The sequence below is a fragment of the Salvia splendens genome, chromosome 11, assembly GCF_004379255.2.
Source record: "Salvia splendens isolate huo1 chromosome 11, SspV2, whole genome shotgun sequence".
NCBI lineage: Eukaryota > Viridiplantae > Streptophyta > Magnoliopsida > Lamiales > Lamiaceae > Salvia > Salvia splendens.
This window is the reverse complement of record NC_056042.1, coordinates 26,481,663-26,609,486: the sequence shown is the minus strand read 5'-3', so window position 1 is coordinate 26,609,486 and position 127,824 is coordinate 26,481,663. Positions and strand designations below refer to the sequence as shown.

The following is a 127,824-nucleotide window of genomic DNA, read 5'->3' as shown; positions in this document are numbered from 1 at the left end:
TAGTGACTGCTAAAGATTTCACCGAGCTTCGCCGTTCGAAGCTCGGCTCTGTTTTCGGTTAAATTTCCGTAGTTTATGCAATTTCTATTTTCCGTATTTGAGCTGCTGTTGAGTTTTGGTTATGAATGTTCATTATTTTGAGTTTGTTGTGATTACTGAGTTGGATGTTTGAGTTTCGTGTTGGTTGCTGAGTTAGGGTGGAATCGTTGGAATCTGGTGTTGATCGAAGTAGATCTGGGTGAATCGGGAACTATGGAGTTGATTTTGGTTGCTGTTGGGTTCGGTTTGCTTGGATCCGGAGTGGATTGAGTTTCTGACGTTGGATCTGAAGAGTGATTGAGATTTATGCCTAGCTTTCGTGTTTTCATTTCATTTTGCCTAGTAAACGTAGATCTGTTTTATTTCTGGTTGTTTGCAAGTTTTCGACGTCCGAATTTTTACATTTTGTTCGAATCCCGGTATGTGCTCTGTTTTCTTCATCTTCGTGTTTGATTCAGCTGAAGTTAAGCATGTCATTGTTAGTTATGTTCATAGTTTGTTAGTTGCAGCCTTTCTTCCGTACTTGATATTTCTGGAAGTTGGTCCCCACTTCTATTTGCGTTCTGTTTAGCTATAGTTGGCAATTGTTTGCTTTGTCTAGGAAGTAAGTTTAAAATTACGTAGATCTAAGGATGTTCGATGCCTGCATGTTGTTTACAGTTTACTAGGTCTAGTGTTTAATTTCGTGCTTAGGTCTAGAAATAGTTATATCTCAACCCAAGTTTGCGTTGCAGCAGCCGTTTTCTAACCAAAAATCTTTAGATGCTTTCTTACGTGTCCATTTTCGTGGGATCGACTCCTTGCTTCTCTATACTAGTCTATAGTATAACGGGTTGAGGGATCTTTGAACGCGAGAGTTTGTGTGTCCATCGACAGAGTCTTCCGCGTCGCCCTGAGTTCCTAGACCTAGTGTTTAGTGGATTCATTGGACTTGGCAGCTCGATCTAGAAGTTTATTATACACACACTCACACTAACGACTAGCGTGCTTCAGGGGGACGATCGTTTGCGGAGGTTTTCTCCGTCGAACAGCCGTAGTCCACAAGGGTTTTTCGTCGAAAAGTAGAAAACTTGCGATAAAAGTAAATAAGAGATAGAAATAGGGTAAGTACGGATTTATTGAATGAATAATTCAATGCATATAGTCCCTATCTATAATAACTACGAACCTTGATTTGGTTCGACTCGATCATTCTGGGAAAGAATCAACGAGAAAACCATGATGCTTGACAACAGTTTGAATGAACAGACGAGCAATCCTCAAGGCATCAAAACAGGTCGGTAAAGGAGCAAAGTGGCTATACTTCGATAGACTATACTTCGATAGACTATCCACAACCACCATTGCAGTAGTATAACCCTTTGACAACGGTAATCCCACTATGAAGTCCATTGAGACGTCTTCCCAAACCTGCATGGGAATAGGGTAAGGGTTGTAGTAACCCGACAGGCTTCTGCGTGGAGTACTTAGTCGTTTGACATTCAACACAAGACTCCACAAAGCTCTTCACATCCCGACGCATACCCGCCTCAAAAGACGTTCACAAAAATCGCCCTTTTGAAAAAAGTACTACAATTTCCACCCCACATTCTCTCAAAACAGGAGGATGAGGAGGATGAGGAGGATCTAGGATGACATCCATACAGCAACAACGAAATGATGGCGGTGTAAACGCCTGGATCACCGTCTCGTACGATCTCGTCGTCGGGAATCAACAACCCAACAAGTGCTTCTGGGAAAAGGTCACCGAGATCTACCACCAGATTATGCCGAAAGGGTCCCGGAAGCGCACATATAAGATGCTCCGCTCTCACTTTGGCCGAGTCGACAAACATGTCAAAAAATTTTGAGGCATCTACTCGACTGAAGCGGCGCACTACCAAAGCGGAACTTCGGGAGCCGACATTCTGAGGGCGGTTTTGCGGGTCTACAACCAGGACACCGGTAAACAATTCAAATATGTTGATATTTGGCAGGTCATCAAGGACCAGGAAATGTGGCCGGCGGTGTCCGCTCTAGCTCGAGCTCAACCTCAAAGCGCACGAAGCACACGACGAGTGGCCAATACTCGTCTGGTGACACCGGTGAGGGCAGCGGCGGACAAGATGGTGCACCGCAGGAGTTTACGGGCACGGCCTGCGATGCCGCGGTATCCAGCCGTCGGCCGCAAGGGACCAAGGCGGCGAAGGCAGCTAGAGCGAGGAAGGGCCGAGGCGAATCAAGCCAGGCGGGCTCGGGGGAGGCTCGAACACCCTTATGGCGGTGTACATGACCGCCACAATGGCGGATACTTCCCGCTTCTCGCCCTCCCAATACCAAGCCTGGTGGAACGGAATTGTGTATATGGCAGCACAACTTGGCCTTCCGCCTCTTATTGCACCTCCACCGCTTTCAGGGGATGATTCGCCGGCGGAGTAGTTTTTTTTATTTTCTTTAAATTTGTATTTTAAATTATGCAACGTTTAATTGTTTAGGATTTTAATTGTGTGTTTTTTATTTTTTAAAATTTAAGTTATAATTTTTTTAATATTGTGTGTTTGTTTTAATTGAATTGGGTTGGAAATAAAATAAAAAATGAAATTGAATGAATAGTAATTTAAGGAACGGTTAAGAAACGGATAAGGAACGGAGGGTTGCAGGTTCTGTTCCTTAGTTAAGGAATGGAGTAAAAAAGTACAGTGGAGTCCGCAAATAATAGTTTAAGGAACGGTTAAGGAACGGTATAGCAACATCGTTGTGGATGGCCTAATAAATATAGTACTGATGGAGCATATAGTACTACTTTTTCTCACTCTTATTTTACTCTCTCTCAAGTACTTTATTATCTATACTTTAAGTACTTTTTACTTTATTTTCTCTACATTTTTATCTTTCTATTTAACAAACCAAAGATCTCTTTCTTAAACTTCTTACCAGAACCAAAGATCTCCTCACATATGTACTGTAAATAGAAGTAGTGTTAAAAAATAATTAAATAACCAAGTATGGAAGTCATTTTTAGATACCAATTAGGTTATTTTTAGATTGATTTAATCATAACAAGGAGGTCATTTTGTAAATTGATCTAGTTTACACACATTCAAATCCCTTTTATGATAATAAAACAATACTAAAATGAATTTAGTGTTTTTAAAAACTAGCCTCCATTTTTTATCTAATTATTGAGATTTGATCTCTAATCATGCATTAGAATTTAATTATTTGTGTATCAATCCGATTTAAGTACTATCTTCAACCTTAAAAAAATTGTTTTTTAAAACGATACGAATTTTAATACACAACTAGTGTTAACACCCGTCCTATGCACGAGACATAAGAGTTTCAAAATATAAATACAAATTTTAACGAATATATAGAAAATCATATCTTAAAGCAACGTGAAGATTTACAAAATAAAAAATGTAGTAATATTGTCCCACTATACATAAAGAATTTACAACGGCCTATCAAATGAAAATTTTAAAAATATGCTGATAATTTATAGTACAATTTTAATTAATAATTTAAGTAGGGTACAAAATTATGCTGATAATTTATACTACAATTTTAATTAATTAATAACAAATGATCAAAAAATAAAAATTAATTAGAATAATATATACAAATAAAAAAGTAAATTTGAGCAAAAATCAATAAGAAAATATCAGATAACGAAAAAAAACAACAAATGTGATCAAGAAAAACATAAATATTCAAATAATCCTCCGAAACTTAGAAATACAACAACAATTAAACAATGTTAATAAGTTTTGAAATACCTCTTTGTAAACAACATTAACAATGGAATCACCATTATAGTAGAATAAATCTAAGTCAACTCAATTTTAACTACGTATACTACCATTAATAATTTAAATATAGATATATTTATAAATTATATAGCTTTAATATTAAATATAAATATAAAATATTATGTCAATATAAATTTTAAATAATTTTAATATACTAAAAAGTAATACTATAAAATATTCAAGAAATTTATATATTCCCTCCGTCCCATATAAATATGTCATATTTCCTTTTTCACCTGTCTTATATAAATAGTCCATATCCATTTATGACAACTTTTTTCTCATTCTCTTTCCCTTTATTATTTATGACCCCCACTATTAAATACAAATGACATATTTCTATGGAACGAAGGAGGAAGTATAAATTTAATTACTTAACTAAAAGTAAGTTAATTTCTAAGATAAATATTAAATAAAGTTCACTAAATTAAAAATCACATTATGACTTTTGCGCTTAAATCGTAGGAGTAATAATAGAGGCCAACACCAAAATAATACTCCTATAATTGTAAAAGTTTGTACTATTAATTAAAGCCTAAATCATAAAATCTAATGTTTAAGAAGAATACAATAATAAAAAAGTTAATAACAACAAAATAAAGAAATCAAAAGAGAATCCTAAATTATGTGGCCTACACTACACGTATATGGAATGCAAAACTATAGATGCTGCCAAATTATTGAATACCTATTATACATGTTTTGGACATATAAATAAACCTTATAAACCTAAATACTGTAAAAGCCCAAACAAAGGGAGAAATAATATTAATACTAACATTCATCCAAGCCCCTTGACCTAGCGGTAAAGGGTGCTGGATACCGCCTCCATCCTGGAGGTCTCGAGTTCGAACCCTGGTGGCGTAATTTGTCTTTCCTCCTTGTTATTGGAGTTGATTTGTAATTTCTTCCTTCATATATATGATATAAATATATGAAAAAAAAACATTTTATCAAACCCTACAAAAATTAGGTCCACTTCTCTCTCCAAATCGGGAGAATCTACTTCACCCGCCACGACCACCGCCCTGCCTCGCCACCCGCCCTGTTTGCCTCCTTTCTCGCCAGCGCTCGTTCCCGCCCAGAATCGCCCTCCCCAGCCCGCCTCCTAGCTCGGTCAGCCTAGGGCGCTTGTTCCGCCCTTCGTCGCTGGTGCTTGTTCCACCTGTCTCGCTGTCCAAGCCTCGGTCACTGTCTCTCCTTCCACCCGTCGCCGGAACGTATCTCCGTCCACCGCCCTACTTCGCCGCCCACCTGCTTCACCACAGCCGGCCCGACTGTTAATAGTGGAGTACAATTTTTTTCACCTCCCCAAGATTCAATTTTTTGTTGTAAATATGTTCCATTTGTAAATGGTATATTTATAAAGGTTAAACTTCTTTAGGAAGCTATTGTCTTTTTATTGGATTCGACAGCCATTGCCAAATAATAATGTTTTGAGTTGTAGCATAAGTTTTTGGGAAGATAAACAGAGAAAGGAAATAAAACTATTGTTGATGTGTGTCTGGAACGACTTTTGATTTATTCAAGGTAGTTGTCCTGAAAAGTGTCACCAAATATATTACTCCCTCCGTCCCGAGCTACTCGCTCATTTCCTTTTCGGCACGGAGATTAAGGAATGAGTGTATAGGAAAGTCAAAAATGACGGCTGTAGGTGAAAATTTTTACTAAAAATGGAAAGAGTGCAAGTAACTTGGGACGCCCAAAAAGGAAATACGTGCGAGTAGTGCGGGACGGAGGGAGTACTTAGTAATTTGCTTTTGAATTATAATTAAAAGATTTTAATTGTTACAAAACCTATCTTTTAATTGTTACAAAACCTATGCAAGCGTAAGACAAATAGGCTGCACCCTATAACACACCTTCTCAGTAATTATATAACAAAATATACTCAAGATGATTATTTACAACATTTTTAAAAAGAATAAAAAAATAATTACACAAGCAACTTTTTATTTTCCCTCAAAAAAAATATCAAAGTAATTTCACCAAACTAGCAATTTAGATTAGTATAGATTAGAGCAAGAGAAAGATAAAAAGAAAAAAGTGACTTAAGTATTATTAAATGAAAATGATACCCATCTCATCAGCTAATGAGAATTTATTTTTAAATAGAAAGTTTTTAAATTTTAAATGTTGGATTGAAATGGAAATAGTGACTTCTATTTTTAAAAGATGATGTATTAAAATGAGTTCTAACATAAAAAAAAAGTTGTGTGCAATAATTGAAAGAAAAAGAAAAAGAAAAGCATATTTAGAATGAATGGAAGAAGTTTATCCATTTCTTTACCTTAGCACTCTCTTTCTCACACTCCACCAATTATTCATTTCCATTACCTTACTCTGGCGGCAAGAATTGAAATATAAGAAAAAGGAAAAGGAAAAGGAAAAGGAAAAGGAAAAGGAAATCAGGAATCATTTCATTACCTTTGTCCCTTTTTCTCTCTCTGCATCAATTATTCATTTCCATTCCAAAACCATAACCCTTCGCTCTGAAACAGTGCTCAGCACAAAGAATGGAAGAAGCTGCCGCTGCCGCCTTGCTTCAAGTTCTATTTGAAACCCTCAAGAATGAGGTCTCACTTGTTCGAGGTTTCAGAAATGAAGCACAACAGTTAAGTCAGAATCTGGACATGATCCAGAAATTCTTGAGTGATGCAGAGATGGGCTCCATCCCCGGTGAGGCTGTCAGTGTCAAGAAGTGGCTCACGGATCTCGGAAACGTGGGGTTCGATGCTGACAACGTTTTGGATGAAATCAAATACCATCAACTCTCCAAACAAAGCAATGCTATGAAACAAAAGGTATTATCATACTTCTCATGCTGCCTTCATATTTCACGTGCTCCAAGTATGGCTCATAGAATCCAACAAATCAATGGGAATTTGGGGGTCATTAACCAAAGGGCTGCCGACCTTGGCCTCGTCGGGAGACTTGCTGCTGCTGTGCCCACTTTGCCTGACGTTGCTCGTGAAACTCACTCATTCTCTCTTGATCCAATTTTTATTGGAAGAGATGAGATGATGTCAGAAATAGTTGAACAGCTTTCCGCTTGTATCACAACTGATGTACGTATTTCCATCCTTGCCATTGTGGGAATGGGAGGATTGGGGAAGACAACTTTGACTAGGAAAGTCTTCCATCTTCTCAAAGAAAAAGGATCTGTTTGGATCACATATTTGGGTGCATGTTTCTCGAATTTTTGATCCACTCATTCTTTTCAACAAAATCCTCAAAGGATTAACTTCTCCTGATCAAGTCGAAATTGGGGATAAGGAAGGTGTTTTAAAAAAACTTGTCGATGCCTTAAAAAATAAATCGTATCTTCTTATTCTTGATGATATTTGGAATGAAAGTGTTCTCACATGGGAAGAATTTATTCATCCCTTGTTGCGCATTAGTTCTATGAAAGGTAATGCGATTGTTGTTACCACCAGAAGTATGGACGTCGCTTCAATTATGAATCCACTTCGTACACTTGAGCTGCAAATGTTATCAGATGAAGATTGTTGGTCAATTATCAAAGAAAAAACTTTTGGAAAAGAACTTGAGGCCTCTGGAACTAAGATTGCAGAAAAATGTAAAGGTTTGCCATTAGCTGCTAGCGTAGTAGGTGGAGTACTACTGTGTGATAAATCTGAAGTAAGATGGCATTCAATCAAAGAGAATTGGCTTTCACGCTATGAAGGAAATGATATCGAACGGATATTGAAGTTCAGTTTTGATAATTTGTCTCTACCGTCACTCAAAAAGTGTTTTGCATATTGTTCGATTTTTCCTAAAGGTTACAAATTTAAAACACAAACTCTGATTGAGTATTGGATGGGCGAAGGATTTCTTGAAGCTGATGAAAGCAGTGACATGGAATCTATGGGAGAAAAATTTATCCATGTTCTTCTACGCAGCTCTTTACTGCAAATTGCAGAAAGAGATGTTTATGGAAATGTGGAAAGTTGTGTGATGCATGATCTTCTGCATGAACTTGCAGCTTCTGTTTTAAGAGGTTCTTTTAAGAAAGATTAAATTACCCGAGTTCGATACATGTTTCTCGAAGAAGATTCAATTGCTGTTCTAAAAACAAATGAAAAATATTTGCGTACATTACTGTCCAGGTATCACATGAATGATTACATGTTCTCAAACTTTGAATCTCTTCATGTTTTAACTTCTGGAGGTTGGGATGCTGAAGAGTTGTCAAGTGAAATCAAGAAGTTAATACATTTGAGAGTTCTTGATATTGACGAATCATCTATTGAATATCTTCCTGATTGGATTGGTGAACTCTTGCACTTGCAGACACGGAGAGCTTGTAATAGTGAGTTAAAGAAACTTCCAAGTACTTTGAAGAAGTTGAGAAACTTAAGGCATCTTTATATTGAGAAAGATGTAGAGTTGTTTGCCGAGATTGGTCTGTTAACTTCCCTCAGGACCCTAAAGTTTTTTAGGGTGGGCGACAAGAATGGCTACAAAATTGAAGAGCTCGGAAGTTTGAATTGTCTCAAAGGAAAACTGCAAATTGATAACCTTGAAAGGGTTCATAACAAGGAAGAGGCTAAGAAAGCAAATCTATGTAACAAGCCAAAATTATTGAAGTTGTATTTGGGATGGGAGATTGGTAGAGAAAGTGACACTACAAATGATGAGAATATGTTGGAATGCCTCCAACCTCCCTCACGTCTGGAGAAGTTGGTGATTAAAGGATTTGGAGGCAAAAGACTTCCATCATGGACTCGAAATATGGAAGTTGATAATGGACGTCAAGGTTGTAGGCTACCACTTAACAAGTTGGTTAAGATAAGACTCTCCGACTGCTCAGAATGTGAAGAAATCCCAATGTTTGGGCAGTTGCCAAATCTCAAGTGTCTTGGGTTGTACAGATTGAGGAATGTGAAGTCCATAAATTCTTCATTCTATGTATCAGTGAATGATGATACACATACTGTTTTCCCAGCGCTAGAAGAGCTGGTGTTGGTTACCTTGCCTAAGCTCACAGTGTTGAAGGGAATAGAATCAGTGGATGCAAGTGCTGTCAGTGCATTTCCTCGCCTTCAACACTTGATGATCGAGGATTGCCGAGTTTTCCTTCCCATTTCTGGTCGTCCCTCAAATATTTGAATTTTCGTCGTATTGGCAGACATGTTTCAAACGGAATTAACGTTGCTAACGGAGCTTTGGATAGATGGAGTAGATGATGTAGAAAGTCTCCCAGATGGGCTATTCTATAGAAATCCAAATCTCTCAAAGTTGACTATAATTCAGTGTTCCAATTTGAGAGAAATACAAGACGGTGTAGGCACCCTCAGTTGTTTGAAAGTATGTCGCATAAGTGATTGCCCAAATCTGAAACGGATAGGAGATCAACCATCACAAGAAAGTCTCAGATCCCTTACAACTTTGTGGATAAGGAAGTGCGAGGCTTTGCTGTATTTTCCATGTGAAATGCTAGGTGTTGAAGGATTTAAGTAGCCTAGAGAATCTACCCGGCCGTCTCCTAAAATCCCCCCGTTTAACACATGTGACAATCTCAATTCATGACCACTTGTTTTGTTGAGAGTCCCCCTCCTTTTAGTAGGTTGGCATGGTTAAGCATAGATGCTAGTGTGGGGGGATTAATGGAGACTGTTAATGGCATATTGCAAGGATGCTGCAGCTCGCTTATTCGCTTACAATTGAAGGGGATGGAAAGTTGGGAAAAGCTGCCGGAATCGATTCAACACCTCACTAAGAGTTACCTGAATCTCTAAGGCAGTTGCGTATACAAGATTGTAAGAAGTTAAAGGCATCTACCCTCTATGGATGCAATGCGGCGCCTCACTGAATTAAACTCCTTATATATAGAGGGATGCCCAGAAATATGTGTTGAAGCTGATTCTCAATGCCCCAACATTTCCCATATCCGTTACATCTATATTGATGGACGCCGCATCCGTGAGTTTGAATACTCCCATCTTTTATTGCTTTGATTTCTAACAATGAATATTGGTCTCTAAAATCATGAAATTTAGCCGTATTTACAATTAAATTTAAAATTGGTGTTAAATATCACAAACTTAATATTTTGTTTGTTATTTCCCAATCCAACCCAAACAAGATATTTTCAGCGAAAAACTTAATTTACATGGGCAACCATGAATATTTTTAATATTATTTTATCACTTAAGTATGATAAAAAAAATGCACATAATGTAAAATTTATTATATTTAAGACCGGTTTTAGAGTGTATGGGAAATACCAAAATTTGGTCAACGTTTATGATTTTAAGAATCAATATCCCTTTTATTAACAGTTGCATGTCTATTTCCTCCTCACCACCAGATTACCTTCACTTTATTAATTTATAGGAACAATTACATATATAGTACTCTCTTCGTCCCAAGATATTTGATTGACTTCTTTTTTGCACTTGTTTTGAATAAATTGCAATAAATAGTTAAAGTAAATAAATAGTAGAGTAAAAGCAAGAATAATGTAGAGAAGTATCTTATCTACATTATTATCGCTTTTACGTTACTATTTATCCACCCTAACTATTTATTGCAATTTTTTTAAAATAAGTGCAAAAAAGAAGTCAATCAAATATCGTGGGATGGATGGAGTACATTTTTGTAAACGATCTACCCCCATAATCACGTCTGATGCCTCCAATCCCAATGCTGGTAACAATAATTACACCTTTGTCAAAGTTCTAATTTTCTGAAATTCTACCTACTAAATGTTTACTCGTTTACTGTCTCACATAAATTATTACATTGTGTTGTTTTGATATTGGCGCTACTAGGTTGGAGCCAGTCTTTTCAAAGTAGATATCCAATTTAATCTCATTATTTTAGGATGAAAAAAATACCATCGTTTTGGGTTTCAAATGTCTTGCGGTTGAATTTCTTTTGCAATTACCTTAGGGTGGACATTTTTCTTTAGAACTTTAAAATGATACGACAAAATTGAATATTTAGATAACGTACAAAATTTCTGGCTTTGTCTCTATGGTTTGTGGTAGATCATAGATGCTACTTTTGGATACTAATTTTGGATGTAAGTTCTTAGTTCAAATAGAGCTTAGGAGTTGGACTCATTTAGCTGGCAATGATCGTTAGGGTGATGATTAAGAAATAAATATGCAGATTTTTTGTTTTCTGATTGGAAAAATTCCAAAAAATGTTGTTTAAATAATCTTTTAAATAATTTATAACTAAAACGTTTCTAATTTTTAGGTGCCAAACTGTTTTCTTATAATACCATAACTTAATGATAAATTAATAAAGTATATAAATATTATTAATGAAAAATGAACTTGTCTGTAGTGAGCTAGTAAGGTTTTATAATAATAGTATAATTTAATGTGATTTGCTATTGTGTCATGGTCTTACTTACTTGTTCTTTAACTTCTATTATCTAAGGGATGATTCTAGTTTGGAGCTAGTATTAATTAGTAAGTCAACTTACAAAGTTAAGTTTTGACACACTTAATCCCAAAATGATTAATCTAACATTACTTTGTCTGTTTGTCACTATGTTTTTCGTGTCGTGCAGAAGATCAAAGCAGAAGGAAAGGTTCGTGTTTGAGTTTGAGTTGCTTCTAGAGAGTGAGGAGGTGAAGGAGTGTGTGCCCATTAATTTTCTTCAACTTGATGTCAACATTCTTCAAATTCAAATAGGTAAGATTCAGTTTCACCAACAATTCCCTATTCTTTGATTGTTTTTTATATGATTGTAGAGAGTGTGGATATATATAGATATATATAGTCTTGCGTTAGTACTAAGATTTTCGTTGGACTTCGTTTGGCTGTGTTCTTGTTGTTGTGGTGGTGTTGTACTCTTGCTCATCGTTCTTTTCTTGGAGCCTTTCATTTATCAAAACATATGTATATAAAATTTGTTTAAGACAACATCTCTAATTCTAGTCATGTTATTACGTATGTTTTCCTCTACCTCTTCACACTGTAAATTGCAAATTTAAATTTCCCAACAGGTTAGGCAATTGTCTGCGCTGTGTGTCTTTCTCATTCCGCAAAGTGGTGGCAGAAAAAGATGAAGCAAAGACTTGTGTTAGAGCAACGTCCAAATTTGCTTACCAACAAACTTTGACAGTTGTACTCATTTTATCCCCGTTTGGTGCATGAAATTTGTGAAATGTAAGGTATTTTAAGATGTTTGGATTGGTTTTGTTGTTGTAATTTATCAAACAAGATCCTATGTTTTGTAGTTATATCATGGTCTTTTATCTTACTACTAGATTATTGCCACTTATATTTAGTGATGGATTCATAATTTTGATTTAGGGTGTCTCGGACACTTGGTGTTATAGCAATTGATATTGCGTAGCTGTTGAGTCACCGCTGTCAAGCAAGCAACGACAACTCGACAGCTACGCAAGGCAATAGCTGAGTGTTGGCTCTTGTATTCTTTTTTCCTTCTTTTTTCGGTCTCTACCCCTACTTTTGAATAGGTCGTGGAAATATAGTTATATGGGTTATGGAGTATTGATGTTGGATTATGTTAGGAGTTTTGTGATGATAACAACGAGTGAGGGTGCATCGGAACCGAGCGTGGAGTGTGCGACACATGATCAAGAAGTTTGAGTTCAAAACTCTGTTATGCAACGGCTATTAAAGCTATTACACATTCATGGCAGTTTCAACTGCATGATACAATCCCTATAAATATTGCTGCAATCCAAGGAGTTCATTTGAGAAGAAACGAGAGAGAGAAATCAGCTGAGAGATCATAACAACAATCAATAGCTAGAGTGAGAGATACACACTATCTTTGTGAGGAATTAGCTTGTATAGTCTTCGGTGTGATGTGAGTTCATATGCGAAGAGAGAGTAGCTTGTTCTTGAGTGTGTGATCTTGTTGTATGATTGTAGTTCTTGATCGTGATTGAAGTAAATCGATCCGTGATTCTCCCGTGGACGTAGGCTTACGCCGAACCACGTATATCCTCGTGTTCTTGTTGTTCCATTTCGTTTTTGCTCCGGTCTAATTTCCAACAAGTGGCGCCGTCTGTGGGAAAGAGGAGAATCGTTGGAAAAAGTCGGAGCTCAGTTCGAGAAGGGATGCGCAGCGGTCTTGGAGAAGCCCAATCCCGAGAGCAAAGGGAAGGCACCTGTTCTGGATGAGAAGGCACATCGCGGTGGAGGTGGAGGCGGAGGTTTCCGTGGACCTCGCCGCGAAGCACCGATGGATGATGATGATGTGCCGGTTCCCAGTAAGGCAGCAGGCTCTCATCACCAAGTGGATTCAATGATGAAGAAGCTTGAAAAAGGGGATTGAAACTTGATCAAGCTTCGGAAGGAGAAGGACTTGTTGCTGGCTAAGGTTCGGAAACTGGAGGAAGAGGAAATCAGTTTCAGGGGTGAATCTGAGGTCAGAAAAGATGGTATTGCGGACTCTGAAACAAGAAGATAGAAGCAAATTGGCGGATAAAACTATCATTCTTGCTTCGACAGACTATCATTCTTGCTTCTACAAACTATCATTCTTGCTTCTACAAATTATCATTCTTGGTTCTACAAACTATCATTCTTGGAGGCTGAGAAGGAGCTTGCTTCGAGAATACTTGTATCGAGAAATCCGAGTGGTGATGATGCCGTTTTAGGCGATTCCCCCCTTTTTTATCTGCGTGAAAGCGCCGACAGATTGATATGGAAATGGAGTTTCCAGTCATGAAGAGTTTCTGACGGAGGAGCAGAGGAGATGCTGAAAATAGCATCGCAGAATACTAAGGAGGGGAGAGGGTTCATCAAGATTCGTAACAATTGTCGCTGCACTGCTGTCTGCAACTCAGGAGCTTCAGAAGTTGAAGCAAGAACTGTCAATGACGTCTGCTGCGAAGAACCAGGCACAGAGCCATGCTGACGATGCAACAAAAGTAGCTGAGATTCATGCGGAGAAGGTCGAGGTTTCGTGACGAAAACCGTAGGAAATTACACGACTGGTGGAAAAGCTCTGTGTAACCAGGAGATGTTTGAGGGATGCGAAGAAGCATGAGAGCAGTGTCGACGACGCGTGCTCGTTAGCGGTCCAGGCATCGATCCTAAGCGATGAAAGTGGTAATAATATTGACAGAAATTCGGTTATCACTTATGAGAGATGTGTGATATCTCTAGGGATCAGCAACTCCAATTCTGAACAGGGAAGATTCAGATTAGGTGGAGGTTTTATCGTCCGGTGGAGGCGATCGTCCGGTGGAGGCGTTGTGGCTGATCAAGGAAGTGATGGAGGAGGATCTGGGGATGATTCTAGGGGTCAGGATGCTGACAAGAATAGTCAAGATTGGCGCTACTCGGACATGAGATCGACAAAGTTCAAGATGATCGAAAGAAGTGTTGTATCATCTCAAAAGGTGGAGGATTGTTAGGAGTTTTGTGATGATAACAACGAGTGAGGGTGCATCGGAACCGAGCGTGGAGTGTGCGACACATGATCAAGAAGTTTGAGTTCAAAACTCTGTTATGCAACGGCTATTAAAGCTATTACACATTCATGGCAGTTTCAACTGCATGATACAATCCCTATAAATATTGCTGCAATCCAAGGAGTTCATTTGAGAAGAAACGAGAGAGAGAAATCAGCTGAGAGATCATAACAACAATCAATAGCTAGAGTGAGAGATACACACTATCTTTGTGAGGAATTAGCTTGTATAGTCTTCGGTGTGATGTGAGTTCATATGCGAAGAGAGAGTAGCTTGTTCTTGAGTGTGTGATCTTGTTGTATGATTGTAGTTCTTGATCGTGATTGAAGTAAATCGATCCGTGATTCTCCCGTGGACGTAGGCTTACGCCGAACCACGTATATCCTCGTGTTCTTGTTGTTCCATTTCGTTTTTGCTCCGGTCTAATTTCCAACAGATTATAGATGGTAGATTAAGCTTTTGAATTAAAATTAGGGGAGCACAATTTGACTTATAATAAATGCTTCATAATCATATCATCATATGATACTTTAAAAATACGATCACATCATAATCAAATAGTTATAATAGTATATGAAACTTCATTTAAAACCAGAAAATGATATCATGTGTTTCATATTTAATCTCAAATAGTTAAGTGCGATTAACGTGATATAGTTCTATATCTATACATATATAAAAGGAGAGTTTTGAGAAAAATTACAGGAATGCCATTGATAATATAAAAAGATTTTTCTAATATACTTACTATATTATTAAATTTAATTATCGAGTTATGTAACCTAAATGAAATTTTAATACTATCGAGTTATGTAACCTAAATGAAATATTAACTTTTCATGAAATTTTTCATGACATTCATTGCCACTTACCCACATACCTATTAACTTTGGGATTTATATAGTCATTAATGTTGGGTTACAGTGGAAGTAACGAGGTATTCTTTCAGACTTGAATATGAAGAGATTTTTCTTTTAATACTGCTACTCTTAATGGTTGATCATCAATCATGGTGTTTATGCTGTTCTCCTTGCAGGTCCTTATGGAGGAAGTTATGTATGTTTTGAAGTATCCAGCTTAATTATGTGATTTTTTTCCTTTTCTTCATGTACTATTGTGAAGTGTCGAATACATATTCGTCCTAAATCGAGATATTGAAAAGTTTTGGAAGAGTCACATACTTCGTTTTTTGGACTATAAATATATGACATTTGATAGCGCTTGTAATCCACACATTCCTATATATCCTTCTTCATTATATTATTTGCTTAACTTTATGCAATAATTTTACTCACTTTTAGATATTTTTCTGAATCAATATTGTTGTACCATGAAGTCAGTTTTTTATTTATGATTATTTTTCGTGTTTGTGATTATCAATTGCTTTTCTTCTTCCCCTTTAATATACCTAATATATTTTGCTGCCCCGCCCAATACCTAAATAACTCTCCACCACTATATGCATTCTTTATTTTTATTTTTTTATTATGTTATTGTATTTTTGTTGATGATTTTGATCGATTTGGGTATCTTCTAATATATATTTATACATTATTTTTATTGACATGTGTTTGTGATTGATCTTTTGTAGTATATATCAAAAAGTGATTATTAAATGATATGTGATTTGTGTGCAATTTTTAGCATATAAACTTATTTGATTACATGAGTTTTTATTGGTACAATAAATTAAATTGATGTTGTACAAATTTGTGATTTTAGAACTTGAAATAGTAATATTGTTTCTCATTCGGTATACGTGAATTTACAGTTTTGAATTAATGCAAATAGAAAATTCATTGGGACTTGCACGTGGTGGGATACTAGTTATAATAAAGCTTTTAACTTTAATTGTAATACTTGGATAAATAATACTCTCGTTCTTCTGCGATCAATAGTCTTTTCTTTATTTATTTTTTCATTTTAAGTCATCCCAAAAATTAGTCACTTCCTTTTTTAATAATTTTCTCTTTTTAATAAGGTGAGTCGTATTGTCCGCAAATAATATTCTAACTACTTATATTTTTTTCTCTCTCATACTTAACCATTATTTCATTAATGATATGCCGTGGTGGACGGAGCGAGTACAACTTTGATTGGATCGACAAACTAATGCATATTGAATTCATTAACATAATTTGACCCAATCACTGGAACAGGTCCATCAATTCTCAGGCCCATATTCGATGTCTAAATTAGGCCCAGTTATTTAATATGTCTAGCCTATATCCACGTGATAATCACACTCTTTCGTTTTTATCACAATTTTATTTTTTTACTATCTACAAAATATATCACTTTCCTTATTAAAATACTACATACATAGAATTCAGCTTTATATTTATATATTTTTGTTATTATTTCAACATGGTCCATATATTTGTATTAATATTTAATATCTGTTTATACATATATAAAAGGCGACTTTTGACCTTCTTTTGAAATATTTATATTTTTTGTCCTCATTCTTAAATATTTATAAATTATGGACCAATTTGAATATTATGAAATAAATTTGAATTTACAAGTAACTCTCGTGAATATTTATTTAGATATTTTAATGAGTATTTGACTAATTCTTAAGGCACTACAATGAGTAACGCTACAAATCTTTAAATAGGATAATGAGCATTTAACAAATTTTGTAACCTCTATTGTCTTAATTTTACAATTTATAATGTTTTAATTTCATGATCTCTCATGTCCTAATTTTGTGCCTATGAAAGGCATAGAGTTGTGGATGAATTACACACTAACAAAAGCATTTTTCATTCTCTCAAGCTCTCAACATTTTATTTCACATTTTAGGAACATTCTTTTGCTCGATTTTTGGAGCCCCATCAAGTCCATAGGTGACTAGCGGGTTTGAGATGTTAAATATGTTAGGAGGAAGTCGTTTCATCTTTGGGGATAATACGTCTGTCCGAGAGCACTAACCATATGTGATGTAATTTGTCTTGCGAAAATAGGGTTTTTCTTGACTAATTTTCATTGTAATTCCTATTTCATTTATTGTTGTTTTTTTTCTTTGATTACAATAGTTAGAGTACTGCATGTATATGGTTCGAGAATTTTATCCCAATATTTCTTACAATTCTTAGAAATAATAGCAATAAAAAATGCCAACAGACGACAAAATAATAGCAATAAAAAATGTCAAAACAGTGTCAATGGTAGATATTATATTGACATTATGTTGAAACTATATTGACATTTTTTGTTGCTATTATTTTGTAATCTATTGACATTTTCTAAAGGTCCAGATTATAGTTTGGAGTTTGTATAATATTTAGAGTTTGTATTGTATCTCTGACTTTATAGGAAACGCTGAAGTTGTATGGCTAAGCACTTATATGTTTCTTTATCCATCCTAAAAATCATTAGATAAAAAATGGTGGTGATCACTAAATGTGATAGAAGTATGCATTTTTATATGTTTTCATTTTCGTATGTCCCACTTAAGATGATATGTTTTCCTTTTTAATTTGTCCTAACTAAAATGACATATTTCCTTTTTTTGGAAAATTTTTCTCTCCAATTGGTACACCAACCACTTTTTCTCACTCCAATCAAAATATTCATCTCTCTATGTGAATTTAGGTACTAAACTTTGCTAGGGTTATAATTAGTAGCATAAGAGGCCACTAAATCATGTGATTGTGGTATACATTGTACGGAATGATAATTACTATTTCCTTCATTCTATAGTATAGAATGAAATAGAATCACTTCATTTCGATACAGAAATTAAGAAAGGAATATTAAATACATTAAGTGAAGAAATAATAAAGCAGAAAAAAATAGAGAGAATAAAATAAGCGAGGAAAAAAATGTTACTTTTTACTAAACAGGAAAATGACTTTCCTATAATGGATTATCCTGAAATAAAAAAAATATCTCCACTACTCTAAAGGGGGAGTACTATATATCTTAAACTTTAAAGGAGAAGTCCAAAGTGAAAATGTAAAAGTTATTTTGTGTGCATTGAAAATAGAAATTATGGATTTTGATTAGAGTGAACTGCACCTAGGCCCTAACTTTTCGCTGTGTAACAGCAGATGCCCCTAACTTTTAAAAATCCCACCAGAGTGATCTAACAAAATATGTATTCACAAATCGTGTTTTTCGGACCATAACACCCTCAGGGCTTGGAAGGGCAAAACCGCCCTTTTGTATGGCCGTCACTGTTGCATGCACTGTTGATGGGACCTGCGAAAGTAATTGATGTGACAGCAAAGCATGGTTCTTGTCCCCTATTCTTAGACGGAACCTTTTACTTGCTAATACTGAAAGATTGTTAGTTAATTTCTTTTTCTTATGTTATGTATAGACTAGCAAAATATTACTCCTATGTATCATTTAAATAGGTTAATTAGTTTGTATAAAGATTATTAGGAAATAAATTTTTTTACAATAAAGTTCCTAATAAGCTTATAGGAGTATTTATCTTGATTTTTCAAAATACTAAAAAGTTTTTTAAATTAGAAACTCACTTGCATTGTTTTTTGCAATGTAATCAAATAAACATGACAATGAAGGAGGGTGAGGCATGTATAAGGTCAAGTGGCATAATTGGAAGTGGAAAATGGGAGACATTCACATTCCACAATACAACTAATAAATATCTTTATCCACTCTATTTAAAACGGATAGGAACGCCACTCAATTTAAAGTTAATTTACTTTTCCTAATTCGTTTAAGGTTACATTTTCATTAAAATCTAATGTAACCATATATTCACAAATCACATTGTCACGCATTAATTTCAATAATGACGTAGAACTCCCCAAAATGAGTACTACTACTATTTATTTATATACGCGAACTTTACAATATTATATTATATATTTCTACTATATTTAACTTATTATCTTCAAAATTATCGTGAGAATGAAGAAGATCATACTTAATAGTACTAAATAAAATAGACATCCCCTGCACATGCAGACTATGTGCAAGCATAGGGAACATGTGTAGTACGTAAAAGGTCTAAACTGCCCTTCAGCCCATTTGGACATTTTCGTCTAAAAAATGGCAAAATATACACGTTTTGTGATTACATATTTTGTTAGATCTCTCTGGTGGGATTTTTAAAAGTTAGAGGCCTCTGCTGTTACACAGCGAAAAATTAGGGTCTTTTGGTGGAGTTCACTCTTTTTATTAATAAAGAAGAGAAACATGGGTCTGCGTTGACTTCATAGTCTGCTGGATTCTTAGGAATCCGACACTTGGAAGTCTGGAAAAAACTCATTTGAATTCATCTCTATTCGAAATGAAAATGAATTTGGAATGAGATGAAACTGAATTTTACAATGAAATGACAGTGAAATGTTGTACTAGTATTAGTAAAGTTTTAAATTTGGAATAAAAATTTGACACCCCATCCACCCTGGCAGCTAGGCACCGTGCCCGTAAAGGACGGCGAGCAATGCCAGTGACGCCCCATGGCCCCACCAGCCTAGTCGCTAGTTCCTCCGATGTCTGTTGTGGATGCTTTTAGTGAATCCACGAATCGAATCGTCTTAAATAATCATGCATGCTTGGTGGTTATATTAGTCAAAAACACTCAAAAATTAAATGCAAAAATACCTAAAATGATATATGACATAGTATAGTTGTATAGTGATCACAAATATTAATAATTTTGTACGGATATTGCAAAGATAAAACCCCCATTAAATGTGTACGTACTACTTAATTTTATTGTTTAATCCAATTTAGCACGACTCATGTTAAACCAACCAATGCGCGCTGGTTTCTACTTTCCCTGTTTGTGCATGCAAAAATTTTGTTAGATGAATCTATACTAATCTAAAATGCAAGTTTGATGAAAAGTCCTTAATACCCTTTTTGGAGGGAAAATAGAAAGATGAGGTGTCTTCTATTCAAAAATAAATTTTTAAGGCCAAAACAATTGGACAAATAATAGCCCAATAAAATGCTAACTTCTTGAAGAAGTGTTAAAACACATTTAAATAGTGCACTACCATTAAATTTTTTTATAATTAAGTTATTAAATTTATATATTAATTAGCCATATATTTGAGTTAAATTGGAATTGTGCTAGAGAGTTTAGTTTGCCTTCCATTTATTTAGGTTAAAATTGAGTTTTAATCATTTATTGCAATACTTTTTAATATAAATAGTAGTGTAAATTCTCACATTATTCAAAACAAACAAGATGCATAAAATATTATCGTTATTTTAAGTGATAGTAGTAATTTACTTTTTATACGTATATGTGACGGGAAGTAAGAAATTTATTCTTTCCAATATAAAAAATTTATTTAGTCGTTGGAAATGTATATCAAGTTATGCTATGGTCTGAAATTAAAAGAAAGAAATGAACAGTCAACTAAAATGTGATTATTGGATAATACAAATTTTCTAACTTGACTTCTCAAAGAAGTTTTAAATTTATATGATTTAAATTATTCATATATTTAATGTGGATATGTTTAATATTCCATATATTTTTTTCAAATTAATTTTTTATAAATTAAGCTATTAAATTTATATATTAATTTACCTTTTATTTAGATTAATGACTTGCATAACACTTTCAATAAACATCTTTACTCACACATATTTTCTTTATTTGTATATTTTATTCTAATTAATTCATACTCTTTGATCATTAGTCACATATCTTATTTTTGTCATTAATTTTATTGTTTTTACTTCACTTAGATTATAAATTAAAATTGCATAAATGTTTCATTCACTGGGGAATAATAAATTCTTCATTTTGAGTGAGACAAGATAAGTACATTTATGTTTTTTTAAATCTCCATATTTCTTTCAATTCTTATTTTCTATATATTTATTATATTTTATATTCATTATTTGAAACTCTTATGTCCCGTGCATAGCTCGGGTGTTAATACTAGTTAATTCTAAAGTGAAGTCATGTTGATTAATGATTGAATCATGGTTTCATGAATACAAGATTATTGGGCAAACTTGCTTTGAGGTCCTACAATATGGATGCAAATAGATAGACAAATGAACAGCTCATACAAAAGGAGGAGATGATTTTCCATTAAGCTAAGATATCTGTGATCAAGTATACTAGTTAAATTAGGAGATGAAAAGGACTAATATATATTCTAAAAATGTAGAATCTCAACCAGAGGTGTGCACCTGTCCCCCACTCCATAATTTGTTGCGTGATCATTGCCATCACAGCACAAAACCAATCTCAAACACTCTCAAATAAATTCATAAACCATATTGCTGGTTTGTTGCAATTATTAACCTTTTTTTTTCTATCCTTGCTTACACCACATAGCCTTTTCTCAGAGTGAAATGGAGAAACACAAGTCATTTTCATTATTTCTTTCTGGAAAATTAAATTGATGGAAGAAGAGTAGTTTTAACATATGATGCAAGTCACAATCTGGTCTATGTTCTGATAAGGACTAAGCAAAAGTAATTAATGCCTATTACAAGAAATGAAATGTAAGAGTTCTTAACGTTATCTTTTTATCCATATATTGTTGTAAGAACACAAGAGAGTTCAGACTTTTTCGTCAGTTGTAACTTGTAAAATCTATGTAAAGATGATAAACAAGTAGAAAAGGGGCACTAAGATAAAATAAAAATAATAATAATAATACTACTACAACATGTTGAAACCAGGTAAGTTCTACAATCTCAATAAGCAAACTTGAAACTCACAATTTTATTCAACATGAGCATCTCCAGTGGGCGGACATCCCACTAGGACATCCACTAGGACATCCCAAAAACACCTCCTGCCACGTCACTAGGACTTCCCATCCCACTGCCACGTCACTAGGACATCCCCTGCACAATCCGCCCTTCCCATCGCCCTTCCCACTAGGACATCCCGCAATTAAAAAAAATCATACATTTACAAATAAAACAATTAACATTTACGGAAATAAAATTGACGAGCCGTATATATAGAGTTTTAAAAAAAAAATTTAAAAACGGGACGTCCACCCGCCCGTCGCGCCGACGTCCGAGGACACCCGACGTCCTCACGGGACGTCCGTATCCGACCCTAAACGCCACAATGGCGGACGTCCCGGTCGCCCGTCGCGACGTCAGACCGGATGTCCGACCGGACGTCCGCCATTGGAGATGCTCTAAGGCTTCCCATGAGTAGATATTTCATACGTATTCTCTTCGTGCAGAAGGCAAACATTTTTTGCCACAATTCAGCTAGAAATAGTATCTATTCATTTAATTAAAATCAAAATTAAGTTCCGAAGGTAAAAACACAAAAAGATATACTCCCATCGTCCTATAAAAATAGAGTATATTTCCTTTTTTTCGTCCGTCCCATAGAAATAGTCTATATCTATTTATGATAACCTTTTTTCTTCTTTTCTTTTACTTTATCATTTATGATCCCACCACCCATTACACACTTTCAACTATTTTTTCTCTTTCTCTCTTACTTTACCAATTACACATAAAAATACGTGTCAATCCTAAAGGTTCTATTTCTATGGGACAGAGTGAGCATATGGCACTGTAGGAATTATTGCAACTCATTAATTTTAAGGATTTTCTTTTGTTTTGATGCATCTCGTTTAAGTAGAACTCTTATATAGTTATACTATAGTATACATTATAGTATATGTTGCTACTAGCAGGTTATTTACACTGAGAGATTGAAACAATTTACACAGCAAAAAAAGGATATAAGTATATAATGCAAGGGAGAGGCAAACACATTACTCCTATTTTGGAGGAAAAGAAGTCCCACATCGTAAAAAGACAAAAACAATGATGCAATAAATGTTATAAATAGGAAACTGCAAAGTGAACTGAAACATGCAGCTGTGCGTTGAACACATAGCGAACTATTCTTTCGCCTTTTACTAAAGAATACCGTGTGTTCATCGCAATTCAAGCAGTGTACACCATTTTTTGGAGGGTATTTTCTTTATTGAAAAATACCCCATAATGCAAGTTTAATGTTTCTACAATCTACCATTTTCAATGGTTGGTATCAAGAAAAATACCCCATAATGCAAGTTTAATGTTTCTACAATCTACCATTTTCAATGGTTGGATTATTGATATTTTGTGTCTAATTGGCAACTGTATTGGTTGGGTTATGAATTATTTTTTATTCATACTATAATTCAAGACAAACAATTCCATGATATCAAATTTTTAAAATTCTTTGATTATTACAGAAAAAGTTATTACTATGGCATGTAGTTATGGTGAGGGTGAAGATTCAATGTTGGGTAGTGGTAAGATAGAAGCCAGAAGGGAATGGTCTGAAACAAAACACAGGAAAGCAAAACAAGCCATTAAGAATGAAAATTAGACATCCCAGATCGACGAGAAAAAATTCCCTAGTCCATGTACACCACATGGCAATCTTATTTGGTATGCCTCACTAATAAAATCTTGCCAAATGGAAATGTGTAGTATACATGGCCAAGTGATTATAAGGCATAATATGATGTTTTAAGGAAACTTTTATAATTCCCATATTTAATATATACAACCATATGTACACACAATACGTTAAATTATTAATTAATTGTTCATTTCTATTAAAAAAGTCGTCTGCCATTCAAGTAAATATATTCTTCACTATATTTATAATTTATTGATTATATCTTTCTATATATATATATAATTTTTATCTTCATTATTTCATAATTATTTTTACCGTTAAGTAACTATAAATTAAAGACGACATATTTATTACTAGTAAAGTTTTATCTTCTTAGATTTATTATTTATAGTTGATGTTTATTTAAATTCATATTGAAATTTATTCATATATTGTCTATTGTATAAAATCCATCAGATCATTTATTATTAACTATCTTAATCAATATTTTAACTAAACATATAATCATTATATAGTTTATGTGTAATGGTAAAATTAAAAAAATAGAACTACGTTGTATAGTCATTCATAGAGTATTAAACTTATTGTGTGCGATGCTAATATACTACTATAATTTATGTATATATCGATAAAAAAAAAGATAAAAATACCCATCAAATAAATAAATATAATTTATATATGTCAATATAAAAGAATAATAGTCTCGATTAAAAAATTGGTGGTGCAATATGACAATCATTTTAGTACAATATGATAATCATTTTATATATGGGAATAATAAAACTTTTCTTAAAACATCATATTATGTCATTAAAATTATTTGGCCATGTATGCTACATATTTCCATTTGGCAAGATTTTATTAATTAGGCATACCAAATAAGATTGCCATGTGGTGTGCATGGACTAGGGAATTTTTTCATCGACATATTAGTAGGAGGGGTATGCGAATTGCACTTATATAAATAGAAGAAAGAAATAGAAGCTCCATACTTACCTGGACGGGGTCAATGGGCGATCCATGGCCTAGGTTGGCGACCTCCATTGCACTCATAATTTGTGTTAGAGGTGGCCTTATTGATTTAGCCCAAAGATGTTCTTATTGATGTCTCCTGCCTTAGTCAAGTTAAAATTTTTGCTTTTACTATTTTTTTTGGGGTGTCAGGTGCAGTTGATGCTGAATATAGTACCACTAAGACGATGGCGTCAGTATTTGATTAGAGGTGTTTAGGAAATTAGATTTCATCATGCCATACATCTATGAAACCCAATGTAGTATGCAACTGCAATGATCTAATGTGGCGGTAAGTATGGCGAGGGTGAAGATTCAATATTGGGTAGTGGCAAATGAAATAAGATGAGAAAAGGGAAACTAACTAAGCCTCTGATCTAGGTTAGGATCAATTTCTTGGGTTGAGTTTAATCCAAAAATTCTATAATTTCTTTTTCATTCCTTCACTTCATATCTCTTTCACTTTGTAAAGTTCAATGGATTTGGCACGAGATGGTGCAGACTGCAGAGTACTCATATATACTGTTTCCCCTCATCTGATGATGACGAGGTCGAATGATAGTGTCATTTCGAGCTGGAGGGAGTTGATAGATTTAACATGTTTTAGTCACTTTTGTAATATAATGGGGTTGAATTTGAATGTGCATATGCATGAATTGGTGGTGAATTCACGATGAGCACAAGAGGAAGCGGTTGGAGTAGAGAAGATTGACTGAAGGGTTTCGCAGGCTGATGAAAACAATCAATTGGTAACAGATGCCCATGCCACGAAGTTAGGACTTTTTGGAGAAGGCGCTTTTTACTCATGTGTGTGCGTCTATTTACTACTAATGGAAGTAGGAGTATTAATTAAGAGCAAAATGTGCCTGAAACAAGCAATCGACAATCTAGTTCTTATTCATAATTAAAAATATAGGGTTGAGGGTTCTCAATTTTTACATTTAGGAACATATGCAGAGCTAAGTATAAAAATGTTCAATAAATATTTGTGAAAAAATACATACTTTGAACTATTGTCATGCCATTATAGTAACACCATCAATTTTTTTCTCTTAAAAGGAATGAACCTACTATTTTATTTTAATTTTTACTATTTTAACACATCAATTTTTTCTATTAAAAGAATTGAGCTTACTATTTTATTTTTATTTTTACTGTTTTCTTGAACGGTTGTTTCGCTTCGTTGTTTAACCTTTTTGCTAGTTAGACTTTTCTGTTCTCATACTATTTGGTAGTGGTATATTTTATTACTAAATGAGCACAACAAATAAAATATAAGCAAGACCTCCATTATTTGATTTGTGGCTTCATTTGTTGTTATCACCAGCTTCTCGATATTGTTGTTGTTGTGTAAATTGTGACATTAAGGTTCGAGTTTCCTTTTTTTCTAAAATTTCTCTTTGTTTATTTCTATAAAGTAAAATTAAAATATAATTTCGCGTGTATTCAATGAAGTTTGGCACCAGAACTTTAAGTTCACCATAAGCTTAATTTGAATATAATTATGAGTAAGAAACAATTGACTTTTAGAGATGATATAATATAAATGATATGCTTGGAAGTTAGGTATTTTTGCAAGTTGAATTGACTTTGATGCTATTAAAACTTAATTCAAAACTCACTATTGTTGTTGTTAGAAAAACTGATACAACAAACTAGTAAAATGAACGAGGGAATAGTAAAATGGGAAATCAATAAACAAACTAACGGATAGTATGAGTAAGGAAAAAAAATCATGTTTCTACAAGTTAAATACCAAACTTTTGAATCTTTCACTATAAGTTGTTGAAGTCGTTGAAGTCTATCTAGCTCAAACTTATTTTTTCTACATACAGTAATTGAAAAGTCATTATTGATGTGGCTACCAGCATTCTTCTACAATGTAGAAGACACTTGTTTACTTAAATAACACTCCTTTCGTTACACAATAGAAGTCCTATTTGATTTTAGCACGGGTTTTAAAAAATAAAAAAGAAAAGTGGATTGAATAAGTTGGTGGAACATGGATCTCACTCATATATACTCTCTCCGTCCCTTAAATTCTATCATACTTTGATTGGGCGCAAGTTATAAGAAATATAATGAAAAGTGAGTTGAAAAAGTTAGTGGAGAGATCCAAGCCCCCTAGCTCAAGTGATTGAGAAGGGTGGCAAGGATATGGCACCATCCTGGAGGTCTTGAGTTCGACTTCTGGATGGCGTGACTTTGGGATTAATTTCCCTGTGGGCCCTGTTCAAGGTTGTTTCCTTGGGGCTTGGCAAGCTTTCGAGCCTGGACCCGTCTGAGGGTGGCGGGTAGGCATGCACAAACCGGCCTGGCCCGCCGGTTAACCGCCGGTTCGGGCCCGCCGGTTCATGAACCAGAACCGGGCCAGGAACCGGCGGTTTGAACCGGCAGGCGGGTTGAAGGGTCGGAAGGGTCGGTTCAGGTTCGGAAATATATTGAAACGTGAACCGGCGGTTCGAACCGCCGGTTCAAAGGGTCGAACAGTGTTTCGTAGGTTAGGGGTTCGTAGGGTTCGCGTAGGGGTTTAGGATAGCCGTTGGAACCGGCGGTTTGCGTGGTAAACCGCCGGGTTGAGGGGTAAACCGGTGGTTTGTCGGGGTAAACCGGCGGTTCGGGAGCCGGTTTCTGACGGTTCCGACAACTTTTCACAGGCTAGGTCGTAGGGTCAGTGTTTAGGCCTGCAAAACCGGTCATAAACCACCGGTTTTCGGTCAGAAACCGGCGGTTTTCTGACGCAAACCGTGGACGGCCCGCCGGTTTAGGGTTGAACCGCCGGTTTCGGCGGTAAACCGGCGGTTCACGGCAGATTTCAAAATTTCAAAATTTTTTTTTTTTCATCCAATTTTACTCCTATAAATACCCCACTTCTCCTTCATTATTCCTTGCCCCATTCCTTGAACTTTCGGAATTTCATTCTCAATCTCCATTTCTCTATTCTCTCCTCATTCTCTCTAATTGCGCAAGTTTAATTCTACACTTTCTACTCACTACTATATTTGTTGTGCTCATAATTTACCACTTCTTTTATACTTCATACATATTTCATTCCAAGTCCATATTACTTTTCATTTATCAATATATTCAATATGTCTTCTTCTCGTGGTGGATCGGGACGTAGTGATCGGGGCAAGGGAATAGCCCAAGATCAAAGCACTACGCGTCCCTCAAAATCTCGATGACCTAGTCGTCGAGATGTTATGGAAGAGGTTTCCCGATTGGCAGCCGAACGCATGCAAGTAAGTAATGAAAAATTTGTTTTCCAATTCACATGCACAAAATTTCATTAAATTTTTTTTGCGTTCATACTTTTAACTTCTACGTACATAATATTTGTAGATGGAAGAAGATCATAGGACCGCCATGCTACTTGCTGAAATGCAACAAGGTGGGGGTAGGGGAGGTCGTTCCCAACAAGATGAGGAGTTCGACGTTACTATATCGTCGGACTCGGACAACAACGAGGATAGATCGCATTCTCGTATTCCTTCTAGCACCGGCGGAAATGAGGAGATGCCTCCCCCTGCACCCACTAACACGGCAAAAGCTTTGAAATCGGACATTTTTATCAAACACTACAAGAAGGTCCCGGTGGTGATTCCAAGTCCTCACGATCCGAACTCTCAAGAAGAGACTTCGGACTTTCATGTTTACTGCAACTATTGCGATAAAGTGTACAAATGGTCCGCCGGTGGTGGATATGGCACCCTCCGTCGCCATTTAGTGGCAAAGCATCCGGTAGAATGCGGCACTGCCTCTACCCAAAGCCAACTAAACTTCCAACCCGCCGGCTCGGGTTCGTCAGGTGCGCCTCTATTTAAATATGATAAAAAGAATTTTGATGATACAATGACTAGATGGGCGGCTATGAAGCATATGCCCTTTAATGTTTTTGATGACAAAAGTTTTGAGGTTACTATGCAAAGTGGGTTGAATGTAGCAATCAAAAGAATAGGTAAAATGACCGTGCAACGATCTACCATTCGGCAGTGCTTGGAGAAAAAGGTAGAATTATCACGTTATTTAGTTAACATGGGCCATAGGGTGAACATTTGCTCAGATGTTTGGACGGATTGTTTTAACCGTCATTCATACATGGGTATTACGGTTCACTTTGTGGACAACAGTTGGACTTTGAACAAGCGTTTAATTGGTTTTAGAGAATTTGAAAGTCCACACACTGCACCCGAAATTGCTTCTTTGATTATACAAGTGTTGAATGAGTTTCAGTTATGCAACAAGATATTTTCTATTGGTTTTGATAATGCAACTGCCAACACCGCAAGTATTGCCGATTTGATTGCGGCTTGTACACCGGTAATTGGAGGTAAGTATTTTCATCAAAGTTGCATTTGCCATATTTTAAATTTATGTGTACATGATGCACTTGAATTATGGCAAAAGCATGTTTCTCCTATTAGAAATGCAGTTAGATTAATCCATCAAAAGTCACATATTGGCAAAGCATGGAAGAAATATTGCCATCAAAAGAATGTCAGGTACACGAATTTTACTATGGATGTGTCTCATAGATGGAATTCGACATATGATTGTCTGAATTCTACTTTGACACATAAAGATGCTTTATGTGATTTTTATAGAACTAACCCCTACCGTGATTTATATCTTTCGCATAGTTGTTGGGATAACAGTTTGGCTTTATTTAAATTGTTCAAATATTTCAAAAATGCTACTGTTGAATTGTCGGGTGTTTATTATTGCACTGATGTTCGTGTTTTGGAGCATTGCATGTACATATCCCTTGGTTTTAAAACTGCAATGAAAAAATGCTTCCTCTTCTCCCGAGTTAATGTGCGTTTTGTATTATATGATTGAAAAATGGCTCAAGTATTTCAGTGAGATTCCTAACGTGTTTTTGATTGCAAAGGTATTGGATCCAAAATGGAAATTAGCAGGTACCACTAGAATTTTAGATTTTTATTATAACAATTTGAGTTCAATTGATCTTGGTCCCCTTCAAGCAATCCAATCGGATACCAGCGACGAATTTGGAGTCGACCTCTCAGAAACCTTTCAAATAAACCTCCCGGACCGGTCAGTTGTGCAACAAAACCTCGAGTATAACTTGTGCTCTCTCTACACCGAATATGAAACCAAGTATAACACCACTCACCAAGTCAGAAGACCCCCTCCTCCACAACATAACTATGGCTTTGCATTTCAAGCCGATTATGATGACCCCGACGCGCAATCCCAACTAGCCGACCTATACAACTACAGCACCGGCGGAAGGTCCTCAGGTATGGTCAGTGAATTAGATTTATATTTTGAATCACTCTTTTCCTTTGGTGATGAAGGTCCTACTCCTCCCGCCCAAATCGACGTCCTCGATTAGTGGGGAACCCACGAGAAAGATTTTCTCATCCTTGCTTCAATGGCCAAGGAGATTTTTTCTGTTCCGGCTTCCACCGTCGCCGTCGAGTCCGCTTTTAGTGTTGGCTCGCACGTTTTGGATGAATCAAGAAGTAAGCTCTCGGCGAAAAATATGGAAGCCGTGATGTTACTTGATGATTGGGCCAAAGCTGACGTCCGAGAACAAGAAAATGATTGGAATGATCGTCAAGAGGGATCACAAGATGAATTCACCGGGGATGAAGATTAGGCCAACCGTCAACCGCCGCCGGCCAAGCCAAATTGGTTAGGTAAGGTAAGAGAACTACGTGGACTTTGATTCCCTAATGCAAATGAGCAATTGGGATACGTAGGCACCTCAACTTAAATTTTTAATTTAAGTTGAGCTCAAGTCCTTTTTCTTTTATTTCTTTTTTTTCCCATTAATTCCTACTTTAAAAATATGCAAATACAATTACATAATTGTATTTGTATATACTCTAGTCGATGAAGTATATTTCTCTATACGGCTAAATGAGGGAAACTTTTGACAATTCTACTATAATTGTTGATTGTTAGACAAAACTCAACATTTAAAGTTGAATTGCTAAAGGTGTCCTTAATTTAGTTATGTAGAAATATCTTCTTCGCCGGTTAAGAGTATATATATAATACACTTATACGTTTAAGAACTTCAACGTCGTTTCTTGTCATTTGTAATTAGTTCTTCACTAGTAGTCTCATTTGTATTTAAATTTTGTTTAAGACTTCAAGACCGCATTATGTTTTCAATTTGTAATTGTTGTAACTTGTAACGTGTAATTTGTAAACATGCTATTTCAATAAAATTGCAACTTTAGCCGTATTTTTTTCAATTTTATTTACTCACATTTCATACAAAAACAAACTTGAAAAGTGTAATGTAATTTGATTAAAATTGAAAAGTTGAAAAATGCAAAAAAAAATAATAATAAAAATCGTCGAACCGTCGAACCGGCGGTTCAAGCCGAAAACCGGCGGTTCAAGCCGAAAACCGGCGGTTTTGAACCGCCGCGTAAACCGCCGGTTTTTTGAACCGGAACCGGAACCGCCGGGAGCTAGGCGGGCCGGTTCAGGTTCATGGATATCTCGACCCTTGACCCGCCGGTTCGGGCCCGGAATCGGCGGTTTCCGACCCTTGTGCATGCCTAGTGGCGGGTAGTCTACCGGGGCTGAACTCGTCGGAGGGAGTGCAGTCCACGAGCCAACATTGGCTAGTTCACGCCCGAACCCGTCGGAGGGAAGCTAAAGTATTCGAGCCACGAGGGGCTGTGGCGGGCTAGTTCGCTTGCCGAATGTATCTCGAACTCCTATGTATGGAAAAAAAAGGTTAGTGGAGAGTGATCTTACTTTTATATATTAGTTTTATAATAAAATGTGAGTTGGAATGAGTTAGTGGGAATATGAGGTCCACTACAAAAAAAATGCTAAAAAGTGAAATGTGACAAATTTTGTGGTAATGACGGATCGGAAATGAAAAAATGTGACAATTTAAGGGACGGATAGAGTAATAGTTTTATAATAAAATGTGAGTGAATAAGTTGATGGAATGTGGGGTCTACTTACCATTTATGGTAAAAGTGATATGATTTTTATTGCGGAACAAACAGAAATGACAAAATATAACTCTTATGGGACGGCGGGAGTACTTAATTGTATATTTATGGCGTATATTTATGTTCATGGTATAATCGCCAGAATAAAAAAACATGCCATCAACAATAATATTTCATTATAATGTGTCGGAGAATAAAATTATTATAGCTATTGCCTATTGATACAGAAACAGCTCGTAAAGCGTGCTTTTTAGTATACCGTCCAACATATTTCACATAATTTATGTGGTTTATAGTCACTTCCTTTTGGTAAATTAAAATTTACTAATCTTTTACAACACTTAGATTTACAAGTCATAATATATAATGTTACAAATCGGAGCATTCAAGCAAATACAAAGAAGAAATATATTTTTCATTACTTATTTGCTTCGGTGTACAACACACAATCATTATGTTCAAGTCTTCCAAATCCTCTGGACTTCTGATGATACACCACAAGATAAATTACGTCATGTTGCTCAATTGGCTTTATATCACCATAAGTAAGCCAACTTCTTTTTAACGTGCAGAAACATTTCAAATTCACTAAGCAATGACAAATTTGAAAGAGTTTCAAAAATCGAGAAAACAATTCTACTTAATAAGTTAAGAGAGCTCGAACTCGGCACCTCATACAATAATTCAAATGTGTCTCTAACTCTCAAATCCCGCTTAAACAGGGAACATGGGAATGCTTAGTCATCAAAGCACTTCAATAGACGGTGATTGTTACGACAACCAAAAAATCAAAGGCCTCGGCCATTTGAAGACCAAACGTTGGCCTACGTTCCCAACATGTCCGACGATTGTTAAATTAAATTAAAACTCCCCTACCATTTTTTAGCAAATTTCAAAGAAAATGAAAGACTAGAGCCACTTAAGTCGAAATTTGTGATGATTATTGACCTTAATTCATATGAATAGATGACAAAAATGGTCAAAAACGGATCTAATAAAGGAAAAGGTGATCAAAATCTGGACGCGTAAAATGTCATTAATTCAAAGTATGCGAAAGTTCAAACTATTTATGAAGTTGAAAATAATGTAAAAAGAGCTTCTAATTTCAAAAACAGAGGCAAAAGTGATCATGATTTTCTTATCCAGCTGGAAGAAGCAAATCTCGAACCATCAACAATTCTCAACCTCTATATATACTTCAGATCACAAAAATCTCATCAATAATTTTAAACTCAGATATATTTAGTTTCTCAATATATTCGAGCATGAAGTTTCTCACCTTGTATTTTTCATTGCTTCTTCTCTTATGTGGCTTTGTAGCAGTTCATGGAAAAATCCAAAGACAGAAATTTGTGGTAATTTTATCTCTTTCACTTGCAATAGCTAGCTACCTATATCCATTTACCACTTGTTTACTCATTTATGTTTATTGCAAGAATTCGACAAGTAACTATAAAAATTGAAACATTTTAAATTTTTATATATTTTGATACAATTATATAGCAATATATAAGAAAATAATAAAATGTGAAATGATATTATTTGCAGTTACAAGATGTTCCATACACAAGATTGTGCAGCAGTAAGTCCATTTTGACTGTAAATGGAAAATTCCCCGGGCCCACATTGTATGGGAGGGTTGGAGACACACTAATTGTTGATGTTATCAATAGAGCTAGTGAGAATGTAACTATACACTGGTAATATTTAAATTATTCACCTACACATATACATTGACATATTTTATTATACTCATAAAAGATAAGTAACATACATTTATATACATTGACATTGGTCTTGCTAGGCATGGGGTAAAGCAGCCGAGAAATCCATGGACGGATGGACCCGTTTACATAACTCAGTGTCCGATTCGACCTGGGACTAATTTTAGCCAAAGGATCATCTTATCTGACGAGATTGGGACTTTATGGTGGCACGCCCACATCGAATGGTCTCGCGCCACTGTTTACGGTGCACTCATTGTGTTACCCAAAGAGGGAGATGCATATCCCTTCCCTAAGCCAAGTGCTGAAATTCCCATCATATTAGGTACATATAAATAGTGAATTAAATCATCATTTATGTATATATATCTCACCAAAATTACATTATTGCTATTATAAATATGAAAACATGAAAAATTGAATAATGTATAGGAGAATGGTGGAAGAGTGATATAAGACAAGTTCTAAGTGAGGCCCTTCAAACTGGATCAGACCCTAATGCTTCTGATGCTTTCCTTATTAATGGTCAACCTGGTGATCAATATCCTTGTTCCACATCAGGTAAACTTTTATAATTTATTAATGCATGTGTCTCATTATATTTTTTATATGGATATTATCATTAAAACTATAGTATAAAACTATATGACTCATGTTCATGTTGAATATATAGTGATTGTCCAAAAAAATCAAATTATAGGAGACAGTCCAAAAATATATATGGACCAAGTTAAGTTATATTAACATATACTTAACCCCTCCAATTTTATATGTAAACATTGGGTCATATGTCTTACCATTTTAAACATATAGTTGATCAGCTCTTGTATTTTTGTTAATCAACTTCTCTGATTTCGATAATGTTTTAAATACATCTTACATTATGTCCTAATTTCTCCAAGATTACTATTGTTTAAAGTAATTTAAAGTCTCAACTACCTCACCTCATAATAGAGTACTATTCCCTCCGTCACATAAGAATATGCACTCTTTCCATTTTAGTACGTCCCACAAAAATATGTATTTTCTAATTTTAAAAAAAATTTCTCTCTAATGAGGTGGGACCCATTTCCCATTAGTATTACTTTAATTACTTTTTATCTCTCCATCTCTCTTACTTTACCAATTTTACATTAAAATCCATGTCGAACCCAAAGTGCATATTCTTTAGGGACGGAGAGAGTATTATAGTAACATGTACAGGATATTTTACAATAATTAAAGTGCTTGATACTTTCTCCTGCCCTCTATGTCAAATTTCACTGCTGGCTTATGACTTATGAGTCCATCAAATTAATAGTACAAGTTACAGTCACACGAAATTACGATAAGTCAAAAATGTTTATCTTCTATTCTTCGTCAAATTTTATCGTTTCTAGTTCACATCATTTTATCAAAAAAATCATTCCAAAAAGATCTTAGTCAATTTCCACAAAACTAATCCATCAGACCCAATTACATGTATAACCTTTACCTGGATTGTTAAAATTGAACTTATTTGTGTATGAGTTTGGTTCCGTGGTAATATCTGAAGTTAAAGGTCTTGAATAATTTGATGCATCCTTTAAAGTTATATTCATGAATCATCTATAAAACAAATTTGAACTTATTTCTGTTGAAAAAATGAATTGCCAGATACATTCAAAGTGACAGTAGAATATGGCAAAACATACCTACTTCGAATGATCAACGATGTGATGAACAACATCATGTTCTTCAAAATCGCCAACCACAACCTCACCGTGGTCGGCTCAGACGCCGCCTACACGAAACCCTTCACAACCGACTACGTGGCAATATCTCCGGGCCAAACCATCGACATCTTGCTCGAAGCCAACCAACAACCTAGCCACTACTACATGGCCTCTAGGCCACACAACATCGCCGGAAACTTCGCCAACACCACCACAACCGCCATTCTCGCCTACACCGGAAACTACACCGCACCCTCCTCCCCTCCCCTCCCAACCCTCCCCAACATCGACGACGCCGTCTCCGCCAACACCTTCACAGCAAGCCTCCGGAGCTTAGCAACAACGGATCACCCCATCGACGTCCCTCAAAAGGCGGACACAGAGCTTCTGTTCACTCTCTCGGTGAACATATTCGAATGTGGCCTAAACGAGTCGTGCAACGGAGCGTTGCAAGGGCGGTTTAGAGCCAGCATCAACAACATAACGTTCGTGCAGCCAAAAATCGACATTCTTGAAGCCTACTACAAGAGGGTTACAGGAGTGTACGAGGAGGATTTCCCGGGAAATCCTCCTTTCCAGTTCAACTACACGATGGAGTTCGTGCCGCGGCTGCTGTGGGTCCCTCAGAATGGGACACGAGTGAGGGTGGTAGAGTATAATAGCTCGGTCGAGCTGGTTTTTCAAGGAACAAATATTCTTGGTGGGACATACCACCCAATGCACCTCCATGGATACAGCTTCTATGTGGTTGGAAGAGGTAACGGAAATTTTGATCGGGCGAGAGACCCTTCCGGGTATAATCTGGTCGACCCGCCTCTGCAGAACACTATTGCTATTCCTAGAAACGGGTGGACGGCCATCAGGTTCAAGGCAAACAATCCAGGTACAACTGGAACCAGTATATAAGTTGGAGTACTATGTACTTTTATTGTACGTGGTATCAGAGTGGGTCATCGACGGTATTCTGAAACATTGACTGTATGGGTTATATATTGGATTTGTTGCAGGAGTTTGGCTTCTGCATTGCCATTTGGACCGGCATGTGAGCTGGGGTATGGAGATGGCGTTCATCGTTAAGGAGGGGACAAGCCAAGACGCGAAGATGCTCCCTCCACCTGCAGATATGCCCAAATGCTAAAGATGAGGCATATCTAACAAAAAACACTGCAAGATGTTATGTTTCTTCATTTGTATGTAAAATGGCTTGTTATCAGTTAGGAAACTGAATAAATAAATACACTTCTTCAAGGTAGCAACTTCATAAATACCGTGAGGAATTTTGGATTTCCGAAAAAAGGTAGCAACTAGACGTAGATAAGAAGATATTTGGACTAAAACAATAACAAAAAATTAAAGTTGAATTGGGCAGGGGCCGCGCGAACACAGGCCCCCTCTAGCACAAATTATGACGCAGGCTCGACCACTTGGGCCGACCTTAGGCAGGCGCCCCTCCAAAGTGCAATGGAAGTCGCTAACCTAGGCCATGGGCCTTATGGATCGCCCATTGACCCCGTCCAGGTAAGTATGGAGCTCAAGTTTCTTTGATCAATTTATATATGTTCCATTCGCATACCCTTCTACTAATATGTCGATGTGGGATGTTTAATTTTCATTGTTAATGGCATGCTTTGTTTTCCTGAACATAAGTTTAAAAAATATTAATTCATAACCCAACCAATACAGTTATCAATTAGAAACAATATATCTACCACACGGCCATTAAATATGGTAGATTGTAGATACATTAAACTTGTAATACTATTATACAGCATAGGGTATTTTCAATAGAGAAAATAGCCATTAAAAAAAAGGTAGTATGCTGCTTATATTGCGATTATTACAAGGCATTCTCAAGTAAAAGGCGAAGGAATGGTTGGCTATGTGACGAGTGAGATACTATTATGTGGTTGTTTCTTCAATGGTTCACACTTGAAGGAGAGCCAAAGAGAGAGGGGTTAAGGCCCAATGCCATGCACATGGTCAGTCAAGTTATAGAATATAGAAGGGAAAAATGTATTTTTTTTAAATTATAAAGATGACTAAAATTGTAATTTCACAATATTAAACTTAGAAAGAAAATCTCAAAACGACGTCATTAGGCCTTTTCATCTTTTTGAAAACAATCGTGAATCAGAAGAGATCATAACAATCTGGTAGGTGATCAGCCCCTCCCTCGACGTGTCCTCCTAAATCTGTCACTTTTCACTTGTAAATTTACGTATTATTCCATCCATCATCAAGTGTGTGCAACGTTTGTCTTGAAAATAATTTTAATAAATATTAGTAAGTGGAAAAGTTCCAAAAAATTTGTGGACCTTAATTGTTGGATGTAACGGAACAAGTATAAATGGATTTTCCAATTTATTCTGTATGATTTTGTCGGACTTTAGGTCAATAATTAACATCCAAATATTTTATTGATGAATAAGATGTAGGCCAGTGTCGATTTTGACACAATGGAAACTAATCAAAATACATTACATACGGTATTCTTTTCCAATCGGATTCAAATTTTCATAAAATATAATATCGTGTATCCAACCTGTGAGATATAGTACTATTATATGGTTGTATAAATACCATATTTACGACAATGTGATTGTTTAATTAATATTAATAATCATAATAATATAATTAAGTGTTTTAAAAAATTAACATGTAAACTATCATAGTCCTATAATAACAAGAGTTGGTATTTTAGGCTAGGGGTGGGTAGGTACGGTATATCTTACCGAAACCACTATACCGTATACCTTATCGTAAATTCTGTTTACGAAAAAGTCATACGTTTACCTTACCAAAGTTTTAGGTATACTTTATTTTTGGTATGACGAATTTCCATAACGATACCGTACCTTATTTTCGGTATACCGTACTTTTGCGGTATACCTGACTTTCAACATCAATTAAAATAGAAAATTTCAGTTTTTAGAATATTATTTATTTTTTATTTTTAAAAATAGAGTGTTAAATATATTTTATTCATAATTATATTTATATTTCACAATAGATTTTATAATTTAAAAATATATAAAATATATTTTATGTATAATTATATTTATATTTATATTTCATGGTATATACCTTAATTTACTGTATATATTGAATTTCGATATGCAGCGGTATAACGTGGTATTTGAAAAATCATACTGTTACCTTACCGAAAATCTTTCGGTAAGGTATCACACCATACCGAAAACATCTAATTTATTTATCGAAGTTTTTTCATTTTTTTTCAAAGCAGTCGACTATATTCAGCATCAGAAACTTGAAAAAATAGAATTATGCTTTATTATTCATAAAATTGGAAAAAATAACAAAATTGATATCCGTGTCTACGCAATTTTAGTGATTATTTTCCACATAGGGCTAGACGGATAGGTTTTTAAATTTTAATCTTTCTTTTATTTTAATTTCCTAATTACATTCTTGGTTTTACCTTCTATTATATTTATTTCATTTTATTTATTTTCTTTATATTTAATTTCCTTCCCTAAATTATTAGTTTCCTTATATTTTGTCTAATTCCCTAAGTTATGGTTGTGGCATGGTATCGTGTGGTTGACTAGGTCATATGTCATGATTCATGAATAAATCTAATCCACATAGTCTTCTAAATATTTCCTTATATTTGAACGTGTTTTCTCTTTTAAAACACTACTGTTGACTCTATATATACATACATACAATCCATTCGAATATTCACACTACCAAATACATTCCATTAACTTACATTAGCATGAATTTCGAATATTCACACTACCAAATACATTCCATTAACTTACATTAGCATGAATGAATACGAGTAATTTGTCAAGGTGGACGTGGGAAGAGGACAAGCTATTCGAGGATTGCCTGGTGGATTTTGTCGGTCAATGGGAGAAAATCGTTGCGCGTCCCCAAATCTGCGGCTGAGGTCAAGCGCCACGCCCTACTGTTGGAGGACTTGGCAGCGATGGAAGGCAGGGAGATCGAGCCAGGGGCCTACCCGGTATGCTCCAAATCTGTCAAAGGAAAACGAGGAAAGCTAAACCTTGGACTGAAGACGAGCATAGGTGAATGGAATAACATCACATTTGTTAAATTCTCTAAAAATTCTGTCTCACATCGACTTGGTGAAGATCACATCTAATCTATATAAGTGTGGATAAACCTCCCCTTATAAGGCTTTTTAAGGGGTGAGTGGCTCATTTCTAATATGGTATCAGAGCGGGCCCAAGTCGATGATGGTTTTCTCTTTATCTCTTACCTACCTCACGAGTGGAAGACTGATGTCCTTTCCTGCCCACATCGATGATGGTTCTCTTATCTCTTGCATTGCCTACCCACGTGATGGAAGACTGATGTCCTTTCCAGCCCACACGTGAGGGAGCGTGTGAAATTCTCTAAAAATTCCATCCCACGTCGATTTGGTGAAGATCTCATCTAATCTATATAAGTGTGGATAACTCTCCCCCTTATAAGGCCTTTTAAGGGGTGAGTGGCCTATTTCTAATAACATTATTGTTTATTAGTACCTTTGTTGTTTTTTCTCATTTTGATAAATCCATCAAAATTAGTCTTTATCTATTTTTAGCAAGTTTTTCTCTCCAAAGAAGTCAATTTATGCCCTTTATTACCGAGATTATTTTTCATGAAAGGAGGTACTAGTATTATTGAATTATTATAGTTTTGTTGTTAGTTTTTTTTTCATTTTGATAATCCATCAAATTTAGTATTTATCTATTTTTTAGCAAGTTTTTCTCTCCAAAGAAGTCAATTTATGCCCTTTATTACCGAGATTATTTTTCATGAGGTTCAAGTTGCAAGTCATGCCCAAAAGTACTTCAAATGTCAAGATGAGAATGAAAGGAAGAAGAGGCGCAGCATTTTGGACTCCTCCAGTTAATTCTCAGACCAAGACCATGTTATAAGTTTTAGGACAACAATAGTAGCAGATACTACTATATAGTATCATCACTTCATTTTGTTCATAGATTAGCCTCTTGAAAGCCTCTATATAGAAATTGAAAGGCTTGTAGGACAAAAATGATTAAGATTTATGTATGCACGATAAATATAATGTTTTATCTTCAAATTAAGATATACGTATTGCTTAGAAGCTGCACAAAATGCAATTAAAGTACAATGTTGATGAATGAAGCTAGATTCAGATCAAGCTTAATTTCTACTTCCAACTCCACAACTGATACGAGCCTTCATCTAGTTAGATATATTAGGGATTTGAATATCTTTCCATATATTATTTTCTTATTTGGTAAGTTAGGTTTTTAGTAGTATAAATAGAGCCCTTATGTAATTGATCGATCATCTATGAAAATTATTAAACATTGGCTCAATTGCTTTGCAAACAAGAAACAACCCCTTCAGGCTGCCGACGAGAATCTTCTCGCGCTCAGCCGCCCTTCTGTCGTCTACGTTGCCGACCCAAGCGTTGGGCGCTCGACCTCGACGACAACCGTTTCTTGATTTGAAGTGTGGAATTCACATTGAGGATTCGGATCCTTAACAATTGGTGTCTTTCATTGTGAGCTCAACCATGGCGGATCAAGCACCGCCGACCGGCCTACTTACCGGAGGCAACGCCCAGGAGTTGGGAACCGGTCAGCCCCGACGCTTCACGAAGAGTGGCTGCATCGGTGACGGCTGGCAGCGGATACGGCGCGACGACCCGGAGTCAAGCAGCGCGCCGCGCCATGGAGTGGGGGCGTTCGAACCTACCGTGTCAGCGCTGGACAAAATTATGGCAAGATTTGATCAATTGGAATTTAAATTGGATGCGAGGGATAGAAGGGTTGATAGGTTGGAGGCCACACGCCTTCCCGTACCGGGTCAGCCCTATTTTTCGGACGACGGGGAAGTCGATGGGTATCGTTCCCACAGAGACGCCTGGCCGACCGACGAGGACGGTCCCCCGGCTTACCGTGGTGGGGATGTCCGCCGGCGTAGGGGCAAGGGTCGTGATTTAAACAGGCGAGAGGCAGGACTAGCACAGCCGGGCTCTGGCACGATTCCATATCGCGCGCACACCGCTTCGCAGCCTCGCACGAGCTGGGATAGACCAGCAGCTCGCGTCATAACGACGTTTGATAGGGGCTTTCGCGGGGACCGACAACCTACATCGTGGGACCCCCCTTCAACCGCCCCTCCTGTTGGGATCCTCCCGGTAACCGACTAATACCGAGCTTCCATCCCTACGACCCACCACGGTTATGGAAGCCCTCTTGTTGGGAACCACCGCCTCACCGTGCATCGCACGGATACTCGAATTATGTACCACAACGCTCGCCCTCAAATCACCTCAATCGGACTGTGAAGCAGCCCCTGCTGTCTTTCAAGAAAATCTACAACTCACTGCGAGATCTTTTTCCGATGGTTGATGGTCGAGCTCTTAGGGCTGTTGCCATCGATCATATCAACGATGTTGATGCGGCTGTTGAAGCAGTGCGTGGGGAGATAATTCCTTTCTTCACTGAAAGATCAGCACCAACTAGTCCTTTGACTTGGAGTGCTATTGCGGGTGAATCATCATACGGTAGCTCGTCGGTGAGAACAGAGTTCGCAGATCAAGCTGATGATGATCATAGTTTTTTTGTTAGTGGAAAGAAAGAATCTTCCGGTTGTGCTAATATTGGGCTAAGTGAATCTGTTGGTGAGGCAAGTGCAGGGCATCTTGATGTGGAAACTCATGATGACATTCATTCTCAGGCTGAATCACTGGTGGTGGTAGGCGAAACTAGAGAGGGAACTTGTTGTATTGAAGTTTTGGAAGACTCTCAAACAGAGAGCACAATTACAGCAGAAGATGAGACTTCAAGTAGTAGTAATACACAGCCGAAGATGGATTACATTCAGCAAAACAAAGATCGTTCTAATGGGATTGCATTAGAGGTGGAGGCGTCTAACATGGATGACGAGGATGGTATTCATGATTCAAGTAAAATTGCAACATTTGATTTCGATGGTTGTCTCGAAAAGACATCTGTGAAGGGAGTGAATGCAGATACAGGGTCCCTCGTGTTGCCTTTAATACCAGAGAAGCTCAATAATCGGTATACAAATGAGCTACAGGTTGCTCGCGAAGAAAGTAAGCCATTTCATGCTACGATCATGAGGGTGTTCGTTGAGGAGGTTTACATCGAATATGCAATAGTAGGTCATTGGAGTTTGAAACAATGTCCGTGCACATTTACATTTGATCCCGGGGGAGATAAATCGCCAAAGCTTCTTCTTTCAACTCTTCGTTGCTTCGTGGTTTCTACCTTGAGGACAAGGTGGATTTTAACCGTGGGGGAGTTGATACGAGCTTTCATCTAGTTAGATATATTAGGGATTTGAATATCTTTCCATATATTATTTTCTTATTTGGTAAGTTAGGTTTTTAGTAGTATAAATAGAGCCCTTATGTAATTGATCGATCATTTATGAAAATTATTAAACATTGGCTCAATTGCTTTGCAAACAAGAAACAACCCCTTCAGGCTGCCGACGAGAATCTTCTCGCGCTCAGCCGCCCTTCTGTCGTCTACGTTGCCGACCCAAGCGTTGGGCGCTCGACCTCGATGACAACCGTTTCTTGATTTGAAGTGTGGAATTCACGTTGAGGATTCGGATCCTTAACAACAACCCTCTTTAATACCACAGTTTAATCAAAATTTCAACTCCATCGTATTGCGTAATTTGGTTGATCAAAACTGAAAAAAATGTATATTTAGCTCATCTCTCCGTAATCGCAAGTCCTTGAATCTTAAAAGAAAATATATAATTAAATACTGTAAATAATTTTCGACAATTCTACTGTTTAAAAGTCTTTCTTTTTGCCTTAGCCCGCCATCTCTTAATATTTCGTTTTCCCCCATTTTCATAAACCAGCCTTTCACATTTGAATTACTCCCTCTGTCTACGAAAAATATGACATATTGTGAATGACATAGATTTTAATATGGAATTAGTAAAGTAAGCAAGAAGGGAAAAAAGTAAGAGAGAAGTAGTGTTAGTGGAATGTGAGGTCCATATTATTAGGAAGAGAGAAGAAAAAAGTAAGAGAGAAGTAGTTTTAGTGGATGTGGGGTCCATATTATCAGTAAGAGGGAAGGGAAAAAAAATAAGAGAGAAGTTGAAAACTTTCCTTTTATAAATGTGCTCTATTTTTCGTAGACAACTAAAAATGGCAAATATGCTCTATTTTTTGTGGACGGAGGGAGTATTTATTTATCATCAACAATATTGTCTTCTCCTGAGATGGAGATTCGTTCATATTGGCTGGCTATTTTTGGCTAAACCTTCAATTTCTCAAGTAACTATTTCCGGTGGCAATGGATTTCGGGAAAATGCGGTTGGTTACGTTGATTTTGGTAGAGTTGATGTGTCGTTGATAGGGACTCAACTTATATTGTTTCTTTATTTTTTTGTTTCCTTAATTTGTGGACAATTATTAGATTAGATTTGTGTCAATCTTCTCGGATTTTCTTCTTGATTCTTTTCCGAGTAACCATTGATCTAGTCATTGAGAATTATGAATAAAATTTCAGTTACTCATCTTTTGCAAAAACTCTAGAACTTCAACTAGGGCAAATTCACACAAGTTCGCCTATCTTAATTTTCTAAAGACTTCGCTTTTTTTGGCCAACACCAGAACGGTAAAATGCATATGCAAGTTCAAAGCCAAAAATTGAAATCCAATATTTGGTCTTTGATTTTGTATTCATTTGCTTAAAACTTGTTATATATTATACAGTAATTAAAAAAAAATTACCATACACAGCAAAAGGTAGCAACTAGGGCAGGTTATTCGGTCGGTTCGGTTCTAGGTTATTCGGTCGGTTCGGTTAGAACCGAACCGACAACACGGTTAACCGAGCATAAAAGTAACTGAGATTGAAGCACCAGAACCGAAACCGAATTGGCCTCGGTTCGGTTCCTACCCGAATAGGGTCGGTTCGGTTCCGGTTAACCGAACCGGAACCGAATTTAAAAAAAAAATATGCAGTTCATAGCCTATTTCTCACTGTGCCCCAACAGCACCGATTTCATCTCCGGCACGTACCCCTGCTCCATCATCTCCTCCGACAGTTTCACCACCAAAGCATGGACCAGCTCGATTTGAGGATTCACCTCGTCCACATACCTAATCGAGCACACCCTTTTCTTCGCTTCAATCCAGCAGCATCCATGTACCTTCTGCAGCCCCTTCGCTTCCAACACCTTCTTCACTCTCTTCACCTCTTCCCACATCTTCGCCTCCGCGTATATCTCAGCAAGAAGCACGTAGTTCCCTGCATTCATGGGCTCGAGCTCAAACAGCATCCTGCTCGCCCTCTCTGCAAGCTCCACGTTGCAATGAATCATGCACGATCCGAGGAGAGCACCCCACACCATCGCCCCTGGCTCATCTCGCATATCGGCTATGATCTGAGCCGCTTCCTTTAGTCTATTAGCTCTACCAAGAAGATCCACAATGCAAGCGTAATGCTCCACGCTAGGGCGAATCCCATGCTCTCTCCTCATCGAATCAAACAACGATTTTCCCTCATCAACGAGTCCAGAATGGCTGCAAGCTCCCAACACACTGATTAACGTTACTGGAGTAATTCGGTTTCAATCGGTTAGAACCGATTGGAACCGATGATAACCGAGTAGACGCCTTAATTTTATCAGTTATCGGTTAACCTAGATAACCGAGTAGACACCTTAATTTTGTCAATTATCGGTTAACCTAAAAGTGTGATATTCGGTTCGGTCATCGGTTAGTCGACTAACCGATGACCGAATTACCTACCCTAGTAGCAACCATACATTGATAAGAACATCTTTGGACTAAAACAAAAAATAAAAACAAAAATTAAACTTGAATTGGGCAGGGGCCGCGCGAACGTATGCTCCCTCTAACACAAATTATGACGCAGGCTCAACCATTTGGGCCGACCTTAGGCTGGCGCCCCTCCGAAGTGCAATGGAGGTCGCCAACCTAGGCCATGGGCCTTATGGATCGTCCATTGACCCCGTCCAGGTAAGTATGGAGCTCAAGTTTCTTTCACCACTTTATGTATGTGCAATTCGCATACACCGCCTACTAATATGTCGATGTGGGATGTTTAATTTTTATTTTTAATAAATGCTTTGTTTTCCTGTGTTTTGTCTCCTTTCACACTATAATATCTCGTTGTTGTGTGCACGAAAGAAGTTGCAGCATAAACATTGTTCCATCTAAAAGCTGCAGTAAGATATTTGAATCAGATAGATGGTGGGTTTGTTCGGTGAAACGTGTATTTCCAACAGTACTTCTACCACTGTAGACTACAGAATGAAAGTAGAAACATAATACTTGTACTATAGGGTATCTTCTATAGTGAAAATACCCTCCAAAAATGGTGTATACTGCTTGAATTGCGACGAACACACGGTATTCTTTAGTAAAAGGCGAAAGAATAACTCGCTTGTGTTCAACGCGCAGCTGCATGTTTTCGTTCGTTGTGTATTTCCATATTTATATTGTTTGTTGCTTCATAGTTTGAGTCTTTTTACGATGTGGGAATTATTTTTGTACAAAATAAAGTGTTTGCTGCTGATATGATGTATTGGACATTTGGACTGAATAAGTGGCCAGCCTTTCTTTGCTTTGTTATGACTGAATAAGTGGCCATGTTCTTGCAAAGCTTCCTCCAACATGTTCCGGTGCTCAATATATCAGCGTCACCGCGCCTGTCGCAAAATATCATATTCGTCCTCGGGTTTGAAAACACCATGCAAATACGTAGGTAGCTACACGATCGTCCCGACTTCTTTCAGCTGATAATGAGGGCAACCTACGGCGGCACGACGAGCTTCTGGTGGAGCTAGCGGCATACCCGAGCTGCATAAATTTGCGTGCAATAAAATAATTGAAGTTACAAGAAGCCATCGAGTTCAATAAACTCACATTGGAAGTTATTACAAAGAAATTTGAGGAACGATGGAAATACACATTATTTTGGATGAAAAGAAATCCAAAATCGCAATAAGACTAAACCAACAATGCAACAACCGTTATAAACATAGAAATTCCCAGATAATGAAAGCATGCATCTGCGCGTTGAACACACAGCAAACTATTTTTTTGCCGTTTACTAAAGAATACCTTGTGTTTGTTGCAATTCAAGTAGCATAATCCTTTTTTCAGGGTCTTTTCTTTACTGAAAAATACCCTATAATTCAATTTTAAAATTGCCATTATCTAACTATTAATTGTATGGATTATCCATCGTGATATATAATAATATAATTGTAGATATAATTACATAGAGTATTAAAATCATAAATGATTATAATAATAAATATTATTATTATTATTATTATTATATTTATGGATATTATAATTGAATTAATTTTATAATTTAAAATTTCATTACGACTGTATTGATTAATTATTAATTTATAAAATAATAATTATTTATTATATATGATTTATATTATACAACTAATATTTTAATTATTTAATAATTTATTAAGTATTATTATGATAATAAAAATTATATATAAATATTATAATAATATAGTTATAATTGTGATAAATTTAATTATAGTTGGTTATTATACTGAAATTAGGTAGTATGATTTATAATTTTAAATTATTTTTAAAACATTGTAATTAGTAATAAAAAACTATATTATATTTGTATTAAATATGTAAGAATCCTAAAATTGGGAAAAAGAATACCTAAGAAAATTTAGGATTCAGAATTTAGAAAGTTGTACTAACTTTCCTTGTTCTCAGGATTATGATTACTTTCTCCGTTTGATTAAAAACCGAAACAAACACATGAATTTAAAATTTCAGAAATCAGATTACTTTCTTAGACAGAATCCTGACAACCAAGCATGACCGAAGTCATGACCGAAGTCTTTAGTGTTTAAACGCTAAGTTTGTAAATCAAACCCAAGTTATCCTATTAAACTCTATTAAATAGGATATATTCCTCCTTTATATAATACCGCGTGTTTGGATGGTATTCAAGAATTTATTGAGTTTCCTAACTTATATCATTTATTCAGTAGTGTGAATCTTCGAAAGGATTTATAGAGTCAATAGTAATGCCACAACCGTACTAATAAATATTTGCAAGAAAATATCACCTAATAATTTAGGAAATGTGACGAAACATAAGGAAACTAATCCTAATTATAATTGAGGAAGGAAAATTAATATAAAGAAAATAAATAAAAGGAAATAAAGATAAAATAAGGTCAAAGCGTAAGAAAATTAAAATAAAAGAAAGATTGAATTTAAAAACCTATCCGGTTAGCCCCTATGGAAAATAATCACTAAAATTACTCAATTTAGATACCAATTTTGTGAATTTTTTTCAATTTTATGAATAATGAAGCATCGAGAAAAGCAGCTGTGTCTGTGTTAGTTAATGAATGTGCTTCACAACGCTGTGTGCGCCTCATTCCCACGTAAGCCATTTTCCATATTTTACAATCTTTTTTCACAACCAGGTCAGCACATATTTTTTTATTCTTTTTTCCTTTTTAAATTTTATTTTCGTCAACTCTATATATATTCTCTTTTATTCAATTCTCTATACCCTCTTTTTTACACGATTATATCATTTATCTGCATATTACTCTGTTGAAATTTTGCATTTCTAATGGCCAGGTAATATCTTTTATTCCTATTATCCCGTAATCTCATTGCCTTTTCTTTTAACCAATAGTCCTATTACCCTTTGTAATTTAAAATAATGAAGCTTATGTTTTCAATAATTTAAACAAATAGCGTGCTCCCTATATCTTGTTGAGAAATTTAGATGATAGATGTTGTGTTATTATTTATTTGAGTATTATTTTTTTTCTAATCACTGTAGTAAGTAGTAGAGGAATATTATAATTGCAAACGTTTTGGTTAGGTCATGGTCTTAATATTATTGGCTAATTATTTCTATCGTTTTATTTACACACATTATTTTCAGTTAGTTCAAGGTCTTATTTTACCTTCTATTATATGTCCTTTTCTTTAGTTTCATTATATTCAATTTTTAAATTAGTATTATGCTTTAGTGAAAAATCACAAAATTGGTATCCGAATCTACGCAATTTTAGTGATTATACGGATAGGTTTTTAAATTTTAATCTTTCTTTTATTTTAATTTTCTTACATTCTTGCCTTTTTTGCCTTCTATTATCTTTATTTCCTTTTATTTAGTTTCTTTATATTAATTTTCTATCCTAAATTAGGTTATACGAGTATTTGTGGTTGACAAGGTTTGATGTCATTAATACATCTAATCCATATTGACTCTTTATATACATAGAATCCTTTCGAAGATTCACATTAGTAAATATTGCATTACTTGGCATGAATACTAGTGATTTGTCAAGTTGGACGTGGGAAGAGAACAAGCTATTCGAGGACTGCATTCTGGATTCTGTTGGTCAATGGGAGGAAATCGCTGCTCGTTTGGGGACAAAATCCGCGATTGAGGTTGAACGCCACTACGCCCTGCTGTTGAAGGACTTGAAGGCGATGGAAGCAGGGGAGGAGATTGAGCTCCCGGCCTACCTGGAACGCTCCAAATTCGTGAAAAGGAAAATGAGTAAAGCAAAACCTTGGACTGAAGATGAGCATAGGTAAATGGAATAACATAACATTATTGTTTATTAGTAGTACCTTTGTTTAAAAAATAGTCTTTTTATCATTTTGATAAATCCTTCAAAATTAGTCTATATCATATTTTAGCATGTTTTTTTCCTCCAAAGAGGTCAATTTGTGCCCTTATTACTAAGATTATTTTTCGTGAAAGGAGGTAGTAGTATTATTGAATTATTATAGTTTGGTTGTTGTCGTTTTAAGTGTGTGTTTATTATGGAAAAAGGCTATTTCTGAAAGGATTGGACAAATATGGAAAAGGGGATTGGAAGAGCATATCTAGATTCGAGGTCCGTACAAGAAATCCAACGCAGGTTGCAAGTCATGCCCAAAAGCACTTCAAGCGCCAGAAGGAGAATCAAATGAAGAAGCGACGCAGCATTTTCGACTCTTCCAATTAATTCTTAGATCAAGACCATGTTATGAATTTTAGGACAATATTTATTGATATTGTTCATAGATTAGAAAGCCTCTATATATATTCAAGGCTTGTAAGGAATAAATGATTAAATAATTTAAAGGTCCCTATATGTATATGCACAATAAATATAATGTTTTATGTTCAAATTAAGATATATGTGTTGCTTGCAAGCTGCACAAATCATGCAATTAAAGCATAATGTTGAAGAATGAAGCGAGATTGAGATTGAGATTGAGATTGAGCTTAATTTCCTCTTATAACTCTCTTTAATATCACAGTTTAATCAAAATTTCAACTCCATTGTAATTGACAGTTATATAATTTGGGAGATCAAAACTGAATAAGATAATCCAAAAAAAAGCTAGCCAGTTTACTTATCAACCAAGGACTATTTGTATGGTGTGGCAGGCTATACCATTCAATTTTGCGCCAGATATAATTAGTGTTACATTCTTCATATATATCCAACTCTTGTGGCATTCGTATATTATGAGCAATGATTTAGACTGATATATCAGATAATAAATAGAGGCCAATAATCACCAACGCTTTCATCAAATTCATTTCAGTTTCAGAAATCAGAAATGCTGCTCGTCCCTCCTTCATTGCCGCCGTCGTTTCCACCTGCCTATTTCGCCTCCGCCCGCCATTCGCGCCTTTGTACGACGCTTCGGCGCCACCTGGTTGCCGCGACTAATGAAGTCGACGCCTTCACGCAATACTCCGGCTACCTCTTCCAGCTCAGCTCATCTGAAGCCGAATCACTCAATGAATACAAAATATCCAAAATCGCCGCCATATATCAGAAGAAGCCTCTGATTCTCCTCCGCCGCTTGCTGCAGACCGCTACCACTCTCTGCCGCTGGTTCGCCCTCCGCTATTATGACCGTATCACCGAGCGTGCGGACGTCATGTTCGAGGTTTCTGATTTTCTATTTGGACGGTGATTTTTGAATGCGTTAAACGTATAATTGAATTTATTTTCACTACTCGTCAATTGTTACTTTTTGTTGTTGCCTAGCATTCATGCTTTTGGTCTATTCACTTTCTATTGAAACACTAATTGAATCTGTTTTCGCAACATTGTGCAATTTGTCAGTAGATTATAATGTGAACATTCGTTTAAGTTTGCACTTATTCAGTGTCTCTTGGTTTTTCTGGATTGTAGGCCAGAGCTGCTGAATTGAGGAAGATATTAGTACAACTTGGCCCGGTATATGTTTCTGGGAATCCTATTGTTCTAAATTTTATACTAGCAAAATGCATGGAAGTCTGGTACTCACTAATGAACTTTTGGACTGCTATAAGATGAGGAACAGAGACATCCATATTAATTTCCACTTTTAGAAGTCCATTTACATTTCCTTTTTGATGATGCATTGGATTTATGTGGCTAGTTATCTAACATGCTACTTTGCCCTTTTGTGTAGGCTTATATTAAGATAGCTCAGGCCATTTCGTCTCGACCTGTAAGTTCTGTGTGCTTTAAATAGTTAACTTTGTTATCCTATATCAATTGTGACTCATGTATTTGTACTGGATCTTGTGTTTCTTAATAGATTTACTACAATTTTCCCATTATCTCTTGAATGTGAATATTTTCGAAGCTTAAAATTTCAAACATGATACCTAAACTTCTTTAGGTTTAAATAATAAGAAAAGCATAAATAAGTCAGTATTTAACCAATTTACATTCTACCATTCGTAAAGGCTCCTACCAATTTCTAAATTGAAGTTCTTGTGCTGTTAAATGGAACTCTACAAACTAGTAGATTGCTACTATCATTGTATTACTTGAAAGTGATTAATAGGCATCTACAAGACTGCAACTTCTTATGAATATGGCTTTCTTACAGGATTTGATACCGCCCACATATTTGGATGAACTTTCACTCTTACAAGATCGAATTACACCATTTTCAACAACAGTTGCATTTGATATAATAGAACAAGAACTTGGATTACCGATAGATGTACTATTTTCAGAAATCTCCCCTGAGCCAGTGGCAGCAGCATCACTTGGACAGGTCTTCAACTTATGATCAGAATAATTTATATTTCTTGACTTATGTAAAAAGTATCACAATATTAAGTTTGAGGTCAACTGATATTTTCCAAAAAATAATTTTGATACTTCGGAGAAGGTTTATCAAGCTAGGCTTCGATCAAGTGGGAAGGTTGTTGCCATAAAAGTGCAGAGGCCTGGAGTTAGAGCTGCAATCTCATTGGACATACTGATCTTGCGTTTCTTGGCAGGGGTTGTAAAGCGAGTAGGAAGATTTAACACAGACCTCCAGGTAATATGGAAATAAACTTCTGACACAATTTATGTCACTTAAACACGGGAAGTCCTTATCTTATCATTTTCTAGTTTTGCTTAAGACGCCAGCTTATTTAAAGCCTTCAAAAGGTTAAGTGACTGAAAAATTTGTATCTCTCTATCATATATCTCCTTATAAGTCATATACCTTTTCGTGGATTATATCTCACTAATACCTGTTAACCATATTGCAGTCAGTGGTTGACGAATGGGCCACAAGCCTTTTCCGGGTATTCTACTTTTTTCACCTTAACTGAATTTTGAGTCTCAGTATATGCTACAGTCCAGAAGGAACTTCCTTGGCTATTGCACATGTCGGCGTGATAAAACTTAATATTGCACAACCATAGAGAAAAAAAATCAACTTCATTGGCTGTTTGACTGTATTGGTTGCAATTATCTCTAGAAAACACAGTGATTATTGAGGTTTGATTTTATTGATTGTAGTTGATAACACCTTATTCTTAGTTGAGCATCTCTTGATGTTCTAGTCAACACTTCTTCTTAGTGCTTGATATTGAATACAGGTAATCCAATTGAATGCAGGAGATGGATTACATCCAAGAAGCAAAAAATGGAGTAAAGTTTAGGTAAGTCAATTTTTTTGTTGTTATACCAGCTCGTTTAGTTAGCTTCCAGTGGCACAGGTCTCTCTTATAGGTTGGACTGACAATGCTTGGTTCCTAAAATATAATCCTTTTGTTCAATGAGTAATGATCTGCTAATGTTGTGAGCAGTGAATCAAGAAGAATGTTTAATGATTGATGGATGCTACCAAAATTAGTACTCGGTTTCAATCCAAGTAGTCCTTGAACTTCTGTTAGTTCTAGTGGAAGCTAATGTTATGAGCAGTGAATCACAGAACATGATTATTTAGCTCATCTAGTAGACAAAGCTCTATATCTTAATGAATTTTCTGAGATCCAATTACTGCACATATCTATAGAAGATATATGATGATAATTTAGTTATGATCCATATTCTGTATGCGTGTTGATTCCATTTATTTGTTCAAACATCATTTTCATTTATTCTACTGTTCTATGAAATCAGAAGGCTCTTTCAAGAAGGATTTCTAATATTTGCTACTTGATCAGACAGTTATACGGCAGCATAAATGATGTTGTGGTTCCTGAAATGTATGTTGAGCAAACATCTGGCAGGGTTCTTACCATGGAATGGGTTGAGGTAATTTTTATCTTTTGTTTATGTGAATATGTATTTTACCTAGGGCGTTTAAAGGTAAAACAATCATATATCAAACTGAATGCTATTTAATCTGTTTAATGATCCAGTTATTGCATGCATTTCGACATCCGCAAAGGACTTTCTTCATCCTACTTAGTATCTCATCAGTTTATTAACATGGTATCAGGAACTTTGTCTACGAGTTTTCCTCAGTATATCATTTTTGTGGTATGCAGTATAAGAAAGTGTTCAATCAAATCGATGACGAGAGTGATATTTTATAATTCTAAATATTGTTCTTTTTTATGAGAAAACCATGTTTATGGATTATCTTGCATCATGCAGGGTCAAAAGCTAGCGGAAGTGAAGGATCTTTACATGATTCAGGTCGATTCTTGAAACTAGTTGCAGTATGCTCTGCTATTTATCTGAATAGACTTCAGTACAACTAGTTGCTTTATTGATGGCCAACAGGTGGGGGTCTATTGTTCATTCAATCAACTCCTAGAGTTTGGGTTTTATCACGCTGATCCGCATCCTGGGAACCTGCTTCGCACATACGATGGGAAACTAGCCTACCTAGGTACTTTTTCTGCACAGTTTTTGCATCTTATGCATATTAAGAAGATGAGGTGCAACTTAATATGAAACAATGGGTTGCAAACTTGCAACATTTAATGAAACTTAGATGTCATTATTTAGAAGTCATTAATGAAACTTAGATGTCATTATTTAGAAGTCATTCTTCTTTATGGTAGATATCTAGAATGCAGAAATATATCATTATATACTTAAACATATCCAGCTGATAAGTTGAATCCATTTCTTAGTTTACGTCTTTACCACTTGCACTTACCACATACATGCTCAGGCAAAATTCTCATGACCTTATGTTTTTTATATATGCACCAAACTCATTTTCCAGTTGGATAAGTGACTGTCTAGAGAGTCGAGGGGAGCTACCTTGCACATTTTTCAATTATACTTGGTGAAGCTCCTTGCACATTTTTCAATTAGGATGATAATGATGATATCAATAATAACTTCTTATGTTGGATCCTTGACTTCTTTAAAAATGATTGCATATAATTATCCATGACTACCTTGAAGTAGTTTAATATTCTCCTACATAATTTCCAAGCAAATTAATGTAGTACCTGGATGGACTCTGCTGAGGGTTTAATCAGAGTTTGGGAGTCCAAAAGATTCATCACTTAAAGAACACAAATTCAAGATATCTTATGTATCACTTAAATGATTTTTTACGAAATCAACTTCCCCTCAAAGATAAGAAGAAGAGACTACTGATATCAATCAATGCTAAGGCCTAGGACTGCTAAAATTCTATTTTTATGAGAATATAATTTCTGAAGCAATATTGTTCATTTAGACAAGGTGTTGAGGAGCTCACCAGAAAACAACCTTGTCTTGAATGTGGCAGCCTAATATTATGTCTTCTGATAGTCTCTGAGCCTACTATATTAGGGTATGTAGTTGCATTTCTATTCCATAGAATTCATTAGTTTCTGAAAGATATAACGTACTCCTCAGACTTTGGAATGATGGGTGAATTCAGAGAAGAACTTCGTGATGGCTTTATTGAAGCTTGTCTCCACCTTGTTAACCGTGATTACGATGCACTTGCAGTAGACTTTGTAACTCTTGGGTACTTTGACTATCCTGGATAAGTGACTGTCTAGAGAGTCGAGGGGAGCTACCTTGCACATTTTTCAATTATACTTGGTGAAGCTCCTTGCACATTTTTCAATTAGGATGATAATGATGATATCAATAATAACTTCTTATGTTGGATCCTTGACTTCTTAAAAAATGATTGCATATAATTATCCATGACTACCTTGAAGTAGTTTAATATTCTCCTACATAATTTCCAAGCAAATTAATGTAGTACCTGGATGGACTCTGCTGAGGGTTTAATCAGAGTTTGGGAGTCCAAAAGATTCATCACTTAAAGAACACAAATTCAAGATATCTTATGTATCACTTAAATGATTTTTTACGAAATCAACTTCCCCTCAAAGATAAGAAGAAGAGACTACTGATATCAATCAATGCTAAGGCCTAGGACTGCTAAAATTCTATTTTTATGAGAATATAATTTCTGAAGCAATATTGTTCATTTAGACAAGGTGTTGAGGAGCTCACCAGAAAACAACTTTGTCTTGAATGTGGCAGCCTAATATTATGTCTTCTGATAGTCTCTGAGCCTACTATATTAGGGTATGTAGTTGCATTTCTATTCCATAGAATTCATTAGTTTCTGAAAGATATAACGTACTCCTCAGACTTTGGAATGATGGGTGAATTCAGAGAAGAACTTCGTGATGGCTTTATTGAAGCTTGTCTCCACCTTGTTAACCGTGATTACGATGCACTTGCAGTAGACTTTGTAACTCTTGGGTACTTTGACTATCCTGGTCCGCATTAAGTTGTTACTATGCTTCTTATTGAGTATATATTGATGACCAAAACATAATTCAACAGGCTTCTTCCACCTACAGCTGACAAGGAAGAAGTTACAAAAGCATTAACAGGTCCTCTTTGACCCTAAGATGCAGTATACTTGCTACTGTAGTGCTTTGTTTTAAATTCATTGTCTTTCTTCTTGTTATTTCTCATTATCCATCTGCTAATTGTTTCAGTTCCTGTGATGTCAAATGATATGTAGGTGTCTTTCGAGGTGCTGTTGACAAAGGAGTTCGCAACATAAGCTTTGGGGATCTTCTTGGAGATTTGGGATTCACCATGTATTAATTTCTTCACCTTTTAGGCTTCAACTAAATATTTCCATTTTTTTTTGTTCCCAACTCCAGGAGAACTGATAATGCTTTCTGGCTAACTTCGTTAAATTGTGATTATAATTGGTGGTGATCAGAGACAAATGTACTTATGCACATCAGCATACTGAATAACCTTATACTGTCCTCTTATTTAAAGATTTGATTAGTCATTTTTCATGTTTTTGGAGTATATTCTATTTTTATCATACTGTGTTCTCTGTTATGGCTGCAGGTACAAATACAAGTTCAGGATTCCATCTTATTTCTCGCTTGTCATAAGAAGGTGGCTTTTTATATTTTCTCTGTTGTTATTTTGTGATTCTGAGAATATATAATACTGTTTCAAGATAACTATATTTCTTCTAGTCATGTGGATTCAACTTAATGCTTTCTGTTTCAACTTTTTGGGTGCTCCAGCCTGGCTGTTTTGGAAGGAATCGCCATTAGCTCTGATCCAAATTACAAAGTTCTGGGCAATACCTACCCTTGGATTGCCAGAAAAGTGCTTACTGGAAGCTCCGCGAAATTGAATTCTTCATTGCAAACTCTTCTTTACAAGGTATACCAACTGCCGGAATCTATCTTTCAGAGCTCTTAACTAACTACTTTGTGTGAGATGGAAGTCATTGTTGATCAAATCAAGATACTGACTTCAAGTTTCTCTAACTAGGATGGTGTATTCAGAATTGATCGACTGGAGTCTCTCTTATCAGAGGTGAGATAACATGTCTTTATTATTTTACTCGTCATATGTCTCCTCTCTTCACTATGTCCTTGGTTTAATAAGAAATTCGTGGGAAGTGAATTTTCCTTGCGCCCTCATGTCTCGTTTATGCATAAGATAAATCTGCTGTACCATTAGTTTGTTATTTATGATTTTGTGTTTGGATACTCTGCTATTACCCTAATTCAGTATTATTAGAACCACTCGACAAGTTATGGAGATCCATTTAAGATAATATTTGAGCAAAATTGCATTCGGCTTCATGGTCAATCAGTAATCATTATAAGCATGTACTACATCATTTGCTTTGGTTTCTTTCAGCTAGCTAATATTAAAGTGGTCATCAAGGCACCCATAGCTCTTCAGGGACCTATATCGTTTGGGGAGTGTATTTCAGTGACCTCAGTTATCATCCTCACATAAAAGGGTGCTCAAACTTAATTATTTCCAAATTAAAGAAAATAGGGCTGTCTGTATGCAAATTTGATAAAGCATAAATCTTGTATCGATCAAAATGTTTTAAGCTGTCTAGTTTCGAGTAGTCATAGTATTTGTGCATTTGAAACCCAATGCGATAAATTCCTTAGGAACTAGAAACTGTCTCTCAGCCAATCATTAAGTGAGTTTACTGGTAGACAGTTTTTGATCAAAGATTTCCTTTGAGACAGTCACTGCGTGCCAGGACAGAAAGAGCTTTGGTTGAAGAACAGGTAGAAGACAACTCTAAGAAGATGATCAAGCAAGTTCTTTCCTTTACTTTAGATGAAACGGTAATTTTATCTTTTATTTGTTGTTATTAGAGAAATGTAGAAAGTAGATTATTTATAAGAACTCTGAACTCCATACCATTTATGAGCAGGGAGCATTCGTGAGAGAAATACTTCTTGATGAACTTGCTAAGGTTAGATCTTAACACATCTTCCTTGCACTGGACTTCTTAGATGTATTTTCATGTCATGTTAGTTTTTGAATCAAAGAAATCAAAGTCCACAGAACGGGGAAGGTTTCTATTATTTGACCAACAACCCCTCTTACAAGGTTAAATTTGCATGTGCATACCGACTTTTTCGTTGTAACTCGTTTTGTCTGGGTGAGGCAAAATTAATCATTTTAGCAAACCAGAGTTTTTATGTTAAGAATATAATACTGCTTACCGTTTTTGCTCTCAGTTCTGTTGCTTTGCTTGTCCGAATTTTTTAGGCCTATCTTTTTTCTGCAACTTACTTGTTTATAACTGTGATCACACAGGGATTGGATGCACTTGGATTAGCGACCTTGGACTCACTTACAGCAAACCTACCCTTCAGGCCAAGTTCGACCTCCATGACTGATGAAGATATCAACAATCTGCAAACTCTGAGACGCCTTACGCTATTAATTTCAGAGCTTCAACGAACTGAAACTTCTGCAGCGGTTTGTTCCAAGACTTGTTTTGCTTCCCCAGCCCAAATGACACTAGTTGTGGCTTAACTATGATGATGAAAAATAAGTAACTGGCAATAAATAAACTTTATGAATTGCTGAATTCTCATGGCAGGGAGTCAACATCCAGAAACAACAGTCAGATGGAGCCGCACTGGTCCCTTATGGATCGAAATCTGCTCAGGAAATGCTGCCAGTTCTTTTCTCTGCAATTTCTGAGGTAGTAGTCTTGCATCAACTAGGTTTTAGGTAGGGGCCTATGGAAAGAAGCCCTCTCATATCTTTTTCACACACACATGATACTTTTTAACAGTCTTTTGCGTCAAGACTGGATGATTCTCCAATGTTTACTTTTTAATAGCATCCGAGTATTTTTCTTGCTAATTTCTCCCTCACTCTCTATAAACTCTTTCAGCTCCCACAAGATTCACAACAACAATTGCTAAGACTGCCAGCAGATCTGGCCGGAAAACTAGTCTCACGCATTGCTGCCAGGACGTTAAAACGGGCATTCCTATAAATTGATCAAAGTTGTGCTGGGTTTTTTGATCAGCTACTACCTGCCTTGTGATGAGATGGAGAGAAGCACACAACTCAACTGGAAACACATACAATAGCAATTGGTCTTGATTCCCTTGTGTGTATTTAATCGGCCACTTGTTATTCACTCAATTAATCTTTTTCTTTAATGGATTTATCCTGCTATTGTGTACGTGATATATTTGGTGGAAGCGTAGATATTCATATTTCAAACTAGTCTGAATATGTGTTAAGGTAGCATGCAATATTATTATGAACACAACCATCAAAACAAAGACTTACAAATAGAAATTTGTAGTGTTCCAATCATATTACTAAAATTGTACTAACAACCATATTACTAATTATTTTCGATTTCGAAGAATCCGGACAACGAATTACAGTTGTTACTCACGAAGAAAACAAAAGCGAAAAAGGACTTGAACATGTAAGGAAGTAAAGTCAAAATTATTGAAGACTGATTTTTAAATTGCCAAACAGCAAATTTTATTGAATCTTCATTGAGACGTGTAGTAAACAACTTCGACTCTTGTTGATGGGGTATATTAATAATTTTGTGGCCAACATATCTACCTGCAACCCAAGGAAAACAAACCATATATACATCAAATTTCATAGTAGTACTTAATTTGTGATCATAATTACTACTACGTCCCTATTAAGAAAACACATTTTTTAGGGAGTACGAGATTTTAGAAATTATGGGTTAATGTGTTTAATAAGAGAGAGAAAAGGTGGATGCAAATATTAAATGGAGATAAAAGATACTCCCTCCGTCCTAGTTTTAGAGTAAAATTTAGTTATGACACGGGTTTTAAGAAATTGGTGGAGTGCGTAACTAATGAAGTGAGGTAGTGGTTGTTGGAGCGTGTAATAATTGAAGCGGGGTAGTGAAAAGTGAGACTCTTTGACTTTTTGTATGTTTAGAATTTTGTTTTGTTTTATTTTTATGAAAGTAATGACATTTGAGTATAAATTTGATGAATAATGAGGTTAAATTTTATGTCCAAATATGGTAGATTCTAAATGTGACTCTTAAACTGGGACGGATTTAAATGACAAAATGTGACTCTTAAACTGGGACAGAGGGAGTAGATGAATATTTAATTGTGAAGGGAAAAAGTGGTTGAGTGTATTAATGAGAGAAAGATTATTTCTAAAAATAAAAATTTGTCTTCTTATTTGGGACAAACTAAAAGCGATTACACAATTATTATGATACCAGTTTGTCGTGAAAGAATAAAGCAATTATGTAATCGAGATAAACATAAACGTAAAGAGACGCAGATTTACGTGGTTCACCAACGTTGTGTTGGCTACATCCACGGACAAGAAACGGAGAACAGATTGTATTCAAATTGTGTTATCAGATTACAGAGTTATGTGCTCTACTTCTATAAAATAGACACAACGAGACCCCATTTGGCTAGTGGCAAACAATACAGATTCAAGGTATATTATCAGGGTATGTTCCAGTTTCGTCATATTACTACACAACTGTCAACACATGCCTAATGCGACACCAGATTCATAAAATGAAATCTGCCTCTTCCTATATAGGTTGATTTTAGTTACAGTAAATTCAAAGAAAGCTATTGCAACTCAAAACTGCCTTCATATTTCCAATGATGATCCGGCAAGGCACCGGACTAAAAACTCTCTACTAGTAACATATACACATAATAGTGTTATTCATCAATCAGTTAGGTTATAATCACCATCCATAGGATAGCACACATCAATCCTAGCAAAGACAAAAAAACAGGACCAGTTCTCGATTTGCCAGATTTTGCCATGGCATTACCTGCAGCTACATTTAAGTTCTTGCCATTCATTCTTACTTTACTGAAGCTAGACATTCGTTCGAACGCCTTATTTACCAAAGCACATTCAGAAGCTGAAGCAGGACTTGTTGGTATAGACTCCACAAAAGACCAGAGAGCAGAGGAGAACAATGAGTCTGTACCACCATCATCCTGTTTTCCTCTTCCACTTTGATTTGCTCCCGCAGAATGATTTACGGAACCATAATTTGGATTTTGATGTAAAACACCTAAACATTCCAAAATCCATTATTATTAGTATACAATCTAAATACAAAAAGAGCTCTTGAAGCTGGCTCAAACTCCCCCACTTTCCACTTGGGCATAATTTGGAGTTTTCACCATCTTGAAGATGACATGGTCTTCCCATACCATCCATCTGACCAAGAGCTCATTTTTAGATTAAGTAGAATAAAAGAGTGAACAATAGGAAAGTAGTGAATAAATACACAAAGTCATAGATGCTTTTCCAGCAGCTTAATGAACATGTATATATTCCTATGTAGCAGCACATAATAAATCGTAATAGATGCTTTTAGAGAAGATTAAAACATAGATGCAATTAGAGAAGATTAGTCATAGACACTTCTGTAGCAGATCAAAATGTATAAAGCTATTGATACTTCTGTAGCTGCTCAAATATTGCTTCAGTAGGGATTCTGCAAATATCAGTACCTGAAGTCGATGGAGGAGCGAATCCCAGATTTGTGTGTGCCTCGGTTACAACACTGCAACTTTGGTCATCAGCGCTCATCTGATAGCTGATTCCATCGTGATTGTTAAATTGTTGCTGCAGCATGTAACTTGTAGTGTTCTCGACGTTATTCATACAAGAGCTTGAGATTGGATCAATTTCTCCATTTCCAAAGTTATTATTCATGTCCGGTTGAGATGTCTGTCCCAACTCAACAGGCCCCTCATAACAAAGGAATAGGGGTACATCTTGCAACAGTTCGAGCTCGCGCAGACAGTCAAAATCATCAATTGAAAGATTATCCGAATCATTAACCAGTTCACTAGGGTTTTGTGAAGACGTATCTGGGCCCAAATCATTCAATTCAAGAAAATCTCCGAGGAAGGACTCATCAATGAATTCAGAATTTGGCACATTAGCAACTGGGGCAGAAGAGGCCTCCGGTGCATCGGTTGGCAGGAACTGAAATGCATCCGACTGTGCGAGGTCGAAACTATTATCTACAATAGGTTGCTGAACAAATGGTTGGGGAGCTTCATAAGAAATGTCCTCACTGGCAAACTGCTCCAGATTATACTGATGATCAATGACTGGTGGCTGAACAGGGAGGGGCTCATCTACAATTTGGTTCATGACTTCCTCGAGATAATCAAATGAGGATAGGCCTTGAAAATCAACTACTTTACTACTATTGATAGGTGCAATCTCATTCACTTGTTTTTGTAGAATATCCTTCTCAATTGCAGATGGTACTTGAACTTTGTCATTAGTCCAATCCTCCTCCCTACAATTTGGCTGAACAGGGAGGGGCTCGTCTACAATTTGGTTCATGACTTCCTCGAGATAATCAAATGAGGATAGGCCTTGAAATTCAACTCCTTTACTACTATTGATAGGTGTGATATCGTTCAATGGCTTTTGTAGAATTTCTTTCTCAATTGCAGATGGTACTTCAACTATGTCACCATTCCAATCCTCCTCCCTAAAAGGTGCGCCATATTGCTCGCCATTTTTGGGACCAGGCCCACTTTTTTTGTAGACCTTGTACAGCACATAGTATTCCATAGCAGCCTGGCATCTGTTCAGCTCTTCTTCATTCATGGTGTATTCATGCATCACCCAGTCGGTGCGCTCTCCTTTAGGCGCACGGCCTCTATAGAATACCAGAGTCTTCTTTAAACCAACAGCATGATCCCCACGTGAGATGACACGGACCTTCCCAGTTGCTTTCCAAAATCCATGCATTGTTGCCCTACTGGACCTTGCTCCATTTGGGTATTTCCTATCTCTTGGACTGAAGAAGAACCATTGCCTATCACCTGTTTTCAATTTTGAAAGCCCTGCATTTCAGACATGTCAGGAGTCCGTAAGAAGCACAAACAAATTTTGCAAAACGGAACTAAAAATCAGAAATCACAGAAATTTACTACTCCCTCCATCCACAAAAAATAGTCTCATGTTTTCATTTATTAGTAACATGCCAAAAATGGAAAGTTTGTCCCAATTTATTAACCTAATTTGCCCAATTTTTTTTATCTTTCTCTATTAATTTATCAATTTCACAATAAAACCCATGCCACACATGTATATAGATTCCAACTGACAACTTTTAGCAGTGATTACAACTTCCTATACATAATTGGCCTTCACAAAATGCAATACGAAAACAAACTAATCCACATAGAGCGTTGACTTGTATTCAACCCACAACAATCAAGAACATTCAAGAGCAATTGATAAAAATATCTGAGAAACACAGTCAAAAGAAACGATAAAAGAACGGTGAACGATGAAATCCATTGAACGATAAAACATACCAGGCAGCTCCTCGGGATCCCACTTGTAAACATCGGTCTCAGCGATGACGTCGAGGAGATGGCGCTGGCGGCAGACCTTCCGCTTGAGATAGTAAAGCACGAGCTCCTCATCAGTGGGGTGGAATCGGAATCCCGGTGGGAAAGCATTCCCGTCGACCGAATTATCCGGATTCACCATCATAATTCCACCGATTAATCCGGAATTTTCACTGTGTGTCGGAGATTGCGAAAGAGGAGTGGTGGAGAAGGAAACGAGTCAGTCAGAGATGGAGTATTTAATTAATGTAAAGATGAGACACAATTTTGTTTGAAACTTATGCTAACGAATTTTGATATGCTGCGACTGAAGTGCACTGTCACTTCTGTGGGGATTCACTTTATCATTTGTTGAATTTTTTTCATTCGTCAAATTGGACTGCAAATATTTCTACTTATTTTGTTGACATGTTTCAATTGGTTATATTCTTAATTGTATTACAGAAGTTTAAATTTTGACTTAAAAATAAGAAACTCACTTCGTTATTTATTTTCTTGAATATTTCAATTTATAGTACTAGTAAATGGTCAGTGATGCAAAAATGAAATTTAATTGGTAATCCATTTGCTTCTAAAAATAGAATTTCTTTGTTTGTATATTCTTCCTTTAAAAATAGAAACTTTTAACTTAAAGAAATTTCTCTTTCTCTAATGGGATAGACCTATTTACATTTTTGTGCGTCTCTTTTACTTTATCAATTTTATACTAAAACTCGGGTCATTTCAAAATTTTATATTTTTATAGGATAGATATAAAAAAAATTAAATTGATAAAAATGGTGCAACTTTTATTTATTTGATAATTTACGAAATTAGAGCGACCCAATTTCAAACATTTGGTGGGCAGCTCTCACGCCAACGCAAATGGAGGGAAATCCCAACAACATCGAACTCATCAATTCGCTTCAAGCTGAAGTGGAGTCTCTCCGAGAAAGGATTAATGTATTCAATCCAGTCGCAGCATTTATCTCTTATCCAATTCGTAGCCTACTGAATTTCAATGTTACAAACAAATCGTCGAACTTATATTTTTCTTTTGTTGATTTCTGGAATTACAGCAACTAGAGACCGAGAAGGCTAAGCTCTCTCAGAAGCTCTCGGGTTGCGTCTGCCAGAAGGTAACTTGTGTATGCTTACAGTCGTATATCATTATCAATTTATTATGCAATCGCGCATCATAGTGTAGAACGCAGTTTTTTGGAGTTATGTTTACTCTGTTTGCATTCGCAATTATCACTCAAATGAAACTGTGAGATTTAAAGCAGCATTCAATAAATAAGTGTTGAAAATTATACACTTCTTATTCACATGAATCTGGATTATTGAAGAATGGCTCAGGACATTGAGGTCCCAAGTCTGGAAGACTTTTTTAGGACCAATAGCTAGAATGTGCCTCAACATGTAGTTTCCGGTTGCAGAATGCAGGGAGTGATAGATCTCTATCTGTGGACTGCACTAGCTCGATTGGGGAAATGGAGATGCTGAAATTGAATAAAATCGGTACACTAAACAGATCAAAATATAAAGAATCAGGTCATACTCTGATGTCTGGAGATAGGAACCCGTATGCAACTTTGTTTTAGTGTAGTCAAGTTGATTTGATTTTTTTATTCTATTGTGTCAACTACAGGTGACCATACAATGGCCTTGCATCATTTACCGAAACGACATGTTGCTTTAAAGGTTATGTATTTTGGCCAAAGGTACACATTCAGAAATGCTTCGTGATTCATTTATTTAGTTGTCTTTGATATTCATTATGAGGTTCTTCTTCCAGTCTGGTGACCAATAGCAAATCTTTTGTCAGAAAGGTTAATCAATTCATAAGTGTTACCTGAGTGACTAATCGCTTTTGTATGGTGATAAACTGTTGCATTATGTGTTACAGATTTTACGGTTTTGCTTCAGAGGCACAGATGGATCCAACGGTAGAAGTGAGCTTTGCCCCTTCTTTCTCTTTTTTTCTTTCTGTTTGAAATATATTCAGTTGCTAAAGTTTTCTTCCTTTTATCTACGATCTATAATTGGCAATTGCAAGCTGAGATTGACTAATTTATCTAGGATTATCATTGGTACTTGGTAGCATTTTATACCTTAGCTTGCTGCTTTACTGTTCAGTTAACTACTTTTCCAGTTAGTTACTTGATCACGTGTGCTTACTTAATAACCCGGACTATATTGTTATCATGTGTGACACCTGGCAGTCAGTTCCAGATTTAGATTTCAAGGTACATTACCCTGAGTTCAACTTTTGTGTTGTTTGCTAATGTAGGTATTCTTGATGATGCAACATCGTTGTAGTGCATTAACGATCTCGAATGTCATTTTTCATATCAAGTATCCATTACTGAATGCCTGCTTGAAATAAGCATGTTATCTGTGTGTTGTATTAATCATGCTAGCAGAAGTGCAGAACAACACATATTTTGGCTGTTTTCTCTGATTAAGATCTTTTCTGTGAACCTATATCTAACTGTTATGGTGGAGAAGATATGAAATCTGCTTTCTTATAATAATGCAGTCGGAAATTTTTAAGGCCCTTTACAAGACAAGGTTAGTATCTGGTGATAAGAAGGAATTGCAATACTCAAGATGTGGCAGAACAGACAAGGGAGTCTCGTCTGTTGGCCAAGTAAGTCCATACATCTGACATTAAAGAAGAGGTTCTTAACATTCAATTTTAACTATTTTATCTGCTCGCAATTTCTACTTGGAGTATCTCGGTTCCACAAGCAAGACTTGAGATAGAACACTACCTGATATTTTTCATTCTTACCAAGAGGAAAGCAGGTTATAAATGGATACTAAAACCAGTTCTGTCAATAGTTTCATAATTAGCATTTGTTAATCCATTTTTTGCTATTCATTTACAGATATGGAGACCTATACTGACCAGTACAACCTCATGATGCTTTAACACCCCCCCCCCTCTCTCTCTCACACACACACACACACACTTATGTTACTTCCTTCCTTCCTCTTGCATGTGTGTATGCTAAAATTACGTTGTGTGTTATAATTTGGTGCAAACCTTAATTGGTTCATGCAGGTAATATCTCTATCTCTACGATCAAATCTTAAAGAAACATCAACCAGCAACGGATATTCTGCGGAAATCTCTGCTGAGGAATCATGTGGTATGCCTAACAGTTTTTATATCATAGTGAAGCACTTAGTATTTCATGAACATCTTCAGGTGTAATAAGAACAAAAAAAACTTTTTTTTAAAACCAAAGGTTACCTGGGATCACAATGATGGATTAATTTTGATATTCATTTGTCGCATATGACATACCTTACTTAGGCTACTGAGTTCATCTCATGCATTAGCAAACTTGTATTGTGTATGTTTTCAAATTGTTGACTTGTCAGATAGCATCTTTTTGCTAGTAAACTCGATGATATATATTCTTTCTTCTGGACAGATGGTGAACTAGATTATGTAAAGATACTAAATAGAGCTCTTCCTAATGATATTAGAATTATTGGATGGTCACCTGCTCCAACTGATTTCAATGCAAGGTATTTGATTTCTGGCATAAACACTTTGCTGATGGGATCCTTATAGCTTTTCTTGATTAAGAGGAAAATAAGTTCCAGTTGGGATAATAATATGCTGTAAATGCAGGTTCAATTGTTTGAGCAGGGAATACAAGTACTTCTTTTGGAGAGAAAATTTAAATATCATGGTATATGCATCTACTTGTATATGATTTAGCTCAGTTGTGCTTTTATACCTGTTTCTGAGTCTGGAGATATTTCTTAAATGTGTCTATCAGGCAATGGAAAGTGCAGGAAAGAGATTCATTGGGGAACATGATTTCAGAAATTTTTGTAAGATGGATGCAGCTAATGTCCACAACTATAGGCGGTACATCACATCATTTGAGATTTTCTCATGCAATGAAAGGTTTAAAAGTAATCCTGAACCTTCTAGTAAGTTCCATTCCAGTTTTGCTTGTTACAGATTACAGAATATATCAGGCACCAATTTAGATTCTCTGTCCACAACCCAGAAGAAAATATTAACAGCTTCAAAATGATAAAGTAGGAGTAATATATGTTTGGTTGTTGGTGTATTCTTTAAGATTCTGGTCTGGGGAGGATTCATCATGGTCATATCTATGTTTGTCAGCTTAGGTTCTACATTTTTTCTCAAAGATGATGTTATAGTTTCTGAAGAATGATCAGGCCAGCTGGATATTTTAATGAAGGCAATAAAATTAGAATTTTCATGAATGGTTCCAAGATCTACTGGTACATTATATCTAGATTGGTGAACTCATCAATGTGATGCAACCGGTTATGTAGAACCCCAAAAGGTGGTTTGTTGTTCAAATAACATACTTTGGCATTATATTAAGAAAAGATTCTTAAGTTGACTTGACATGACATGGCCATACTTGTACTTATTTAAAATCTAAACGTATGAAAGGACTCCATCTGATCCTTTGGAATTTCCTAACAAGAGTTTACTGGGCAACAGGCAAGGTAACACAAGGATCAAGGAAAAGTCTTTTATAGCTCTTAATCTGTTGTTTAGTTGGGATGGTTAATTCTTTACTGTGCGGACAAAGTTACAACTACTGATTGGTCCTGCAGATATTATTTATCATTAGGAGAGAAGATAAATATATTAATGCTATCATTTTCAGTGCACGCGTTCATGGTTCTAAATGGGACCTTGTCATTACTTTCCTGCTTTTGTTGGAAAATAAACATATGCGATGACATTAATCCTTGCTGCTATTGGGGTTAACATTATCCTCTAGTTCTAATTATATCAATATCAGGCCATAGAATTGATAAGATTATATTTTTTTTGTTTATTTCAGTTTCTCTCTCATCTTTTTCAGGTATGGAGATGATGAGCTCTGGGCAATGAAAATCAAAGGTAGTGCTTTCCTGTGGCACCAGATCCGATGCATGGTTGCTGTGTTGTTTATGATTGGCCAAGGTCTTGAATCTTCTAATGTGCGTCGCCCTTTCAAGTCCTACTCATTTGGCTTAGCTACTTAAATATTTTGCAGTCCATTCTATGATAAGTTACATTATCGGGTTTCCTATTTAAATACATGAAATTCTAGGTTGTAATGTGAGAGAGTGACACTATGCTACCAAAATAATTTTTGAATCATGCATGCGGGTTGTCAGTGATGGAGACAAAAAAAAAATTGATGTCCAAGATCCATTAGTTGAGCTTTTGGCAGTTGGAAGTTTGGGCAATTTGGGTTCCAGTTTGTTGTCCTTTCTCTCAGAAGTTGTGCTCTAGGGTATTAAAGGAGCTGGGTCAGTTTAGGGTTTGGCACATTTGGAAACTTCATTAGGAAAAGGGCTCAAGTTTTATTCAGGATTCCTCATTCCCTGGGCAATGGCATTATCTATATCCCCCCCCCCCCCAAGAAAAAATAGAGTTGTAACTTTTCCAAACTGGGTAATTATTTATAGGTCATAGAGGCAGGATAGTTTTCGAGCATTTGATTAGAGGATAAGTTAAGTGACCTGCTGAACAAAACCTCAGCAGCTAATGAAGTACACTTCATGTTTGCTTGGTTGTGTTGTGTGAACAATGACATTTTTCCATTAATATTGATATTGTGCAGTATGCATGCCAGCTTTCTTAGCTATTTTCAATGGTGTGTGATTAAGATTTGTGGGAAGTTTCTCTTGTTTTAAGAGGTTATTGTTTTCAAAAATTTAGGTGATAGACAAGTTACTGGATATTGAAAGAACAGCAAGGAAACCTCAATACAAAATGGCTCCAGAGATTCCCCTCGTTCTTCAGTCTTGTGAATTTGATGATCTCAAATTTAAGTGTTCATCAGGTACGTTACTACTTACCAAGACATCAGCTTCACTTGATGCATAAGTTTTTTATGTGGCCACTTAAATCTATCAGAAGAAAATTGTCTTCTCATCTTTCAGTACAAGATCAACCATGATGCCTTCCATTCTCATTCCATGATCTTGGCGTCTCCTTAGTGCAAACACCATAAAAATGTTTATATATCATGCTCGTGAAACTTATACTTGAGTGTTGATGTGAGTCTGCTGCTTTTTGGAGCATTATAAGATGATATGAAATTTGATGGAGTTAAGGAAACTGAAACAAAATGGATACAGACTTCAGTTGTTTCCTTTTGAACTTCACATGAAGTTGTTGCCTGACGTCTCATGGGCTTGGCGGGTTACAGATGCTAAGCAAGCTCTACGTGCTCACTTGGAGAAGGAATGTCGAAGTTACAAACTTGAAGCAGCAATCTTTCACGAGGCCTTGCTCAGCTGTTCAAGCACCTTCTCGGGTATGAAAGCCACTTCTTACATATTGCCTGAAATTCTCTTACAAAACTTGTTGGTTGCAGATTCCAGTCAGCTAAACAGTAGAACAAAGAAGAAGGGACCGACTCACATTCCACTGATGTCGCGACCAACTGAGCGTAAGTTCCTCCTATAATTTAATTTAGCTTTTACACTTCCATTTTTAAAGTTACTCTTATGAATCTTTCAGCCTCGTATGAAGAACGACGCGCTAAACTGGCTGCTAGTCGATCAAACAAGTAGAACTTCGTGTCATTGACGCAACACTATAGCCACAAGAAACGTTTCAAGTTACATGTACTTTTAAGTTATTATACCTTGATTGTTTGTTTTGCGTGTTGTATACTCCCACCGTCCCATGACAATTGAGTCGTATTTCTTTTTAGGCGTCCCAGGTTAGTCTAGTCGTTTCACTCTTTTGGCAAAAACTTTATTCTATCTCTTATTTATTTTTTCTTTCTATGACCTACTTTATTATGTTCAGTCAACCTCTAAACACTCATTTTTTAATCTTTGTGCGCAAAAAAATACTTCAACTAAGGTGGGATTAAGGGAGTATTTTTTATTCATATTATGCGATATTTGAATAATTGTGCTCACAGAAGTAAGATTTATAATACTAATAGCTGAATTGTATTTCCACCACCCAAAAAAAAAGCTCTAATTTTATTTCTTAGAGGTGGCATGTATAATGAGTTTGATGTTTTAACTTCTTTAGAGTGTCCACTATGGGCTGGACGCGGCGATAGCCGCGTGTTGGGGCGGTGGGCGGGCGGGTTATAGTGAGAAAGTTGTCCGCCCCCGGGGTGGACGCGGATTGGGGGGCGAGGGACGGCGGACGACGGATAGGCGGGCTTGGGGCGAGGACGCGGCGGGGAGGAATTAGCCGCGCCTATAGGCGCGGCGACCATAGTGGTGGACATCCGCCGCGGCGCTGCTGATTTTCGATTTTTTTTCCCTCTATAAAATACCACTCCCCACCACCTATTTTTCACCATTTTCACGTCTACAAGAGGCTCATCACTCGGATTGAGAGTCGACTGTGGTTGGTTGATAATGCTCCTGGGGAAACCGCGGCCGACAGCAGCGAGAGAGGAGGAGGAGGAGGAGGAGAAGAAGAAGAAGAAGAAGAAGAAGAAGAAGAAGAAGAAGAAGAAGAAGAAGAAGAAGAAGAAGAAGAAGAAGAAGACGAGGAAGTCGACTCCGACGCCGAGTAGACGGTGGCGGAGTTTTTAGTTGTATTTTATTTTAGTTATTCGTTGTATAATTTTACCCGTTTGCAATACAACGAATATTCGGCCCTAATTACCTCGTTTTCTATTTATTTATACTGCGATTATTTTAATTATACCTGATTGAAACTAAAAATATTTTAAAATGAAAATTGATTATAAAATTTGGGGGCTATTGCAAGTGTCCACCATAGTGGCGGACAAAGAATTTTGGGGCTGTGGACAACAAAACTGGGGCTATGGACAAAAACTGGGGCGGGGCTATTGGGGGTGTCCGCCTTATTGTGGACACCCTTAAGAGTGTCCACAATGGTTAGGCGCGACTATAGCTATCTCGGGGCTATCCATAGTGGGAGAGTTGTCCGCCCCCGGGGCGGACGAGGAGATGGGGGCGGTAGGCGGCGGACGGGTGATCGCCGACTCCGGGGCGAGGACGCGGCGAGTCGGGGGCGGACGCGGCGGATAGCGCGGGCGCCTATAATGGATGGATGCCCGGCGCGGCTATAGGCGGCGTTTTTTTTTATTCAATTTAATTCACCTATAAATACACCTCATTCCATTCATTATTTTCACACCGTTCCAACTCTTCATCACAAAATTTTTTTAATTTTTAGGTGAGGTGGCAGCGCCGTGTGAATTTTTAGTTGTATTTTTTTTTAATTTTCGTTGTATAATTTTACCCTTTTGCAATACAACGAATATTCGTCCCCAATTACCTCGTTTTCTAATTATTTACATTGCGATAATTTTAATTATACCTCATTATAACTAAAAACATTTTAAAATGAAAAATTGATTATAAAATTTGGGGGCTATTGGAAGTGTCCACCATAGTGGACGGAAATAAAATTTTGAGGCTATGAACAAAAAAACTGGGGCTATGGACAAAAATTGGGGCGGGGCTATTGGGGTGTCCGCCTTATTGTGGACACCCAAGGTAAATGATTTGATTTCGTATAACTCATTTATTTTACCAATGGGTTGCAAATTGGCTTTCGATTGCGCTAATATGGTCAATTTATGATATAGTCATAATAATCACTGATAAACTCTCCTTAAAAAACACTGGTAATTTAATTCCACCAAAAAACATTGGTCTGCAAAAACATCCAATTTGAGTAACCGGTTTTCCCGGGCTTTTGCCATCGAAAACAACCCTATTCCAATGGAATCGCCTTCCATCTAACAACCTTTTCTCATCCATGATTAACTGAAATTCTTAAAAAAAATTAAAGTAATTAATCATTGATCATCAGAGCTTCCTGTCGTTTTCTGGCTTCAACTAATTTTCACTGCGCTGAATCTACAGGTCGCCCCTTGGATTTTGCGGCGAACTGGGATTTCTTGTTTTCGCTTTGTGTGGTGAGACTGAATGAATCACTATTCTTTCTTAAGTTTTATTAATTCTTAAATGTGCTTGACCATAGAGAGGCACTTTGTGTGTGTGTGTTTTACATGATTTTTCATCAGTGTATTTTAAGATGTCTGTTGCCACAAATGTGTTTGGTGAGCGTATGCAGTTTAATCGATGATGGTAAAATTCATGTAATTACCTTTCCATTCTCGAACGTTTATCCATCCTCTGCATTTTGTTCTACCACCATTTACTATTGATTTATGAAACCTAGTTTTTAACAAAGGGCGGAGAGAGTACTACTCGAGAAGATGAATTAGTTATTACTAAGCATGATATGATCTGTTGGAACTAGTTGAGTTTGAAATCCCATCAACAATGGACTACACAGATAAGTTTATGTCAAGCGAGCATCAGGAACAATTTCGATCAGCTTTAGTGCCTCCCCCTTGCTTATCTCAACATCACCTAAATCTCCACGATTCCCAAGATCTCCCCGATCGCCAAGACCTAGTAAGCACACTGGGAGCCCCATCAAGACTCAAAAGCCCCATTCTGGGAAAGTTGGTGATCCCAAAAAAGGTGAATCGTTTATCTGGAAAATGGAATGATTTAGATTCTTATGCAATGTTTAAGTTTCCTGGAATGATGTTAGTTTATATTTGGATTTGGAAGAGGATGAATTTGTAAAATGCATCCATTATGTGAGTTATGTGATGACATGTTATGCTCTTTCTCGTTAAAACTGCACAGGCGGTTCTGGTGGGAAAGGAACCTGGGGAGGACTGCTTGATATGGAAGGTGGCCACGTGGATGATCCAAACGATCCGAATTACATCAGTGATAAGGTGATCATCATCATTTGTAATTGTTTACACATGGGCTGCATTTTGTCTGACTAATGAAAGGACTGTGTTGCAATTTCAGGATGATGCGAAGCTCTCCACCAGAACGGATGAGCAGTTTGAGGAGTTCAGGAAGAAGGCCACAATCATGGTGGAGGAATATTTCGACAATGATGATGTTACCTCGACTGCTAATGAACTGAGAGAAATTGATATGCCAGGTTACTACTTCTATTTTGTGAAGAAGTTGGTCTCCATTGCCATGGACAGACGGGACAAAGAGAAGGAGATGGCTTCGATTCTGCTATCCTCTCTCTACGGTGATGTGATTGATCCCAAACAAGTCTACAAAGGCTTTCAGAAGCTGGTGCAGTCTGCAGACGACTTGGTGGTGGACATTCCTGACGCGGTTGATGTTCTTGCAATGTTCATTGCTAGAGCCATTGTTGATGACATACTCCCCCCCTCGTTCCTGACAAAGACAATGGCCTATCTGAGCAAGGACTCGAAGGCCGTGGGTGTGATCAAACGAGCTGAGAAAGGATATTTGTCAGCCCCTTTGCACGCAGAGATCATTGAGAGGTGTTGGGGAGGCAGCAAGAACAAGACAGTGGAGGATTTCAAGGCAAAAATAAATGACTTGTTGGTAGAGTATGTGGTGAGTGGGGATGTGAGGGAGGCACGCAGATGCATAAAGGATCTGCACGTCCCTCACTTCCATCACGAGATAGTGAAGAGGGCTATCTTGATGGCTATGGAGAAAAGGCAGGCAGAAGGGCGACTGCTCGAGTTGCTGAAGAGGACTTGTGAGGAAGGGTTGATCAATTCAAGCCAGATATCGAAAGGGTTCTCCAGAATCATCGACTCTGTAGACGATCTGTCTCTGGATATCCCAAATGCAAAGGTGCTACTGCAGTCATTGATCTCAAAAGCAGCATCAGAGGGGTGGTTGAGTGCTTCGTCTCTGAGGTCGTTGTCGCTCATTCCTGGGAGGCAGGTGGTCGAGGAAAGCATGCTCAAGGACTTCAAGAAGAAGGCCGAGTCGATAATCAGGGAGTATTTCCTAGCGGGTGACGTATCAGAGGTGATCTGCTGCTTGGAGTTTGAGAATGGTTCGGGCGTGGCTGAGCTCAATGCAGCGTTTGTGAAGAAACTGATCACTCTAGCCATGGAGAGAAAGAACAGAGAGAAGGAGATGGCTTCTGTGCTGCTATCTTCTCTGTGTTTTCCATCTGATGATGTGGTGAGTGGTTTCATCATGCTGATAGAGTCAGCAGACGACATGGCCCTCGACATCCCCATCGTGGTGGAGGATCTAGCCATGTTCCTGGCACGGGCAGAGGTGGACGAGGTGCTGACACCACACGAGATGGATGAGATAGGCAGACATTTCCCGGGACCAACCTCAGTAGGAAACAAGGTGACACAAATGGCAATGTCTCTATTAAAGGCCCGACTATCCGGGGAGCGGATCCTGAGGTGCTGGGGAGGTGGAGGAAGCTCCAACAACGGGTGGACGGTGGAGGACGTGAAGGACAAGGTGGGGAAGCTGCTGGAGGAGTATGCAGCGGGCGGGGACACGAGGGAGGCGTGCCGGTGCATAAAGGAGCTAGGGATGCCATTCTTCCACCATGAGGTGGTGAAGAGGTGCTTGGTGATATTGATGGAGATGAAGAATGAGAGGATGTGGAGTTTGCTAAGTCATTGCTTTGATATGCAACTAATCACCATGACTCAAATGAGTAAAGGGTTTGTGAGAGTGTCTGATAGCCTTGATGATCTGGCTTTGGATGTGCCTGATGCCAAGAAACAGTTTCACAATCTGCTGCACAAAGCAGCCAACAAAGGATGGCTAGACACTTCTTTGCTACCTATCAATGGCTTTACCTTTACTTGAATTTAATCATGTCTTTTCGATTCTACTTTTTTTTTATTGCAAACTTGTTCGATATACTCTTATATTTCTCCTTGTTTGCTTCCACAATTTGTTCTGTGTTTCTGTCTATTTCATCTTAGTTTGCCCCTTTGTTTTTCTTGTGTGAAGTACATGATGAAAACTAGATACAACATTTTTTCAAGCATGATAATAGTGAGAATGATAGTTTCAATATTTGGCCATTTTTAAATTTATGTGGTGACATTCGATAATCATTTATATTGATAATGCTTCATTTCAATGAAGTTAAATTTTCAGAGATGGATGATAACATTTTAAATTTAATCGAATTTATTTTGGTACACGTTAAATCAATTTAAAAAAATATCAAAGTTTTTATTGAATTCAGACCAAAACTTTTGACAGTATTTCATCACCTATTTATAGTAGATTTGTAGAGTCTGCAAATTGGAAACAAGGTACTCAATTACGACAATTTGGTATGGTATCTTTGTCGGGTTTGGCCGACCCGAGTATAGGGTCACCCGAATTCCACTTTTCTATGATTTTCTTTTAATTATAATGCACTAAACAGCAATGTCTAAAATTGCATTAATAAGATATATAGAAAGAAATATGTCACTTTTTGAGAAAGAAAGAAAACATAATTCTGTTGAAATTTTATATTTGTAACAAATAGATACATCCATATATGAGTGTTCAAAAGCACATATTTTGTGTCTAATAATGAGCATAATTTTCGAATATGAAATCTATATACATTTTTACATGCGTTTAAGAAATAAAAATTTATTGTAGATAAGATTATTTTCCAAATTTTGATAACATAAATTATTGATAAATGGAAATCTTAATGAAAAGTGACATTGTCATGTAAATCATATATAGCTGATATTATTTAGGATTACGTACTATTCAATCAATATACGCAAGATCAAATAACCATAAAAATTATTATTAAGTTTGAGTACACTAGTTATGAGTAGACGTTACCACGGTTCAGGAATCGGCGGTTCACGGTTCGGAACTGCCGGTTCCGGTTCAAGAAAAGCATGAACCGGCCCGTCCTAGGTTCGGCGGTTCCTGTTCCTGAACCGTGAACCGGCGGTTCACGTGAACCGGCAGAACCGCTGGCTCCTATCCGGTTCCGGGCCGGTTCGACGGTTCAAGGTATTTTTTTTACATTGTAAATTTGTAATTCAAGTAAAAAATGAAAATATACTTGCATAAATAAAATTAGAATAAAGCGATGTACAAATGTAATTTTATTGATACAAATTACAACTTCAAAATTACAAATTACAACTTTAAATTACAAATTACAAATTACAACTTAAAAATTATAAATTACAAAAGACTTAAAGTCTTGATTACAATTTACAAATTGCATATTCGAAACAAATGGGAGAAAAAAGAAATAAAGGAAAAAGACTTGAGCTCAACTTAAATTTTAAATTTAAGTTGAGATGCCTACATATCCTCAATGCTCAATTGCATTTTGGAATCAAAATCCACGTAGTTCTCTTACCTTGCTTACCTATTTGGCTTGATCGGAGGAATTGACGCCTACTCTTCTTCGTCGGGGAAGTAGTCTTGGTCGGGTTGTACTACTTGATTGTCCCAATCCAGTTCTTGGTCTCTAATTTCGGCGGAGCACCAATCATCAAGTAACATGGTGGCTTCCATGTTTTGCCCGGTGAGTCTACTTCTTCTGTCGTCCAAGACGTTGCCTCCAACATTAAAGGCGGACTCGACGGCGACAGTGGAAGCCGGAACCGAAAAGATCTCCTTGGACATTGATGCAAGGATGAGAAAATCTTTCTCGTGTGATCCCCACCAATCTAGAACGTTGATTTGTTGGGGAACGGGACCTCCTTCTTCCTCATTGAATGAAAAGTGTGAGTCAAAATATAAATCTAACTCACTTGCTGAATTTGTCGTCCTTCCTCAGCTGGTGAAGCCGTATAGGTCCGCCAATTGGGATTGGGCGTCGGGGTCATCAACTTGGAAGAAGCCAAAGTTATGTGTTTGACGGGGGTGTCTAGGTCTCACTTGGTGGGTACTGTTGTACTTGGCTTCGTAATCGTGAAAGAGAGCCCGCAAGTCGAACTCAAAACTTCTTTGGAGGGTTGGGAGGTGTGGGAGGTTTATTTGGAATGTTTGGGCTAGGTTTATGTAGTTGTCGTCGTCCTCGTCATTTTGCAAAGCTCGGAGTGGTTCAAGATCAATAGAAGCCAAATTGTTGTAATAAAATTCTAAAATTTTTAAAGTACCAACTAGTTTCCACTTTGGATCCAAAACTTTGGCAAGCAAAAAAAACCGTTGGGATCTCATTGAAATACTTGAGCCATTTTTCAACCATGTAATATAAAACACACATTAACTCAAGATTGTTTGTGGAATTTTTCATTGCAGTTTTAAAACCAAGTGATATGTACATGCAATGTTCTAAAACATGAACGGATGTGCAATAATACACACCCGAAAACTCAACGGTGGCATTTCGAAAACCTTTGAATAATTTAAATAAGCTCATGCTTTGATCCCAACAAGAAGAGGTTAGATATAAATCATCAACAGGGAAAGTTTTATAAAAATCAACCAAATATTCTATATGCTCTAATGTAGAATGCAACATATCATATGTAGAGTTTCATCTAGTAGACACGTCTAAAGTAAAATTTGTGTACCTTATTTTCTTCGAGTGGCGATACTTCTTCCACGCCTTGCCAATTTGAGGCTTCCAGTGGATCAAGGATACAACTGTTGTAATAGGTTGAATATGTCTTTGCCATAAAGACAAAGCATCTTGTACACATAAATTTAATAAATGACAAATACATCGTTGGTGAAAATACTTACCACTTATCACCGGGGAGCAAGCCGCAATTAAATCGGGTATACTTGCGGTGTTAGCGGTTGCGTTATCAAAACCAACCGAAAATATCTTGTTGCATAACTCATAATCATTCAAAACTTGAATAATTAAAGATGCAATTGCTTGTGCGGTGTGTGGTGAAGGATATTGTCTAAAAACAATTAAACGTTTATTTAAAGACCAACTATTGTCTATAAAATGACATGAAATTCCCATGTAAGAATTTCGTTGGAAAGAATCGTCCATACATCGGAGCAAATATTAACTTTGTGCCCCAAGTTGGATAGAAATTTTTCAACGTCTCTTTTTTTTTTATCAAAAAACTGACGATTGTTAGATCTTTGATAGAAATTTTTTTGTCATTAAAAAAATTAAATGGAAAATGTTTCATTGCCGCCCATCTTACCATAGCATCGGTAACATTTTTGGGATCATATTTAAACAGAGGCGTACCTGTTTGAGACGATGAGCCGGCGGGGAAGTTTATTTGGCTTTGGGACTTAGTATGCCCATATTCCACGGGTGTTTTGCCTTCAAATGCGATGGAGAGTACCATATCCCCCATCTGTTCCAAATGGATAGATTTTATCGCAATAGTTGCAATATGCTTTGAACTCACTTGTCTCCACGGTAGTGGTCGGATCATTAGGATTTGAAATTACCACGGGACCTTCATGTAATGTTTGGTGAAAATATCAGATTTCAACTTGGGAGGTATTTTTTTCTTTTGTCGTCCTGCGGAAGGAGGAACATCGGCCTCCTCATCATTTTCGCCAACTTGGCCGGTGCTAGAAGGGGGAATTGATGCGATCCATCATCGCCTTCGTCCGACGATAGATTCACATCGTACTCGAAATGCGAAGCCGAATGTGAATGCCCCCTTTGTTGGTCGTCGTCGGCGAGGGCAAGTAACAAGGCCGCATTTCGATCTTCTTCCTCCTACGAAAATTATACAACTAAGTAAAAATACTAACACAAAAATAAAACACATAGACACATAGATGTTGAAAAATGAAATTATGAATTTAATAAAAATGAATTAACAAAAAACTAAAACATATTAGAACTTACTTGAGCTCGAAGAGCGGCTCGCCTTCCCACCTCATCCGCAATTTGTGCTCTAGTAGGGGCACGTCGACGACAAGTATCACTTTGATCTTGGGCAATTCCCTTGCCCTGATCACCATCAAGACGAGATGAAGACATGATATTTATGGAAATTGAAAGTGGAGAATAGAAAGTAGTGTGATTGTGTGAAGATGATAACGTGAGTAAATTATGAGCGCAAATAACGTAAACAACTTGAGAGAATGAGGATGGAGAATAGAGAAATTGAGACTGAGAAGAGAAATTCTTATTAACACAAGAATGAGGTGAGTAGAAATGAAGAAGATGGGGGTATTTATAGGGGAAAATTGTGATTAAATTAAAAAAAAATTTCAAATTTCAAAATCCGGCGGAACCGCCGATTTTAGGCGGAAAATTCGTCAACGGTTTCTGACGAAAACCGGCGGCGTGGCATAGGAGTAGGCCTGAAAACTTGTCGGGAACCGCCGAACCGGCGGTTCCGGCCAAACCGGCGGTTCGGAACCGCCGGTTACGGTTTGTCAAGAATTGAAACCTGAACCGGCCCGGTGGAACCGCCGGTTCCGGTCACGGTTTGAACCGCTGCCGACGGTTCCGTTTCCGGTTCGGAACCGCCGGTGACGGTTCCGGTTCGGTTTAGAGACCTCTAGTTATGAGTTATGATCAATTTCACAACTTTCAAAATCGACAATTATATCTTAATTTCAATAATTTTCTTAATTATTCCATTGATTTAGATTTGAGATAAATTATGCATAATTTGGAAGCCAAAATAATTTAGCATAATCTTAAAGTCTATATTTTGAGTACAAAAATTAATGACTTTTGTAAATAGTAATAGTATATAAATTTGCCAAAAAATCTTGGATTTCGGCTTGCACGTCATACAAAATTTCCTCGATATACATATAAATGGATCAATTAAGAAAAATATTAAAATTAAGATACAATAATTGAATATTTTTTAAAGTGGTTAAATTAACCAAAATTTAACCAATTAATGATTTTTGTTGGCAATATACCCAATTAAAAATCATACTCTAGAGTTTATGATTACTTGCCCAATCTAAATTGGGCCATAATAAAACCCGACCCGATAATGAGTTCAATTTCACTGTATCTGAATCTGAACCCTAGTTTCCCTTCATTTCATTCGGTGCTGAAGCAATCAATTTCCTTAAGAAACCTCTCTCTCTCGGGAAAATCGGGTTTGTGGGGGAGTTTACACTAAATATTACGTAAATGTACCCATTTTGTTATCTATTCCACAAATGGGAAAAACGCCAACCACATTGGCGTTTTTATTAGTAAATACGCCAACGTCATTGGCGTGTTTTTAGGTAAATACGCCAACGATGATGGCGTTTTATACTTGTGCCGTATTTTGGGTGTATGCTCTCGGATTGTAATTACGATTAAACACGCCAACTTGGTTGGCGTGTATAAATAAAAAAACGCATTTGTAAATGGCGTGTTTTCTTTGTTGAAACGCCGAACATATTGACGTTTTGTAAAAGACGCCAACCGGAGTGGCGTATTTACTTAATCATGAAAAACGCCATTCTGAGTGGCGTGTTTAATCAGACTGATATACCAGGCGTTCCTCCCCCAAATCGCGAAAACCTCACAACACACAGCCTTCGCGATTTCTCCAGCTGCGCGCCTTCTCTCCGTGATTTCGGCCTACATTCATCAATCGGTGCTATTTTCCCCCAAATTCATCTATTTTATTCGGTTAGTATGCTTACCTTTTACATAATTATAGTAATTGGTGGATAGCTAGGGTTTGTAATGGGTTGTGAATTGAGTAGAAATATTATGCATTTTGGATTGGTTGAATGATATTATTGTTGATTATTATGTTGGATTGTGTTGGGTTTAAGTTAATTTGTGTATAAATTTGATTATAAGCCTAAACCCTAGGGTTTTTATAGCTAAAAAATTGGGCAAATTGTTTTGATTTATGTGGGTTTTGGTTGATTAGTTTAGATTGTTAAATTTGTTTAGGTTAGGCAAAATTGAAATTGGTAGGTTGGGCGAATTGTTAATTGAAATTGTTAATTTTGTGTAGGTGAATTGGTTTATGATTTTGAATGTGCAATGTTGTGTAACTTGCTTATTTGATGTTGGTGTTCAATTTTGTGATATTGGATTAAATTGTATCTAATTATTGAAATGGTTTATGGTTGGTTATTGTTGAATTTGGTTTATGAAATTGGATTAAATGTTATGGTTGGTTATTGTTGAATTTGAATTATGTAGGTAAATTATGGCATCATCTTCAACCTCTCGTCGTCGGCTTGCATGTGGTCCTGCGGATCCATCTGTATTATATTTTCAGAGACAACACGTCTCTAACAACATATGGGCAGGAGTTCCATCCGAAGATGTACGCTGCCGACGATTTGAAGGAAAAATTTGGGATGTTCCCATCCAGCAACATGTCTTGACAATAGTGGACCAGATGGGGTTTGGGGGTATGTTAAGGTGTGGTAAACCAAAAGAAATTGACCACCATCTTATCACAGCTCTGATTGAACGTTGGAGGCCAGAGACTCACACGTTTCACTTTCCAGTCGGTGAAGCGACTGTGACACTGGAAGACGTGGAGGTCTTATGGGGCCTGAAAGTTGATGGAGAGGCTCTGACAACTTACATCCCCCCGACGGACGCGGGATATTGGACGGACAGGTGTATGGATTTTCTAGGATTCATACCGGAAGCATCCGAGTTGAAGGAAATGGCTTTTAAGCAGACGAGCTTATCGCGCCAATTGAGGATTGAGCTGTCTAATGACCACGAACACTACATATATGCTCAGCGGGCTCGTATCTATTGTCTGCTATTACTTGGTGGTCTGATGATCCCCAACGCCACCGGAAATAAAATTCCGTTCTTCTACCTACACTTTTTCATGGATATAGAACGGTGTTCTACATATAGCTGGGGTGGGGCGACGCTTGCTTGCTTGTACCACAATTTGTGTGAAGCGGCCGTTGGTCAGAGGACGGATGTAGGGGGAGCCTTAACTCTATTACAACTTTGGGCTTGGGAGAGAATCCCAAATATTAGACCGAGGATGCTAGATCCCGTGCATACAGACTATCTACCATGTGCAAGCGCGTAAGTTGTTCATTAATTGCGTTTTTAAACTTAATGTTCATCAATTTTCGTGTTCTTCGCTCATAATTTAAATTTTTTAGATGGAATGGCCCGGCGTCATATGTAAAAGCACCCGGACATTGTGTTGAAAATTTCCGAGATCAGTTCTCCATGATGCATCCTAATCAGGTACTTCATATATTTATAAAATGTTTTTGGTTTTTTGTTTTTTGTTTTTATGGAAATTATTTTGAAAAATTTGTATCACATGTAGTTTATTTGGAGGCCTTATCTCCACCGGGAGTTGCCGGAAAGTTGTGATGCCGGTCGTCCTATATGGATGTCGATCACAACGCTTATTTGTTGGAATCTGGCTGAGCCACACCTGCCACACCGAGTGTTGCGCCAATTCGGGATTGTCCAACCGTATATCCCGGATCTCCCCCGGTTCCACGGTTCTGATTTTTTGAAACAGGATCGCCGTGGAAAAGCTGGTCGGAATTGGGTTCAATGGCACGCCAATTATATACAGGAGTGGGACAACAGACACTTTACGATATGGACTGATCTGGAGGACAGTACTGAGCCTGTTGCAACGGAAGAATATATGAATTGGTTTCGCCAGATCACTGTGGTGTATTTAACCAAACCCGGCGTGCATGCTGAAGAGGGATTCCAAGAAACCGCATCTTCTCATAACTTTACGGTACATTATTCATACTTAACTAAACCCTGATTACTTATTCAAATTCATATTATGATATGTACTTAACTTTGAAAAATTGTAGGTGGAGACGCTTCACAAAATACGTCACTATCTAAGTGGTCGAGCTGCGACAGGACATTTCTGTCCGGATATGGAAACCATTTCGAGGATGGTTGAAGAAGGACTGCAGATATCCGGGGAGCCTCAGCTGATGGACTACCCTCCTTCGCAGCGCTCTGCAATGGACGTGGACGTACCCATAAGGCAAAAGGCAAAACGACGAACCAAGCAGAAAACCGTCCGCGGAGAGTCGTCATCTCAGTTCGTACACGACTCCGATGACGATTTTGAGGACCCACCTCCACCGAGCTCTGCACTTCGAGGCCGTCATTCTATTAGCCATACCGGTGGTACCGGAGAAGATATTGGCCTCAGTGATGTCCCCGCTTCTCCACCGCGGTCGTCTGTGCAGGAGGATCTTGAGAACGCTGTTGTTCAAGATACTCCTCCCTCAAGGATCCCTAGATCTACATCTACTATTGGGAAGGGGATACGGCGTCTGTTTATGCGGAAACGTCGTGACGATTGAACTAATTTGAACTCTTGATATTACTGTAATTTGATATTGATGTTTTTTTCATTTGATTTGAACTCATTGATTTTAAGTCTTTATGATTAAGTATTTGGATGTCTGAATTATTATTTCCTAGTAGAAATGAAAATGAAAACAGGCAAATAAAGAGATATTGGCGTTTTTGTGAATGTAAGTCTTTGTGAAAAACGCCAATGCTATTGCCGTTTTTAAGTTAGTTTATATTTTTGCCCGTTTTGTCTACGACGAATGCGGACATTCTGAACAAACACGCCATTCCCGTTGGCGTTTTTAATAAGACGCCATTCTCGTTGGCGTGTTATTTAAAAACGCCATTCCCGCAGGCGGCCGAGGTGCCGAGCAGGCGGCTGAGGTGCCGAGCAGGCGGCTGAGGCGTTTTTAATAAGACGCCATTGCCGTTGGCGTGTTATTTAAAAACGCCAACGCCATTGGCGTTTTTAAGTTAGTTTTTTCGTTGCTCGTTTTTTCTACGCCGAAAGCGGACATTCTGAACAAACACGCCAGTCCCGTTGGCGTGTTTCAGTAATAACACGCCATTCACGTTGGCGTTTTAAAGTGAAAAGACGCCAATTAAGTAGGCGTCTCTTCAAACACGCCACTCACATCGGCGTGTCCTATAAAAAAACGCTCCCACAGCTAAGAGTTTTTAATCATTTCATCATTATTCAATATATAAGTACATACAAATATTACCCTATACATTAGTCCAAATCTTGCTAAATACAGAAATCCAATATTACACAATGCATACGTTCAATTGTCTCGTCTTTTCCGCGTAAAAAAGCTACGGATCCCCTTCCCGATTCTGGCGGTTGAGAGTCTAGACGGAGGAGTCTCTCGCACAACGACATTCTCTAAATCAACCCCAAAATATTCGTCTCGCACAGAAGACCGAGGTGGAGAATGTGGGACATCACTGAGACCGATGTGTTCGCCTGTACCACCAGTGTGGCTGACAGAGTGACGACCTCGAACTGCAGATCTTGGTGGAGGTGGAGGCATAAAATCGTGATCGACATCATCAGTGTGACTGACAGAATGACGACCTCGAACTGCATATCTTGGTGGAGGTGGAGGCAAAGAATCGTCAGCGGCATCATCTATCAACTGATTATCCATCCTTGGTGGAGGTGGATGCAAAAAATCGTCAGCGGCATCATCTACCAACTGAGTATCCATCCTTGAATGAGCATTCGGGCAGTTGCGCCTGTCGTGACCTGGTTGACGGCAATGTTTACATCGGCGTCGGGCTCGTGGCTGGTCAGCTTCACGGACATCCATCTGATTAGGAATCCTAGTAGTACGGTATCGACCGCGACTTTTAGGCATTAACTGAGCTCGTGAACATTGCAAAGTCCATTCAGGCACGGCCCAATAATCTTGGTGTCTTGGTGGATTGAACACCGTAGAATATTGGTGTACCCAAACACTTGTGCGGTATACGGGATCAACAAGCGACAGCATGTTGTCGTTTCTAAAACGCGCAACTGCCGCTGCATGTGAACATGGAAGTCTCCACATCTGCCACTTTTGACATTTGCAGTGCGAGTCCAAGTACTTTACCTTCCACTTATTAGCGCCCTTTCCACCAATTCGACGCTTTGTTCGAACCACATAATGCCCTGCAATTGTGTTGGGTGCTCTCACATTATGCAATTGACCTTTTGCATCATTTTTGCACACCTTTTCATGCGCCCACGGGGTAAGTGGTGTGGCACACTGTGTTGATGCAATTGACCGGTCATTGAACCATTCTATTGTCCTCCAGAATATCATATCAATGCAAGCTTTAATTGGGAGTTGTCTTGCGCCTCTCAACACATTGTTGTAAGATTCCACCATATTAGTGGAAACCTCACCCCATCTTTTGTGTTTGTCATACGCCAGATTCCATTTTTCTAACTCCACGGCATCAAGGTACTGCAAAGCCTCGTTGTTGACGTTTCGAAGTAAACGACGTCTGATCTTAAACTTGCGCTTCTTGGTAGCAATACCAATTTTCCAAACAAGTCTTTTGACCATGATACCTTTGTGATTCTGCAAAACATTCTTTCTAACATGTACCAAGCAAAATCTGTGATGACCCACATTGGGTTCTTCTTTCCATATGGGAGAATTCATTGCATCTATGATTCCCACATGCCTATCAGATATGACACATATTTCATGCTTTGCTACATGAAGTCTAATGCGTTCCATAAACCAATTCCAACTTTCTTTGGTTTCCTCATCAACAATGGCATATGCAACAGGCAAACATTTCTTATTAGCATCAAATCCAACGGCAATAAGAATTTTACCTCGACATCGTCCACGTAGATGAGTTCCATCAACCGTTAAAACTGGTTTGCATAGTTGAAAAGCCTCCACAGCTGGTCCAAAAGCCCAGAATACGTACTTGAATACCTTGTTCATACCATTGCTTAATATGTCATCGTGCATCCATTCCACAATTGTGCCAGGATTTTGTCTTTGCACTTCATTCAAATAAGCTGGTAAAACTTTGAACGACCACTCCCATCCACCGTATACAAGCTCAATCGCTGTCCTCCGAGCATACCATGCTTTCTTGTAACTAACTTTGACATGAAATCTATTTTCAATATCCGCCACAATTGCTTTTACCTTGTAGCAAGGATCGTTTTCTATCTGATGGCGAACACTCAACGCTATCATACCCGACGAAAGATTAGCGTGACCATTATAGTTACGATCCCCCATGCAAGTATGAGCAGTGCTGAACACTCTAATTTGCCAGTGTTCATCATGCTTCCTCAGTGTTGCTCGGCACTCCCACAAACATGGCGGTAAGGACTTATCTTTCGGATTTCCCTGTGGCCACTTACAAACTGCATGCCATCTCTTTCCTTTACTTTCAACAACTGTATATTGTCGGATTTTTTCCAAATGCCAATGAGTCACAGCTGCCTTCAATTCCAACTTCGTTCTAAATTTAGTATGCAAACCGACATTGGTAGGATCCTTTTCACTCCAATAATGCACACTGGGATCATCACGCTCAAAGTTTTTGGGATCAAAACTATCATATGGACCTGGTAAGGTGCGAAAGTAGTTGATTCCAGGCTGTGGGAACTGTGGAACTACTCTTCCTCCAACTGCCCTTCCACCAACTGATGTTTCTCCAACTGCTGTTTCTCCAAGTGGAATGGATGGTCTTGAAGCAACAAATTGCTCATCATCCGACGGATCACCATCTGAGTCTGTACTAACCGTGTCGGAATCTTCAGAATTATAAGGTGATTGTGGATCAAGAAAGTCGGCTTTATCAGGACCTATTATGTCCTCCACCACATCACAATTGTCACGATCCCCTAAATGCACGCCTCCAGCTTCAAAATCTTGTGTTGCAGCTAAATATGGTTCTTCGGCTCTCGTAGACGTACCAACATCAAAATCTTGTGTTGCAGCAAAATATGGTTCTTGGGCTCTCGTTGACGTACCAGCATCATAACTTATGACATGATGACTATGATGTTGAGTAATTGCCGAATACTCAACATATAATTCAATTACACCTCCAATAACCATACTCTCACTAAACATTAGTTGCATGCATACTTCTTCTAGTTGAACACCTATAAACGTGACTCCGGATCCAAAGCATATAGTACGTTTCCATATTATTTGAATATTGTTTTCATATATGCTTATCCCCATCCTTTCACAAATTTTTTCCACAAGGTCATCGTACGAAATTGTTTCATCCAACATAATGAATCCTTTAGCAAAAGGAGGATCATACGAAATAACTGCTCCGGGAATTATCTTTCCACCCCAATATAAATTGACACACCACGTCATACTATCTGCAATAATGTAAAACACAAATAAATATGTATTATTTTTACATTCATCATTATGTAGAGTCAGCCAAAAAATTGACAAAATAATTCTATTAAATACACTACAATATGTATTATCATAACAATCCATAAAATATACTATAACATATAATAGCATAACAATTGGTCAAAATATTTCCATTAAAATATATACTATCATAATAATCCATCAAAATATTAGTGTACCCATAATAATTGGTCAAACTATTATATTAATTACACTACAATATATATTATCACAACAATCAATCAAATATTGGAAGACTAATGTTTAGAAGAATGAGTCTAAAATTTGATATACTAACCGATTAGAAGGACTAATGGTTGAAAGAATTAGCCAAATTCAAAATATCCACGCTTAAATCCACCACCGGGTCGACCCGAGCGAAAGGTTTTTATGCGTTTGGGAAGGGTTTTCGCGTTTTGGGGAGGGAAAGTGTTTAGGGTCGCGATGTTGGGGGAGATCTGATAAGGATATGGTTCAACAGAAACACGCCGCTCAAATTGGCGTTTTTAAGCATAACACGCCAACCTCAGTGGCGTTTTTATTAATTAAACACGCCAACTACATTGGCGTTTTACCTGGTATACACGCCAACTTCATTGGCGTTTTTTCCCGTCGCTGTATTTGGCGAAAATACACCTCCAATACGACGCGAAGATAAACGCCAATGAGGTTGGCGTTTTTACTAATAGAAACGCCAATGTGGTTGGCGTTTTTCCCATTTTTGGAATAGATAACAAAATGGGTACATTTACGTAATCTTTAGTGTAAAGTGCCCCATAAACCCGATTTTCCCCTCTCTCTCCATCTCTTACTTATTCCCTCTCTCCCAATTACGGACATACATAGACATTCATCACTTTATCTCCGTCTCGCTCGTTAGCCTCGTGGGGCCGTGGTGAGTCTTCTTGAATTGGTTCCGCTTCTACGAATTAATCGATACGTGATTATTCCTGATTGTTTGTGAAGTGTGTTTATGTCTTAATTTTTCAATCTGCTTTTTTTTTGGATTCGGTTTCAAATGACGGCTGAATGTTGATGTTGAGAATAGCTTTTTGGTTAGGGGTTTCTATAAAGGAAAAATTCGTTGTTTTAAGCTCGCGCGTTTCAGTGAGGAGTGATCACTGATCCTCTCTGGATGGGCTTTCGCAGGGATTGTGTTGATTTGGGGCGGACTTGATTTGTCGAAACTACAATTGAAGTAATCTGATGGGGAGGAAGAAACCTACAGCTCGCGATGAGGAGAGCGCCCCTGCTGGGGCTGGTAAATCAAAGAAGAAGGGATTTGTGATTGCTGATGATGAGTACTTTATGGGAATTTAATCTGAGGAAACTGCTATTCCGGAAGAGAAGGTTGCTACCCCCAAAAAGAAGGGCAAGAAAGGGGGTCCGAAGAATGCGGCGTTGAATGATGATGATGAAGAAGAGGTGGATGCTGTCATTGGAGATGAGGAAGAGGATGATGCTACTGCAATCAAATTTGGTGGAAAAAAGAAGGCAAAGGCAACGAAGAGTGGAAATAGCAGCAGTTTTAGTGCTTTTGGGTTGCTAGGAGAAGATGACGATGTAAATGATTTTGAAAGTAAGGAAGAAGATAACGATGATGATGAAGTGCCTGAAATTTCTTTTTCTGGGAAGAAGAAAGCCTCCAAGAGTAAGAAGAGTGGTGACAATGTCTCTTCTGCCTTTGAATTGCTTGACGAAGAGGAGGAGGGCGGAGATAAAGATGAGAGTCCCAAAGAGGAAGACGGTGATGTTAGTATTGCTTTTACTGGTAAAAAGAAGAAGTCATCAAAGGGCTCAAAGAAGGCATCATTCAGTTCTGCTCTGCTTGGTGAAGATAATGATGATGGTGCATCTGTTTCGAAGGTCGATGATGATTTGCAAGAAGGTAGTGTTGATGATCAGGAGGAAGATATTTTTGCAGTTAAATTTTCAGGCAAAAAAAACCTTCGAAAAAGAAGAATATTAATGATAACACTGCAGCTGGAATTGGAATTGGTGATGCACCATCTGAAATTGTTGAGCCGAATCAACATGGTGGTGACTCTAAAGATAAAAACCCAAACGGTGAAGATGTAACTTCGAAAAACAAAAAAAAAGAAAAAGAAAGGTGGGAAAAATCTTCAAGATGAAGAAGAAGACATAGACAAGATCCTGGCTGAACTTGGTGCTGGACCTTCTGCTTCTAAACCTGTTCAAGATTCTGCTGCAGCTCCAGTTGCACCTCCTCCAGAGGAGAAGTTACAGAACCAACCTGCCGAACAAGAGGAGGCTGAAGAGGAGGGACCTGTGGAGACTGTAACGTCGAAGAAGAAGAAAAAGAAGGACAAAGAGAAAGAGAAGAAGGCATCTGCGCCTGCAGCAGAAGAAAAAGCAGAAGAAACCCAAAATGAGACAAATAGTAAAGTAACTAGTAAGAAAGTCCCAAAGCATGTCAGGGAGATGCAGGAGAGACTTGCCAAACTTAAGGAGGCCGAAGAGAGGAAAAAACACGAAGAAGAAGAAGAAGAAGAAGAAGAAGAAGAAGAAGAAGAAGAAGAAGAAGAAGAGTTGAGAAAAGAAGAAGAGGAAAGGCTTAAACAAGAAGAACTAGAAAGATTAGCTGAAGGGAAAAAGCGCTTAAAGAAGGCTTAAGAAAAAAGCGGAAGTAAAGCTTCTGACAGGGAAGCAAAAGGAAGAGGCTCGGAGGTTGGAGGCAATGAGGAAGCAAATACTAGCTAATGCAAAATTGGATATACCCACTGGGGAATCTTCCGGAGCACCTGCTAAGAGACCTCTGGACCAGAAGAAATAATCGAAGCCCCAAAACCAATCCAATGGAGCAGCCATTTCAGAAAATGGGGAGACCACAGATGCAAACGAGTTGGATTCTGTTGAGGCAGAGAATGTTGAGGAAGTTGAGTCCCCGAATGCACAGGATAAAGCTGAGGTAACTGATGTTGTTGAAGACAATGGAGTTGATGAAGAAGAAGAGGAAGATGATGATGAAGAGTGGGATGCTAAAAGTTGGGATGATGCTGACTTGAAATTGCCAGGAGATAAGTGTATTTGCAGACGAAGAAGTTGATTCAGAACCTGAACCCTTGCCCAAGAGGATATGAAGAACACACGGACTGTTCCTCAAGATGCTGAGCCGATTACAAGCAAGCCAGTAGTCTTGGCTGATAAACTGCCTTCAGTGACGCCACCGAAATCAGTGGATGTTCAGAAGAAGTCTGTGCCGGAGGGCAATGAAAATGACAACAAGAAGAATTCTGCTAATCCAGAAAAGAAGAGCAAGAAAGAAGTAACTGATGATCAGCCTGTTCAGAATGAACAAAACCTTCGGTCTCCTATATGTTGTATTATGGGTCACGTCGATACTGGAAAAACAAAGTTACTTGATTGTATTAGAGGTACAAACGTCCAAGAAGGCGAGGCAGGTGGGATTACACAGCAAATCGGAGCGACCTATTTCCCCGCTGAGAATATACGTGAGAGAACAAAGGAACTGAAAGCTGATGCAAAGCTTAATGTCCCTGGCTTGTTAGTGATTGATACCCCTGGACATGAATCGTTCACCAATTTGCGTTCTAGAGGATCAGGATTATGTGATCTTGCTATTTTGGTTGTTGATATAATGCATGGGTTGGAACCACAGACAATTGAATCACTCAATCTTTTGAAAATGAGAAATACAGACTTTCTTATTGCCTTGAACAAAGTGAGTCATCTTGTATCTTAGCATTGTTGTATTCTCCCTACCCATGCTGTTCCACTATTTTCATTTGGTATTTTCTGTTTGGCAATACAGGTAGAGAGACTTTATGGATGGAAGTCTTGCCGCAATGCACCAATAGGAAAGGCAATAAGGCAACAATCAAAAGATGTCATGATCGAATTCAACATGAGGCTAACTCAGGTCATATTTGTCTCTTACCCAATGTTATGGATGGCGTATGGCGGCTTACGGCGGTGAGCCCAAAAGCCGCCACAGGGGTATGGCGTATCAGTATGGCGGGATATGGCGGTCAATAAATAAATTAATAAAATATTAGTAATATATGTATATATAAATTCAAAAAATTAGAAAATAATAAAAATTGTAATATATCAAGTTATCAACTATTAAAACAATAAATAAAGCATAAAGGCATAAGCAATTATATAATATGCCTACCATAATAAATCTTAGTTCAACAATCAAAATATAAAGTCATCATCACAAATTCATAATACATATCAAATCTCAATTAAAACCATCCTCAATCATCACCATCCCCAACATAGTCATCCTCCACAAGATAGTTATCCTCATCCTCATCGATATCATCGTCCTCCAACGAAGTAGATCCTTCTTCTTCATCCCCAACTTCTTCATCTTCCAATTCTTCATCCACAAGCTCTCTTTCTTCAATCACTGTCGCCAATCTCCCTTTCCCTAATTTGCCTTTCCCTTTTCTAGATGTGGTTGTGGTTCTTGAGGCTTTCCTAGAACTTGATGATGTAGAAGCTTCTTTTCTTTTCTTAGACCTAGTATATGTGATATAGGCTCTCCAATCCCCGACCACTAGTAGACAGTATCCCAATCAAGTGAATCTCCATCAAAAACTCTTATCACTGCCTTCACCATCAGCACCATCCAACTCTCCAACCAACCACTCATTACAGTGATCAATGTAATCGAGTGAAATAGGATCAAGTGTATGTCTTTTGTCGTACCTCTCATTCAAATTTTGGTTTATATTTTACGTAAACCAAATCATGCATCTTTTGATGCTCGAGCCTATTTCTCTTTTTCGAATGAATCTGTCACATAAATATAATAATAGGTTTGTAATACTTCCACCCCGGATCAGTTCTAGTAGAAATACTAGAATCTGCACCACTAGCCGCTGTTTATGTGGCTTCTTCTCCGTTAGACATTGTTGCAAATGGCAATAACTGTATTTCAAAAGATAGAAGCATGCTTTTTAATTACTAAATCTACTGCAATTACTAAATTTATAAAAATAGAAGTATGATAAAAATCTGCACAGCTACACCTTAATTAAAAATGTGATCCTAATTAAAAATCTGCACAACTACACCTTAATTAAAAATGTGACCCTAATTATAAAAATCTGATTCTAATTAAAAATCTGACCCTAATTCCTAATTAAAATGGCATGCAAATTAGAAAATTTGGTACAATTTCGGTTAGCTTCAAAATCTGGGCAGTGGGCTGCTCTAGACGGACCGGCGGACCGGCGGGCGGCGGCGACGTGACTAGGGCAGTGGGACTGGGGGCGCAGTAGGTTGGGTTTGTTTGAGAGGGAAAGAGATACTATGAAAAAAACCCTAGATTTTGACTTGATTGGTGCGTAGCAAGCTCTAGATGGCCGCTTTTTAATAACATTGACCTAGGATAAGCTAAACACATCTCCAAAGCTCTACTCACTAACTTATCACCACTACTAAGTTGCGTAGCAAGCTTTAGATTAGTTTCTTCAATTGTCAAACACGATAATTAAATCATAAATTAACTTAATGCCCACACGGAAGCGCAGCAGACACCAAACGCCATTGCCACGAGCTGCCACAAAACTTTTTTATGGCGACCGCCATTTGCCGCCATGAGTAAGGCGCCATGGCGGTGCCATGGCAGTTATGGCGTCACTTTTGGTTGGGCTGCCCCAAACCTCAGCCCAATTACCAAATAACACGGTCCAAATGATTTTTAACCCCTAACCCGGCCCAAATAATGAAATAAAATGGCAATTAAGTCAAAATCTAGGATTCTTTTCATATATCTCTTTCCCTCTCAAACTAACCCAACCTGCTGCGCCTCCAGTCCCACTGCCCTAGTCGCCGCCGCCCGCCGGTCCATCTAGAGCAGCCCACTGCCCAGATTTTGAAGTAACCGAAATTGTACCAGATTTTCTAATTTGCATGCCCTTTTAATTATCAATTTTCTAATTTGCATGCCATTTTAATTAGGAATTAGGGTCAGATTTTCAATTAGGATCAGATTTTTATAATTAGGGTCAGATTTTTAATTAAGGTGTAGCTGTGCAGATTTTTAATTAAGATCACATTTTTAATTCAGGTGTAGCTGTGCAGATTTTTATCATACTTCTATTTTTATAAATTTAGTAATTGCAGTAGATTTAGTAATTAAAAAGCATGCTTCTATCTTTTGAAATACAGTTATTGCCATTTGCAACAATGTCTAACGGAGAAGATGCCACATCAACAGCGGCTAGTGGTACAGATTCTAGTATTTCTACTAGAACTGATCCGGGGTGGAAGTATTACAAACCTATTATTATATTTATGTGACAGATTCATTCGAAAAAGAGAAATAGGCCCGAGCATCAAAAGATGCATGATTTGGTTTACGTAAAAGATAACCAAAAATTGAATGAGAGGTACGACAAAAGACATACACTCGATCCTATTTCACTCGATTACATTGATCACTGTAATGAGTGGTTGGTTGGAGAGTTGGATGGTGAAGGCAGTGATAGAGTTTTTGATGGAGATTCACTTGATTGGGATACTGTCTACGTCGTCGGGGATTGGAGAGCCTATCACATATACTAGGTCAAAGAAAAGAAGCTTCTACATCATCAAGTTCTAGGAAAGCCTCAAGAACCACAACCACATCTAGAAAAGGGAAAGGCCAATTAGGGAAAGGCAGATTGGCGACGGTGGTTGAAGAAAGAGAGCTTGTGGATGAAGAATTGGAAGATGAAGAAGAAGGATCTACTTCGTTGGAGGACGATGATATCGATGAGGATGACTATGTTGGTGATGATTGAGGATGGTTTTAATTTAGATTTGATATGTATTATGAATTTGTGATGATGACTTTATATTTTGATTGTTGAACTAAGACTTATTATGGTAGGCATATTATATAATTGCTTATGGCTTTATGCTTTATTTATTGTTATAATAGTTGATAACTTGATATATTACAATTTTTATTATTTTCTAATTTTTTGAATTTATATATACATATATTACTAATATTTTATTTATCTCCCGCCATATCCCTGTGGCGGTTTTTGGGCTCACCGCCGTAAGCCGCCACACACCATCCATAACATTGTCCTAGGTATACAATTCCCTTGAAGTGTTCAACGGATAGGGAGCGTAAAACAAACTTAATCCTCTTAAGCATAGTCTTGATTGTAGTAATCCATCGAAGTATCCCAATTCATATGCCCGAGACATATAGGAGCAATGCTTTCTTCTTATCCTATTTTCTTAATTTTGTATTTTATTTATCTTTGTTTGTTTTATCATATCTTTATCAAATTTTATTTTTTTTCAACCTCAAATTAAAAAACCTACGCCTCTTTGTGGTTCGACACTCTTTTACTACAACTACATCTGTACTCTTGCAGAAAGGTTGTTATTTTAGAGCTAATTTATTAAGCTTGTGTGTTATTAGTTCATTAATATAAAAGCTCGAAAAATACACATCACTTTGTATCTGGTTACTACGCCTTAATTTCATTCTCACAAGGCTACAAATTTCTGCAATTTCTGACTTGTTGGTGACTGGCATACAGTGGTGAGGGAGTCCCAGATTTATTGTTACTGCTGGTCCAATGGGCTCAGAAGACAATGATAAAAAGGCTTACATACAGTGAGGAAGTGCAGGTTTGTTCCCTCACCTATTGCTGCTGGAGAATGAGAAAGATACTCCAATGGAAATTCTGATCATTTATCCTCAATTTTTTCCAGTGTACTGTATTGGAGGTTAAAGTGGATGAAGGACATGAGACAACAATCGACATTGTATTAGTGAATGGCGTGCTTCGTGAAGGAGATCAAATAGTTGTTGGTGGCATGCAGGTATGAATTGAATGTTTCATTTCTATTTTGGTTCCTTTTGGGAGAAGTTATTAACAAGATTTTGCTGGCTTTTTTGTGCAGGGACCTGTTGTTACCTCAATCAGAGCTTTGCTTACACCTCACCCCATGAGGGAGCTGAGAGTCAAGGTGAAACTTCTTACTCTATTAATCTACTATTACTTGAAAAATTGGCATTGGTATGATGGACAAAATTATTGTTTCTCTTGCTTGAGTAGTTGCTACTTTACCTACTGTGTATGGAGTATTCCTAGAGTTTGTATTGGTTTTCCTTGAAATAAATGTACTAAGCTATCAACTTGGTGTATTATTTTGCTTTGAAATAAATAGATATTATACTGTTATGGTGCTGTGATCAAAGCATACATGTGGAAGTGATAGTTTCATTAAATTACTTATGTATAACATTGGACCAGTTATTGAATTTGACAATTTGTTTATATCTTTCCAGGGAACATATTTGCATCACAAAGAAATCAAGGCTGCCCAGGGTATCAAGATTGCTGCGCAGGTAACTGTGTCTCATTCTCATAGCTCCCCTGAACTCAAAAAGTTGAAAATTGAAGACAATTAATTTAGAAAAGGATGCTATTAGTTACTCTTAGGAAGTATGAACACAGAGTGGCATTAACACACTTGCTTTCTTAATGAATTCCTGTAAACATAAATTTGCTAAGATATGGCAGTACAACATTGGTTTTCCATTTTAAAGTTCTCAATTGAACTGCAGTATAAACTGCTTACCATTATTGGGTTCTAACTTCTAAGTGTCACAACAATCCACTTTATGTGGTTATTCAACATACAAAGTTTCACCAACAGAACTTCACATTACCGCTCAATCTATGTAGTTCTGCTATCTATGCTAGCGTGTAGCTGAATATATGTTTGTTAATTGTTCAAATCAGTTTTATATTTGTTTCTCATCATTACACATTCCTTGGGCTGAGAGAATTTTTTACCTAGATGCTCCTCCCTCCTATTCTTGTATTTTGTTTTTCTTTAGGGTAAAGTAGTAAACTCAGGGAAATAGTATTGTTTATCATCAACTTGCTCCTACACGACACCACATGATTTGGGATTGGCAGATTAAACTCTATATGATACCCCTATCAGCCCAAACAAAAAGAATTGTAGCACATGAATGATGTTTTATTTTAGTTTATTTGGTGAACTCACAATTCTACATTCTTGTCCATCTCACAGATCGGAACACCTATATGTGTTCCCGGAAGAGAATTTGTCGAAATTGGTCGGATAGCTTCTATTGAAAATAATCACAGGCCTGTTGATTATGCCAAAAAAGGTCAAAAGATGGCCATTAAGGTATGAAATATTGACATTGGTAGCTTTTTGTCATCTTGTGAGAATTTTGAAATATTTGTCTGTATACTAGTAGATGTTTATTTGATTAGATGAGCACCTAAAGAGTTTTATCCAGAATTTCTAGTCTTTGTTATCAATCAATTTTTTCTTAGATATCCAATACACATCAAGAAATATAATAATCTCTGCCTTCATATTTCATCCCATTCTTAGCCTAGTGTGGCACAAAAGTTAGATAAATGTGTTCCAAGGGGTGATTGTTGAATCAGTAGGTTGATGTGATCAAGTCTTCGACCTCCATGAGTACTTCTACCTCGTGTTATGGCTCCTCTTGCAATATTAGATGCATTACTCCCAATGGTGTCTTTTTTCATATTTTTCCTGCTCTTGTAATATGTTAAGGTTTATTCTTTGCAGATAATTGGTAGCAATCCCGAGGAGCAACAGAAAATGGCTGGAAGACATTTTGAGGTGGAGGACGAGCTTGTAAGCAAGATCTCCAGAAAATCACTTGATGCACTCAAAGAAAACTACGCGGTTTGTACATTTGATATTACTCTACTACTTGCATTATACAAGTAATCCTCACTTCCTTTCCATTGATGTGCAGGACGATCTGTCAACTGAAGAAAAGAGATTGCTTTTCAAATTGAAGAAGCTGTTCAAGATACTGTGATTTGAATATACTGGAGTTCAGTACTGCTAGGGCTGTTGCAACCAGGTTGCTGGAATAAGAGTTTGCAACAAGACAAGACAGATTTAATTTGTGGAAGGCAGTAGTTGATCAGTAAGCTTTGGGTGTTGATAGCAAATACAGTGGTTAATCAGCCTTTCCCTTTGCTCTTTTGTAAACAATTGAAATGAGAAGTACTCGTGGAGAGTTTGTGTGTCCATTCTCCCAAAATTGAGGCTTTCTGTTGTATTCTGCGCATATTTTGGGGAAATATTAAAAAGAGTTTACATGATTTCCATCCAAAGTTTCTTATAAATGTGGGAAATATTATAGTGCCAGTAAAGTTTGTAGTTTTGGATTGTAATAATCACAATTCAGGCATAAATCAAAGTTTGAAAAGAGTTTTGAGTTGGAATTCCATTCTCAACGCATTTACATGAGTGGCAAATATGATAGTGTTTGTAGTTTAAAGTTTGAGCAGTCTTCTCAGTTTCAAATTGATAAAAGGAATCAAAATTGTTAATTTGTTGTCTTATTTCTTTTTCATTTCATCTTTACTTTTGGAAATGAGTAACATCTAATTCTTTGTTTTTTTTTTGTTTTTAGGGTTCATTTCATTTTTTTTCTAAGCACAATTTATAGATGGAGAGACACCTCCAAACAAAATGCAACTGAGTGTCACTCGAGTAGAAAGACTCATAAAAAAATAGAAAGACTCATGGTTCCAAATTGCTTGAAAAAATCTTGCTCAGTTATCATTATTACAAAATGTCTCAGGCAATATAAATCTGATTTCTCAATAAAATAAATAAATATTCCATTTATTCCTCCCTTATAATTGAGTCATTTTTACATTTCGGAAAGTTTCCTCATATTTGAGTCATTTTCACATATAGTAGTAACTTTTTTTTCTTTCTTACTTTAATCTCTTTTATTTTATTTTTCTACTTTATTCTCTCTATTTTTTTTACTTTTTTATCTATTTATTTAACACAATCAACATGTCTTAATTAAACTGTGTGTTGAAAAGTTTCACCTCAACCATGGGGGAACGGAGGGAGTAATAGTTTTACAAATACTTACTCGGATTGAGTTGCATAGAAAATAATAGTGGATGTCTAATTAGGCATGGAAGATTTTAAAAAGGATTTAAATAGGATTTGACCTGAATTTATTGGAGAAAATAAAGAATATACATCGACAAAAACAAAATACTTATAAACAAAAACCATAGTAACAAACTCATCATCAGAAGAGCAATGGTTGGGATCGCAGAAATCGAAGAAACAGAGGCGACGGCGCCGCTCCTGCAGAAGGCTGCGGAGCCGGAGCCAGTTCTGAAGAAGAACCGCTCCGTCACAACCAGTGTGCCGGAGGCGGAGGTTCACATCTACAATAGAGGGAAAGGTCCCATCGATATCATCAAAGTGAGTTTGGGCGGGTGGGACCAGGACCAGCTCGAGATCCGTGAAATTCTCGACAAGTACGGCTTCAAATCGGTCTATGCCTTCACGCCTGGATCGGGCCGGGGCGTTCCGATCCGGTTCAACCCCAGGAACGGCCGCTCGATGCTCACCTACAGAGATGGCGCTCGTGTTTACATCGACGGAGAGCCTAAGGTAACAATTCTGGACTTTTTATTTATGCCTGAATTTTGGTTATTTCTGTGGAGTTACAGTTGTGTTTGGAATTTTGATCGATGTGGAAATTTCAATTTGAATACGAAGATGTGCATATCCTAATTGATTGACTTGTGGAGTTACAGTTATGTTTTTAATTTCGATCGATGTGGAAATATCGATTTGAATACGAAGATATTCTTATCCTAATTTGATTGACCTTGATTTTGATTATATATGGCTTTTTAGGTATTGGAAGTAAGTTTTACGATGGATTAATGTGGTCATGTCTCAATGCAGCTGCAATTTCTATTCGTCTGGAATATGCTATCATGATAATGTTGGAATTGAATAAAGAATGTTGATATCATCATTTTATTAAATTCATTCGTTTGGAAAAAGGTTCGTGTTGTCTGTGAATTGTGATGCATACATTGTTTGGTTACTGCTGGTGATATTATGGTCTGCTTTTCCTGATCTATAAAATTATTATGGGTGGTGGGTGCCTGATTCGGCTATTTTGTTATTACCCTCTTTAGTGTTGTTTGCTACATTAGACCTACTGTACTTGTTAAGCTAAAATGAAGGGCTTTTCGTAAATTTTTTAGAGGGTTGGACTTATCAGTTATCACCATCACGTAAAGAGAGCAATAGTGAAACTTATTTCAAGCTCAACAAGTCTAGTTCGAGGCCGAGTTTGTTGCAATTTATTTGGCAAAATTTTCACCTGTCCTTGATTAAAAAACCACAACCCTTCCTAGTAGTCATCTTCCACTCTATAGGACTATAGCCAAAGCAAAGACAATGAGATTACCTGAGCACACTAAATGGACAAAAGTTTACCTTGTTGATCAAGTGGTGATATACTTTTTGGTGGAAAGCTCAAAGGACTGCTGGGGACCAGCAATTCAGAATCAAACGAGTACATTAAGTTTTTACGTGTCTGGTTTCCAGTTTTCCAAAAGTTCGAATCAGTTTGTGCCATGATTTAATATAAATACCGCCAGAAATGCCACTTGTTGCTGTCAGTTGGACTTTTCACCATTTTCATCGATATGCATGTGTTAGATTTCTGAGGTATAGCTATAGTTTTATGTGATCATATGCAATTCTTGTTTCATAAACTTGTTTGTTACTATTAAGTGTTACCTTTTAGGTACCTTTTGAATTGTTTAACTAGTGGAAATGAATTAGAATGGAAGTGGAAGGGAAGTAAGCATGGCTCATCTACATAAATATTTACAATTTCATCTGTGTCAAAAACTGGAAGGGGTGGGAGGTTAAGATTCTTTGGAAATTGGACCTTGAAGAACATGCTCTAGTCTTATTATGTCTTCTTAACATGCATCCTAGCTCATAATCAATAACTGAATTCTATTGAGAAATGTAGAACTCATTCTTAATCAACACCAATGACAAGGGAATAACACTCTGAGTTTTTCAAACTTAAAATCTTGAAGTGCTTTTGATGATTCAAACATGATTTTATAGTATTAACTAATGTTTTACACCCTTATCATCTGCAGCCTCAAATCTGTATAATTTATCCCAGTTGGGATATCACTGTACATTTACCGAATTACACATATCAGTACCTCATACATACTCCACTTTGACGTGTGTGAGAAACATCCCCTTACTGATGTGCACTATCCAAGAGCTTTTATGGTTCTTTACTTGTTGAAATTTTAAGTTCATTTCATGCCATATGTCAAATACTTGCAAATAGCTGAACATAAAAGACTTTTGCTTCGTCTCTGAGCTTTAGCCTGTTGTGATTTAACCATTTTGGCTCATTTTATGCTTGTGAATGCAGGACTCATTGCTCAAGCCCATCACCAGAATAATATTAAGTGTAGCAATGATTACCGTCATCATAGTCTTTGCTATGAAGGAGACTCCAGCATGGGCAAAGAATCTGCAGTCCTCAGTCGGTCCAATTCCACCGTGGGTTTTAGCTTGTGTAGTTATCGTCTTCACCAGGATGCAGAAGAGAACCAAGAATTTTTTTCAAAAATACCTCTAGTCAGGCCTTCGGGCTCATCACTCGTATTTGAAAGGGACAATCTTACTTCCTGTATTATTTTCACTTGCATATCTAATGTAAGAGTACACCATGGCTTTGCTCTCAGCTAGGTTTTAATAACTTTACGAGCTACATAAATTTTGTGATGTAGGTTATTTCCACCCAACTTATATGTTAAGCAACCACTATTTGATTATACTGTGCTTGTGTAGAAGCTGAAGCTGAGAAACATTGTATACCAAAAAACAATAATTACAGGTTTCATTGAACGAGGCATTTACATTTATTGAAATCAAATTGGCCCATTTACTGCTTCTCCGTAGATTTATTGATGTGCTTGATCTAAGGTATCCACTATAGGACAGCCCCTCCCACCGCCGCCCCCCTTCTCGCACAGCCGTTTTCATAGCCGCGCCGCCTGCGTCCACCCCGTTTCCACGCAATAGGGTGCCGCGGCCCTCGCCCCACCCCTTCTTCCTCAGCCGCGTCCTCGCCCCCTTCTCGCCGAACGCCCTTCCGCCCCCGATTTTTTGTCCACTTCGGGGCGGACGCCCAGTCCACTATAGACAAGCGCGGCTTAGCCGCTTCCGGGGCGGCCGGCACGCCGCCCCTAGAGTGGATACTCTCTGCCGACTGCTGTTGCTGCCATGACACTGATGATTGGATGAAGTGGTGAAGTGATGCCGGAGAGCTCATGATCCCCGGTGATTGGAGAATGGCTATCGAAAATTAGTCGGAAAAGAGCCAACTTAGAGAGCTAAAGGAACAAAGCTTGTTGGAAGAAGTGGAAGAAATCGCCCGGTTCGTAGCTTAGTAGAATAATTGGTTACTTACTTGGCAATAATTGATTAAGAGCTGGATAAACTCAAATCTCATTTCATTTCTAAATTAGTTACGAGCCCTACAAATGTGAGTAACCGAAAGTTATAATAATCTTTAAAAACATAAAATTAAATTAACTCAGAATGATGGTTTCTCCTTTTTAATAAATGTTTCATTGTCTAACCTTCACTTTGAGATAAGAATGCCTACTTTAACATGGAGTACTACTATTTTAACTCATTTTTTTCACCTTGTTTGAACACAATTTTTTTCGTTTTTGGTCTTGTTATCACAATTTACAACCCACACAAATCAAATCATAACTATGCATACTGAGAAATTGAATAATGTCGTACATATAAAATTTTACAATGTTGTTCATTTTATGGTAGAAACTTAATAGTGTAATACAACTAAAATTTTACAATGTTCATTTTTTGGTAGTATGGGGTTCCAAATTTAATTTAATTCTACAGAAAAAAGAATTACATTCTTTAGTCTCTGTGTAAAAATGAGCGACTACGGGTGTCGAAATAGATATCGAGTATCAGAGTATTATACGATCCGTCTCGAAAATAGTCTGATACTATCAGGTACCCGATAGCCAATATATCGTGTAACGGGATAGGGTAACGAAGTATCAGAATTATTGGGTGATGGGATAGGGTAAGGAAGTGTCATTAATTATGGGTTACTCGATCGGGTCCTTGAATACCTGATCAGGTAATCATAATTTTTTAAAAAGAGTTAATATTCATTTAAATCATGAAGTTTCATCAAATTCCGGTCTGTCCATGAACTTTGAAATTGAAGTATTAAATCATAAAGTTTCAATTTTTCTCAACTGTCTCATCCATACACAAAATGTCATCTCTTAACGATATTTAAAACGACGTGTTTAATTAAAATAAGCATTTTTTCCTATATATTTTTTTATTTCTCATTTCTCTTCTTATTTTATTGTATTATTATCGTTTTCAATACGACAAAAAAAGATATTGATTTGGGTACGAACCATTGAGCAATTGAGAAATTAACATGTTATTTGAAAGAAAAGAGAATACTGCTTAAATTCGCATTACCAATAAAAAAAAGTCAATTAGTGTGATTTAGATCGAAATTGGCACCCCTTTTTCCTGTCCATTTTCATCTCACGCAAAAAAAAATTTCTTTTTCCTCTAAAAATGATGAAAAGAGATCGTTGAAAAGGGGACTTTTTGTTGTTGTTGGATTTCAAATCAGTATCCAATGTCATTGCGTAGGCGAACATTACTCAAAGTGATCGTCCTTGGCGACAGCGGGTATTCTAATGCTCATATTATTTCTTTTTTCCTGTGTGATCTAATTTATTGTTTTCGAGTTTAGGGTTAGGTATTGGAATTGACGTGTGTGACGTTGTTGGTTTTTATTTTTATTTGTTTCAGGGTTGGTAAAACGTCGTTGATGAACCAGTATCCTTTAATCTTCTCTCTCATACATCTGGATTGTATTTTTACTTCTTTTTTTTTAGTTTAGTGAAGCTCGATGATTGTTGTATTTGATGTATTGCTCGATTACAATGTGTGAGGCTTCTTTAACTAGTGATACAGATATGTACATAAGAAATTTAGTCAGCAGTATAAAGCTACTATTGGGGCGGATTTCGTCACGAAGGAGCTTCAAATAGATGATCGTCTTGTCACTCTTCAAGTGTGTTTTTAGTTTGCTTTATGTAGTTTTGTTTCTCTTTTGATAAATTTAGGAAAGCACTACAAAGTGAATGAACTTGTATTTGCGTTTGGTAGATTTGGGACACTGCTGGCCAAGAGAGATTTCAAAGTCTTGGAATTGCATTCTATCGAGGGGCGGATTGCTGTGTTTTGGTCTATGATGTTAATGTAATGAGGTCTTTTGAAACCCTTGACAATTGGCATGAAGAGTTTCTCAAGCAGGTTAGTGTCTTCTGTTTATATAGTAGATTGTTTGTCTGCTCAAAAGTTTTTCCTGTTTTGTTGTCATGTTTTGTTGCTGTGAGGTTTCTTGTTTTTCATTTGTTGGCACTTTCTAAAGTTCATCCTGTAAAGCCAACTTGTATGATCAATGAATGTTGACATCTAATAAGGACTTAGACTAGTTAGCTTCAGAAAGGAAGGTTTAATTGTTGTGGTAGTTTCCGGAGAAAGGGAGAAAGTTAAATTTTTACATACGTGTTGAAATTAAATGCTATGCTTACATGATTCTTTCCCGTTTTAATGAGAACAGGTGATGCCATAATGGAATATGTTTTCCATATAAATAGGCTTATGATTGAGAATTTGATTGTTTGTGAGATTTTACTATGTATTCGAACTGAGTTGTGCTTCCAATATTTCTCCATCAACTGCTGAACCTTTTATACATATTCATTGTCATTTCAGGCTCATATTTTATTCGAAAATAAGATAATAAAGACCGAATTAAGGGCAAAGAATGTGAATCATTAGTCCAGAAGGAGAGACTTACACTGTTAGATTGATCAAAGTATACCAATATGTACTACATGTGTCCAAAACATATTTCTCGTGGGCTATGCTGATTTATTTCCACTTTCCGTTCACGTTCAGATAGTTCATTGCCATATAGCCGTATACTTCACCATTAAGTATTTAATAGTAACCACATGAAGATGATTCATGCATTGTAGATTGAAGAGCTTCACCTTTTATAAGGATTAGCATTAGCATCCATTTACAATCTAGAATTGATGGTAAATGTGTAGATAAGAAGGGTTGTTAATGTAGTAGTAGGAAGCTCATATAATGCAGAATTTGCAAACTGAATATGTTACATTGGTAATAATTCTGATGGTCACATATTTTATTCCTTGACTACTGAATGATAGCTTTAATACACAATAACTGGCAAATAAAGTTTAAGATGTATGTCATGCTTTGTGTTCAAAGCTAAGATATTGATGTGCTCATTATGGCCATTAACTAAAAAAATGATGGCCCTATGATTATATGATAGCAATGAGAAGCAATAAAACCCTGTACTTTTGGTGACTATGTGTAAAAATTAAGTTAATGAGTAATATTTTTACCTCTTATCTTCAGTAGATCCATGGTTCACCACTTATATTTTTGGAATGGGCTTCTTTGGCCAATTCATATTTTGATTACAATTCTCAGTAGATTTATTTTTATAGTTGGATATATAGAAAAAGATAGTACATGTTTGTTGTTATGTCAAAGAAGTAGTACGACTTTAGGTTCTTCATGTTAGTTAGATAGGACAATATGGTCATTTCCTCCGTACTTATGTTTTCCCATTAATAACTAGTTCAGTGTGTTAGACAGGTTTAACTTCAGTTTCCTGGACTAAATGAGGTTATGCAAATACTAGCAATAGCATTGTGCTTCTGTTACCGTTGAATAATTATCATTAGCTTAAAGCTCTTATACTAATTCAGTTGGCCATCTAGATATTTCTATTTTTTTTATTTCTTTTGATATCGTCAATATGCTCAGTTCTGGTGGCTATATGTGAAATTGATGGTATTGGGTATAATACAGGCAAATCCACCTGATCCAAAGTCATTCCCATTTATATTACTAGGAAACAAGATTGATATAGATGGTGGCAATAGCAGAGTGGTAAGTTGATTTGTCAAGCTGGTTATATCTTAGTTTCTTCATACTTTATTCTAATTGAAATGATACCAGGTTTCTAATAAAAAGGCAAAGGAATGGTGTGCATCAAAAGGGAACATCCCTTACTTTGAGACATCAGCCAAAGAAGATTACAATGTTGATCTAGCATTCTTTTGTATTGCGAAGGCTGCTTTAGCTAATGAGCATGACCAGGACATGTGAGTGGAATTTACATAGTTTAATTGACACATTTTACAAGTAGTGATCACCACTCTCCCGTCTTTCCAATTCCATTGTCAGGCATAAATAAGCACGAGCTACATATTCACCTTAACAAGAGCTCTGAATTTGGAGTGACTCACTTGTGTAATACTAGATTATGTCATTATGCCCACCAAAGAGAACCAATCAGGAATTTTTTAAATTATAAAATATATAACTTGTGAACTCATAGGGGCTAGGCAACACTACAATGTGTGAATTCACATAATACAGATGTTATTCGACGTAGGAATAGCGAATTCAAATTATATTTTCATTATTAGAAGGTTTAGTAGGTTCTTTTAAATGAAGGATTTTAGTGAAAGGCTTGGACTTATGATTCTTGGGAGTTAAAAACACCGTAGTTGCTGGGCTTTTTTGTTTGTCTCAGTGCCTTATCTTTGTTCTGTTCTTAAAAAGCAGTTATAAATCTAGATAACTAATTAATGTACAATGTACACGTCTCCCGAATACATGTAGTGAAAGTACCATTGGCACCTTTTTGAATAAAAAGACTAAAGATTCAACATAGCTTGCAACTCCTGATTTGCTTTGATTCTTTTCATGTATACAATTAACTGGTTGAGCTTCCCTTGTCTGAGATAGTAACTTGTAGCATCTCGTTTTCTCTAATTCGATTGGAATTTGTACCTCAGATACTTCCAGGGCATTGCAGAGACTCTTCCAGAAGCTGAACAACAAGGTGGCTGTGCTTGCTGATACCGAATTTTGAACCCGCTGTTAACTGGATGGGTTAACTTTGTTCCTAGTGATTCTTGTTTGAGAGTGTTGTTTGTAGGCGCACTTTTGCAAACACTGTATACTAGTATGTTTCTTAAGACTGAGTTTGGGATTGTCCCCCTTTCCATCTATTTATTCTGGATGTTGTAATCTTTAGGTTTTTGATCCTCCTTTGTGATCTTGAGAGGCTTGTGATTTGCTTATTCAATATTCGTTATGCTATAAAACATTATTTGTGCAAGTTTTTTTTACTGCGTTTTGTTATGAATTTTCATATTCAGTGATGTGCAATGTGAAATGTTAAGTCGTTAAGGTAAAGTTAGGGTGAAACGACACCTTAAATGCATAACTAAGACAAGATGTGGTCCACTAGATAAAAAATGGGTGATGTTGATTTTATTGATTGCGTGTACGAACATGGCATCACATAGAGTAAACTATCGAGTGACAACTGCATTATATATACATATACAATTTGAAAACATATTTACATGCATAATACAGTTTTCCAGCATTATATACATCGCGCTTGGATTATTATATCATTGGGGGATAGACTTCATTATATGCAAATTGTTGGAATATGAGTCTTTTTTGTCATTGTAAATTTGAAAATGCACTTACATATTGCTATCCTCATCCTACTACAGGTAATTGATACTCCGTCTACTATTAAATTTCTCATATATGATTGTCACATACTTTAATAAATTATTTAACTTTGTATAGGAAAGTGAGTACAAAAAGTAGTTAGTGTGAATCTACTTTTATATATTGATTTTATAATAAAATTTGAGTGAAATAAAATAATGAAATGTAGTAAACGTGAAATGAGATGTTTGATGGTGGACGGACGAAAAAAGGAATGGGACATCTTATGGCGGACGGAGAGAGTATTTTTTTTAGTTGTACAAGTGATTAATTTTCTTTTTAGAAAAAGCAACATCAATTATCTATACTACTTTATTATTTCTCCTATTTTATTCTCTCTTTACTTCTATATCTTGTTTTATTTTCTGTCATGTGCCGAACAAAAATTGACCACTTGAACCTGGAGCCTGGAGGGGGGAGGGAGTACATTATTTTACTACAATAGTACATTATTAGCTAAGTTACATTATTAGACTAATAATCTACATTATTAGTCTGAAACGTGTCATTAATCTGACCATTAGATCACAAGATTCAATGGACTACTAGTGTTTTGATTTTGAACACTATACATCCCTACTCTAGTTTAAAAAGATATGTAAGTGGAATTAGCTAGTGGAATGTGAGGCATCTTTACCATTTATAGTAATTATGAACTGAGACTCCTATTCGTGGACGGATTAAAATGAAAAAACGAGACTCCTATTCACGGAACAGAAGTAGTATTTTATATTCGTCCGTAGTAAGAGCATCCACAACCGTGCTCTTGCCAGCGGCACGGTTGTGGGCCCGGGCGGTACTATTCATGCCTGCTCTCTGGCAAGAGCACAACACCCACAACTGTGCTCTTCCGCAAGGACGAGCACAATTAATATAAAATTCAATTACACAAAAACATTTCCATAATATTAAAATTCATTTAAAACCCACAATAAATATTACAAATGACAAATAAAATTAAACATTGCATAATTAAAATCCTAAAAATTAAAAATTACATAATTAAAATCCTAAAAATTAAAAATTACATAATTAAAATCCTAAAAATTAAAAATGACACTACTCGTTGCCGAATTTCGCCCACATGTGGTTGATTAGGTCTTCTTGTAGTTGATTGTGGATTCGAGTATCGCGCATTGTGTGTCTTGTCTCGATCCTCTGGCCAACCGTCGTATGCTCGCCTCGGCGTAGGGGAGACCTCGCTGTTGAGCTTCCGGCTTCGTCCTCGTCGTAGAAGCTAGCCGCCCTCGGCCCTTCGTCGGCTATAATCATGTTGTGTAATATGAATGTGTGTATTTATAGATGATTTTGGGGGAAAAAAAATAAAAAAAAATCAAAAAAATTCAGAAAAAACGGGAAAAAAACGGCCATATTTTTGGGATTTGGAAAATATTTTTTTTTTTATTTTTTAGCATTATTTATAATTAAATACCGATTTTTAAAAAAAAAATAAAAAAAAGTTTAAACACAACGGCTATGCCGTTGACGAATGGGAGCGCGCCACGTGTGCGTCCGCTGGCACGGACGTGCTCGATACATCGAGCAGCGCCGTGCCAGCGGCGCGGCTGCAGCGGCGGCGGTCCTGCGCCTTGCCAACGGCGCGGACTGCGGTGGCGTCTTTCGCCACCGCTGCGGATGCCCTAACAATCTAGCTCAAACTCTACATACATTGAAATGAACAAAAAATGTCAATTAGAGTGTATGATTTTTGCTGTACTCTGAGCATGTATTTGTTGCTCAGTGTTGAATCTTTATTTGTATAACCAAGAGACCAGAGTAGAGTTCTCAATCTCGGGTCCAATTATTAAGAAAAGTACATATTAAACCAATTATAATTGTGATTGTCCTATTATTTTGATTTATTATATAAGATAATAGTGTGATATAATATTTGAAAAGTTAAAATAAGATTATCTAGGATTGAATTAGTTATAGTGATTAATAGTATGAAATAAATAATTATAAAATAGTAATATAATCTTAACACTGTAAAAACATTTGAACCTTTTAAGAAAAATTCAATCAAATTTAAAAGATAAGATTTGTGTCAAATAAACATAGTCAGGAGTCAGGACTAGGAATGAGTGAATATGAATATAATCGAAAGTGTATTTAAAAAATGAAATTGGGGTGTTATATAGAAAGCCCATAAAATTAGAGGCCCAGCTAAGGAAACGACGGCGTTTTCCGTTCTCATCACTGTCATTTCCGAGACATGCATATCTACCTAGGTCAGTTCCAATCAAAGCCTTCTCCAATTCCAAATCCCAAAATGGCTTTCGCCGCTCGATTCATCTCGAGATCCACACGCCAGGTATTTCCTCACTCGTATTTTTAACTCTGCATTTTGTTCTATTGACCGGATCTGTGTGCGGAATGCTAGGCTTATTTCAGTATGATCGCAGCTCAAATCGTTGATTATGTTGTGGTCTTATAATTTTCATGATTTGCCCTTCGATGAAATACGGATTATTGAATTGCGATGTCCTTTTTTTGTGATTTGCTGCAGTTGTATGCTGGGCAAAGTGTTCTTCGATCGGAGTATGCTATTCCTGCGCGCTCCTTTGCCAAAGGAGCTGGCGGCGCTCCCTCCTCCTTGAAGGGTGATGGTGAGTTCTTAATTGTGTTCTTCACTCTCTCGCACCATTGCTGGCTATTTTATTTTATCTTTTGGGGTCAGTTATTGGGTTGGATGCTGATGATGACGATAAAAGCCTCCTGGTATTTAGGGAGATAACCATGGGGTAGAGAAAGGTTTCACACCCTGAAATGATTCGTGAGAAAACACATTTCTACAAATTAGCGTTGTCAGGTGGTGTTTGAAATGGTGTACTTAACTATCCAGGGTTTTTTATTATGTTAAATTTGACGAATTCGTTTTTACCAAGGGGATTATGATTGTAAATGTGTGATTATGTGGCTCAGAAAGCCATCAAGTGACCTCATTAGAGTAAATTGGGGCAGATTGTTTGGAATAATATGAAATTACTGTCCTAACACACCAGTTGTATGAAAATTTTATTAGTACATCACTGATGTGGATGCTGGGTAGAGTAGAACTACTAATAATATTCCTATTGTGCATGTGTTGGGCTAATGGGCTTATCAATTGTTTCGTGAAACATCCAATTTGTTGCGTCTTGTGACACACGATTACAAGTTGTGAGCATGTAGCAAAATTATCTTCTTTTGGTTATCTTTATCAAACATTGCAACTTTGAAGTAGTCTTGTGACCTCAGATGTACTTACAGATTTTTACATCTGCATGTTTATATTCACATGTTACTACATCTGTTGTGTTAGGTACTTAGGGAAATTTTCAAAAGGTTTCCTATCGCATTGTGGATTCATCTGGCAGCATTCCCAGATTCAAATGATGACTCTATATAGTATACATTTGATTTATTGATTATATCGGGAATCAGCATTTACCAAACTTATTTCAAATGAATGTTATAGCAATATACTTTATAAATGAATCTCATGATATATGTTGCTAGCACAAAATGCTGGAATCATGATCTGTATCTTTAACATGTTTTTTTTGCTTTATTTGATGCTGTTTTCAAGGATTTCTTAGCTCTTGATTCAACATATTATCCTGAAATTTAAGAACCTTTTTCAAAATATTATCTTGTGGGCTTCCTCAACTTTTTAACAGCTCGATGCTGGCGGATTGCCTATTTATTGTGTTTCAGTCACTAGCTGTTGATAGGCAGTACCATATAATTCTCTATGCCTGCACTTTCAGGTGCATATGATATTTAGAGTTTTCGGGTTACTGAATGCTTGATGTCTCTTATATATCTGTGTTTCTGACTGTTGCATATTTGTATACGAAGAGATGTTGAAGGGTATATTTCTTGAGGTTAAGAAGAAATTTGAGACAGCCATGGGGATCTTAAGGAAAGAGAAGATCACCATTGCTCCTGAAGATCCTGCTGCTGTGGAGCAGTATGCCAAAGTCATGCAGACTGTAAGAGAAAAGTGAGATCTTCTTACAGTGACTCTTTGTTTACTTGGTCTGTATCAAATTACTTTAATGCCCTTACGTTTAATAGTATTTGTTTTCTCTGAAATAAGAGATAACTTAAATAATTAATTTTACCATGGAACACATGCGATTGTGATGGAGTCCCTGTGTTTGCTAGTATATTTTAGTATTTTATTTTTAGTTTTTAAGTTTTAAATTGGATTGGAGTCTCAACAAGTGTTTATCCCTCAAAGTTAGCACTTCCTTCTATGGAGTGTTTTATAATGTGAAGAACATATATTAGAACTTAGAAGTTCCACTAGCTAGCCAGTCATAATTTTTTTTATTTTGAATCGTATAGAAATATGAAAACTATTCACTTATTTTTTGTTTCACCATTTAATGGAAACACTATATCGCATCACAGACTACACATCTTCATATGTCCTCCCTTACTTTTGTTTATGTATTTCCTTTTTTCATTCAAGCTTCTGAAAATCATTTAGATATGTAAAACATCTTCTTTCCATGTCTATCTGTTCATAGGATATTGTTCTTTTATTTATTGCTGTGCATTCTACCTGCAGGGCTGATCTTTACTCTGAGTCACAGAGGATCAAGTACACAATTGATACACGAACCCAAGACATTCCTGATGTTCGTTCCTACTTGCTAGCTGTAAAGGAAATAAGGGTGAAGTATGTTTATGCATAAATTCCCTGTTTATATATCCTTTCAATTATGTATGCTTCCTTCTGAATTTCTGGATATTTTTTTCAACAATTATTTTTGTTTCATTTTTCCCAGCATTGTTATTCATGTGAAATTTAGGATACATATGATTTTTTACTTCTTTAATTTTTCAATCTCTACTTTTATGCACTCATTAACATGCTTGGTTGAGTCATGGAATTCTTTTATTTGGAATTTTATTTTCTGACAAGGCAATTTTGGTCAAGGAAAATGTCATGTGAATGTTGTTTTAGGCTTTTAGCATGCCAATCAACTGCTTCGGTTGCTCATTTTGTCAATTACTTTTGGCAGGAGAGGCCTTACTGATGAACTAGGCGCAGAGACTATGATGATAGATGCACTGAACAAAGTTGAGAAGGAATTGAATAAACCTCTCTTGAGAAACGATAAAAAGGGGATGGACCTGCTGAAGGCAGAGTTTGATAAGGTCAACCAAAAGTAAGCTCCACGAAGTAAAATTAGCATTCATAAAGAAGCAATATCTTCTATCTATTTGTCATTGGTAAAACCTTGTTATTTGAAACAAGTTTTTTATTTTTTATAAATTACAGCATTGCACTCTGATAAGCATATGATAAATGTTGCAAGTATCACAATACTAGGCTTTTCCTTGGTGTGTACTTATTATTAACTCATCATCATGTAGGCTCGGCATTCGTAGAGAAGATCTGCCGAAACTTGAGCAGCAGTTGGAACTCAAACTTGCAAAAGCCCAACTTGAAGAGCTGAAGAAAGATGCTCTTGAAGCCATGGAAACTCAGAAGAAACGGTATGCCTTTTAGCCGTCCTTGCAACCCCCCTCCCCCTTGTGCATTCTGTATGTGTTTAATTGAATGCATGCAACATGCCATTGATGTCGAGACAAGTAAAATTTGAGCAAAATCTCTCCCTTTCATCTTATTGCAGGGAAGAGTTTAAGGATGAAGAAATGCCTGATGTGAAGTCACTAGACATCCGAAACTTCCTTTAGACTGAAATTCACACCTATCTTGTGTAATTTTTTTTTTTGCATAATTCACTCTTGGGCAATTTCCTGTGTGGGAGATATTTTGCTGCTGACTGATTGAAGAGGAACACACACATAAGAGTCCTGCCTTTGTTTGATAATAATACTATGTCAGGAATTTTCTAAATGATGCATTGTCTTGAAACAAACAATAGTTGTGCTGCATCTTAGCACAATATTTCTTTGTACTCACTCACTATTTGCAATCTCCTTTCAGTACAGGGCTCAAAATCTGAGTGGTTTCTTCTCTCCTGTTTTGAGTGTTGATAGTATTGTCTAAGTAATCAACATATATTATTTAAAGTAATTAATTTAGATGTAATTCTCTCTAGAACATTGTCGTATATACCTGCACTATATTAACTTATTCTGTTGCATGGTGAATCATATTCCTTTTCTGGATATCTCATAAGTCTAATTATATGTGAATTATTTAAATTTTGTAGTAAAAAATGCAGTAGTGCTTTTACATTTTTTTATGCTCTCTTTATTTCTCTACTTTAATAGTATATCTTAGTATATTTTATTTTCTCTCCCTTTAATAATTAGAGGGAACATCGTTTTTAGTACATCAACTATTCAAAATGAGCAAATTTGGTCCGTAATATTTCATAATATCTTTTAAGGTCCATTAATTATAAGTTAATATCAATTCAACTACTTTTTTGCTATTTCCAATATTTTCGTAACCAAAGTACCTTTAAGACCAATTCAATCTATTTACCCTCTCATTTTCATTAAAGTATGTAATTTGGGATAGTTGATGTACCAAAAAAGATATTCCTTCTAATTTTAATTTCAAAATAAAATATCTTAATGATATTAATATTCTATTACTATTAGTTATTTACGTTTAGTTTTACTTATTTGTAATATTTTAAATCATTGTACTATATTTAATATTAATAGTGAAATAACTTAGATATAAATATATGTAAACATTATACTTATACAATATTTTTATATAAAAGTAGTTCAATTTATTAGAAGAAATATTAATTTTTCAATCTTAAAGCTATACATAGAATATATTATTTTTAAGTGCAATACAAAATTGATGATTAGAAATAAATTAAAATTTATTAACATACATAGAATCTTAAATAATTCAAACAGCTAAGTTTTATTTTATCTACTCTTATGTAGTAAGTGTAATCTAAAAAAATTAGTTGAAATTATCAATAATCAATTTAATAAAAAAGATAATGACATTTTTAGTTGAATATATGATTAATTTAAATCTATGATTTTTAATTAAATAAAAAATCAATAGTTGCTATCAATTGTTTAATATCACAATGTCGCGTCTTAATATTATCATTAGGCTATTTACAACATCATGAAAACTGTTCATAGTTCTCATATCTATTCCCTTGACTATTCGTGAATCATATTTTTTCTACTTATTAAATTTTTATTTCAATGTAGTATATATTATATATTATGATTAACTTAAATTTTCAGTTTAATAAAATTACGAGATTCATTAAAATAAAATATTTATCTTAGTACTATCTAAATAATTGAGAAGGTAACCATATAAAAGTATTAACTAGCACTATAAAGTAATATCATAATATTCAAATAAGGTATGATATATATTAATAATATTTGCATAAGATCTATTAAACTTAATCCTAAATAAATTAGAAGAAAGAAAAAAGTGGATGAATAAATAGATTGAATTGCCCTTGATGACATTAAGGATACTTTAGTCATGAAAATATTGAAAATAGCCAAAAGTAGTTGAATTGTTATTAACTTATAGTTAATAGACCTCAAAAGATATTATGAAATGTTATATACCAAATTTACTCATTTAGTATAGTTGATGTACTAAAAAAGAGGTTCTTTCTAATAACTAAATACGGAGTATCATTTTTCTTCAATCTTGTGTTCACAAGAATGTCTTATGAATTCTTTTTAGTTATGATAGGATGAAGAGAGTAATTAACATCCAGAAGAGAGAACCTGAAACTTCGATATAAAGTAACTAAAATTGAGAATATAAGGATAGAGCAAGATTAATTCTAATATTTAATTTTCGTGGAATTCGTAGATGTATAGATATTCGTGTGTATCGATACTGAATGTATCTTGGGATACAATAATAAATGCATCTATCATCGATAGATCTCTATAAATTCATCCAATGAATATTTATTTCAATTTCAAGTAAAAGCCACTTTGGTCTCCATGTTGTAGAACAGTACACCATCAATTGTACGACATCAAATTCATGATTTTGGTTATTTATTGGGTTAATTATAATAAGGTTGTATTTCTAATCAAAATAAAAGTGATTTTTGTACAGACCCTTAGAATCCCAATTTCATTTCCCTTGTTCATAGTACTCACTCAGCCACACAATAAGAGACTTATTTCATTTTGGCGCAAATTTTAAGAAAAGTGTGTTTAATAAGTTAGTGGAATATTGTATCACTATACTAATTACTCTTACTTTATTTATCATCTACTTTACTCTCTCTTTATTTCTCCTACTTTAGAGCATTTGCATCGGTGCTCTTAGCTAAGAGCAGGCGTCGTGCCGACGACGCGGCCAACACTCTGTTCGCCGATGTGCTCCTGCCGACGGCATGACCGACCGCGCTTGGGTCCCGGCCGGTGTCACCGTACGTTGGAGGGGAGAGAATCACGGCCTGGGCGTGCCCAAGTTCCGTCCTGGCCCAGCGTTAGACGTGCCCGGGCCGTGCCCCAGCGAGCCACAATTTATTTTATTTTATTTTTCAATTTTTTTGCCTATTTATACTCCTTTTCTTCAACATTCTTCCAACAATTTCTCCATTTCAATCATCTTATTTTTATGACTTGTATTTTTATTTTCTAGGACTTGTAATTTTTTTTCTAGGATTTGTAATTTTCTTTTTTCAACTAAACAATGAATTTTCCCGGTTTTAATTATTCAACGTATTCTATTTTACGAGTAAAATATATTGTAGTTGTGAATAGTGCAATTTAATAGTTGTGGCCTGGGATGGGGCCTGCAGAGTTAGAGTAGTTGTGGTCGAGACTTAAATTTAGGGGAATGATGACGTGGAGGGGACTTGAGGCCTGAATCCGGGCCAGTGTTGTGGATGCTCTTAGCATCGAGCACTGCCGTGTTGAAGAGCAGGGCGACGTGGCATTCACTGATTGACCAACAACATTTCCGTTGGAATTTCCAATTTTTTAAAAAAATTGAAAATAATCCCAAAAAAAATATTTCTGGATTCCAAAAAATATAGCCGTTTTATTACCTTTTTTTGATTTTTTTTTTTATTTTTTAAAAAATATTTAATCCAAAATCATCTATAAATACACACAGTCATCATCCATTTTTCACATCAAATTATCTGTCACTCATACTTCTCTCATATTTTTTCATACAATTCACCTACATCTTTCTCTCTCACTCAAACATTCTCTAAATTAAAAAATGGATATGAACGATATCACTGTGAAAACGGAGCGCGAAGAACAAGAATACTATCAACAATATCGTGCCGCCTATGATGCCTATGTCACCACCGCTGCCCCCGCCCCTCCTCCTCGACCAACGAGATCAAATCGCCGCTACATCCCTCGTGACCGGGGCTCACTGACAACTGTTTTTCCGACAAGCCGCGGTTTCAAGCAGATTACTTCCGGCGCCGTTTCCGCGTGTCAAAACGCTTGTTTATGCGTATTGCCAACACATTGTCCGCCCGTGTTGAATACTTTCAATCACGTACAGACGCAATCGGTCGGCAAAGTCTCTCGGCATTGCAGAAGTGTACTTTTGCCCTCCGACAATTTGCTACCTGACAAACGGTTGATATGTTCGACGAGTATTTGCATGTGGGTGAGTCAATTGGAATCCCATGCCTCAAAATTTTTTGTGTCGGCGTTCGTTCTGCTTTCGGTGAGAAATTCCTTCGGGCACCCACCACCGAAGATTGTCAACGGTTGCTTCATCTTTACGAAACAGTCCACGAATTTCCTGGTATGCTTGGCAGCATTGACTGCATGTATTGGAGATGGAAGAATTTCCCGAATGCTTGGAGGGGGCAACACTTAAGCGGCAACAAAGGCTGCGGCCCAACGCTTATCCTTGAAGCGGTTGCCGACTACCGCCTATGGATTTGACATGCATATTTCGGTGTGGCTGGATCCAACAACAACTTGAACGTGCTCTATTCTTCACCCCTCTATGATGTTTTGAATGGTGTAGCACCGGTGATCGACTTCACCGCCAACATGTCGCAAGACCCGAAACGAGTTCTTTATGTGTAGCATGAAGAGGCTGCCCGGAAAGACGTTGAAAGAGCTTTTGGGGTCCTTCAAGCCCGATTCAACATTGTGAAGACTTCGGCTCGATTGTGGTACATTAAGAATATTGCCGACATCATATATACGTATATTATCTTGCACAACATGATTATAGCTGACGAAGGAGCGAGGGCGGCTAACTTTTCTGACGAGGATGAAGCCAGAAGCTCAACCGCAAGGTCTCCCCCATGCCGAGGTGTGCATACGACGGTGCGCGAGAGGATCGAAAGAAGACACACAATTCACGATACCAAAACCCACATTGAGCTACAAGAAGACCTAATCCAACACATTTGGGCGAAATTCTGCCACGAGCAGTGATTTTTTTAATTTATGAGTTTAATTATATAGTAATTTTTAATTTTTAGGATTTTAATTATGTAATTTTTATTTTTTTAGTAATTTGTAATCGTATTTCAGATATTTTAAATGTATTTTAATATTGTGGAAATGTTTTTAGTAATTGAAGTATTTAAATTCAATAATAGAATGACTAGACCTTTGACCATGCTCTTGCGGATGAGCATGAATATAGGTGTTGTGCTCTTGCGGAAGAGTACGGCGTAAAAAATGAATAAAAATGGGTCTGGGGCGCTCACATCCATGCTACTCCCTCCGTCCCCAAAGAGTATAACTTTGGGTTCGACACGTGTTTTAATAAATAAAGAGAAAGTAAGAGAGAGAGAGAAAAAGGGTAGTGGAAATAATGTTAGTGGAGAGTGAGGTCCATAGTATTATAATGGTATAAGTGTTAATGATAATGATAAAAGTTGTAAATAAAATGATGTGTAGGGGTAGTATGTTGTTTGAATTTTTTTAAAATTAGAAAGTTCATACTCTTTAGGGACGGACGAAAAAGGAAATAGTTCATACTTTTTAGGGACAGACGAAAAAGTCGAACCCGGGTCTATTGCTTGGAAGGCAATAATCCTAGCCATTGGGCTACACACACCAGTTGAGATATCTTGAAAATTAAATTGTTTTATACATTTAGTAAGATGAAAATGTGATAAAAATTAATTTTTATAAAATGTATTAATTTTTATAACATGAATTTTTCTAATTTTAAATCCAATTACATTACTAATAATGTGACTCTACTCTTGACTAACTCATAAGCATATGAACATTAATTTTTATAAATGTATGAACATTAATTTTTATAAATAAAATGAAGTTTTTTCCCCAATTTTTATAGTTATTTAAATATTTAAATAAAAGAAAATGCATAGGGCGCGCTTTAGGGCGTCTCACTGTAGGTGGGGGTAGGAGGATGAAACTGATGACGTGCGCGCCATAGGGCGCGCCTTATGGCGCCCACTGGTAATGTTCTTACCATTTATAGTAAAAGTGAAATAGAATTACGAAGGAATAGTATAATACTCTAATTTTATGAAAAAAAGGGGAAATATAAAATAATACAATGAAAAATGAAATTCTGTATAACGAAAAATTATCGAACGCTTCAAACTTCAATCAATCAACGATCAAGAGAAAGCTGATCAGATCTACGCCCTTTGCTTTCTTTCCCTTTTACACGCATCTCTCTCTCTACATTATCACTCAGCTTCTGCGGATCTTCGCGCTCTTTGCTCTCTCCTAGCAGCCGAACTCAGAGAAATGTGGACACTTCTTTTTCCAGGTAACTGCATTTGCTCAGTTGCTCTAATTTATACTGTGTTTTCTTCTTCATTTTCCGTCTGTAATTTTTTAGCTGTTTTGCTTGCTAGGTTTTCGTGTTTTCTAATTCGTGTAATAATATGTAGTTTAAGATTATTTTGTGTGAGTGGCGCTGGGTGATTTGTCAAATTTCCTTGTTTAATTCTCCGCCTTATGATGTGATGTGGGTGAGAATTTTTTAGGGGTTGTTGAACATTTTTCATGCTGTTAGAGCACAGTAGCTGGTCAGCATTTCCCTGGAAAGGAGTAGGGTCAACTTTCTTGTTTGTTAGTAACAGGATTTTCTTTTTACTATCAGGTGAATTGGAATGTTATTATTTTGATCAAGAGCTGGCAATGAAGCAGCGTTAGGAATTTCATGTGTATTGGGAAAATTTTTGAGCTTAATGACTTCTGTGAAAAAAATTCTGTTCAGAATATATTACCTAATTGTGCTTTCTTCTTGTATGCTGTTACGGATTTTTCAGGTGCATGCGACTGGATAGGATTGAGAAGCAAATTGAGCTTCTTTTAATTGGTCCATGCTTGAAGGTTTAGTAAGCTCTTGTAATTTCATAGAATTTCCTAAGCCTGTCATAGAGCATTTGTCGCTGCTGGTTTGCGTGAATTATAGCCACTTCGACCCCAGTTAAACAGAGTGACAGACTTGTCACCGAGGAAAAGTGTACAAAGAGTTTAGTGTGGGGTCCTCCAGTGAATAGCTTGTTATGGCATCGGTGCAGAATCGGTTTCTGCAGCCACAGCAACCTCCAGCACCTCGGGTATGCTAATGATTAATACATGCATCATCATTTGCCATTTACTCATTTGCTTCTTGCGCCCATATATGCCATTTTAGGTGTAGGATTCGAGTGTTATTAGTGGAGGTAGATCTTCCATGTCACATAGACTTCATCTTTCTTGATGATGCTAGCAGCATCCTAGAACTTTATAATTTCAGAATACTGAAAAAACCTTTTGTTGTGATTCAAAGGTATAAATGGGACTCCATAGAGGCGCAGAAAGTAAGTTTAAAAGTGTCTTTGTTAGCTCAAATGCAGAATTTCAAAATCTATTCAGAAGCTTGGCGAGTTACAGCATATTTTTGCGATGTATGATTCAGAATATCATTTATCCTACAGTAAGATGATATATTCTGTAGTAGTTTACACTGTATGCAACCTTCCCTCTATGTTTTGGGGATATTTCCTTTGATGTGTCTTTCCCTGATATCCCACCCTTCCAAGGCAGGCTTTCTTTACTCTTTGGGAATTTAAGCTTAAACTTTGAAAGAAATAAATTAACGTGTTCATAACTATGGTTAGATTAATATTCCTTAAACTGATAGCTGACACGGAAGTCGGGGCAAAGAATCATCACGTGCACCATTTTCTATTTAGAGATATATCTCATAATAGCTTCTTTTTGCACCTGCTTATGTGCTAACTTGTCATTTCGATTAAGTGAAACAATAGTTCAGTAATACATTCAGGTAGTCTCAGCTATTCTTGAAGTCAAAGTACCCAACAGAACCTATTGTTGTAGCTTATTTCTCTTATTGTCTTCTTTATTTCAGTTGATTTATGTGAAAAAACATTTTTTTGAATGTACATGTGATGATACTGAGTTATTATATTGGCAGCGGAAAAGGTGGGCAGGTTGTTTGGGTGGACTGTCTTGTTTCCGGACACAAAAAGGTGGAAAGCGTATTGTTCCTGCATCACGCATCCCGGATGCCAATGCTATATCAAATCAGCCAATTTGGCCTCAAGGTGGTGGATTGCCTAATCAGGCTACTGGCGTTGCTTTGTCTCTTTTAGCTCCACCATCCTCACCTGCTTCATTCTCGAATTCTGGCCTCCCATCAACAGCTCAGTCCCCCAACTGCTTCTCGTCTGCCAATTCACCTGGAGGTCCATCATCTACTATGTTCGTCACTGGTCCATATGCTCACGAGACTCAGCTGGTCTCACCTCCTGTATTCTCGTCTTTCACAACTGAGCCATCTACAGCTCCTTTAACTCCTCCACCAGAGCTGGCACATTTGACAACTCCATCTTCACCAGATGTGCCTTATGCACATTTCCTTTCATCGTCGGCGAAATTCAAAACCACTGATAAGATCAGCTACCCTGATGCAAATGATCTTCAATCAACATATTTACTTTATCCGGGTAGTCCTGCAAGTATGCTTAGATCACCTGTTTCCAGGACGTCCGGTGATTGCTTATCGTCATCCTTCAATGGAAGGGAATTCCCTTCTCAGTGGGATCCCTCTATCCCTTCAGAAGGGTCTCCATATGCAAAGTCCGACTCAGGCATGTTTCCTAATGCCCAGGCAGTTGTAGCCTCCAAGTCACGTCAAGATTCCAATTTCTTCTGCCCAGAGACGTTTGCTCAATTCTACCTTGACCATTCATCCTTTTCTAATTCTGGTGGTAGGCTAAGTATTTCCAAGGAATCAGATGCTTATTCAAATGGTGGAAATGGATACCAGAACCGTCAGAACAAAACTTGCAAACCAGATGCTGAGGAACTCGAAGCTTACAGAGCATCTTTTGGTTTTAGTGCAGATGAAATCATCACCACAACTAATTATGTTGAGATCTCTGATGTGTTAGATGACTCCTTTAGCATAACACCTTTTGCTTCCAGTAAGCATACCGAGGAGGAACGTATTACAACTCCACCCAAGAAAGATGTAATTGAAACCGAGAAGAGGGAAGAACATTTTCCTTGCCCACAGCTCAGTAAAGTACGTCTGAATCGTTCAAGTAGCGTGCATATTGGAGGTTCATATGATCACATTGAAGGTGAATTATTAGTTTCTTGTTTACATAATCTTCTTACCTTGTGTTAAGCTTATTAGAAATTCTTTCACATATGTCTTCTCTGATCAAAGAGCGAGTGATCTTCATTTTTGTTTATCTGTCAATATTCATCGGTTGATGAGAAAATTGGTTTCTTATAGCTCAACTCTTTCCTACTCCATCCATTCCATAAAAATATGCACTCTTTCCTTTTTAGTCCGTCCCTCAAGAATATGCACTTTCTAATTTTGTAAACTCTTTTCTGTCTAATGAGTTGGGCCCCATTCTCCACTAACAATACTTTAATTACTTTTTTCTCTCTACATCTCTCTTACTGCATTAAAACCCGTGCCAAATCCAAAGTGCATTTTCTTTGGAGATGGAGGGAGTATCATATAAATTTAAGCTACTCGTATTAAAAATAAAAATATTGATCTTTTATGCAAAATGATTGAATCTACTCACATATTCTTGTCATCTGCGTCTTCCTTGTACCTCTTTTCTTGACAATAACAATGGTTTTACTCATGTCTTAGATCAAATTCCACAGAGGCGGTTAGGAGATACTGGACGAAGCCTCCACAGTAACCACACTTTGAGCGACTGTGGCAGCATATTCTCTAAGATGGGTGCTTCTGGGGTCGGGCGTAAGTATAAGTTTGGTGCATCAAATTCCGATGCAGAGATTGAATACACGAGAGTGTCAAGTTTGAGAGAAGGGCGCTACCGGAGAGTACACTAAGGTTAGGTTACTCCACCTTTCCCGGCACAGGAGCCATGGGGAACTTTTGTGGGGTGTTGGGTGTTCCTTAGCCGCATGATCTATCCAACACCTGCGTTGCGTCTGTCATATAATGTGCCTGCCAATGATGGTATATTTCTCATGAAAATGCTGGGAATGGATCACCTGGGGATGAGTTTGGAGCAAAGAGGGAGATGAGATTGTTTATGTATGTAAATGTTTAAGCATTTACATGGTCCTAAAATGACAGTAGTGGCTTTAAATATAATTGTGTAGTATGTAGTGCCCACTCAACATTTTGGGATCATGTCTGATTACCTTCTCTTTGTTGTACAAATGTTTATTCAGTATATACAGTTTACTACTCGAGATTTCTAGTGATTTCAATTTAGTATTCTTATACATTTCAATGCAGTAAATAACATCTTATACATGTATAAATATAACACATTGGATGTAATCAAATGCAAACTCTAAATATTGTACAAACTCCAAACTATGATTTGGACCATTAGAAAATGTCAATAGGTGATAAAATAATACCAACAAAAAATATAAACACGGTGTTAATGGTTGATGTTGTGTAGACATTGTATTGACATTGTGTTGATATTGTATTATACATCAAGATCTTGAAATTTTACACTGTGTTGACACTGTGTTGAAACTGTGTTGGAGTTTGTATAATATTTAGAGTTTGTATTTTTATCCTATAACACATTGTGAGGAAATATACAAAACTCTAACAATGATTTGCGCAAGTGGGGATCTATTCATATTTGGAGATAGAGTTGCTACAAATCCTACAAAGATAAGAGCATGCTTGATAGGTTTTTCCTTTATTAAACCCAGAGGGTTTATGAGATTAACAGATGAGAAACAATTTGAAAGAATTGAGCCAGACTACTAGAACTATCGGTCTTAAAATCAGAAATAAATGGTCTTGTTTTTTTTCACTTCAATCAGAATTCCAATCCGAACTCAAACATGGATTCCTTTTTTTCTTTTTGACAAATCTTAGAAATCATTCATTTTGACTATTACAGAAGTTCATCAAGAATTATGGGCTTATCTCTACTTTTTTAACAGATTTATTAAAATATGATGGGTTTAACCAAAATGATAAGAGAGTTATGACATGAATTTTAGGCATTCAATGCTTTTGCTTCTAGCTATGAAATTGATGCAGTTTTAATGCAATAAAACCACCCTATTGCCTTTATGATAAAAGTTACTCCCTCTTATCAGAAATAGTATAATTATGATTTATAAGCGGATTGTATATAATCACATGTCTTCTCATCATTTTTATTATGCATTCAATTAAAATTAATTTCTTAATTACAAAGTCACATGTATACGTTACACCCATATTAAAAAAACAATGTATTTATACCCAAATTTGAACAGAAATACTAGATAATAAATAATTTAGAAAAACATCCACCATTGAGGAAAATAAAATAATTCCAAAAATTTAAGAAAATTCTAGATAGTCCCAAAAGTTTGGAGAAAAAATTTGAAACTCTCAAAAGTTCCAAAGTATTTAATGCAGAGGGATGTGATCAAATCAATAAGTGAAATTCTATCAAAAATTAAAGTAAATCTCAGTCATTTGATCTTGTGATGTAACCGTTAGATTAATGTCACGTGTCATAATTAAAGTAAATCTCAGTCATTAGATCTTGTGATGTAACCGTTAGATTAATGCCCCGTATCATCTAATAATGTAGATTGTGTAGTCTAATAATGTAGCTCGACCAATAATGTAACACGTTTTGTCTAATAATGTAGATTGTGTAGTCTAATAATGTAGCTCGGCTGATAATGTAATGCTTTTAGTGTAATAATGTAGCTCAGATATTATTATCACAACCATCAAATCTAAGGATCTAATGGCTGAGAGTTGCATTAATTTTTTTTACAGAATTGTACTTATTGACCATAATGCTCCTCTGAATAGAAAATCACATAATTCACATTATTCTATTAAAAATTAAAACCACATATGTTCGAATATATTAATACTTCCTCCATTCCAACTAAGTTGATTTAAAACTTTTGAACATAGAAATTAATAAATAGCGTTAAATGGATTAAATAAAAGTAAAGTAAAATAACAAAGATGAAAAAAAGTAGGAAAGATAAGAGAGAGTGGGAGATGGAATACGGGTACCCAAGGGCACCCGATTCGAAAATCCGGGTACCAAAATCTCAAAAATCATGTAAAATACCTACATGATACCCGACCCGATATATTTTTGGGTACCCAAATTCCCACCCTGGATATCTAAACACGACGACTCGGATACCCACATACCAGACTCATTAACTATGTTAATAACTAAAAAAAATTCAAATAATACTATATTAATATAAATATAGAAAATATTTAAATAGACTAATATCTTTAATATTCCATATAATTTATTTAAAACTATACAAATGGGTCATGTTTATTTTAAAGTACACTATTGTCTTTGTCTTTATGGAAATTGGTTATGCAATATGTAAATGTTACTATTACACATCTAATCAAATATAGAAACAATCAATAATATAATTTAAAAATAAAAAATCGAGTATTAGAAAATAGTCTAAATAATGAATCAGGTATTTGTGTAATACTCAATACCCAAATTATTTAAATTTCATTACCTGATCTCATATCCAATCCCATAAAATATACCAAATACCCACCAAGTACTGGATCGAGACGTGCCATAAAGGAATACGACTCAACTTTATCGGGAGTAGGGAGTATTAAAATATGTTTACATATGATTATGAAGTTATTTTTAGTTTTCTTTTATCATTTGCTTCTACGTTTACCTATAATTATGAGGTTTTGTATCATCGTATAAACATAAAATTGAATCTCTCTCTCAATCTCTATGTTCTTTAATTAAATATTGAAAAAATGAATGATTGGATTGGGTTGGGTGCATGGTCTAATGTTTCTTCTCTCGTCACCTCTTCTTCTCATCCCTCGCTGGATAACCAAGGCATTAAGAGCAAGCTTCTTATAGGCCCTTTCAGTAACACTTTTTCTCAATTGTGATTTGTGCACTACATAATGTCAAATGATAAATAGTACTCCCTTTCTTTGTCCGTCATTAAATGTCTCATTTTTCCTTTTCCATCTGTCCGTCAATAAATATTTCATTTTACTTTTACTCCCTCCGTCCCATTGAAGATGACCCACTTTCCGTTTTGGATTATATGCCCTTTCAGTAACACTTTTTCTCAATTGTGATTTGTGCACTACATAATGTCAAATGATAAATAGTACTCCCTTTCTTTGTCCGTCATTAAATGTCTCATTTTTCCCTTTTCATCTGTCCGCCAATAAATATTTCATTTTACTTTTACTCCTTCCGTCCCATTGAAAATAACCCACTTTCCGTTTTGGGATTGACCCAACCAAGATGACCCATTACTAAAAATGGAAACACATTTCTCTCTACTTCATTCCCTATCTCTTACTTTACTCTCTTCTCTTCATACACAAAATAAAATTGCATAAATTCCCGTCCGTCCAAGGAAGGGGTCATCTTCCTTGGAACGCAGGGAGTACTATATTTGGTAAGTGGACCCTACATTCCACTAACTCATTACACTCACATTTTATTATAAAATCAATATATCAAAGCAAGTCCCACATTCCACTAACCTATTATACTAACATTTTAATATAAAACTAATATATAAAAGTAGATCATGCATTCCACTAACTTTTCTACGCACTATACATTATAAAGTTAAACAATTTTAACAAAACTTGTATCGGTCATTTATGAGACATTTAATAATGGACGGAGCATTAGACCTCCAGAGCACTTGATATAACTATAATATAAAGTAATGACAAGACAAACCTTACTGTATAATCGGAAAATTTGGACCTCCTTCTTATGACATATCCTATGAAGTCTATCATGGCTCCAACCTAGGAAAGTATCAAAACCCTAGAATCACACTCTAATTTTGGGAACAACTTATCAAGAAGAACCATCTTGCCTGCAACCACAACAGATAGAAAACTATAAATTAAACAAAGCTAAAATGAAGAATGGAGTACAAAATAAATCATCTGAAGTTTTTTTTTCATTATCTACCAACCAATAAGAACCCGTGATCGAAATCCAAATGCTTTTCTCTCAAGAACACACATACCAGCACACCATAGATTGTAAACGGCATGTAGCTGGTGGCTGCGACTGTTGTAAGAGCATCCACAATGGCGGCTAGCGGATTCCCGGCGCTGGCCGGTCCGCTCGCCGAACCATTGCTGGCGGCGAGCGGCAAATCGGTGAGAAAATCGGCGAGCGCACACCGATTTTCGGCCGTTGACCGATGCGCTCTCCGATCAGTTGGCCGCCATTGCAGGCGAGCGATCGGCCAGCTCAAATTTTTTTTAAAATTTTCGAAACACTATATATACGCGATCTGTATGTCTATATTTCGATCTCAACTTTGAACCAGAAATCAATCATAAGAAGAGGCTGAAGGCGAAGAGTCGCGTCTCTTCGTTTTCAAATTATTGCAAATTAGTCCTTCAACTTTCAGAAATTACGTTTCCGGATGAATTTTCTATACAACAACTTTAATGGAAATAAAAAATTTCCAAGCCAGCCAACGGCGTTGCCCCTTGGCCCCCGTCAGGGGCTGCCGCCCCTTGGACCCCGCTACTCGGGGGCGCTGCCCCCGAACCCCCGTCTAATCATAACGAATTCAAATAAGTATACACTCCGCACTTCCAACTTATTTGATGTCTCATTATGATCATATTGATCAATCAAGTTGATCCAATTACACTAAAAAATCCAACAATTTGCAAGTCATTTCATTCGCACCACTTGTTTTAACGTACGCATGTATTATCCTGCACAACATGATTGTCGAAGATTGAAGGTGTACAACTGACTAGTTGGCCCAATGACGATGCTAATGAAGCCGGCCCAAGCCAAGGCGTGGCCGCCCCCAACGTACGAAGGGGGTACCTCACGATGAAGTCGGCCGCCTCAAGGCACATGCCGACATGCGCCAAGTGGATGCTCATATTCGACTCCAAAAGGATTTAATTGAAGAGTTGTGGGCGCAGAGGACTGCACGTCGTTAGATTTTTTTTAATTAATGTACTTTTTTTTAATTAATGTACTTTTTAAAATTTAAATATTATTATTGAGTTTTCCCGTATTTGTGTCGTAAATTTAATTCCGTATTTTGTGTGATTGTTAATTATTTGTTTTTATAATTTTGTTTATTGTGGCTAGGTTATGGCTGACCTATTGCTTGTCCAGTTACTTGTCCTGATGATGTGGCAGGAGAAGTTTTTAGTGCTGCTAACGTGGCAGGAGGAGTTTGTGGCTAGGCTATGGCGGGGCTATTTCTATTGGAGATGCTCTAAGAGCATCCACAGTGGTCGGCGGACAAGCAATAGCCCAGCCATGCCACATCAGCAGCACTAAATTCCTCCAGCCACATCAGCTGGACAAGCAACTGGATAAGCAATAGCCCAGCCACAACCATGCCACATCATCAGCACTAAAAACAAATAATTAACAATCACACAAAATACGGAATTAAATTCACGCCACATATACGAGAAAATTCAACAATTTCATTTAAATTAAAAAAAGGTACATAATTTAACAAAATTACATAATAAAAAAAAATTACATAATTTAATAAAATTACATAATTAAAAAAACCTATCTTCGTGCAGTCCTCCGCGCCCACAACTCTTCAATTAAATCCTTTTGGAGTCGAATATGAGCATCCACTTGGCGCATGTCGGCATGTGCTTGGAGGCGGCCGGCTTCATCGTGAGGTACCCCGCTTCGTACGTTGGGGGCGGCTGCGCCGTGGCTTGGACCGGCTTCATTATCATCGTTGGCCCAACTAGTCAGTTGTACACCTTCATCTTCGACAATCATATTGTGCATAATAATACAGGCGTACATTATATCAGCAATGCAGTCGACATGCCACTGAAAGCGTAAAAAGTAACAGAGAGGCTCTTTCGTACGTATGCACAGAAATTGATCAATGCAAGCGCTCGGTCAAGACACCATGCTTCTTAAGTCCACTGGAGCACAGGGTCCAGGAACTCAAGAGAACATACAGTGCTTCAGTCGTTGGGCACTCTCAACTCCCCTTTCAAAAAATAATATAAATCCCTCAACCCGAATACTATGAATTAGTATAGGGAAGTGGGGTCGATCCCACAGAGATGGACTCGCAAAGTAGTGCTCAGAGGCTTTGGACAAACAAATGGCTGCTGCCACGCAAAAGGGTTGAGAATTTTAAACTAACTCTAGACCTAGGTAGGAAATGTAAATGCTAGACCTAGGACATATTAAACTTGTAAATTCAGACTTCAACAGCAAGAAACATAACCACTTCCTAGACAGTGTAAACAACTACCTAATCTAGCTAAACAGAAGATAACTGAAAGTGGGGACCATAATTCCAAAAGTGGCAAGTACGGAAAAAACTGCAGATAACAAACTCTGACGCTAGCTCGCAGCGAAATGTATCCTCTCAACCGAATTAAACTTGCAGATGAACAAAACAGAGCACAAAGCGAGATTCGAACAGAATATAGAAATTTGGTCGTCGGAAACTTGCCACAAAACGGAAACACATCAGATCTGCGTACACTAGACGAAATGAAAGAAAAAACTCGTAAACTAAGCATGAAA

General features: G+C 36.8%; 12 protein-coding genes, 5 non-coding genes and 1 pseudogene across 22 annotated transcripts; 14 read left to right on the top strand and 4 right to left on the bottom strand.

Moving 5' to 3' along the window:
- The first annotated feature begins 6,168 nt into the window (after nt 1–6,168).
- On the top strand, nt 6,169–12,057 carry LOC121755687 (putative disease resistance protein RGA3). Its single transcript, XM_042151037.1, has 3 exons — nt 6,169–9,758; nt 11,362–11,486; nt 11,801–12,057. The coding sequence occupies exon 1, from the start codon at nt 7,872–7,874 to the stop codon at nt 8,943–8,945; it is 1,074 nt and encodes a 357-aa protein (XP_042006971.1). The 5' UTR covers nt 6,169–7,871; the 3' UTR covers nt 8,946–9,758; nt 11,362–11,486; nt 11,801–12,057.
- Nucleotides 6,347–7,036, top strand: LOC121754699 (disease resistance protein RGA2-like). The gene has a single exon (XM_042150015.1). The coding sequence runs from the start codon at nt 6,347–6,349 to the stop codon at nt 7,034–7,036; it is 690 nt and encodes a 229-aa protein (XP_042005949.1).
- An 11,003-nt stretch (nt 12,058–23,060) lies between the features above and the next one.
- LOC121756614 lies at nt 23,061–23,180 on the top strand. Its single transcript, XR_006040996.1, has one exon. It is a non-coding gene; the product is annotated as a U5 spliceosomal RNA (small nuclear RNA).
- A 9,583-nt stretch (nt 23,181–32,763) lies between these two features.
- On the top strand, nt 32,764–36,228 carry LOC121755657 (laccase-14-like). Its single transcript, XM_042150988.1, has 6 exons — nt 32,764–32,913; nt 33,107–33,258; nt 33,363–33,607; nt 33,715–33,843; nt 34,918–35,859; nt 35,984–36,228. The coding sequence occupies exons 1-6, from the start codon at nt 32,824–32,826 to the stop codon at nt 36,112–36,114; spliced, it is 1,689 nt and encodes a 562-aa protein (XP_042006922.1). The 5' UTR covers nt 32,764–32,823; the 3' UTR covers nt 36,115–36,228.
- Nucleotides 36,229–36,341: 113 nt separating this feature from the next.
- On the bottom strand, nt 36,342–36,502 carry LOC121756677. The gene has a single exon (XR_006041054.1). It is a non-coding gene; the product is annotated as a U1 spliceosomal RNA (small nuclear RNA).
- Nucleotides 36,503–44,832: 8,330 nt separating this feature from the next.
- On the bottom strand, nt 44,833–44,993 carry LOC121756713. Its single transcript, XR_006041086.1, has one exon. It is a non-coding gene; the product is annotated as a U1 spliceosomal RNA (small nuclear RNA).
- A 321-nt stretch (nt 44,994–45,314) lies between these two features.
- Nucleotides 45,315–45,431, bottom strand: LOC121756615. Its single transcript, XR_006040997.1, has one exon. It is a non-coding gene; the product is annotated as a U5 spliceosomal RNA (small nuclear RNA).
- A 607-nt stretch (nt 45,432–46,038) lies between these two features.
- On the top strand, nt 46,039–46,156 carry LOC121756617. The gene has a single exon (XR_006041000.1). It is a non-coding gene; the product is annotated as a U5 spliceosomal RNA (small nuclear RNA).
- Nucleotides 46,157–48,312: 2,156 nt separating this feature from the next.
- LOC121754698 (transcription factor SRM1-like) lies at nt 48,313–49,004 on the top strand. Its single transcript, XM_042150014.1, has 2 exons — nt 48,313–48,584; nt 48,830–49,004. Exons 1-2 carry the CDS (start codon nt 48,313–48,315, stop codon nt 49,002–49,004), a joined length of 447 nt encoding a protein of 148 aa, XP_042005948.1.
- Nucleotides 49,005–49,503: 499 nt separating this feature from the next.
- LOC121755652 (uncharacterized aarF domain-containing protein kinase At1g71810, chloroplastic) lies at nt 49,504–58,200 on the top strand. The gene is made up of 21 exons (XM_042150982.1): nt 49,504–49,944; nt 50,193–50,237; nt 50,455–50,493; nt 50,881–51,051; nt 51,169–51,321; nt 51,539–51,574; nt 51,891–51,934; nt 52,442–52,532; nt 52,878–52,919; nt 53,007–53,115; nt 54,084–54,198; nt 55,038–55,087; nt 55,222–55,300; nt 55,566–55,616; nt 55,751–55,892; nt 56,004–56,048; nt 56,726–56,827; nt 56,917–56,958; nt 57,306–57,470; nt 57,595–57,699; nt 57,895–58,200. The coding sequence occupies exons 1-21, from the start codon at nt 49,609–49,611 to the stop codon at nt 57,997–57,999; spliced, it is 2,067 nt and encodes a 688-aa protein (XP_042006916.1). The 5' UTR covers nt 49,504–49,608; the 3' UTR covers nt 58,000–58,200.
- A 1,414-nt stretch (nt 58,201–59,614) lies between these two features.
- LOC121755656 (NAC domain-containing protein 17-like) lies at nt 59,615–62,699 on the bottom strand. Its single transcript, XM_042150986.1, has 3 exons — nt 62,354–62,699; nt 60,518–61,876; nt 59,615–60,072 (listed from the first exon to the last, which is right to left on the bottom strand). Exons 1-3 carry the CDS (start codon nt 62,532–62,534, stop codon nt 59,723–59,725), a joined length of 1,890 nt encoding a protein of 629 aa, XP_042006920.1. The 5' UTR covers nt 62,535–62,699; the 3' UTR covers nt 59,615–59,722.
- Nucleotides 62,700–63,196: 497 nt separating this feature from the next.
- LOC121755666 (tRNA pseudouridine(38/39) synthase-like) lies at nt 63,197–69,176 on the top strand. Of its 3 annotated transcripts, none has more exons than XM_042151004.1 (15): nt 63,217–63,331; nt 63,448–63,507; nt 63,808–63,922; nt 64,020–64,092; nt 64,278–64,323; nt 64,911–65,021; nt 65,439–65,526; nt 65,815–65,911; nt 66,018–66,078; nt 66,169–66,299; nt 67,246–67,363; nt 68,091–68,214; nt 68,584–68,691; nt 68,752–68,826; nt 68,898–69,176. In XM_042151004.1, exons 1-15 carry the CDS (start codon nt 63,254–63,256, stop codon nt 68,948–68,950), a joined length of 1,338 nt encoding a protein of 445 aa, XP_042006938.1. In that variant the 5' UTR covers nt 63,217–63,253; the 3' UTR covers nt 68,951–69,176. The 3 variants fall into 3 exon arrangements, with proteins under 3 accessions (XP_042006936.1, XP_042006938.1, XP_042006937.1); XM_042151003.1 differs by having other exon boundaries at nt 68,877–69,176; XM_042151002.1 differs by having other exon boundaries at nt 63,197–63,331; nt 68,584–68,826.
- Nucleotides 69,177–71,671: 2,495 nt separating this feature from the next.
- On the top strand, nt 71,672–74,055 carry LOC121754697 (MA3 DOMAIN-CONTAINING TRANSLATION REGULATORY FACTOR 2-like). Its single transcript, XM_042150013.1, has 4 exons — nt 71,672–71,731; nt 71,764–71,875; nt 72,047–72,141; nt 72,221–74,055. Exons 1-4 carry the CDS (start codon nt 71,672–71,674, stop codon nt 74,033–74,035), a joined length of 2,082 nt encoding a protein of 693 aa, XP_042005947.1. The 3' UTR covers nt 74,036–74,055.
- A 13,136-nt stretch (nt 74,056–87,191) lies between these two features.
- LOC121754696 lies at nt 87,192–96,446 on the top strand (annotated as a pseudogene).
- Nucleotides 96,447–97,335: 889 nt separating this feature from the next.
- LOC121755706 lies at nt 97,336–100,071 on the top strand. Its single transcript, XM_042151070.1, has 2 exons — nt 97,336–97,753; nt 99,570–100,071. The coding sequence occupies exons 1-2, from the start codon at nt 97,394–97,396 to the stop codon at nt 99,777–99,779; spliced, it is 570 nt and encodes a 189-aa protein (XP_042007004.1). The 5' UTR covers nt 97,336–97,393; the 3' UTR covers nt 99,780–100,071.
- Nucleotides 100,072–101,651: 1,580 nt separating this feature from the next.
- On the top strand, nt 101,652–105,455 carry LOC121755702 (ras-related protein Rab7-like). Its single transcript, XM_042151063.1, has 7 exons — nt 101,652–101,902; nt 102,026–102,052; nt 102,191–102,290; nt 102,386–102,532; nt 104,135–104,215; nt 104,285–104,430; nt 105,130–105,455. The coding sequence occupies exons 1-7, from the start codon at nt 101,850–101,852 to the stop codon at nt 105,191–105,193; spliced, it is 618 nt and encodes a 205-aa protein (XP_042006997.1). The 5' UTR covers nt 101,652–101,849; the 3' UTR covers nt 105,194–105,455.
- A 2,565-nt stretch (nt 105,456–108,020) lies between these two features.
- Nucleotides 108,021–111,850, top strand: LOC121755696 (probable ATP synthase 24 kDa subunit, mitochondrial). Its single transcript, XM_042151051.1, has 7 exons — nt 108,021–108,179; nt 108,375–108,474; nt 109,709–109,853; nt 110,427–110,537; nt 110,884–111,030; nt 111,239–111,361; nt 111,499–111,850. Exons 1-7 carry the CDS (start codon nt 108,081–108,083, stop codon nt 111,560–111,562), a joined length of 789 nt encoding a protein of 262 aa, XP_042006985.1. The 5' UTR covers nt 108,021–108,080; the 3' UTR covers nt 111,563–111,850.
- Nucleotides 111,851–117,362: 5,512 nt separating this feature from the next.
- On the top strand, nt 117,363–121,504 carry LOC121755665 (uncharacterized protein At1g76660-like). 4 transcript variants are annotated; one of them, XM_042150997.1, is made up of 4 exons: nt 117,363–117,548; nt 118,054–118,347; nt 119,208–120,378; nt 120,912–121,504. In XM_042150997.1, the coding sequence occupies exons 2-4, from the start codon at nt 118,294–118,296 to the stop codon at nt 121,115–121,117; spliced, it is 1,431 nt and encodes a 476-aa protein (XP_042006931.1). In that variant the 5' UTR covers nt 117,363–117,548; nt 118,054–118,293; the 3' UTR covers nt 121,118–121,504. The 4 variants fall into 4 exon arrangements, with proteins under 4 accessions (XP_042006931.1, XP_042006935.1, XP_042006934.1 ...); XM_042151001.1 differs by lacking the exon at nt 117,363–117,548 and adding an exon at nt 118,560–118,590 and having other exon boundaries at nt 118,195–118,347; XM_042151000.1 differs by lacking the exon at nt 117,363–117,548 and adding an exon at nt 118,560–118,677 and having other exon boundaries at nt 118,195–118,347.
- Nucleotides 121,505–127,824: the final 6,320 nt, after the last annotated feature.

Bases quoted from the DNA above. Each gene is read 5' to 3' on its own strand.
- LOC121755666 (XM_042151002.1), top strand. From the start codon at position 63,254: ATGGAGGGAAATCCCAACAACATCGAACTCATCAATTCGCTTCAAGCT. The intron at 64,093-64,277 runs GTACACATTCAG...TATGTGTTACAG, and splicing joins GTTATGTATTTTGGCCAAAG to ATTTTACGGTTTTGCTTCAG. The intron at 64,324-64,910 runs GTGAGCTTTGCC...ATAATAATGCAG, and splicing joins AGATGGATCCAACGGTAGAA to TCGGAAATTTTTAAGGCCCT.
- LOC121755665 (XM_042151000.1), top strand. From the start codon at position 118,621: ATGCAGAATTTCAAAATCTATTCAGAAGCTTGGCGAGTTACAGCATAT. The intron at 118,678-119,207 runs GTATGATTCAGA...TTATATTGGCAG, and splicing joins TTACAGCATATTTTTGCGAT to CGGAAAAGGTGGGCAGGTTG. The intron at 120,379-120,911 runs GTGAATTATTAG...CTCATGTCTTAG, and splicing joins TTCATATGATCACATTGAAG to ATCAAATTCCACAGAGGCGG.
- LOC121755652 (XM_042150982.1), top strand. From the start codon at position 49,609: ATGCTGCTCGTCCCTCCTTCATTGCCGCCGTCGTTTCCACCTGCCTAT. The intron at 50,238-50,454 runs GTATATGTTTCT...CCTTTTGTGTAG, and splicing joins TATTAGTACAACTTGGCCCG to GCTTATATTAAGATAGCTCA. The intron at 55,301-55,565 runs GTATTAATTTCT...TTATGGCTGCAG, and splicing joins GGAGATTTGGGATTCACCAT to GTACAAATACAAGTTCAGGA.
- LOC121755706 (XM_042151070.1), top strand. From the start codon at position 97,394: ATGGTTGGGATCGCAGAAATCGAAGAAACAGAGGCGACGGCGCCGCTC. The intron at 97,754-99,569 runs GTAACAATTCTG...TTGTGAATGCAG, and splicing joins ACATCGACGGAGAGCCTAAG to GACTCATTGCTCAAGCCCAT.
- LOC121755656 (XM_042150986.1), bottom strand. From the start codon at position 62,534: ATGATGGTGAATCCGGATAATTCGGTCGACGGGAATGCTTTCCCACCG. The intron at 61,877-62,353 runs GTATGTTTTATC...TCTGAAATGCAG, and splicing joins GGATCCCGAGGAGCTGCCTG to GGCTTTCAAAATTGAAAACA. The intron at 60,073-60,517 runs GTACTGATATTT...TGGAATGTTTAG, and splicing joins CGCTCCTCCATCGACTTCAG to GTGTTTTACATCAAAATCCA.
- LOC121755657 (XM_042150988.1), top strand. From the start codon at position 32,824: ATGAAGTTTCTCACCTTGTATTTTTCATTGCTTCTTCTCTTATGTGGC. The intron at 32,914-33,106 runs GTAATTTTATCT...TATTATTTGCAG, and splicing joins TCCAAAGACAGAAATTTGTG to TTACAAGATGTTCCATACAC. The intron at 33,844-34,917 runs GTAAACTTTTAT...ATGAATTGCCAG, and splicing joins ATATCCTTGTTCCACATCAG to ATACATTCAAAGTGACAGTA.
- LOC121754697 (XM_042150013.1), top strand. From the start codon at position 71,672: ATGGACTACACAGATAAGTTTATGTCAAGCGAGCATCAGGAACAATTT. The intron at 71,732-71,763 runs GTGCCTCCCCCT...TCAACATCACCT, and splicing joins AACAATTTCGATCAGCTTTA to AAATCTCCACGATTCCCAAG. The intron at 72,142-72,220 runs GTGATCATCATC...TTGCAATTTCAG, and splicing joins CGAATTACATCAGTGATAAG to GATGATGCGAAGCTCTCCAC.
- LOC121755687 (XM_042151037.1), top strand. From the start codon at position 7,872: ATGTTTCTCGAAGAAGATTCAATTGCTGTTCTAAAAACAAATGAAAAA.
- LOC121754699 (XM_042150015.1), top strand. From the start codon at position 6,347: ATGGAAGAAGCTGCCGCTGCCGCCTTGCTTCAAGTTCTATTTGAAACC.
- LOC121755702 (XM_042151063.1), top strand. From the start codon at position 101,850: ATGTCATTGCGTAGGCGAACATTACTCAAAGTGATCGTCCTTGGCGAC. The intron at 102,053-102,190 runs GTATCCTTTAAT...CTAGTGATACAG, and splicing joins AAAACGTCGTTGATGAACCA to ATATGTACATAAGAAATTTA. The intron at 102,533-104,134 runs GTTAGTGTCTTC...GGTATAATACAG, and splicing joins ATGAAGAGTTTCTCAAGCAG to GCAAATCCACCTGATCCAAA.
- LOC121755696 (XM_042151051.1), top strand. From the start codon at position 108,081: ATGCATATCTACCTAGGTCAGTTCCAATCAAAGCCTTCTCCAATTCCA. The intron at 108,475-109,708 runs GTGAGTTCTTAA...TTGTATACGAAG, and splicing joins CTCCTCCTTGAAGGGTGATG to AGATGTTGAAGGGTATATTT. The intron at 109,854-110,426 runs GTGAGATCTTCT...TTCTACCTGCAG, and splicing joins ATGCAGACTGTAAGAGAAAA to GGCTGATCTTTACTCTGAGT.
- LOC121754698 (XM_042150014.1), top strand. From the start codon at position 48,313: ATGAATACTAGTGATTTGTCAAGTTGGACGTGGGAAGAGAACAAGCTA. The intron at 48,585-48,829 runs GTAAATGGAATA...TTATGGAAAAAG, and splicing joins TGGACTGAAGATGAGCATAG to GCTATTTCTGAAAGGATTGG.